At 41.0% G+C, this 144179-nt stretch overlaps 1 protein-coding gene across 12 annotated transcripts; it reads left to right on the forward strand.

The window, feature by feature from the left end:
* The first annotated feature begins 1098 nt into the window (after positions 1 to 1098).
* Positions 1099 to 107981, forward strand: LOC140480581 (protein FAM53A-like). Of its 12 annotated transcripts, none has more exons than XM_072575659.1 (7): positions 1129 to 1177; positions 15890 to 15950; positions 23064 to 23298; positions 24603 to 24855; positions 36881 to 36935; positions 48487 to 49298; positions 107307 to 107981. In XM_072575659.1, the coding sequence occupies exons 4-7, from the start codon at positions 24703 to 24705 to the stop codon at positions 107637 to 107639; spliced, it is 1353 nt and encodes a 450-aa protein (XP_072431760.1). In that variant the 5' UTR covers positions 1129 to 1177; positions 15890 to 15950; positions 23064 to 23298; positions 24603 to 24702; the 3' UTR covers positions 107640 to 107981. The 12 variants fall into 12 exon arrangements, with proteins under 12 accessions (XP_072431800.1, XP_072431725.1, XP_072431760.1 ...); XM_072575689.1 differs by lacking the exon at positions 1129 to 1177 and adding an exon at positions 1187 to 1343; XM_072575669.1 differs by lacking the exon at positions 1129 to 1177 and adding an exon at positions 1557 to 1913.
* Positions 107982 to 144179: the final 36198 nt, after the last annotated feature.

Genomic DNA, 144179 nt, shown 5'->3' on the forward strand with positions numbered 1-144179 from the left:
AATAGCTGTAACAACACTTAAGAAAACCAGGATGGAAGGGGTCCTCAATCCTGACAGACTAAGATTACAAGATGATTAATATTCAAAATGGATTTTTATCTGTTCTCAGGCTAATCTTTGACTGACCAGTACTTCCTGTGGTTACTTCTAGTTACTTAAAATCTGAGATTTTGATACCTCCTTTGCAATGAAGGCTGATCTCTTCCCCAGCAGATGGCATCACTGGCCTAGAAGCGCGCAGTTAGTACTGTATGTCTGTTCTATAGACTGTATTTAGCATACAAATTAATTAATCTATTTAATAGGGCGAAAATGTTTCGTGCATTTTGTGAATAAAAGAGTAACTCATGTAAATTCCTTGTACTATTTAAATGTTTAAGATACGCAGTTCATTTTAGTATTTCTCTCTTTTACGAGATTTTGTGTCTTCGGTCTTCAGGTAGCAGTTATTTATCTTTACTTCTCTAGAAAAGTATTGCGAGTTGTTTAAAACATATTAATAATAAAGGGCTATTCTGACAGGCACGTTGAAATGCAACAGTTAAAATAACTGAGGAAGAAATTAATATCTGGTAGAATTGAACGCGACGAGAACTAAATGCAACAATCTCTTTTTGAAAGCAGACGCGTGCTGTGTTCAGTCTGCATTCACCCCTTCATAGGTATCTACTTATCGGGTACTTTAATGCATATAAACGGTATAGTTTGCAGACCGTCACGCACAAGGTTAACAGAATGAGCACGGTTGCAGTGTGTTATCTGAAAGCTCTCTGTTTTATTGGGGTAGGTTATTGACCTGCTGCAACTCCCACGAGGTTCCATTGTTTATAATCTGGGACCCGGACTGGGACCGCTCCATGCTGCACAGCCGGGAAAATTTAGGGGGTTTGTGATTGCTCGCCGTGAAATCGAAGTGGTCCGGTTCCCCGCCGGTCGACGTCCGCCTTTTCTGGCCGACCGCAGAGGTGGACTCCAGTTTTGACGTGCCGCCCAGCGTGCACGCCGCCGCCCCGGTTTGACCCATACATTGCCCCTCCGTCTCCCCGCCACCCCATGACCGTGTGTAAATGGTACGGACCGAGGTTATAAAGCTGGCGGCGCCAGGCCGGCAGCTCAGTTCTCCTGGCGGTTGGGAGAAAGATGCAAATGTGAATGGAAGATGCTGCTGTTTTTCCCCGTACGTTGCTCGTCTTTATCATAAACCAATGTGCCTGTGTTATAAGAGGAGGGAGAGAAAAAGGAAAACTGGGCAAGATTTTTATTCTTTCAGAGACGAGCTTGAGATGCTGTACTTTTGTTGGAGATATATCTTTAAGTGTGTAGCAATATATATTGTTTAAAAGGTAGGAAAAGTGTTGAGGGTTATTATAGTTGAAGCTTTTATTTAAAGGACGGGTTTTTATTGTTGCCGTTGATAGTGGGTTTGCGGTGGGGGGGGGGACTTGGGGATGCTTTGAGGGGGTGCGGGTAGTGACTGTTGGGGCCTATGCTGTCTGAAGTTCCCACGGCCTTGTGGGAGGTGTAGTCTTTTCCTCCGGCGACGTTGGGGGCGGTGAGAGGGGTAGGGACTCAATCTCCCAGTATTCTGCGGCACGGGCGGTTGCGAACTGACGTCACGGCGCTTCTTCCCTACTACTCAACTCGGTGAGGGCGGTGTGAACGCTTGACCGATAGGTCTTTTAAGCCAATCGGCCCTCTCGGGAGGGCCGGCAGCTGTGGAGAGGGTAGTCCAATAGGCGCGCGGCTGGGGGCGGGTCTCCCCTGATGGGAGTTGGGTTGATCTAGCTCCTGGGCTTGTTTCCCTGGCTCTGCTTGTACAGGGGGGATTGGGGTATACGCTTTCAGAAATAAGGGCACCTTATTATCCAGCACCCCTCAGTCGGAGGTTTTCATTGGTACGGTAAGAAATAACGGTGAGTACTTTATTAATCGATGAATTTTTAAAGCAGGTAATCCTTAACCTTTATTGGGTAAACTGGTAGCATTTGGGAGACGAATATAGCAGAATTGTAAATGCAGTTTTGACTTTTTCTTTACTGAGGTTAATGTGTAAAAGAGGTTGATGCTCGTTAGTGACACAGGCTGATGTTCATTCCTATCTTCATTTCAAAGTAATAAAAGGAGTTGGATGGTGTTTCCATTTTTAAGCACTGTTTAGTGCATGATTCTGGTTTTAATTGAGGTTTGCCTTCGTCTTTTACAAAATGAGGAATTTCCTTTGTATGAAAGTGCCCTAATTGGCGGAGCATCAAATAAATAATCAGGTGCATCTTGGATCACTGTCCATCTTTGTGTTCTTTCTCAGAGCTTTTAATGATGTCATTGTGGTGTTGTCCTGAATCCTTGATTTTATACTCATGAATGCTGTTATTTTACAGCAGGAGCACCAATATTGCTTCAGCAATTTTGCTGCTAAAGCACCCTATTGCATGTTCAATACACAAATTTGGTTTAATTTTTTTGAATATTCTGTGCTGGAAAATAAAACCCATTAAGATTCATGACATACTGCGAATAATTTGTAACATAGCATATAACAAGTCTCTGTACTTGGATGTTTTTTAAAGAGGTTGAGAGGGAGAATTGGCAATTTAACTGTATTCATGTTCACCCATATGTAAAGTAGCTGCCATTCCTAACAGAGCTAATCAATGATTTATGAGCCTATTTGCATTCCACAATATGTAACTTAATTATTGAGAAAATTCCAAACTTCGCTTTAACTGATGTCATGTATGTTTTTATCAGTGAGCAATAGGTAATATTTTTGTATTTATTACTTTTTTGCCAGCTAGGCTGCCTGTTAAATGAGTTAAACTTTGGAAATATTTGTACAATTTTAGTTTTTATGATGATGGTATCATTCAGTATTGAGAAAACTAGGTGAGTTAATCTAAAATTCAGGTTCTCAAATTCAGTCATCTAATCTTTTGTGTAGCTGATGATCAGTACTGCTGAGAGAGCACTAAACTACAACCGCAGGCTGCTTTTTTTGGAAAGTAAACCTAGCTTGGCTAAAGCAAAATGTTTATTGTGGGCAGTAAAATTTCCTTCCAGGGGGATTCCGCTATATACATTTTGATTTGAGAAATTTAGTTGTAAGCAAATAAACTATTAGCAGAGATGAACTTACGAAAAATAAACTGGAAAGTGAACTTTCCATTCTGAACTGAACAAACATGAGTGTTTCATTGTTTTTATTCATTTCAAGTAAAATATATTGACTTGTGCTTTTACTGGAAATCTGTTTTTAATAATGCTGAAATAGGCTGAGCAAATATATTTCATATCCTGTAGTTTTGGGTCTGTAGCAAACTATAATGAAGAAGGTGGACCACAAATAACATTGGCAATCAATCCCTTGACTTAGGACATAGTGGAAAATAGTGAACATGTTATCATGAATGCAGAAATGTGTGGAGTTTGCAAATGATTGATGATTCTTGATGATTCTTTAGGAAAATGGAGTCAACAATTTGGATAAATCCTTTTTTGTAAGACATCGGAGCAGAAGTAGTCCATTCAGTCCATGGAGTCTGCTGTGCCATTTCAGAGAGATTCTGGCTGATCTGATCATCATTAATTCCATTTTAATGTCCTTTCCCTGTTACTCATGATTCCCCTACTGATTAAAAATCTCCCACTCTCTTAGCCATGCGCAAACTTAATTAATCAGCCTCAACAGCCCTCTGTAGACAAGGATTCCCCAAATTCACTATGCTGCTCGAGACAGAATGCCAACTTGCGGATTGTTTCAGAGAACATCTCTGGGACACTTGCACTAACCAACCCCACCGCACCATGGCTGAATGCTTTAACTCCCCTTCCCACTCTGCCAAGGACATGCAGGTCCTGGGCCTCATTCATTGCCAAACCCTAACCACCCAATGCCTGGAGGATGCATGCCTTGGGGACCCTCCAACCACACAGGCTCAATGTGGATTTCACCAGGTTCCCCATTTCTCCTCCCTCCACCTTATCCCAGTTCCAACCTTCCAAATCGGCACTGCCCTCTTGAATGGTCCTGCCTGTCCACCTTCCTTCTCACCTATCTACTCCACCCTCCTTTCTGGCCTATCACGTTCACTGCCACCTTCATCTACCTATTGCATTCCCAGCTACCTTCCCCCAGGCCCTCCCATTTATCTCTCAGCTCCCCCCCCCCCCGGCCCACAAGCCTCATTGCTGATGAAGGGCTTATGCCCGAAATGTCAACTCTCCTCCTCTGCTGCCTGACCTGTGCTTTTCCAGCACCGCACTCTTTGACTCTGGTCTCCAGCCCGGACTTTCTCTTATAGTCCTCAGCTGTCTTAAATATGTGACCTTTTATTCTGACGTTATGCTGTTTGGTCCTAGACTTTGCAACAAGGCAAAGCAACCTTTCTGCATCTGCCCTGTCAAGCCCTCTAAGACTTGATGTTTCAAGAAGGTCTTCTCCTCATTTTTTTGGATTCCAGTAAGTGCAGACTCGACCCCTCTTCAAACTCCCTCGATATTTAACATCAATCTTGTGAATCTATCTGGACTGCCAACAATATTGGTATATCCTTCTTTGGATAAGGTGCCCAAACCTGTTCAGGATTCCTGCTGTGGTCTGACTAGTACCTTGTGTAGATTGACCAAGACTTACCTGTATTCCATATCCTTTAAATAAAAGGCCAACATTCAATTTGTCTCCCTTATTAATTGTTGAATTTTGATGTTAGTTTAAGATTTATGCACGAGGAGTCCTAAATCCCTGTTCTGTAGTATTCTGCAGCTCTCTGTTTAAATAATATTAAGCCCCTATCCTTCCTGACGAAGTGTTTAACCTCAAGTTTTCCCCCATTATATTTCATCTACTGATTTTTGCCTGTTTGCTTGATCTTGTCTACATAGGGGAGGCAATGGCGCAGTGTTATTATTGCTGGACTGTTAATCCAGAGAGCCAGGCACTGCTCTGAGGACCTGAGTTTGAGTTCTGCCAAGGCAGATGGTAGAATTTTAATTCAATAAATATCTGGAATTAAGAGTTTAGTGATGACCATGAATCCATTGTTGATTGTTGGGAAGAACCCAGCTAGTTCACTGATGACCTTTAGGGAGGAAACTGCAATCCATACCTGGTCTGGCCAGTGTGTGACTCCAGACCCACAGCAAACTTGTTGAACTGCCCTTTTGGCAATTGGGGATGGGCAATAAATGTTGGCCTAGCCAGTGATGCCCTCGTGAACAAATGAAAAAGACATTTCCTGCAAACACTCATCCTCACCATTTGCCTTCCCATCCATTTTCTTTTATCCACAAACTTGGCTATCATGCGTTGACTTTTCTCCTCTCAGGCATTAATATATATGGAATTGAGCCTCAGAAGTGATCCCTGGGGCACACCACTAGTTACTAGTTACCCTGAAAATGTCCCCTTATCCCAACTGTCTTCCATTCTTGCTAATATACTGCTTCCAATACTATGGGCTCTTAAGTAGCCTAATGAGTGGTATCTTGTCAAACCTTTCTGTAAATACATTAAGGGAAGATGATGACTAGTGGTATTATTGCTGGGCAGTTAATCCAGAGACCCAGGTAAAGTATTAGGGATCAGAATTTGAATCTTGCCACAGCGTTAGCAAATCTGGAATTGAGTCTAATGGTGACCATGAATCCATTGTCAATTATTGGAAAAACCCATCTAGTTCTTTAATGTCCTTTAGGGAAGGAAACCGCCATCCTTACCTGGACTCAAGACCACATCAATATGGTTGACTCTTAACTGCCATAGGGCTGGGTAACAATGCAGGCCTCACCAGGTGATGTCCCATCCTGTAAATGAATATTTTTTTTAAAAAAACCTGCATCCCCTCGATCTGTCCTGCTTTCTACCTACACTAGAAATTCCTGTAACTTTGACAGAAGTGACTTCCCCTTTGTGAGGGACATGTATTTCAGAATGCTCTACTTCAAGATATGAAACTCACTGGCGTATAGTTTCCTTTTCCAACCCCTTCCCTTTATAAATAAAGGGTTGCATCAGTGGTTTTCCAAACCTCTGGGACTTTTCCAGGATCTAAGGGTTCCTGGAAGATTACTACCAGAACATCCACTATCTGTAGATGCTTCCTTTAATATCTTGGGATATATCCCATCCAGTCCCTTGCAACTTAGTGTGATTAGTAATCCCCTTAATCTTGGTTTTATCCCCTGTTTTCCATCTGAAGTGTTTACATTTCCTTACACTTCCTTGTACCAAACAGTAAAGAGAAATTCGAAGATCAATTCTTAACCCAAAGATGTGCAGATCAGGTGAATTGGCCATGCTAAATTGCCCATAATGTTAGGTCAGTTAGTCAGAGGGAAGTGGGTCTGGATGGGTTACTCTTTGGAGGGTCGGTGTGGACTGGTTGGGCCGAAGGGCGTGTTTCCACACTGTAAGGAATCTAATATTTAGTGTATGGATTTTAAAAAAAAAATTTAGAATGTTATCAATTCTACGAGGAGTAAAATGAAATGAAAGGAACAGAAGTTGTTTTGAAGACCGCAAAGGTGGCTGCCTCCATTTGAAGGTGGGCCTATTACCCGCAAAGCTTTCCTTTCTTGCACTGTCACTTTTCACTTTGGATGTATTTTTAAAAATGTCAATGAATAAAGATACCTAGACCCTTCTATCAAGAAGTCTAGATAGTTTACCATTACCTTTGCTTGAACCAGAGGTGCACAGTCTGTTCTACAGTTAAGGTATTCACAGGAATGGTACACTTTAAGCCTCAAAATAAATTGTTTATTTTGCATCCATTAACCCTTGCTTACCATTTGAGAGTATTAATATCTTCTACCTGGGAATGTTGTATTCCTTTATTGAAATTAGAAGCAAGCTTCAACAATATTTGCAATTCCTAATCTTTTGAAAATAGTGTGAGTGTGCATATGTTTGATCACTTAGCAACTGAAGCAAATTGCTTTGTGTACTGGTGGTAGGAGTTCACTGTTCAGCTCATGCTGAAGAGAGGAATTATAAGCTTCAGTCATCTATTCACAAATGGAGGTAATGACTGTTAAACCCCTAGACAACTACATAGTGTAAAGTTGTCCTCAAGTAATGAGTAGTGATGTTGATTTTTAAAGGTGAAAATACTGTCAAAGTAGTCATGATCAAATAGAGTCATACAGTACGGAAACATCCTTAAGTCCAACCCATCCATGCCAACTAGGTTTCCTAAACTGACCTAGTCTTTCTTGTCTGTTTGGCCCATATCTCCTTAAACCTTAATCTGGTTTCCAGCATCTGCAGTCATTGTTTTTGCCTTGTTTTTACCTCCCTTTAAACCTTTCCAATCCATGTGTCTGTCTTTTAAATGTTGTAATTGTACTCACCCGTATGCTTCTTCTGGCAGCTCATTTCATGTTTGCCTATCCTCTGTACGAAAAAGTTGCTCCTCAGGCCCCTTTTTAAATCCTCCCCCTCCAATTTGTGCCCCCTAGTTTTGGTCGTCTCTACCCTGAGGGAAAACCTTGTCCCTGCTTCCCATCCATGCCCCTCATGATTTTGTAATCCTTTATAATGTTACTCTTTGGCCTCCTATGCCCAAGGGAAAAAAATCTGAACCTATTCAGCCTTTCCTTATAACTCAAACCTTCCAGTCTGTGTAATATTTTTATAATTTTTTTTCTGCACCCATTATAGCTTAATAACAGCTTATAGCAGGGTGACTATGCAATACCCCAATGCAGCCTTATCTAGTCTTGTACAGCGAGCTGTAATGTGGCCTCCCAACTTAGAACATAGAACATTACAGCGCAGTGCAGGCCCTTCGGCCCTCGGTGTTGCGTTGCCCCATCATACTAATCTGAAGCCCATCTCACCTACACTATTCCATGTACGTCCATATGCCTGTCCAATGACGACTTAAATGCACTTAAACTTGGCGAATCTACTACCAATGCAGACAAAGCATACCATACCCTTCCTAATCTGAGTAAAGAAACTACCTCTGACATCTGTCTTATACCTTTCCCCCCTCACTTTAAAGTTGTCCCCTCATGTTTGCCATCCCCATACTCTCCCTGTCCACCCTATCTAACCCTCTGATTATCTTGTATATCTCTATTAAGTCACCTCTCAACCTTCTCTCTAATGAGAACAGCCTCCAGGCCCTCAGCCTTTCCTCGTAAGACATTCTTTCCATACCAGGCAACATCCTAGTAAATCTCCCCTGCACCCTGTCCAAAGCTTCCACATCCTTAGAATGCGGTGACCAGAACTGTACACAATACTCCAAGTGTGGCCGTACCAGAGCTTTGTACAGCTGCAGCATAACCTGGTTCCAGAACTCAATCCCTCTACTAATAAAGGCCAAAACACACTATGCTGCCTTAACAATCCTGTCAATCTGGGTGGCATCTTTCAGGAACTCTTAGTCATAGTCTTACAGCACAGAAATAGACCCTTTGGTCCAACCAGTCCATGCCGACCATTATCCCAAACTAATCTAGTCCCACCTGCATGTGCTTGGTCCATATCCCTCCAAACATTTCTTATTGGTAAACTTATCTAAATGTCCTTTTAAATGTAACTACCCAAATCCACCACTTCCTCTGAAAGTCCATTCCACACACGGGCAGCTGTGCAAAAAGAAAATTGCCCCTCATATCTGTTTTAAAATCTTTCTTCCCTCACATTAAAAATATGCCCCCTGGTCTTGAAATCCCCCATCCTTTGGAAAAGACACCTGCCATTCAGCTTATCTGTACCTCATGATTTTATAAACCTCTAGAAGGTCGCCTTTCAACCTCCTGTGCTCCAGTGGAAAAAGTCCCAACATATCCAGTCTCTCCTTATAACTCAAACCCACCATTGCTGGAAAGATCCTGGTAAATCTGATGAAGGAAAACATGTCAAACATCTTCACTATCTTGTCTACTTGTGGTGCTACTTTGTAGGAACTATGTACCAACACTCCTAGGTCTGTCTGATTCACAACACATCCCAGGGCCTTACTATTCACAGAGCAAACCAGAGCAGGACGTGCGCAATCAAAATGCAATGTCTCGCATTTATCTAAATTAAAATGCCATTCCTCAATCCACTGCCAACTTGATTACAATCCTGTTGTACTTTCACTGTCCACTATACCATCAATTTTGGTGTTATCCACAAACTTATTACGCTTCCTTTGGTCTCATCCAAATCGTTTATGTAAATGACAAGCAACATAGACACTGCACTGATGTTTGCAGCACACCACTGGTCACAGGTCTTCAGGTCTGATCAGCAACTCTTTACCACTGCATCCGCCTCCTATTTGCTCAGTTATGTGAAGTTTTCTTAAAATAAATTTCTCTAAAAGAATGGAATTGGCATTGACCAATTATAGCTCCCAATGTTGAAAAATAGTACTGTAAGCATTTAAGCTCCAGGAAAGTTTGTTTACATTTTCAATAAACCTTTAATTTTTAAACCTCTGTGCATTTTCTTATTTTGAGAGTATACGCTTGCTTAGCCAGTTATTAAATAGCAGGGTTGGCATTCAGCGAAAGGCTGGTCTACCATTTAATTAGATCATAGTTAATCACAAGACAACTGATTAAATCCACGAAAGCTCTAAGTGGTTTACATTGCATTGGGACTGGCATATCCAAATTACAGGCTTGGGCTATTTCTTGTCTGTGGGAGCTCTGGTTTTTATCTGCTTGTATTTTTTTTAATCTGAGGTTTTATAGTACTTAAAAAGCCCTGCTTTTAGTTATGTTTTGTTGCTTTTCACATTTGAAATAACAGCCCCACTGCCCTGTGGCTGACCACTTCAACTCCCCCTGTCACTCTGCCAAGGACATGCATGTCCTGAGCTGCATCCACCACCAAATCCTAGCCCCCCCCCCCCCCCCCCCTCCCCCACTCTGCCTGGAGGAAGAACACCTTGACTTCCGCCTTGGGGCCCTCCAACCACAGCATCAGTGTTGATTTCACCAGTTTCCTCGTCTTCCCTTCCCTGACTAATCCCAGATCCACTCTCCAATTTGGCACCTCCCTCTTGAACAGTCCCACCTATCTGTTCCAGCCTCTGCTTCGCCCTATCACCATCATCCCCCATCTGCATCTATTGCCTTCCCAGCTACCCCTTCTCTTCCCCACCATCCCACCTCTCTCCTCTTTATCTCAGTCCCCTTCTACCCCCTCCCACATTCCTTATGAATGCCTTATGTTCAAAACACCGATTCTTCTGCTCGTCAAATACTGCGCTTTTCCAGCACCATGCTTTTCAATATTTGAAATTTAGCGAAGATCATTTGGCATTAGGTTGAGATGTATTGAAGTTGTTAGCAACACTCATTTAAATTGTGACTGCAAACATTTGTGGTAGCTCTTTTCAGTGGCCCATAAAGACAGAATTTGGCTATTTTGGTCTGGTGCTAGCAGTGTTGGTACAGAGAATTTTTAATGCACTTGTCAATACTTTTTAACTGTTTCTGATCTAGATTAGTCAGTTTGGAGACTTAACTGGCTGAGCAGTGAGAAATATTTGGCTTCACAATTTGGAAACTAATCTTATGGGTGATAGTGTAGTGGTGTGACACTAGATTATTAATCCAGATCCCCAGGCTAATGTTCTGCCAAATGTTGGAAATTAATGAATTAAAATTTTGCTAAAAGCTAGGCTAATGATGATCATGTAATCACCAGCAAATGTTATGAAAACCAGTTCACTCATGTCCTTCAGGGAAATAAATCTGCTGTCTCTGCCTGGACTGACCCACATGTGACTCCATACCTGGCTCTGACAGGCTGTCCATGCAATTAGGATGGGCAATTTGTGCTGGCCATCATGTTGACTCTCATCCATGAAAGAACAAAAATGATAAACTGGTGAAATCTTGGTGACTTTGGTCTTTGAACTGACTAGCTTTCTTCCTTTATATTCTCAACTGCTTACATACCTTCCCACAGTTACTGTACCTCCTGCTTTCGGCCTGACAGTCCGCAACAAATCTGCAAGCCACAACAGCTGTTTTAAAAAAATCCAGTGCAAAATATTTTTAAACTTGCCCTTCTTTTGAAATCTGTTAACCATTCAAATGTCAGTCTAGATATTGGACTTGAAGTGATTCATCATGAGGAACTAAAGGTGGGACCAATTTTAGCTTTGTTATTCGCTGTGTTAGGACATGTCAGTGCATCCTTATTCAAACTCATACAGTTGAGAGGAGTGGTACACTGTATAGTGGGAGGAAAACAAAAATGCTGTGCTCGTATTCAAGGCATACATATTCTTGAATCTTCTAGTCCTCTTCTGAAGTTGTGAAAGTCTGAAGCAGAAGCTCATATTTCTTTCACTTGTGTAGTTAGTCAGAATGTTAATTAAATCCACAACATCCCATGTGAGTACATGATGTTAAGGTTTAAACGGTGATAGTTTTAATCGCACAGTAGATTGCATGAAATGTGATTGGTTTTTATCCCATAAAAACATACTTTTTTTTTTCCTCCAGGTAACTGGGGAAGGTAGACATGCTGTGCTTGTAAGAGTTTTCACCTATATGGAATGGTCTATTAACAGATCATACACGTCCAAAAATATTGAGTAGGTGGTCAGAATGATGGTAACTCTATGCTCATACTTCACTGGCGGTAGTACTAGGTAATTTACCAGCCAGCTATTTGGTTAGCAGTACTTTTTGATATGTGAAGAACTAAACTACTTTATTTTCATTAACGCCAGAAAACTTTCTACTGATGTTGATACTAAATTGTTCTAGTTACAACAGCAAGTAATTTTAAGCTGGATATATACCTTGCTGATATTTTTCTCAGTCATTAGAAAAAATAATTCTGAGATCACTTGTTTCTCAGCCAGGGTGAGGTGATGGGAAGGAGTGGGTAAATGCTGGTGTGATACAGTCTACAACTCCTAATCTAGGTAGGTGACCAGAGGAATTAACTGTTCATCCCATTATGTTGAGGGCTGTAAATTTGACATGGGAATTGTTAGATAGCTATTATAGTGGGTGTGCTTAATTTTTACTAAATTTATTTCATGAAGCAATGCACCTGAGCACTGCAGCGAGTGAAATATGACCCCTTGCAGTTTTATGGTCTGGCAGCAGGAAAGTTAAGTGCATAAAAGCTGTCAAACCCAACTAACCTTCCAACGTGCTTCAAAGCATAAACCTGTCTCCTATCTAGTGATGAGCTGTGTACAATCATTAAATCATACAGTAGTTACCTTTTAGTCCATGGAATTTGTACCACCAAATATATGCTGAATCTGCAGTAGCCCCACTTTCCCACACAAGGCCCTTAGCTTTAAATGTTAGCACCTTTTTTTATCCATTTGTGGGTGTAGCTGGCTAGGCCAGCATTTCTTTCCTGTCTGCCATTGCCCTTGAGAAGGTAGTGGTGAGCTGCCTTCTTGAATTGCTGTAGTCTACCTGCTGTGGTTTGATGCACAATGCCATCAGCGAGGGAATTCTAGGATTTTGACCCAGTGACAATGAAGGAATGGCGATGTATTTCCAAGTCGGGATAGTGAGTGGCTTAGGGGGGAACCAATTTTCATTGGTGGTGGTCCCAAGGGTCTGGTGCCCTTATTTTTCTAAGTGGTTGTGGGCTTCACGCTATTTCAAAATGTCCTTACCTGTTGTGTGTGGAGTTAAATACTTGGCTTTATTTCTTGTGAGCACCAGCTTTGCTGAATTAGGATTGAATGGCACATGGAATTAAACTGCAGGAAGGAAACCAGTTTCCTGTTTTGTCAATTATGTCTCTTAAAACTACTGTATATGCTGATGAGAATCGAAACTTACATTTGGAAACCTTCTGTCATGAAACCTTTTAAAAGTTTTAAAACACACATGTCAATTAAACCTAATACATATTTGTCATGTCCCAAGGAAGTACCTGTTTGTTTTTTGGTGAAGACAGAGCCAAGAATAGGATTAGGAGTAGCCCATTTGGTCTTTGCATTGCCATTTGAAAAAAAAATGGATCTGATTATGGTATTACCTTCATCTACCTGACTACAGTTCCACATTCCTTCCTGCCCCCAAAAAAGTGATCGACATAATTTTCCTTGTTTGGCCTTGATACCTGAAATTTTCATTTTCAGCCTCTACAGCTGTCAAGGCAGTTCTTTGAGCCTATGTTCTACATGTGGGGTCAAGTTAACATTGTAGCTCAATGAACAGTTTTCATTTAATTGGGTGCTATAATCATGTGCCGTATGGTAGTTGTGGATAGGGTGTCATTCTGCCGAAGAACAACTTTGCACTTCACTTGATTTGATAAGGTGCCACGTGGTAGGCTGCTCTGGAAGGTTAGATCGCATGGACTCCAGGGTGAGCTGACAAATTGGATGCAAAATTGGCTTGATGGTAGGAAGCATAGGGTAATAGTGGAAGGATGCTTGTCGGACTGGAGGCATGTGACTAATGGTTGGTGCTGGGCCCATTGCTATGTTTGTTATCTATATCAGTGATTTGGATGCAAATGATCCAAAGGCATGACTAGTAAGTTTGCAGATGACACTAAAATAGGTGGTGTCATGGACAGTGAGGAAGGTTATCAGACATTGCAGCAGGATCTTGATCAGCTGCGGAAGTGGGCTGAAAAATGGCAAATGAAGTTTAATATAGATAAGTGTGAGGTATTTCATTTTGGAAAGACTAATCAAGGTGGGAATTTTATGGTGAATGGTAGGGCCTGAAGGAGTGTAGTGGAACAGAGGAATCTTGGAGTTCAGGTGCACAGCTTTCTGAAAGTGGAGGCAGGTAGACAGGATAGTGAAGAAGGCTTTTGACACACTCTCCTTCAGTCAGGTCATTAAGTATAGAAGTTAGGAAGTTATATTGTAGTTCTACAGCACTTTGGTGAGGCAGCACTTGGAGTATTGTGTTCAGTTTTGCTCATCTTGTTATAGGAAGGATGTCATTAAATTGCAAAGAGTGCAGGAGCAATTTACAAGGATGTTGCCAGGATTCAAGGGACTGAATTATAGGGAGACGTTGGACAAGCTAGGACTTTTTTCTTTAGAGTATAGAAGACTGAGGGAAGATCTTATGGAAGTGTATGAGATCATGGGAGGCTTGGATCGGGTGAATTCGCTTTTTCCCTCCAGAGTTGGGGAATTGAGGACTAGAGGGTGTCAGTTTAAGGTTAGAGGGAAGGAATAAATGGTTACTGAGGGACAGCATTTTTACACAGAGGGTGGCATATGGAATGAGCTGCCAGAGGAGGTGGTTGAGGTGGGTACATTAATGACATTTAAAAGGTGAAATTGAGGAGGCAGATGCTGGCGATTAGAGTTTAGATTAGACTGGTGCTGGGAAAGCACAGCAGGTCAGGCAGCATCTGAGGAGCAGGAAGATTGACTGATGAAGGGCTTTTGCCTGAAACGTCGATTTTCCTGCTCCTCTGATGCTGCTTGACCAGCTATGCTTTTCCAGCACCACGCTAATCTTGATCAACATTTAAAAGGCATGGATAGGAAAAGTTTAGAAGGATATGGGCCAAGTGTAGGGAAATAGGGTTAGCGTCGATGGACGTTTTCATTGACATTTGACAATTTGATGGATATTTGATCATTGAAGTCCAATGTGGGGAAATTCCTCGTTATGGCAATGGGTGTCATTTGGTGCATACTCTGAAGGCTTGTGAGGCACGGGGAAGTTTAAAATAACATTCTGGTTAATCTGGCTATATTTCAAGCTGCTTACACAACAGATAAAGGTGATTTGATTTAAGCTTTATTCAGCACAGCTGGAATGCTGAGAATACATCTTCCCAAGTTTACAGGCACAAGCTAATTGAGAACTGAATTGGCTGTCATAAGTTTGTACTGCAAGGTGGCTTAGTTTAGGCATCCTCTTTTAACTCAAATTGCGCATAAATTGCAGATCAGCTTGAATGTATCTGTTTTCTAATTGTTTGAATTTATGACTTTGCCTGCCAACCTTCTCCCCCCCCCCCCTCCCCCCCCCCCCCAAAAGATGTGACAATACTGTGGCTTTGAGTGTATTTTGTCATCTTTTAAAATGAAGGTTGAGACACAAGACTCGAGCAGTCTGCCCAAAACCAGTAAAGTGGACAGTTTGAGTGGCCTTGAGGGTTTTATAAAGTTGTAATAATAGGTGCAGTCTGAATGGGTGGGATCAAGCTCCCACAGAATCTCTTTTTTTAGTTTTAGCCTTCAGTAGCAGTTACTGGGGTCTTGAAGCTGGATGTGAAAGCTTTTATTCCTCTTATAGATAAAACTTGTGGTTATCTTCCTGCTGTCAGAATTTAGACTACCTCTAATTTTTCTTTGCTATGGACCAGACCAAACACCTCAAAGGGCTTCCACAATCCTTCTGTTTTCTTTCAAGTGAATTTCGAGTTGCTGATGGTCTTGTGTTGTGTGCGCTAGGTATATTCCCTTAGCTCTTTTCACATCTGTAATGCCATTTGACTCTGCATATGCCTTTGCTCATCAACACTGAAACTTTCATTCAAGTCTTTATTGTGTCTGGACTCAATTTGCCCTGATAATGGGTGCATTTTTGAGCCCAGCAAAGGGTAACCAACAAATTGTTACAGAAATGAGTGAATATGAATGCAAGCTAGTAAGAAAAATAAAGGTGGTTTGTAAAAGCTGCTTTAAGGGTGTGAAAAGTAAAATTATCTAGGATAATTGAGAGACTATTAATAGTGGGAACAGAAGCAATTTTATGGACAAGCCAATGTTGAAGAAACTAAGTAGACCCTGTCTTTTTCACAGAAGAACATAAGAGCTAGGAGCAGGAGTAGGCCATTTGAAAATACAGAATATTTCCCAGAAATATTAAACAATCATTGGCCTTGTGAAATTGAAGTATTGAAATAAATTTGCATTAGTAAAGAGAGATTACTTGAAAATGTAACTGGAGTTTTAAAATTCATTCACAGGATGAGGGTGTCACTGGCTATTCCCATCCTTAATTGAAAATAGATAAATCTTCTGGACCAGGTAAGCTTCATTCCACTGTGTTTCTGGAAGTGACTGGGGGGATTGGTAATCTTCTCAAAATTCTAGATTATGAAATGGTTTTTATAGACTGGAAAGTAGCAATTGTATTCCCACTATTTCAGAGAAGATCTGATTTTGTTGTAGGGAAAATGTTAATTATAAATAGTAAATAAGGATTTATGAAAAAGCCTATGTTTGTCCTAACCAATGTCGCTTGATATGTCAGTCCTGCCATCCCAGGAAGTGTTCTGGTACACCTTTGTTGCACTCCCTCCATAGTCACAATGCCCTTCCTCAGATGTGATTGTAACTGCACATAGTACCTCAGGTGTGGCCTTGCCAAGGCCCATCATAATTGCAAAAGCCATCCCTACTCCTGAACCATTGCTGCCTTCACCACCTGCTGAACCTGCATGTTTGCTTTCAGCGACTGGCGTACTCTGGCTCCATCTCCCCTTTCTCAATCTATGGCTATTCAGATAATCTGCCTTCCTCTTTTTGCCACATATGGGAGCACCAGCTGCAAGTACTTCTGCAAATCACACTGCCTTGCAGCTATATTGCTGTTCTTTTACTGTCACTGGTTCAAAATCTTGGAACTTCCTCAAGAGCATTGTGGTTGTGTGGAAACCACATGGATTGAAGTGATTCAAGAAGACAGTTCATCAGCTTCTCCAGGGCAATTCAGAATGGGTATTAAATTCTGATGCACCTAAGATCCATCATTCTTTTTTTAAAATGCAGGGGGTTGGTCAATATTTGCCTCCCAATCAACATCACACAAAAAAAAAATCTGTGGTTGTTATCACATTGCTGCCATGGGAAGCTATTCTGGTGCAAATTGACTGCCGTGTTTCCCACATTACAACAGTGATCACACTTAACTTGTTCTTGATTGTAAAACAATTTGAATACTTGGTTGTCATGTAAGATGCTATAAAAATAGAAGTCTTCCTTTTCTCTCATGATGCTAACATAACTTTTCCTTACCTACGCTTATAACTAATAGCCCCATGGTGTCGCCAAGACTTTGCAGCAACAGAAAATTCCAGCTGCCTATAGCCAGAGACTATAGAAAACCCACAAGTTACTGATATTAAGACAGTTTATAGGCCTCAATGTGAGGGGTAGCTACCTTTATAACTTTAAAACTCCTCAGGGAGCAGCACATTGCAATAGTCAACTTAGCCTACATTTTAAGAAAAATTTGTGTTATAATAAATGATTCATTGCAGATTTTGTATTGCTGGTATCAACATTTCAGTATAGAAATTTTAATTTATTGTATTATTTAGTACAGATTGAAGACAATAGTAAAGGTTAGAACAAGGAGTAGTAGGAATAAAATTTTAACAAGGCTGCACAGACAAGATGCAGGTTTTCCCTGGTGGCGGAGTCAAGAAACAAGAGACAGTGTCAGCATATGGGGTACACTATTTACAGGTAAAACGTTTTTTTTTAATTAAAGGATAAGGAACCTGGGAATTTTGTTCCTCTGGCTGTGGATGCTAAATCGTTGAATATATTCAAAAAAGAGCTTAATTTTTGATTTGAAAAATATCTGAAGAGAAATTGCAAAGGCAGAGCTATGGTATTGAGATTGGATCAACTATGATCATGTTGAATAGCTGAACAGGCTCGCCAAGCTGACAGCTGATCTTAGTTTGTATCTGTGTCTAAAGTAGGTAATCTCCCATTTATTCACATTATATTTCATCTGCCATGGATTTGTTTCCTTAATTTGTTCAAATCATCTTTACTCCCATCCAGCTTTGTGTTGACAAACTGAAATATTACTTTTCACTCCATCAACTAAATCATTGATGTAATGTGTGAACTGATGGGATTCAAGGACTGATCCCCGTGGTACCCCATTAATTATTGATTGCAACTTGGAAATTATCCACTTATTATTTTTGTGACCTGTCTGCATCCATCCATGTTAATTCTCTACCGCAATTCCATGCACTTTAATATTGCATGCTAATTTTTTATGTATCTTATGGAATGCCTTCTGAAAACCCAATAAACCACATCCACTGATTCTGTTGTACCAACTCTACCAGTTAATTCTCAAAATTCCAGTAGATCTGTTAAGCATGATTCTTTTTGCAAATCCATGCTGATTCTGTCCGATCCTCTGTTTACCAAATGCAAGCTATTAAATCTTTTATAGTGGACTCTAGCAGTTTTCCTAGTATGGATATAGAACTTAACTGGTTAATGGTTCCATGTTTTCTCGACCTTTTCAAAAATGGGGTGACATTAGCTGAACTTCATAAGAACAGTTCCATAGTGACTAGAATGTTGAAAGGTGAACACCAGTGTGTCCACTATTTCTATGGCCACTTGTTCAGATATCTGTGCTGTAGGTTATCAGGCCCTGGGGATTTATTGGCCTTTAATTCCACAACACCATTTCCCTACAAATTACTGATGTCCTTCCCCTTACTAAACAGTATGTTGTCCAATATTTTAGAAACATTACTTGGGTCTTCCTCTGAAGGCAGAACCAAATCGTGAATTTAATCAGTCTACCGTCTTTGTTCCCCATTGTGTAACTTACTCTGTTTCTGATTGTAAAGACATTTGTCACATTTGTCTTCAGTAATCTTTCCTCTTTGTAAAAGCTTTTATGGGTATGGAGCCCCCACTTCTTCCCCCCCCCCCCCCACCCCCCAACCCCGGTCCTCCTTTACTGAAATCTAATTGGATCCCAATCTGCTTTTTTGACCAGTTTGTTTCCCTCCTTTGGATCTAATAATATCCTTAATTTTCCCCCTCAGCCAGTCGGGCCATCATTTCTGTTTTGATTTTTGTCAGTCAGGAATGAACACCTGTTGCACTTTCCATGTTCTCTTAGTATTAAGTACATGCCAACTATCTGCAATTCCCAAGTGTGATGAATGCTTCCTACTTGTCTGGATCAGGGCAATTCTAACAACATTCCAGAAACTTGCAGCTTGCTTGATTTGCACCACAATGACGAACATCACTCAGCAAGCATTCTGTGCCATCTGCAAGGTGCCAAAATTCACTAAGGTTCCTTAGCATCTTTCAAATTCAAGTGTTATAAAGGGCAAGGGCAACCGATACATGGGAGCACCACTTGCAAGTTTCCCTCCAAGCCTCTTGCCATTGAGACTGGGTAATATACTTTCTTTCCTTCAGTGTTGCTGTGTCAGAGTCGTAGAACTTCCTTCCTTCACAGCATTGTGGATGTACCTACACCATGCATCAACTAATAGTTATTCAGGAAGGTTCCTCACCACTACCGCACGGCATCTAGGAATGAGCAGCATATGCTGGCCCAGCCAACGAAGCCCATGTCCCTAATTGGTCACCGACACTTTCTATTCAAATGGACCTCCAGTCCTTGTTTGATTTGCAATAAAAGTGTAATGTGGAAAACGTATAGTATTTTAGTCTCGTGACTTTTTTTTGCTACAGGGGTAAAATGTTTTACTGGAATTGTACAGAGCCTTGGTGAGTCTGCATTTTCAATATTGTGTATAGTTTTTCTTCTTATCTAAGGAGAGATATACTTGTCATGAAGTACAACAGAGGTTCACCAGGCTAATTTGAGATGGCAGAATTGTCTTGGAGTTTGATGACATCTGCGAGGTGATCTTATTGAAACTTACAAAAATTACTTCCAAAACTTACAAAGGAACTCAAATTTTTAACAGGGCCTGGGAGGGTGGTTATTTCCCTTGGATGGAGTATGTAACCAGAATAGAAGGTAAGTAATTTAAGACTGAAACACTAAATCTTAATCATTCAAAAGGTGGATCTTTGGAATTCTCTACTCCAGAAGACCGTGAAAACTCTATCATTGAGCATGTTCAAGGTAAATTGATAAATTCCTGAATACTGGAAAGCAATTTTGAGGTGGATGATCAACCTCAATTGTGCTAATGAAGCTGCAAAAGTAAAGTTATTGTTTTTGATGCACCAGTTGGTTTCATAAGTTTCTACCCTATTATTAGAATACTAAATGGACACTCAAACTCTTGACATGTACCTGTCTTTTTGTTTTTGCCATTATTTACCTATTATTTACTGTTTATGCTACTTAACTCTGTGATCTGCCTGTATTGCTCGCAAGGCAAAGCTTTTCACTGTGACTTGGTACACGTGACAATCAATGCAATAAAGATGATTTGAGATTGTCCCCTAGCTTCATACTAAACAACCAGGGAAGCAGCCACCTTTTTCTCCCCTTTTAAGAATTGTGTAAGTTTTGATAAGATTGGGCCTCATTTTTCAAACCTGAGGCCCAGTGTCCTGAGACTCTTAAGACATTTAAGGATACATAGAATAAACTTCATCAACTTTGATAAATTTTTGTATTACCAGCTCTTATGGCTAATCTTCCTGTTTGGTTAGCTTAGGCACCAATTTAGCACATCAGATAGAATTGTGGTTTGTGGCTTGACATTACACAAGGAGATGAGGCTGCTTTAGGTTGTCAGCTGGCATTGACTAAGTGGTACAGTGGTCCAAAGCTATAATGAGCTCAGTTCACACAATTCTGAAGTATGTTATAAAATTGGAAGAATTGTGCGGAATTTTAAACAGTTCAGTGATCATTGTGATTGTTTGATAGCCTAACTCAATTAGTCCAACTTGCTTGTTTTCTCCTCTGCTCCCTGAATTTTCTCCTTTTCAGGTACACCTTCATCTCTTTGGAAAGTTAATTAGTTGGGTCACTAATGTTACGTTCACTTGGATGTCCTGAGTAGTTTCAGGGCAATTATGTGAACTTAATGCTGGTTTGTCAAATTATACTTTTTTTATTGCATTATAGAGTCTCTTCATAGTTCAGTCACACAGTAAGACATCACTATTCTGCATTTCGACCAATTGAAGCTGCATTGTTCAGTAATTCCTATGGAGATGTTGACTGTGGTTAATTCTCTCACCCTGCTTTTGGACTTAACCAGTACCAAGATATTTATGTAGTTTGAGTACTGAAGACCTTTTCAACTTTGACCTTGTTTCTCCTGCAACTGATCCACTAAAGTTAAACATGAAAAATACTGAATTGGCATTTTGTAACTATGAGCAAGAATTACTTGGAGAATTTTGTTCCACAGAATGGTAAGGTTGAATACAGATTTGCAGTCACAATTGCAGAACAGTAAGATTACATTTAAAAGTAGTGGTTAGCGGAAAATTACTGAAATAAGCAATTTCGGTTAGCTGAACTAATCTTCTGTCTGTTGATTTGAAATTGAATTTCCTGAAAAAGCTATCTTCAGGATCTTTTGACTTTCTATATAGAACCTTTTGAAAAGGCTTTTTTATTTGTACCTTCACTTGAGGCTTTGTAAAATTAAATTATATGGTTTGTTTACTTTGTGGCAGCTGCATTTAGTTTTGCAAAATCTTTTTTAAAGATAAATTCCCATATACTTTACGCAGCGATCTTTACTATTGGGAGAACTTAGTCAAATATGATTACCTGGTACCATTTGAGATTTGAAGAGCAGGTAGAGGCTGAAAGTCAGTTTAAGATTTTTCATTTCTGGTGTCCGTGTTTTAAACAGCTAAATTGGTCGGAGGTATTAAATGCAGGCTAAGTATATCGTAAACCTTTGTAGGCTTAACACGGTAGCAGTGTTCTTGTGTATATTTTCTTTGTCAATACAAATAAAGCTTTGTAGCACCTATAAACACCACATTGTATGGCACATCTGTAAGTATCAGTATGTTTAGTCAAAATGTACTTAGTGAATGTTTTTTATTTTTGATTTGGTACAGGAATAAGTGCATGCCATAAAAATGGACTTTGGCATTTGCAGCAGCTTAATTTAAATTTTTTTACTTGAATCTTTCATTTAGATTTAATATGAACATTGTGACCTTGGAAACTCTGCTTGATAATGAAAGTGTGCTGGAGAAATTTAGGGAGTTCAGAAGGACTATTTGGAAGTTTATTCACATTGTTATAATTTGAGGCTTCCAGCCTCGCAGTATCTCGCTTTTAATGTTGAATAAGCTGTGGAGGAACAATTTAGGATTTTCTGCTTTGACTGAATTTTTGACCATCTTGCATGTCAGTGATAGATGAGTAGTTACTAATTTGGAAGGGACAAAGATCCATCTTTAAACCTTTTTCAACTACATGATGTACTCTGTATTGAAATTTCCTATCATTTCTCTATACGGTTATAATAAAATGAATGCTACTTTGCACTTTTTATAGTGGCCTAAAAGCAACAATACAAGGTTTTGAATGCAGAATTTAATTAAGTAATGTTTAATGAGTATAATAACATTTGAAACATTTGTGTCCATTATACGTAACTCTCTGCCAAGTATATTTGGATATTTAGTTGTTAGACAAATCCACAAAAGTAGATGCAGCTGAGTTTAATGTTATGTTCAAAATTGTAAGTTATTTTAGGCTTCTGTTCTTGTCTGGAAAGACTGACTGACTGAATTCAAGTTAACTCATGGAAATATTACTTCAAAGAATATTTTTTACTTTCAGTGAGTAGATCTCTTGGATGTGTATGTATTCATTTTGGACAATGAATGTGCCTGTTCAAAGTAATAGGAGCTAAAGTTTGAGTACTTGAGATTTGCAAAAATATTGTAACTGGAATCATTTGTGAAGGAATGGCAACATGTTAGATGTGAAGAAAGGCTGTAAGTAATGAGTAAAATAGGCATCAATTAATTAATTGGTACAGGAACTCTGCTTTGTTATTATTGTAACTAAACTTAATATTCAGTTTAAGAATTTTGGCTGAACTGTGGTTTTATCACATCTTCCCTAATGTAGTCAATAGTGAATTGAAAGTTTCAAATACCTTTAGTCAGAATCAAAATCATTTGATCAAATATCTGTCCATAATGGGAGACAAGTATGTAAACAGTTTAGGGAATATATTACGTGGCTAGATTTGAACATCAAATTTCCTTGCCACATGTAGACAGACACCAATGATTTGGATCGTATTCATAACTGGAACAGATTGAAAAGAAAGGTACTGGGGTAACTTTCTTATTTTCCTAAATCTGAAATTTGAATTTAATCTTTGTCATGTTCTGCAACTACCATCAATTGTAAAAATCCATCAGTATTGTCCCTTTTTTTTTCAGGAATCTACAATCTCTATCCAGTCTGGCTTTTGTGTGACTTCAAGCCCCACCCTAGTTTATCTTTCTTCTGAAACTGCCTAAAATCACATAGTGCAAAGACAAGGCTGAGCAACAGATGCTGATCTTGCAAGCAATTTCCACATCCCATAAAGCAAATAAACAGCCTACATGGGATCTTCCTCATAGTACAGAAACATGAAGTTGTCAGTTTCTTGATTTCCAGATGAGCTTATGTGTGAGTTTCTTTTAAAGACTAATGTTTTCGTGTGAAGACAAATGGGTACCTCTTGCACTGCTCAAGTTGAGTGCTGGTTAGGCAGGGTTCTGTTCTTCTGGCTGGTAGAATTGTCACTCTTGGTTTTGTCTGGCTGCTGGATTCTCTTGTACAGTGTTACGGTCATTACTCAGGCCCGACTAGCTCAGTGTGTGATAGCAAGCTACAGTGGCTCCTGTTACGCCAACAGTTGATGCTGTGGTGATTGAGACACAATTTTGGAATGATGGGTGGCTGTTTACACCTTTCTTTATCAAGTTTTAATATTACAAACTCTGCATTTGGGGTGATTTAAATTGGGTACTATGCAAATTATGGCCTGTGAACTCTGCAAGCGGTTTTGGATCACCTTTCAAGGGAGAGCACCTTCTCCATGGTCGCATATAATTTTAGGAACTCAGGAAATATATTTGGACATGATTCTTCTAGAGAGACCTCCAGGTAGCCATCCTGTGTGAAAGTAAATTGACTATGTCCTGTTTCTTTTTAACAAAAGTCACATCTCCATTTTTTTTTTGCACACTCAGGCATAACAATGGGCTGATGTGTTTACCTTGCACTGTAGATACCTACCTAAACATGAAGCAAGCTGTGGAGGGAGGAAAGTCTACTGCCTTATGCATATGCAGCTTCCATCAACTTTTGAAATTTTTTTTAAGTGCCATCCTGGCTTCTTACAAATAGTGACTTCTGGTGCATAAGCACTTGAGCAAACCTGCAGTAGTATGACTGCTTAAACTATAAAACTCAACCAAAATCCTGAAGCACACTGCTATAGAATGGGTAAAGTGAGTAAGCACTTAAATTTGTGTTTTTTTTGAAGTACAGTTACACTTAAGTGGAAGAACTGCTCCATAGATTTGTTTCCTTTTGAAGATTCTAGTTCCTACTCCATAAAAATGAAACTACGTATTTAAGTACTGGATTCAGTTTGAGTAGTTCTGTTTTGCATTTCTATCTTAGTGACATCCTTTTCGAGTGTCATGATTAGGTTCAACCAGCACTGAGACTGTAGCTTGAATAAAGTTTTTTGTGGGATTGTTTTCTTGCTCTAAACACTTTCCTGTTTTGGATATGATGGGGATTGATGGTACTGTGGAGATGGGTGAAGAAAGTGACAACCTTGCACATTGGCCTATCTGTCATGGCAGCAAAGTTGGAATAGTTTCCTAACTCTAATTTTCGGTCTTTTAAAATAAAAAAAATTGGAATAAAACCATTATTTTATTGTTGGATTTATGATTTGTTGAAATTGATTTTGACAGATGATTAAATGTGCCAAAGGAAATGTTGGCTCGTGAGCACTGAACTACCATGGAGGTCTGTGATTGAGAACAGAGATGCAGCACGGCAACCAGGGAATGCATGGGGAATATTGAAACAGCACATAAAGAACATCCAATGCTCGTTAGTGAGAGCAGTGGAAAAGGAACAACTACCATGGTAACGTTAATCACAGAAAAATTGCAGAATCAGAGCCTGGAAGACATCACTTGCAAGGCCTACAGTATTAATGTGGTGAGAACTTAATGAACCTTTTTTGGTAAATTTGAGAGACTTGAATACAGCTCTCCTCGTCCTTGTTACTGCTTTGGGTTGCATCTTACTATATTTTTCTTGATGCTAATTTTAGGCATAATCGTGATGAAAGCAAATAGGGCAATCCTTTCGTGTCAAACATTTATCATACTTTGAGCTAAATGATAACTAAGCATCAACTGTGCAACATCCCTGCTTCCATCAGCACTTAATTCTTGTGTCCAGTGGTTGAGCAACTAAATTGTTGGCTGGTCTTGCAAGTTTTATCATTGTACCCTTCCTGAAGGGAATAATGTGCTACCAATGAGGAATGGCAATTAGTCATTCATCCTGTAAAAACTTCATTGGAAATTATTTTTTCAGGCCATCCTTTCCAAATTTTGAAAGTCTGTGCACTCCTTCCATAGTTATACTAACCACAACATTAAGCTTATTGACATGCTTGCTTATGGATCAGTTTTTGTTTGAGCTTGTTGTACATCACAATTCTGCCCTCTTCACTTGGAATTCATTCATCCACCTTCTGATGTCACTTCAGCTGTGCAATATGCATGTCCTACACATTCTTTAAGCTTTTCTCTGTGTTACACATTATTCACAAAAGTAAGGCACTGAAGGAGGCCATGCGACCCAACATTACAATAACCTCATGTTGATCTCCTATCTTTTCTTCACTAGCTGTTTCCATCAAAATAATTATCCAGTGTTTTCTTGAATGCTTCAATATGAAGGCAAGCTGTCTGTTTGCATTCTCATCCAAACACTTCTGCCATCACTGAATTGTGATGCTGCTCCTATCAGAGCAGAAACATATGACCACCTGTCCAGCTGAGATAAGACTACAATCTGAGAAGTTGAGGACATGGCCCTCCGTTTAAATGTCACATGGTGCCAGCTGGCACTCCAGTTTTTGCCTTTATGGGGAGTTGTACTTTTTAAAATTATGTTAAATGATTATCTGTGTTGAACACTGCAAATTAGGGGGAGCACACTGATGACATGCTTGTTTCTGGTTGTATTAGTCTGTTTTGTGGCAGCTCACATGTCTTATCAACAGATTCATTTGTCTAATATGAACCAATATTGCACTTCTAATGGACTATTAGATGTTGTGAACTTTAATATAGTTTGTTGCACAAGTAATGCACATCTGATTATCAAAGTATTTTTGAGATGAGATATTGGGTTGCATGTTACCCTTAATGGCGGACATTGTTTCGCATTCGATATGCGCACAGTTGCCCAAAGATTTTTCATGAGCATGTGTATGGCAATCTGGGACACATAGCGGGTCATTTCAATGTCATGTCTTCTCCAGTGGGTCTGGGACTTTTGTAGAAGGCAATTGAAACATGTTTCATTGATATGTTTCAATTTTTGTAACAACATACAAAAATCCTAAACCAGTAAGATCTAATTTAAACACAATATGCTATCACTTGCCAAAAGTGAAATAGGGGAAAAATGGCATTGAAAGCTGAGAAGGAGAGAAAATGCTGGGCCAAAATAATTTTCTTGCCTTTTTAAATTTTCCAAAAATTAAAATCTAAAAGCTCGGCGTTCTTCACTGTCAGTGTAGTGACTTTATAGTCACTATGACTTGCCACACCATTTTAAAAAGCATCACTTTCATTTGAGTGAGCAAATCACAACCTTTTCAACATGTTTACTGGGTAAATACTGCACCTTCAAACCGTTTGTTTTCATTCCACACCTCTGAAGTACCAGCATAATCAAAGCTCAAAAAGACAGAGCAGCTTCCCGGATTTTGGTATTTTATTCCACGTGTGCAGGCAGAAAGTTGCAGTTCAATGTACTCTAATAACCATGAGTGCAGGCAGCCTCACTGCAGATCCAACTATAAAGTCCTGGGTATTCCTGATGAAGGGCTTTTGCCCGAAATGTCGATTTTCCTGCTCCTCGGATGCTGCCTGAACTGCTGTGCTTTTTCAGCATCACTCTATTCCAGAATCTGGTTTCCAGTGTCTGCAGTCATTGTTTTTACCTTATTGAGCAAATGTTGCCTTAAAATGCAAATTTACAAAACTGAAATCCTCCACTTTTTAAGCTGACACCTGGGATGGCAGAATTGTATACGAAGAAACTGGATTGGTTAGGTCTTCATTTGTTCACTGAATTTAAGAATGAGAGAGGGATATCTCAAGAGAATATAAAAGTCTAATATGACTAGACACAATAAAATGCAGGAAGGAGTCTAGAACTTGGAGTCAGTCGTATATGGGGTAGGCCATTTAGGACTGAAAGCAGGAGAAACTTCTTTACCCAGAGTGGTGAGCCTGTGGAATTCTCTGCTGCAGAAAGCAATTAAGATCAAGTTATAGTTCAGCAGGACAGAATATCAAAGCACAAAAAGGTTTTTAACACTTTGATTCTTTACCTCATCTATTAGTTGTGCATGAAACTTGTTTTCAATTTCTTAGATGTGGTCAGTGTGAATTATTGTGGTGTTATCTCACCCCACCAAGTTAAAATTTGTACCCATCTCTTCATTCAGGTTTCTTAACTGTATACAGTGTCTTAATCAAAATTACAAATTATAACATTTGACTTCATCTGAATACTTATGATTCTTTTCCACTGCCTTTCACAATAACTGAAAATAACTTCAATTCTGTAATGCCCTTCCTGATGCATGAAGGCGTTTTACAACGAAAAAAGGTTTTTTGCAAGGTTAGTCACTATGGTGATGTGGATAACCTAGTTACCAATTTTGCTGACAGCAAGGCTTCAGGTGATCATGACCAGCTAGTTTTTTTTGTGAAAGTGCTATTGTATTAGATAACTAGGTCAGCATGTTAAGTAGAATTTCCTGATCTTTGAAATAGTGTACTTACATTGACAGAAGAGTCTCAGCCAAAAAACAATGGCACTTCTGACAGTGTGGCACTTCCTCAATTCAGCACTTGCTATCAGCCAAGAATTTGTCCATAAGATTCCCACATGGAACTGAAATGTTCATGCTATCCGTACCATTTTCCTTCTCTGTGGTACCGTTAAATAGGATTATCTTCTCTTATCATAACCCAGTCAGAGCCATGTTATCCTTAGTAGTGGCTTCTCTTCCTGCCCTCTGGAGTGTCTCAAGCAAGTAACCTTCTTTAAACAAAGTTATTCTATTCTTGGTAATGTTACACTGTAATGGGTATAATACAATGAGAATTCAATAGTAGCCTTACTTTTTTGCATTTCAAGCACAGAAGTACAAGTCACTTAATAATTAGTGGTCTGTTGGGTCAGAGTTTGTGCTGCAGCATTGGCCAGTTTCAGGATGAAGTAATAATTAAAACCACCTTGTTGCATTGTGAATCATTTGATAACACCATGGGGCAATGGTTAGTTCTGCAAAGGAAACACCAGTTTATATTATTTTTAATTGTCAGGATTGAAACAGAAACAAGCTGACTTATAATTAAAGGTTTCACTAAACTGAATAGTAATTGCATGGAACAGTAGTGAAACTGTCTAAGATTAGAAGAAAAGGGAGTAATGCTGCTGAACAGCTGCAGTGAGGAAAACTAAAGTTTTATATAAAGCAGTTACATTGTCCATATATGGTTTTAATTTTTACTTCTACATAATTAGGTAATGCAAATTTGTACAGATAGCTGTGTGGAGAGTGAGCAATTAGAAACTGGTTGGTTGGTATTCAGTTTAATGTACTTTGAAAATGTTAGTCTTCAGACCTCCAGCTTAGAGTTGTACCCCAGTGCTCAGTAAACCACCAAATTGCATCTCAAATGCATACTGAAATACTTCTACTGCACTTAATAAATTTGCTTTATTTCATTTAAGGACCTCATTGATTTCAGTAAAAGTAAACTTTAGCCAATATGTTTTCCTCATCTACATGTCCTTTGGTGATATGATCCTCTGATTAATTCACCCTTCACATGCATGCACAACATCCAGTTGTTTTTTTGCAGTTTCATAATCTGTTACCTCTACCAGCCTGCTTGCCTGATAACTAGTCTTTGAATGAGTCACATTTCCTCCTCCAGTTTATATTTAAGGACTGAAGTCAATTAACTTTGTTTTGGGCTCTCTCCTAAACGCCATATCTTTGTCTCCGATTTTTTTCCTTTCTAGTAACTGTCAGTTTTAGCCAAACTCCTTGGAATCTGTGACCATGGTGAGTTTTTAATTCCTGTAGCTGCTTTAATGAAGATGTGTAATTCCACTTCTGCATCTTTGTTCTTTTGGTTTTGATTTTATTGTTGTAAGTAGTGAAAAGTTTTGTTTTGTGTGCAGTACAGACAGATCATAATATAGAAGGACACATAGGTAATAGGGTGTTTAGACAGCTCTATGCCTTTAGTTCAGACTCTCTCTACTGTTGAAACCTTCATTCTTGTCTTTGTCACCTTCAGGTGTGACTGTACTCAGACTTCCCTGGTTAGCCTGTCATCCCTTCATACTCCATAAATTTCAAATCCATAAACTCAACTCCTCTACTTTTATCAATCCATCTCCACCCACAATTGACACTGGCTCCCAATCTCCTAGCCTAAAATTTCAAGGGTTTTTGTCTTAAATTGCCCCGTGGCCTTACTTTGTAATTCTAAGCCACCTACTCGTGCATATCCTATTTGTATTTTAGACTCTCACGAAAGTACTCCTTTACCCCAACATTGGCCATTTTTTTACTCCTTTACCCCAATGTTGGTCATATTTTATCCCAGCATGTCCCAACCTCTGGAATCCCCACAAGCCCCATCACCTTTCCACTTCTTAGTCAAGATCTTCCTTGAAACCCATCTTTGCCTCAATCCTCAAGTCCCACCCTCCTAATATTATCATGTCGTGACAATCATGCTTTTTTCTTCTTACACTCCAAAGTGCCTTATGACACATTTTTTCTGTTAAAAGCACTATATAAATACAAGCTGCTCTCATAGTTGGCTCTTTCACAACAGTGACCTGTTACAATCAATTTATATTTGCTCAAAGTCGTAATGCGTTCTCAAAAAATTAGCCCCATTTGTTCTGTATCTGAAAGTGTCTGAAAAGAGCATTGTCGCACCAGATTATAGGAACACATTTCTGGAATTGCCTTTCTACCTAAAAGAGCAAACTTGAAAGAACTAGCTTGCACTGTTCATATTAATGAAGTGTGGTACCTGTAAGAGGTGCAGCTGCTGAAACTCAGCGCAATCAGCTTTTTTTGTGGGATTAAAGGAGAGTCAAATGTCAGTTTTTGGTTTTGTACTGAATTTCCACAACTGTAAGATCCTTTCTGTTAGATTTGGATTTGTGATTTTTTTGGTAAAGATTATATTGCGTGCACTTTTAATTTGTTCAGTTTGAATGCTCTATTCATCATGGATATTTGATTCATGTCAGGAAACATTATGTAATGCTCAGCTGATCTCTGGATATGTTAAGGCTGGCCAGGGTATATTTATTGCTTGTTCTGGAGAATCTTGACAAGGTCGTGGTGAGCTGCTTTCTCTGACTCCTGCAGTGAGTTTTGAGAAGACTTGTAGTTCAGGTTGAGGTTCTGCGTGTAGGTTTGCTCACTGAACTGGATGGTTCATTTCCAGACATTTTGTCACCCTACGAGGTAACATCTTCAGTGGACCTCGCCTGGAGGCTCATTGAAGATGTTACCTAGTAGGGTGACGAAACATCTGGAAATGAACCTTCCAGCTCGGCGAGCAAACCGACACCCACTCCTGCAGTCCCTGTGGTGGCGTGCTCTCACTCTAAGTTGTGATTTGTAGGATATTATTGTGCCCATATTAAAAGAATAGTGAGATACATGAAAGTCAGGAATGTGAGAGACTTTGACAATGCTTTCAAGTTCTTGATGTTACCAGAACATTGCTGTCACTAACACTGTGGTGAAACAAGCTACAATTGAAGTAACCTGGGTGAAATCTTGTAGATGTGTCTTTTGCTAGGTGATTTGTAGGGAATGATTGGCATGAAAGGCCACCAGAACATTGAGCTCATCTAGCAGAACCACTTTGCTCCACATCATTTTTGTAGCTTTCATCTAGACATGGAGCAGCTCAACTAGATCTCTAAGTTGGACACACTTGATAATGCTGAGGTATTTGTGTGTAATTTTTCTTGGCAAATTGAATGTTTGTTGATTTAAAGCTATATTTGGACACGTGCAATTGATAAAAGACCGAGCTAATGTGGTGCGTCATGAGGCATCTTATGTTGCAATTTTGGCACAGTTGATGCTGTGAATTCACTTAGGTTTAACAATACCATCATGTTTGTGCCCACTATGATTAAACAAACCCCAGCAAAATGTGAGCTTACATTGCTGTTGGATCTGAAGAATGTGATGCCTTTATTATAAGGAGCTGGTAACTCTCAGAAGCCTACATATTTGCAGTTGATCATATGCTTGCAGTGTAAAAACATGTAGAAATCAATTCTCTAACTTTTAATGGTATACTCATTCAACAATTGTTATCATCCCTGCCACCTTGGACCTTGTTTCCAAAAATAAAACTTGTGTTGAAGTATTGTTCTTTATTTTGAGTGTGCAGTTGCAGTATGCTCCTGACACATAAACTTACTGCCATCTGTGAAGTGCAATTGCACCTATGATACTTGCATAATAAATTGTAAATTAGGAGTAAGGTTGTAGAAAAGACAGCTGCAATTGTCATCAATCTGCAAATGTGTGGTAGTAGAGTCCCTAGGTTTCAATCAAAAGGAGGCTGGTGAATTATCAAACAAGATTGCGCTACCAATGTATGGAGACCATTTAAGTCACCTGGAAATGCTGACTTGTAAATAAATTTACAACTGTTTTCTGGAACTTGCAACTAATTTAAAGTTTAATATAATAAATTATTTTGGTCTGCTTGCTTGATTCCCGCTTAGACTGATTTTTGGGACAGCAGACCATTTTTGCCACATTTAATCAAGTGGGACACTTTCGCATTTGACTGCAAAGCACCACCCAGGTGAGGTTGCCTGTTAATGTAGCCTTTCTTAAAACATTTTTTTAAATTTAAAAGCTGAGGTTATTACACTGCCACTGCAAACTTCTCAATGACTCAAACATCTATAAATTCAGTAGCTTGCATTTATATAGTACCTTTTAAACATGCCAAGGTTCCTTTTGAGCCAAAGGAGTGAGGCAGGGAACTAACAGCTTTGCTATAGCACTGAAGAAATCATACTGAATTTGTAGTGTTAACTCTGTTTCTCTGTCCCCACATGCTACCATACCGGAGTTTCTCTAGCACTTCCTTGTTTTTATACCAGAGTTTGGCTTTAAGGATACACCTCTTAGAGGGTGGAACTAGTGTTGATTTGTAATCTTGAAGCATCCACCTCTTTAGCAGAACAGCAATGCATGATGTTTTGTATGGTAGGGTTTTTATTCTCAGTACATCCTCAGACTTGCTGTGAGCAGTGTCATGTGTTAGTTGCCAGTAATTTTTATATAACCAGTAACTCTAGTGATATTTCCTAACCATTTTCTCGTTCTGTTACATTGCAATAAAAAGGAAATAAAGAAGCCCACTGAAAATGTTACCTGGTAGGGTAACAAAATGACTGGAAATGAACCTTGCAGCTCAGTGAGCAAACCTATATCTAAAATCTCAACCTGAGCTACAAATCTTCTCAAACCTCGCTAGGAATAAACTGTATTCACCTTAACACCGGATATCTTTGCAGCTTAAAGATAATTCTCATTGAGCAAGTGACAAAAATTTATTTTTGAGTGTACTTCTGTTTTGGCATCAGCAGTATGATGGTCTTTTTTTTTGGGGGGGGGGGGGGGGCGGGGAGGGGGCGGGTGGTTATCACTTTTAACTTGGTATTAAAGTCCATGTCTTGCAACTAGGGCTATCATGGGGTCTGGAGGAAAACTTCATGTACGTATTTGAAGCCATTTTTGCCCCACTAAAACCTGTGGTTACAAAGTACGTGATTAACCTGATAATTTTGTGTTGCTTTCTTTGGTATCGTTTGTATAATTTTTAAATCATTGTTCAGAAATTTTAACTTGGAGTCCAGAATAGCCATTTATTCCCCCCAATGAAAGTCCCATAAACTTCCGAGTTTACTAAAATAGAAAAATATGACTAAGCTGAAAAGAACTATCATTTTTGTCATTTTCAAGCAAGTGATCTGATTTGGAATGAGAAGAGACAAGCCAAATATGAAGGATTTTATTGCAGACAGTCTAAAGGAAACTCAGTTGTTTCATTGGCAGCCACAGTATGATTTTTGCTTTATACAGTGAGAAGCTAGTCTGCAGACTTCAGATTAAAATAGATTAGCAATGAGCAAATTCTGCATTGTGGAGTGACTGCATTGTTACTGTGATAATTTAGTAGAAGTTTGCAGAAGTTCAAGTGTGAACTGGTTGGAAGTTTAGAAGTCTGGTTTTAGGGTTTTGACAAATTTGCTGCACAAACATCTTTGCTAAAGCTGACAAATAATATTTTGTTGGCTTGTGGAAATTGAAGGTAGTCAGTGAAAATGAAAGATTAATGTTTGATTTCTTTTCATAAACGTCACTGTATTGAATAGCAGATAGCCATGTAAATGTAGTGATAGAGAAATTGTTTATTTTTCAAATATTTTCTTGGAATTTACCCAAAACATTTTTGACTGGAGCTCATTGATTTGGTGATGTAAAAGTGGACTTTGCCAAAGTCGCTAAAATTCTAAGATATTACTTTTGGGCAGAGAAATTGCTTGCTTGCTTTGTTCAGTGGAATAAACGATGACTTGAAGACTTGAATTTATCAAGTAACCACCCCACTTTTATTCAAAAAGAAAGCTGTTCTTTTATTACACATATTGCAATTTCTAAAATGTCTTTGCATATACGAAATAGATTAACTTTGGGTTATTGTAGACCATGTTTTTAAATATGGCATAGTAACCACCTATATGCTCTGTGACAACAGGCGTAGTGGTCACTAGCCTAGTAATTCAGACTCTCAAGCCAGTGTTCTGGACATGTGGGTTTGATTCCCATCATAGCAGGTGCTGATGTTTAAATCCATAAAAATCTGGAATAGAGTTGACCTAACCATGATTGTAGAACCAAATTTATTGATTGTTGGAAAAACCCATCTGGTTCCATAATATCCATTAGGGAAGAAAATCTACTGTCCTTAGTTTGTCTGGCCTGCATGTAACTCCAGACTCTCAGCAATAGGTTGACACTTAACTGCACCTTGGGCAATAAATTCAGGCCCAACCAGCAGGTGTCCATATCCCACAGGCGAATGCAAAGAAACAATTTTTCAGTGCCAAAACATTTAATTATCTGACAACCTTGAAGTTGAACTTCTGCACATTACAGCTTCGGTCAAGCATTTTAGCCCAAACATTATACTGTTCAAGCACCACCAGAGTCTTTGTAACTGTGTGCACAGACCTCTACAAAACTTATTCTTCATCCAAATAAGTTATCCTAAATGTTGACTTCCCCATTTTGCCTTTTATCTATTCATTCATTGAATGAGCATTGGCAAGGTCCACATTGATTGCCCATCTGTAACTGTCCCTGGAGATGGGCTGGCGCATTTGTCCTCTAGGTTGTAATATGGCTTTATGACCTGTATTTTGAAGTTTGTTGCTGAATCAGACTGTCTTGAAGCTAAACTTCATAACAGATTTGTGTGGCCTTAAACATTGTTCCAATCTCTTGATTTTCTGTCGTGTTCAGGATTGGTTAATTTAGATAACTTCTGTTCTTAGTCTAAATATTAGAAATCTGTAATATATTCTTGCTTGATATCTAACATATAGAAAAATGTTTTCTCGTTATCCATTTATGGATTTAAAAAACTGCAGCACTTTTTGAAAGTGACTGAAACATTAAGTTTGTCAAACTTCTATAGTACAGCATTCCTGCACAGCAATATGGAGACTTGGTTTCCATGTTTCTCACCTTTTCCTCTAGTCTCATTAGCTTTGCTAGCTATTTAATATACCAACTCAGTTTAGAAACAGGATTGATTTTAGATTAGATTTATATTACAGTGTGGAAATAGGCCCTTCGGCCTAACAAGTCCACACCGACCTGCCGAAGCGCAACCCACCCATACCCCTACATTTGCCCCTTACCGAACACTACGGGCAATTTAGCATGGCCAATTCACCTGACCTGCACAACTTTGGACTGTGGGAGGAAACCCACGCAGACACGGGAGAACGTGCAAACTCCACACAGACAGTTGCCTGAGGTGGGAATTGAACCCCGGTCTCCGGCGCTGTGAGGCAGCAATGCTAACCACTGTGCCACCGTGCTGCCCACTAATTGAGTTCTTGCTGTTCAAAAAAAAAGCTTTGCCTTTGAAATTAAACTGTCTTACAATAAACACAGGAATCTGTGTTGGAAATATTGTACTAGCACTGGAAGTTTCAGAGTTGAGCCATAGTTGATCATAGGTCTGAGAGTTTGCAGTAACATTTTAAAACTCTGAAGTGCGATTTGTGAAAAACCCACGTAATTGCTATCTGCTTTTCACTTGTAAGCTGATTATTAAGAATGAAACTTATTAAGGTAAAATTGATCATAGAGCAATGTATCTTTTATGTCATGGATGTATATAAATAGGTTCTAACTTTTGCCTAGCAAGCTATTCTTAATTTTAGTGTGAAATGTATGGCTTGATTTTCTTTTAAGATGGGCAGAAAATGCAGCCCTTAACTCTTAAACGTGCAACTTAGGCAAGGTGTCTGTCTGTCTTTCTTTCTCCCTCAATCTCACTCGCTCTCTCCCTCCCCTGCTCCCTCCTCTTTCCCCCACACCCCCTTCCTGCTCCCCTCTTCCCTTCTCCTCTTTCCCCACCCCCCCAATACTTAGTCCCTTAATACTTAAATTATCCACCACAAATGTAACTGATCTAGCATTTATTGCTGTTTGTGGAAGGGTTTCAAGCATTCCACCATTCTGTGCGTGGAAATGCTTAGTTATATCTCTTCTGGACCATTTGGCCTTAACCTCATTTGTAATTTATGAGAATTTTCATATTGTGATGGAGTGTTTGGAAGGTCCTTTTATGCTGTAATGGACTTTTTAAAAAAAAAGTGGACAAAATAGTTTAAATGCTGAAGTCTGGTTGTTTTGACGCTGATAACTGATGTACTCGGTGTTCGTCTTGTTTTTAATATTTGCTGAGTCAAAGACTCTGACTCATCTGAGTCAAAGACTCTGTCTATATGTTCCATACATTTTATGTTTTGTTAATTTGATTGGGTAGATTTATTTTAGCTTCGAAGATTTGTGAATTGAAGTTGTCCTGTTGGACTTTGTGCTCACATACTGTCATAAAAAGTCCTATTAACTGTACAAATAACCCCTACTGAACTTTATATAGAAACCTGTTGGCTCTATATCCTTTGACCTGCAGGATCTAATGCACTTGACAGCACTGTCCTTTGTAAACAGTATTACTCAAAGTTGTTTGTTTAGTCCTTGCACGAATCCTCTTGAAAGAGGAAATCACTAAACTATATGTTTTGTGTTCTTAAAGGTTTTTCCAAAAATAAGTACTAATAATTACAATAAACACTCTGGATAGTATTCTGCTTGGTTTATATTTGGAACAAGCCACAACTGCACAAAATGGGTCAAGGTTAATTTTGTGAACTCTAGTCCATGTTGTATACTATTGATAAGATCAGGATTGGAAGCTTTCAAGGAATATAGGGATATATGGTTTACTTGTGACTTTTGAATACTGACAACTATTCCAAACAAAATTCTAAAGATGAATTTTTGGATGTTGATCCTGATTGAAGTGGCCTTTTCAAAATCTTGTATAATCTCTTGACACGGAGACTAAGTTTCTAACTGGAATCGTTTTACGCTGTTTCAGCTGTTCAAGTAACCTTCAGATTGTTCATAGAATATACCTTTGTGACAAACCTGAAACTGTATGGATACCTGTTCCAAGCTTCAACTTTGGTCTTTATTGTCACTGACTTTTGCACCATGTTTGCCTCTGTGGTGTTGAATATTTTTTCTTTTGGTTGATTTCAGCGCTCCACTGAGAAACTGAATGAAAGTGGCAGTTTGTTTCCATATGAAATTGATGGTAAGTTCCTTTTGCCTTTTCTCCCAGATGGCTCCTTAGAGTAAAAATAGTGACGGAATTCTACTTCAGAAACTGACAATTATTTGCTGCATGCGGTACTGGAGCACCGTAACTTTCAATGAAAATCGTCGAGTAAACAATAATGCTGCTTGGGTTGTCCAGCCATTTGGTTGAATCATGATTGCTACTAATCTCATTTCTACTCTCCCCTCCCCCATCCGATACCTACTAATATTATCTTCTAGATAAATTTCTATCAGTTTACAGCTTGCATTAATGTAGGAATTTAAACTGCTGAATCAGACAATATTTAGCAAGAGAAGATACTTGAATAAGTGGCTTGAAGTTGCCTTGGCTGTTTTAAAGAGTGCCTTTAAAAGGAGTGAGGTAGAGAGGCGAGGTAATATAAAGTTACACAACGTTCTCCCTAAAAGGAGAAGACACAGTAAATGCATTTCTCAATTTACTGTTTGAGCCTTGAAGTCATTATGAATGTCTAATCCTCAAAGATAATACATTTTTGCAGAATCCATTTGGAATCTGACCAGTTTTGCATACCTCAGCTCCACCCCATCTTCTGTATTCCAAACAGTTTTGAAAAAGAGGCCAGGATCCCGTTGCCTTAGGATCTGTTACTTGCACTAGTTTTCAAAAAGAAAAGGACTTGGATTTTCTTTTGGCATCTTTCATGATGTCAATTGTCAAGAGTGCTACAGACCCAGTGGCAACTCTTGAAGTATTTTGTCTGTGTCAAATGAGAAATGTGGCAGCTAATTATCACAATTTCCACGGTGATATAATGAGAAGATCTCTTTGTAATGTTGAGGTAATATGGATCAGAGCATGTGATAATTTCACTGCTGCTTTTCAGTATCCCATGAGTTCTTTAATGGGGCAGTCAGGGCCTGAGTTTAATGTGCCATATGAAAAGAAATGCAGTGCTCCCTTGACTCTGTATCACATTAGTGTCTGGGCTTGCATGTGGAAGCCTTTTGAAGTGGAATGAAACCACAGCCCCTAACTGACATAGTTGTGATTTGTGTGAATAAATATGTAAATTGTTTTTCTTCTCTAACTGCTACACTCTTGACAGTAATAAAATATTAATATTACATATGAAATGTCTTTCTCCAGTCTAAAGTGGGTAGGGTAAGATTGAGCACCATGTGCCAATGAGTCTGGCCCACTCATTTAGATTCTTTCCTCCTGTAACTTCTTCCATCATCTATGCAACTTACACTGCTGCCTAAGTAAATATATTGTGCGAACTTTGTCTGGTTCTGTTCCTTCATCAGTCATTAATATATATGTCATGAAGAGCTGGCAGCTGCCCTCCTGAAAAACAAACACTTCACACTTCATATGGTTGGAATTGGAGGTGTGGTTTTTTGTTTTTTGTCGACTTCATCTGAATAACCTTCTGAACTCCCCTATCCACAATGCCAGTGACTACTTTTTAAAACAAAAATACTGAGTCAGGCATGAATTGCCCTTCTCAAACCATGCTTGCATCTCTTTGGTAAGTTGATAAGAGTCCAAATATTTCACCATTCTGCCTCTGACCGAACTCTTCTGTGGAAAGCAAACTTGATCAATTAGTGTTCTATTTCATAACTGAAAAGAGGGTCTTTCATAAGGCCATGGTATTTTCAGTATTACATGCTTAGGACCATAGCTAAATTTACTGAAGTTATTGGTAACTGCAATATATATTTTTATTGCAGGTTGTTAGCCACATAGATTTGTTTTTAATTGCCATTTTGTAAGGAAATCTACTTTAATGTTTAATACTCACTAAAATTTAGTGTATGGCAACTAGGTTCTGCAGTGGATTCCTCACGGGTGAATTTCATGTTTGAATTCAAGATTGTGAATCTTTGGGATACACTGTCAGTTGTTTTTGATAATGTTAAAGGTGGATACTAATTGGATATGGATAGTATATAAGATGGAGTTGGGATAGAAAATCACTAATAATGTTGAATGATAGAGTACACTCAAAGGGCTTATGCCAGCTTCTCCCAATGTATTTGAATATAAGAGGCTGAGGAGTACAGGTAGATAAACCTTTATCCGAAATCCGAAAAGCTCCAAAGTCCGGAGGTTGTTTTGTGAAGTTTTTTTTTCCTCATTTACAAGGTTGTTTGGCGTGCAAACGGTTAACCCAACTCCACACCCACTTGATGCGTGTCACTCAGATGTAACGTGTGAGGGCGTGACCCAGTACTGGCAGGCCTCAATTTTGTTTCAGGGCCCATTTTACACTCAGTAAGTCTGTTATACGGAAGGATTTTTTAAAAACTTCACCATCAAACTGCCACTTACTCTAAAATTTGAAAAATTCTGAATTCCGAAAACCAGCTGGTCCTGAGCATTTCCGATAAAGGATTGTGCACCTGTACATTAAAACAAAATTGTGTATCAAAGTCTTCCTTTTAAACAAGTAATCAGAGCACAGTGAGAACATTTTTAAAAGTTGCTTCTCAAATTGACATGTGAAACTTCAGCCTTTTTAATACTGGTTTTAAAAATCTCCAATTCAATTTTAAGCACCAGAGGTTGTTCATTTCTTGCCCTCCGTCACTAAATGATGGTTAAAATGGTTTATTTAGGAATGTGCTACATAAAGTATTTTGAGTGTAAATGCACATAAATTTATGCTACATCTGCATACGTGCCTGGGCATAGTTATAATTGGCAGTTGTTGATTAGTCATCAAATCCAATTTGAATAATCTCAAATTTTCCTCAAGATTAAATCAATATTGCATTTTCTAAATTTAATCAGCTATATTAATGTATTTTGTAGGTTAATAACATCTTGCTGTGCTTTGTAAACATTCATTTGATCAAATGTTGAATTTTGCAGCTTTTGTTTGGGTTCTTAAGTGAGCTGTTGCTGTTTCCTCTGCCCTAACGATTCTAGATGCCAGTGACATTCACTTAAAAATCAGCATGATGTCTTGCATCTCCTGAAGCAGAACCTTGTTATATATTGGATATGTGTGAGCAATAGCAATATTTTCATCTCTTGATCTTCTAATGGGAGGAAGTCTACAGGACTATATAAAGTAAATTAGAACTATAGAAAAGTTGCAGCACAGAAAGAGGCTATTCAACCCATCATATTTGCATTAGATTAAAACAAAGTATCTTCTAATACTACATTCCAGCACCTGGTCAATATCCTTGCAGGTTACAGCAACTGAGTTGAAGGTTTCCAAATGGGGAGAAAATTCAGAAATCTGACGTGCAAAGCAACTTGCGAGCCCTAGTCCAGTTTTCTCTGAAGGTAACCTTGCAGGTTGAGTCGGTAGTTAGGAAGGCAAATACAATGTTGTCATTCATCTCTAGAGTACATAGAACAATACAGCGTGGTACAGGCCCTTTGGCCCTCGATGTAGTGCCGATCCAAGCCCACCTAACCTACACTAGCCCACTATCCACCATATGCCTATCCAATGCACATTTAAATGCCCATAAAGAGGGAGAGTCCACCACTGCTACTGGCTGGGCATTCCATAAACTCACGACTCGCTGAGTAAAGAATCTACCCCTAACATCTGTCCTATACCTACCACCCCTTAATTTAAAGCTATGCCCCCTCGTAATAGCTGACTCCATACGTGGAAAAAGGTTCTCATGGTCAACCCTATCTAAACCCCTAATCATCTTGTACACCTGTATCAAGTCACCCCTAAACCTCCTTTTCTCCAATGAAAACAGCTCCAAGTGCCTCCGCCTTTCCTCATACGATCTTCCTACCATATCAGGCAACATCCTGGAAAACCTCCTCTGCACCCGTTCCAGTGCCTCCACATCCTTCCTATAGTATGGCGACCAAAACTGCACACAATACTCCAGATGCGGCCGCACCAGAGTCTTATACAACTGCAACATGACCTCAGGACTCCGGAACTCAATTCCTCTACCAATAAAAGCCAGTATGCCATATGCCTCCTTCACCGCACTATTTACCTGGGTGGCAACTTTGAGATTTGTGTACATGGACACCAAGATCCCTCTGCTCATCCACACTACCAAGTATCCGACCATTAGCCCAGTACCCCATCTTTTTGTTACTCATACCAAAGTGAATCACCTCACACTTACCCACATTGAACTCCATTTGCCACCTTACTGCCCAGCTCTGCAACTTATCTATATCCCGCTGTAACCTGCCACATCCTTCTTCGCTGTCCACAACTCCACCGACTTTCGTGCCATCCGCAAACTTGCTCACCCAACCTTCTAGCACCTCCTCCAGGTCATTTATAAAAATGACAAACAGCAATGGTCCCAAAACAGATCCTTGCAGAACACCGCTAGTAACTGCACTCCAAGATGAACTTTTACCATCAATTACTACCCTCTGTCTTCTTCCAGCCAGCCAATTCCTAATCCAAACCTCCAACTCACCCTCAATGCCATACCTCCGTATTTTTTGCAGTAGCCTACCATGGGGCACCTTATCACACGCCTTACTAAAATCCATATACAACACATCTACGGCTTTACCCTCGTCCACCTCCTTAGTCACCTTCTCAAAGAATTCAATAAGGTTTGAGAGACACGACCTGCCCTTCACAAAACTCTGCTGACTATCCTTGATCACATTATTCCTATCCAAATGTTCATAAGTCCTATCCCTTACAATTCTCTCTAAGACTTTGCCCACAACAGAAGTGAGAGTCACTGGCCTATAGTTACTAGGGTTATCCCTACTCCCCTTCTTGAAGAAGGGAACCACATTTGCTATCCTCCAGTCTTCTGGCACTATTCCTGTAGACAACGAGGACATAAAAATCAAGGCCAATGGCTCTGCAATCTCCTCCCTTGCTTCCCAGAGAATCCTAGTATATATGCCATCAGGCCCAGGGGACTTATCTATTTTCACCCTTTCCAGAATTTCCAACACCTCTTCCCTACGTACCTCAAACCGTCCATTCTAATTAATTGTGACTCAGTATTCACATTGGCAACAGTGTCCTGTTCCTGAGTGAATACTGATGAAAAGTATTTATTTAGTATCTCCCCAATCTCTTCAGCCTCCACACGCAACTTCCCACTACTATCCTTGACTGGACCTATTCCTACCCTAGTCATTCTTTTATTCCTGACATACCTATAGAAAGCCTTTAGGTTTTCCCTAAACCTACCAACTAAGGACTTTTCATGTCCCCTCCTTGCTGCTCTTAGCGCTCTCTTCAGATCCTTCCTGGCTACCTTAACACTCAATCGCCCCAATTGAACCTTCACGCCTCATCTTTACATAGGCCGCCCTCTTCCCTTTAACAAGGGATTCCAATTCCTTATTAAACCTCGGCTCCCTCACATGACCCTTTCCTCCCTGCCTGACAGGTACATATTTATCAAGGACACTCAATAGTTGCTCCTTGAACAAGCTCCACATATCAATTGCGCCCTTGCCTTGAAGCCTACTTTTCCAAGCCACGCATCCTAAGTCGTGCCTCACCGCATCATAATTTCCCTGCCCCCAGCTATAACTCTTACCCTGCAGTGCACACTTATCCCTCTCCATCACTAGAGTAAAAGTCACCGAATTGTGGTCACTGTCCCTAAAGTGCTCACCTACCTCCAATTTTAACACCTGGCCTGGTTCGTTACCCAGAACCAAATCCAGTATGGCCTCACCATACTAAAATATTAAAGCAGGGATGTACTTCTGAGGCTTTATAAGGCTATGGTCAGACAGCATTTAGAGTATTGTGAGCAATTTTCAGCCCCATACCTCAGGAAAGATGTTTTGGCCCTGGAGTGGGTCCAGAATGATCCCAGGAATGAAACGAATGTTCGAGGACTCTGGGACTGAACTCTAGTTCAGAAGGATGGGAGGGAGGGATCTAATTGAAACTTACAGAATACCGCATAGCCCTACTGAATGGGCATTGGGAAGATCTCTCTGTTGGCAGGAGAGATGAGGCCCTGAGGATCCAGCTTTAGAGTACATAGAGCATAGAAAGGTACAGCACAGAACAGACCGTTTGACCCATGATGTTGTGCCGAGGTTTAATCCTAATGTAAAATATAATAACTTAACCCAAGCACCCCTCAACTCACTGCTCTGTGTGCCTATCCAGCAGTCACTTAAATGTCCCTAAGGACTCTGCTTCTACTACTACCACCACCACCACCGGCAACGCATTGCATGCATTCACAACTCTCTGCGTAAAGAACCTACCTCCTCTATACCTTCCCCTAATATCTTTAAAGCTGACCCCTCATACCCATCAATCCTACCCTGGGGAAAAGTCTCTGGCTATTGACTCTATATATTCCTCTCATTATCTTGTGTACCTCGATCAGGTTTTCTTTCCTCCTCCTCCTCTCCAGAGGGAGAAGTCTGTGCTTTTTCAACCTTCCTTCATAAGGCAAGCCCTGCAATACAGGCAGCATCCTGGTAACCCTTCTTTGCACCCTCTCCAAAGCCTCTGTATCTTTCCTATAGTAGGGTGACCAGAACTGGACACAATATTCCAAGTGTGGTCTCATCAGGGACTTGTAGAGCTGCAGCAAAACCTTGCGGCTCTTAAACTCTATTCCCCCTGTTAATGAAAGCCAAAAAACCATTTGCTTTCTTAACAATCCCATCCACTTGGATGGCAACTTTGAGGGGTCTATGTACTTGCACATCCAGATCCCTCTGTTCTTCCACTCTGCCAAGAATCCTGACTTGAACCCGAATGCTGAATATAGGATTAACCCTTCCAAAATGCATCACTTCACATTTATCCAGTTTGAACTCCATCTGCCATTTCTCCGCCCAGCTCTGCATACTGTCTATGTCGCGCTGCGGCCTGCAATAGCCCTCGATACTATCAATGGCACCTCCAACCTTTGTGTCATCTGAACATTTACTAACCCACCCCTCGACCACCTCATCCAAGTCGTTTATAAAAACTAAGAGCAGAGGCCCAAGAGCAGAGCCCTGCGGGACCCCACTCAACACTGACCTCCAGGCAGAATACCTTCCATCTACAACCACACTCTCTGCCTTCTGTCAGCCCGCCAAAAAGGGAACACCTTTTAGAACGGAGATAAGGAGAACCTTCTTCAGCCAGAGAGTGGGAATCTTGTGGAATTCATTGCCACAGAAGGCTGTGGAGACCAAGTCATTGAGTAGATTTAAAACAGGTAGCTAAGTTCTTGATTACCGTAACCTTTGATCCCTTTGGCAAAAATGTAGAAAGTGGGGTTGAAAAACCATTAGCCGTGATTGAATGTGAAGCACACTCGATGGGCCGAATGGGCTAATTTATGCTCCTATGTTTTATGGTCTTATGCTTCAGTCACTAAACTGAGCAATGAATTCCAGAAACCCCACAACCTTATGGGTGATCGTTTTCCCCTCTTTTTTTTTTTCTTTAGTCCTTCTGTCAATCACCTTTTAAGTTTGTATCCCTGCTAATGATCTCTGCATGGGGAGAGAGGTCTCCCTTGTCCACTCTACGTAAGTCACCTCACTATTTTGTGTACCTCAATTAAGCCATTTCTCGACTTCCAATTCTGGGGAAAATCATCCTTGCTTATCCAACTTTAGTCAGTTTTCAAGTCATTGGCAAAATTGCGTATGGATTAATTGCATTGCATTTGTTTTTCAGTACCACACCTTAATCTGTTAGTCTTTGACAGGTATAGTTCGTTTGTCAAAATAGTGTAGAAGATTATCAGTGATTCAATATAATGGAAGAGCACATTGCATTTCATACCTAGTGATACAGTCAGGCCAGTGACTGTAATGGACGAAGAGCTGAGGATGTGTGTCCAAATCTCACTGCTGCAACTTGCAACATTGCATTAAATAATCTACTAATCTTGAGTTAATGGGAAGAAAGTGGTGACCATTTCATTCACAAAAGGATCTGCTTTAATTGTCTTGGTGCACATCTAGTCAATGTAGGTGATCCTTAAGTTGCCTGAAATTGAGCAGGCCATACAGATGCACAAAATACATTATTTTCATTTTTGAAAACATTTTTGAGACTTGATAGTTATTGTTATACTTCTGAAGTTAAGCAAGTAAGAACTGAGCCCAAGAAAATCCTCAACTTCTTGAGCCATCTAGTTTTGTTTTCTATGATACTAGGGGATATAAGCGAGGAATTAGTATTGAACAGATATAGTCAGTGTTTTGGTTTGGATCACATAGCTGTGAATGATTAACTGGCGTAGTAGCTATGTCAGTGGATTAGTAGTCTAGAGATGTGGATGAATGACTGAGCTTTAACCTTTCTGGAGTTGAAATTTGATTAATAAAATGGAGCAGGCTGCAAGAGCAAAATGGCTGCTTACTATTCCTGATTCATAAGTTCTTATAAATTTTGAATTTTAAAACTGAGTTTTTTGGTTATTGTTGTTAAAGCCCATCTGGTTTACTCATACCCTTGCCCATTTTGGCATTTATGCCGTTCCTAACTGAGCAAAGTGGTTGACTCGTAACTGTCATCTGCCATGTTACACAGCAACTCACCGTAGTATATCAAACTGTTGCAGAGAATTAGAAAGGTGACTCATCCCTGCCTTTGTAAGGATGGGCAATAAATACAGGCCAGTAATGTGCACATTATCTGAATACCTGTAGTTTGAAAACAAACTAATTAGTTGGCTTTAAAGTGGGAATTTCCTTGAATTTGTCAGTGTTGATTTCAAAAGTACTCAAAGTTCACTACGTTGTACGTTATGGCCATAAACCAAATCCAGCTTAAAGGTGTACAGTACTACTTTAAAGACCTTTCTCTTGTCTCATTTTTCCAATTTTGGTTCTAATATTATCAAATGCAAAGAACTTAAAGGTCAATTTTCTATAAAATGTGCTTCACTTCGATTGAATTTCTGCCCTCTGGTCAAGCTCCAGTTTTGAGTGGGTAGTAGCAATATACATCAGGGAAAGATGTAAATGGCAAACATTTTTCTTGAATTAGAGTAAATTACCTTTCTCATGAGCTGAATGGAATAAACATCGAAGTTTCATGAACTTTGTTTGATCTTTTATGATTCTATTCAGTATCAAATACTTGAGACTCAGCTCCAAGTAATCCAAAATCTGTTTAAAATTCATAAACTCTCCAGAAGTTGCCTTTATTTAAAAACAATAATTGTGTAGAAATCAGTTATATCTGAGGATCAGAGTAGATGGGAAGGACAGTCTAGTTATCGTAGTGTAATTAACCTCCCTGAAGTATAGACTGTGCCTTGATTTCAGCATTGTCTTTCCATTGTATGAATGTAGAATCATAACATTTTACAGAAGTAGGTCGCTTGACCTATAGTATCTGAACTGGCTCCTAAAAGAACTAGCCACATTCTTCTACCCTGTCTCCATCGTCCTATAAATTAATCCCTTCCAAATAGATATCCAGCTCACTGTTGAAATTTCCTATAGAATCATACATCCATTTTACTAGGCATCTCATTCTAAAGAGGTAAAAACAATGACTGCAGATGCTGGAAACCAGATTCTGGATTAGTGGTGCTGAGAGCACAGCAGTTCAGGCAGCATCCAAGTAGCTTCGAAATAGACGTTTCGGGCAAAAGCCCTTCATCAGGAATAAAGGCAGTGAGCCTGAAGCGTGGAGAGATAAGCTAGAGGAGGGTGGGGGTGGGGGGAGAGTAGCATAGAGTACAATGGCTGAGTGGGGGAGGGGATGAAGGTGATAGGTCAGGGAGGAGAGGGTGGAGTGGATAGGTGGAAAAGGAGATAGGCAGGTAGGACAAGTCATGGGAACAGTTACTAAGCTGGAAGTTTAGAACGAGGGTGAGGTGGGGCAAGGGGAAATGAGGAAACTGTTGAAGTCCACATTGATGCCCTGAGGTTGAAGTGTTCCGAGGCGGAAGATGAGGCGTTCTTCCTCCAGGCGTCTGGTGGTGAGGGAGCGGCGGTGAAGGAGGCCCAGGACCTCCATGTCCTCTGCAGAGTGGGAGGGGGAGTTGAAATGTTGGGCCACGGGGCGGTGTGGTGGATTGGTGCGGGTGTTCCGGAGATGTTCCCTAAAGCGCTTTGCTAGGAGGCGCCCAGTCTCCCCAATGTAGAGGAGACCGCATCGGGAGCAACGGATACAATAAATGATATTAGTGGATGTGCAAGGCTCCTTTAGGGCCTTGGATCGAGGTGAGGGAGGAGGTGTGGGCGCAGGTTTTACAGTTCCTGCGGTGGCAGGGGCAAGTGCCAGGATTGGAGGGTGGGTTGTTTGGGGGCGTGGACCTGACCAGGTAGTCGTGGAGGGAACGGTCTTTGCGGACACACCCTCCAATCCTAGCACTTTCCCCTGCCACCGCAGGAACTGTAAAACCTGCGCCCACACCACCTCCCTTACCTCTATCCAAGGCCCTAAAGGAGCCTTCCACATCCATCAAAGTTTCACCTGCACATCCACTAATATCATTTATTGTATCCGTTGCTCCCGATGCGGTCTCCTCGACATTGGGGAGACTGGGCGCCTCCTAGCAGAGCGCTTTAGGGAACATCTCCGGGACACCCGTACCAATCAACCAAACCGCCCCGTGGCCCAACATTTCAACTCCCCCTCCCACTCTGCCGAGGACATGGAGGTCCTGGGCCGCCTCCACTGCTGCTCCCTCACCACCAGACGCCTGGAGGAAGAACGCCTCATCTTCCGCCTCGGAACACTTCAACCCCAGGGCATCAATGTGGACTTCAACAGTTTCCTCATTTCCCCTTCCCCCACCTCACCCTAGTTCTAAACTTCCAGCTCAGTAACTGTCCCCATGACTTGTCCGTACTTGTCCTACCTGCCTATCTCCTTTTCCACCTATCCACTCCACCCTCTCCTCCTTGACCTATCACCTTCATCCCTTCCCCCACTCACCCATTGTACTCTATGCTACTCTCTCCCCACCCCCACCCTCCTCTAGTTTATCTCTCCACGCTTCAGGCTCACTGCCTTTATTCCTGATGAAGGGCTTTTGCCTGAAACGTCGATTTTGAAGCTACTTAGATGCTGCCTGAACTGCTGTGCTCTTCCAGCACCACTAATCCAGAATCTCATTCTAAATCCTAGTAATTAAATAAAGATGCTACTCTTCATCTCACTTCTACTGCTCTTTATGACAATCCTGAAATTGTAACCCCAAGTTGCTGACAGTAGTCTTTTAAAGTCATTCACAGGACACGGACATCGTTTTAGGCCAGCACTAATTACATTGGCCATTGCTGAATAATGATGTAATTTGAATGCTGAGTTCCTTCATTATCTTGAAGTATAAACAGCTGATTTATTTCATCCTAAAGGCATAACTTATGTCACAGCCTTTGTATGTTGTTGAAAATGGGCCATTAGGTATGTCAGGGTTGGTAGAAAATAAATGGACTTTGTTGGCTACAGTTTGACTTAATTTAAAAATGTATAATTAACCTGTATTCGGAGCTTTGTCATTCTAGTTTTAATATTTATGTAAGAGTATGGTGCAGTGAGACCATTCCTGTTGTGTTCTGTGCATATGAATAGTTTATCATTTGAGTTTGTTATTCATGATCAGAGAGAAATTGACTGTTTTTCACTTTTTCCGAACAGAAGAAAGTCCATGGACACTTGTAAACCGGACGTGCTCAACTAAAGCCGAGACAAACCGCAGTGTGGCTTTTCCTTTTTCAACGTGCACATTTAACCATAACCTGGCTGACCATGTTGGGTTGCAATGGCAAATCAACACAAATAAAGCCTCTGTTTCCGGCTGGATCAGTGAGTTGAGTCTCAGCGAGAACTCGAGTACACCTTTGGCCCCACCCACGAAACGACATTGCAGGTCTCTTTCGGAGCCTGATGAATTATCCCGGTGCCGATCTCCTTGGAAACCCTGTAGTTCCAAGGTCTGGACTCCTGTGTCAAAGCGGCGGTGCAACAGCGGTGGTAGTGCAACCTTGCAGCGCTGCAACAGCCATGGAAGTGCCACACTGCAGAGGAGCACGAGTATCAATCTGCTCCAACAGACCAGTAAACATGCATTATCACTCAACAACAGTATATTTAATGTCACCAGCTTCAATACTTCACCAGTACCAAGGCCGTCATCTGCCAGCAGTGGATTTGTAGACAGTAGTGAGGGAAGTACATCAAGTGTACGTTGGAACTCTGCAGGTCCATTTGACTTTAACCCAAGACGGCGGCTGTCACTTTCACAGGAACACATTACAGAGACGACAAACCTCTTGCCTTCAGCAAACAGCACTCCCACTTCCACGCCTGAGCTGAGTCGTCGACAGGGATTGCTGCGATGTCGCTCACAACCTTGTGTGCTGAATGAAAGGAAATGTGGGCTCAAGCGAAGGCGTGAGGAAGATGTCAGGTGGACACGACCATCTTTGGACTTCCTGAAGATGACACGGGTGAGTTGGATAAAGAATCCTCTTGGTTCTGAGAGGATTTAGCAAAAAATAATTTTTGCACAGGTACTTTGAAATATTGTAGGGACAACGCATTAATATTCTTGAAGGGCAGTGAAGATGGAAATTTGGGCAGTCAAAAGTATGGACACTTCAGTACTTTAGTCCATTTATAAATTGTTAAATGGGCTAGTTTAATGTTTGTCTTTTCACTAGGATCTAGTTTTACAAATTTGCGAAGACTTAAACATTGTGATCTTTCACACTCCACTTCTCTCCCCGCCCCCCCCCCCCCCCCCACGCCTCCTTGAATATTTCACGTTTGGTCAAATCTGTTTGAGAAATTTTTTATGGTATTTGTATATTGACATTTGATAAAGATTCGAAAAATTTTGAAATTAAGGTAGGAAGATCACCGCAGACGAAGAATGTAAAAACTGTCATGGTGCTTAGGTTTTAACTATTCAATCATTTTGAGGGCAGCATTATATGGTCCAGAAAATCCTTTTAATGGACCAATGTGAGAGACATTTAGCTGAAATGCACAACAACTGTGCAGGGTTGCATCTGAATTCCCAGGTGTGGTGATTTGCCATACATCCTACTATTCCCTGTCAGATTGAACAAGAAAGTTTCATCTCTGGCAAGGTGATCGGGATAGTTGGATATTGTTTTTACCATTCCTCATGAGTCCATGTCCAGTCTGGAGATAAGTTGTAGCATAGTCTGGATCGTTCATCGACTGAGTAACTGGGGCCAAATGACAATTGGTTCTTTTCTGTACATCTTACAAAGTGGACAGTTTTGGCATCTTTGAGATTTTCTCTCAAGATTTTTAATGCAACATTTCTGTTTGATCTTAGACCTCAATGTTTTTGAAGTGGTGGTAGATGATGAGACCAATTAGTGTCTTGAATCCTGTTATTATTTTCATGAACCAGTTTTGTATGGGCCATATTTAATCCCAGTGAACACACTATTCTCCCACCGAGTTGCAGAGAGCTAATGCTAAATTACTCAATATTTGCATGTTAGCTCCTCAGGTTGAGCTTGACCCTTTTTGGATGTATTTTATACTTTGGGATTCTATTAGCAAACTGACTTCTAGTGGGTAGCTGCAATGGTTTTTGTTCTTGGAACAATCTTTAGCTTGGCCATTAGATCTATATGTTGCCTGTCAAACATGCACAAAATTATTTTTATCTTTAGCGAGTTTTGAGGGATTTGTAGCTAGAGTTGAGGTTGTGGATGTAGATTTGCTCACTGAGCTGGAAGGTTTTCAAACATTTCGTCACTATACTAGGCTCACTGATACCTAGTATGGTGATGAAACATCTGGAAACAAACCTTCCAGCTCATTGAGCAAACCTATTTTTATATTTGCCTGTTATCATTCTTGAAGTAGCAACAGAGATCTTCAACAGTACTGACCACAATTTGTGATTTTTAATAGATTCTGCTCACGTAAGGCAGCTAAAAGCCAGCCCCTAGTGCCAAAAATCATTAACTTCAACTAGAATTTTTAGGTAATTTGAAACATGGTCTACAAAATGTTAAGTCAGGGCATACTGTAGGGAATGTTACATTTTAATCAGAATTTTTGATCTTCCCATAGAGTAGACTGCTAGCAATGTTCTTAAGTAAAACTGTTTTTCGTTGAATTGTCATTCTATTCATCCAAGCTGCACTGGGCCATTTTAGTCTGTACCTGGAGACCAGATCACGATCAAAAGCAAAGAGGAGACTGCTAGAAATCTGAAATAACAACTCTGCAAACCGTTGAGAATAATGGATCAGGCAGTATCCATAGAGAAAAGTCAATGTTTTTCATGATGTGATCTTTCATCAGATTGAGATAATTTACAAATAAAGCATTTTCTCCAAGTGAAAGAGGGAGGTCTGTTACGATATCAAAGACAGATTAAATGTCAGAGTTGGGTGATGTATGGCAAGAGAAATTGATCATGGGATAAGGAAAGAAACGAATGTGTAGAACGCATGGCAGATTGAACAGCTACCAATGGAAAGTAAAATTCAATTGAAACCTTTGAAGAATAAGGGAACAAAGTTGGACGTGGCAGCAGAGATAGTCGGAACTTGAGTTCTGTCAAGTCCTGAATGCTGTAAATGGTCTTTTGGCAAGATTACATGTTTTCCTTGAGCATGTTTGAGTTTTACTTGCTGATTAGAATACTGTCATTGCCATTTATTCCCTCACTTCATACAGCTTCACTTTTCCGATTTGTTCCCTTGCATTTAAAATATTTCAAATTTCATCTGAAGTCAGTGATGTTAAAGGCCATCAACCTGAAACATGCTATCCCATGTAGATGCTGCTTAACCAACTGAGTATTTCTCATTTAGATTTTATTTCAGAAGGCTGGCATCTGGTTTACAATGAATTTGAGTATAAATAATTTGTCTTCAAAATATTATCTAATTCAATGTATTAATTCTGTTTAGCTATTTGGTACAATATTGATTCTGATCAGATTCTGCTACATTGGTCTTTATATTGCTAATAAGTATATACAAAATTGGTACAGCTCAGAGTAACTGCACCAGTTTTCATTATTAATGCTAAAATGCTACTTGAACTGCGAGAGCAAGATGTAACAGCAACAACAGTCAGCTTGCCCAACTTGAAAATGCAATAATTAAGTAAAACTAATAACTACTTACCTTTACTCAATTATCCTCACTCCAAAGATTTTAATAAAGTACTTCAAGGCTGAGGAGAACAGGAAATGCATACAATCGTAATGCTTGGGATCATTCTGCATCATTTCAAGCTTCGTAATGGATACATTTCAAGTTAGAGGTATGCATATGCTGGAGGAACATGGAAGCAGCTCACCAAGACTTAGTTTCCAACTGGCTGACCGCCAGAATATCTTGGCTAGATGTTGAACAAAGATAAAGCTTGCTGTTGGTGTTCAAAGAGCAGCTGCTTTGCATTGCGCCTCTCTAATTTTACTTTGGAGAAGAGGTTTCCGTTTCCAGAAGCCACAGTCAAGCAGCTACAAAGGATGTAATTGGTGTGAAAAGACCAGCTTGATGGCAGGCCATTGATTTTGGAGGGGGTGGGGGTGCTATCTTCTGGTAAGGATTAGTCATCTTATCCTTTTTGTTTTATATTCTGTTTCCTGCCCCATCCTCCAAGTACACTTTTTTTAAACTAATGAATCTCTGCGAATCTTAGTGGTGTTGCCTCCACAGTAACTGGGAACAGTGCAAACTATGACTCCAACACTATCCTAATCCGCCAGCACAGGTGGGCATGTGTGTATGCACAAGTACGCATGTTTTTGTTCATTGATAGGAAGAAACCATGACTGTCTAGGTTAGCATTTATTGCTCATCCATAAGAGTCAACCACATTGCTGTGTTTCTGGAGTCACATGTAGGCCAACCAGGTAAGGATAGTAATTTAATTCATAAAAGAAGTTAGTGAACCAAATGGGATTTTCCAACAAGAGACAATGGCTTTGTCGACTTAGACATTAAATTTTAATTCCAGATTTTTTTTGATACAATATTCATCCATCTGCCATGGGAGGATTTGAACCCAGCTCCCCAGAGCATTTGGATTAACAATCCAACAATAATACCACTAGGCCACCACCCCTCAATAGGCGCCCAGGATTTCTCAAATGAAGTTGTGAAACAAAACTTTTTTCTGTTGTAAATGATAGTTTGGATTTTCAAAAGCTTTGGGACATTGCTTTTAAAAAAAAATGCTTTTTGTCTTGTAAACAAGACAATTTTGTAACAATAGCAATTCCAGGGGAAAACCAACAATACTGTATTCGAAGAAACTAATTGACAAACTGACTCTGATTTAGTGTACAACATTAAAAGTGATCCTGCAATTGAATAACTGGGTAATACTGTGTGAAGAATTATGCTCGTAGCCAATTTAGGATCCTAAATTAGGCTTGAGGGTGATGTACCTGAGTGTACTGAATACATTGGGCCCTGTCTCATACCGAAAAGAGCATATGCATAATACACCGGTTGATAGCCAGCGCAGTCAGGGCAGTGCTCTAACCATTCAAAGCAAAGTTGGTGGTTAACTGTCACTTGGCGCATTCTCCATGGCAACAACATTCCCCATCAAGATCCCTACTGTCATATTGGTTTTCCCCTTGAATTAGTATTTTTATTGTCCTGATTTTACTTTTTTTTTTCCCCCCATCAATGAAGGTTAAGTCGCCACAGTCCTACTGACCACAGGGCTGTGCTTTCATTGGAGAGAGGCAACTGGTGGTACTTCCAGCAGCACTCGTGTGCTGAACAACAGTTTGCGATATAGGATTTTATTTTTAGATGTTACAAATTTGATATTGCACTTTAGAATGTGAGGACAGCAAGAAGGACATAATTAAATAAAAGCTGTTTTTTTAAAAACTAAATCTGTTTTGAAGATAACAGCAAGGTTGTATTAATTTCCTGTTCCAAGTTCACTTGGGTAATGGTGATGAGCATTAACCTTGAACTACAGTCCTTGTGATGTCAATGGTGTATAATAATAATGCCAAGGTACCAACATGTTAGTATCTCACTAGCATTGCAGTTCTTTGTATTTCCATAGAAAAGCTTTCAGGGGAGGGAGGTTCTAGTGCATTAACCTTGATGAATCGCTACAAGTATCCTATAAAGTCATACATGTTTCGCCAATCATAGTAGTATTAATTTGATATCAAAGCCTGGGCAAAGATAAAGATTAGTTGAGTCTGTTCTGTTCTTGTATTATTGAATTGATTGAATGTTGTTCTGCTGATCCCATTGCGTTGAGTGTTGAATATTTCCTTTTACCTGGACCTTGTAAATGGAGGCCTTGGGATGTCAGGAGGTCATATGCTAACCCAAAGTGCGAAATGACCAACTGTTGTAGCTGTTTTGATACTTATGTTATATTTAAGCTTCTGGTAAATGATGACTAGTGTATTGGTGGTTGATGGGGCATTGGGAGGGAGAGGGTGTTGAGGTGGTGCTAAAAAGGTTAGGTAGTAATGGCTGGGTGTTCAGATTCGCATTGCCTGTAATTTATCTTGTAGTTGACTATATACTTGCATTTTATCACTGTACTTATTCTGGGGCTCCTCCCTTTGTGAACTATAGTGATGTTCATAAATCCTTTTAGTTGCTTGCTTATCCTACAACCATTCATTAGATATTTTGGGTTTGGGGAGCTGCGTATGGATTTGGCTGTGGAACTAGTGAACAGTTGTTAGTCTGCTTGCTTTTGTTCAGTATGCAGATTACCCTTTGCAGTAATTTATGAAGTTGGTGCATTTTCTATTTTAGCAGGTATCCAAGTATTAAGATTTGCCTGCTATCCATATGCAATAAAACAATGAAATGTCATTTAAAAAGTGTTGAGTTCTACCTTGGTGATCTAGGAATTGTCAACATCCTAAAGAGATTCTGATGGATGATGGTAAGAGAGATGAAATCTTACAGCCTGTGCAATGGCCAGTTAATGCATGGAATCCTGTCGTTCTGCCACCATTTTGCCACAATCTTGATAGCAACAGTGGACTGAAGGACTCAGCTCTTTGGGTGGCTTGTTTTCATGAACTGTTGTGTTTTGCAAGCTGAAGACTTTATCAAAAATCTCAATTTACCTGAAATAATAATTTGCTAAATGTTGGGGAGAAGAAATAGATGATGTAATCTCACTTTAGAAATTTTCTGCACCTTATTAAAGTTTCTGAAAATAACTGGCACATTGAATGTGTTTGACCTGGCATTTAGCAATGGTTTTTACTTGGCTATTGATGGCTTTTGTATTTTAGGTAAGTCTAACATTGTTCTTGGCACATTCTTTAGCATATCTCTGTGGTACATATTCTGGCCTGAGCAAGGTGAAGCAAATGATGTGCCAGATTTGTTATATAATTTGTTTCATGGTCCACAGTGTCTCATGGTTGCTGATTTGTTGGCTACATGAATTGTTATTAGTCTGTTCCACAGCACCACTTAAAGCTAGTCTGCACTGCTTGAAAGATAGCTGTATTGTGGCTGCAGCAGGTGATGGTCGGTGGTAGTGATTAGAAAGTGAATCTGTCCTGGGAAATAACACCAAAACTGGTTTCCAGGCATTGTACTGAAGGCCTTGGTGGGATAGAGGTCTCCTTTATCCACAGGGAAGCCAGGGTTCTCCAGAGAGGTATGCTTGGAACATAGTGGTAGCAGGTAACTCTGGAGGTCAATTTCAGGGTCAAGTTTTGAGTGTGATACGTTTAGATAGTTTTGTAATAGGTCCTGGTGAATTAATACATCTAAAAATACCATATCCTAATGAATCAAGCCACTGCTTAATTGACCACAACCCGTTACTCGCATTCATAAGCCTCACCCCTCCACATTTTTCACTGCAAATGCTTCAAATTGCACAACACTCACTGCTCACCTCCCCATCTTGCAGAACAGGGTGGCACTCAACCAGTGAGGCCTGCTGCACGAGTTCACTCCCAAAGCGATTACGGCAGTATTCTTAGTGGTCACCTCTATAGCCAGTGGGGACTTAAAGCTATCGAAGATGATGCAGGCCTTGTCTGAAATCCTTGTCCACCTCCAGACACCCAATCTCTCTTTTAATCGTGCACCTCAGTATTTACGAGCTGCAGATCGTATAAACGGGCTCCCCACCTTCTCTCCCCCTCTTTCCTCCCCCTCCAAAAAGCCCTGTTTCCGCCACATTGCAGTCATGGCAGTTAGTGACTTTTGGAATGTAAACTGACAGCTGTTCATAAATGGGGAACTGGAGTTATTACTGGTATCTTAATTGGGTTAGTTAATTGTGTACAATGTAGCCAGAAAGATTCTGCCTCTGAACGCTCAAGTGCTGTTTATAATAGACACCAAAATTGAACAAGGCTATGCAGGTTACAATGGACATAATGAATCTGCGTGCTTGTTTTGCAGAGCTCCTCCAGAATCATGCAAGCAGTGAATGTGTTCCACAACATGTGATATAATAGCATAGCTTTCATTCTGTGATTGTGCGCATGCATGTGTCTGTGCACGGAGTCAAAATCAATACCAGCAATTGCCAACAAAGTTGCTGTTTCACAAGCTTACATTGTCCCAGAGTGGCTTAATGCAAACTGCTGAGGGCAGAAGTCACTTTAGGATTGAAGTGGAGATTTAGGTGGTAGGAAGTTCAGTCAATGCTTCAGAATTGAATGAGTACCTTGAAATGTATTGATTCCTGCTGAGGCAAATGTCTCCCCTTTTTCTTGTAGCAATTTGTTCTATGTAACTCTATGCGTACTTCAAATAATTCTTGTTTCAAGGGAAATGACTGAATGTCACTGGGTTGCACAGAAGCTTTAAATAAACAAAATGATCCTTCACCTGCTGTATCACTCCCAAACCGAAGCATTGAAGACTTTGGTAGTCATACAGCATGAAAACAGACCCTTTGGTCCAACCAGTTCACGGCGACCATCTTCCTAAACTAAACTAGTCCTAGGTTAAAAATCTCTCAACACCAGGTTATAGTCCAAAAGATTTATTTGGAAGCACTAGCTTTCGGAGTGCTGCTTCTTCAGGTGGTTGTCATCAGAGTCTCATCTGCCTGTGCTTGGCCCATATCCTTCCAAACCTTTCCTATTCATGTACCTAACCAAATGTCATCTTAGCGTTGGAACTATACCTGCATCCACCACTTCCTTTGGCAGCTAATTCCACATACAAACCATTCTTGTATTTTAAAAATAAAAAGTTGGCCGTCACACTTTTTTTTTCCAGCCTTTCTCCTCTCACCTTAAATATACCCCCTATTTTGAATATCACCCACCCTAGGGGGGGAAAGAGACTCTTGTCATCTATCTTATTGAGCCCCTCATGATTTTATAAACCTTAAGTTCACCCTTCCACCACCTCCACTCCAGTGGGGTAAAAAGTCCCAGTCTTTCAGTCTATTTTCATATCTCAAACCCTCCATTCCCAGTACAATTGTGGTAAATGTGTACTGAATCCACGTCAGTTTAGTAATACCCCTCCCACAACAGGGCAGCCAGAACTCCACATTGTACTCCAGAAGAGGCATTGTAGGATGGAAGCAGCAGCTAGAAGAAATCAATCAGTGATTAATCTGAAAAGGAATCCCTTTTAATTTGTGCTTGATGTACTCTCAGCAGCCAAAAACAAAATAAGCACAACTGATCTAATTTTCTCACCTTTTTGTCTTCAAGGGCCATGCAATAGTCAATTGTCATCTGGAACTCTGGCAAACAGCGAGCTGTCTGCAGAATGTCAGTTCAGTTTCTTTTTTTATTGTGATGCATTGATTTGGTATAAATTCTAGAGTATACAATTCTGATATTTCATGAAGTGTAGCAGTGATGTCTACGTTTGAAACAGAATTGGCTGTAATCCCTTTACATTAATAACTTTTATGTTGCTCAAATCTCCAGATGTGGAAGTGAATAGCGAATTGAAACAGCCAGTGTTTAAATGTTGGTGCATATTTGGATCATAGGTTAATAAATACAGCAACATTTTAAAGTTGATTTTCTTTAAGGCTACCTCTGCATGCTATTCTGGAATTTGTAGAGGACACATGAGGGAATATGATGATGCCATTGAATAACCATTTTCAGCAGTGAATTTTGTACTCCCAGGAAGCTTGCCAATTTTGCTGTATTTGGAGGAGAGACTTACTGACCAGAGTCTGAACATTTTAATTACTTTTGATTACCCTGTATTCGAGTCATACATAAGGTAATGACTGTCTTAATCTTCAATACTTCCAGGACAATAGCAGTATGCTCTGGTGCATTTTTCTGCCCTTTGTGATTTATATCAGTTTATGGCTGTGCAATGGCCTCTAGTTGTGTGTGGGCACAAGCACGGGCATGCACCACATAACTAGCCTGGCTTTCTTGCCACCTTGCTGCCAGTAGTTTTGTGTTGAAATGCCAGCTGAATAGCTTTACCTTGTATGGTTGGCAAAAGCAATAACTGTTTGTACATATGTTTATTTGTACATTTCCTGAAGAAGGGCTGATGCCCGAAACGTCGATTCTCCTGTTCCTTGGATGCTGCCTGACCTGCGCTTTTCCAGCAACACATTTTCAGCTCTGTACATATGTTTATCCTTGATGTAAGTTGGTTGGTTTTCCCAGTAAGTAGCACAGACATGCAACCTGAAGTGATCCTGAACAGGCCATACAGACATTGACAATTTGATGTTACTATGTGAATGGTTATTTACCCGATTGTGATAAGTGGGTGGTGGAATAGTTTTTCTATGCCTGTTGTGGATTGCCTGAAACAGAATAAATCTTAATTTTTTTTCTGGGCAGTTTTCATGTATAGTGTTGCATCTTTTCAGTAGCTGAAGATCGAATTGAGTTCGTGGTGAGATGGTGGCTTTGTGGTAATGCCAGCGTATCAAGTTGTTAGTGTCCCAACGGCATTACAATTATTTTTCTCATCACAAGGCTGCCTAACTCAGTAGGGGGTACTGCAGATGCTGAAGATTAGAGTCCAGATTAGAGCGGTGCTGGAAAAGCACAGCAGGTCAGGCAGCATCCGAGAAGCAGGCAAGTCGACGTTTTGGGCAGGAGCCCTTCATCAGGAATGAGGCTGGGAACCGAGGGGATGGAGCCGGGGATAAGTTAACTGAAAGTGCAATAAGTGGATAGAGATGGGGGTAAAGGTTGAGAGAGGAGGGTGGGGTGGATAGGTGCGAAGGAAGATGGACAGGTCATGAGGATGGTGCTGAGCTGGAAGGTTGGAACTGGGGTAATGTGGGGTGGTGGGGGGGTGAGAATGAGGAAATTTGTGAAATCCACATTGATGTCCTGAGGCGGAAGATGAGGCGTTCTTCCTTCAGGCATCGGGTGATGAGGGACTGACTGTGGAGGAGGCCCAGGACCTGCATGTCCTCAGCCTCATCCTCTCAGCTACCTTCTCCCCAGCCCCACTGCCTTCCATTTATCTCTCCACCCACGAGGCTCCTAGCCTCATTCCTGATGAAGGGCTTTTGCCTGAAACGTCGACTCTCCTGCTTCTCAGATGCTGTCTGACCTTTTTTTTTAGATTAGATTACTTAGTGTGGAAACAGGCCCTTCACCCAACAAGTCCACACTGACCCGCCGAAGCATAACCCACCCAGACCCATTCCCCTACGTTTACTCTTTCACCTAACACTACGGGCAATTTAGCATTGTGCATTTCCAGCACCACTCTAATCTTGTCTTTAATCCACAAGCCCTGGCTGATGTTCTGGGGGTTTGGGTTCAAATTCTAAAATGATATGAATTCACTTTAAAAACAAACTGAATTGAAGGTTAGTCTCTGCGGTGGTGAGCTTTAAACTATCATTAGGTTTGGGTTCATAACTGGCAAGGAGCATTTACATTTAGTGAGGATCTGACCATTAGCCCCTTGACATTTAGTGACATTCGCATTACTAGTTCCTCCTATCTGTGTTCTGGGTGTTACTGTTGACCAGAAATTGATCGGAATTATCCATATGAAGACTGACCTAGTTCATAGGATGTGGATATTGCTGGTCAGGCCCGTACTTATTGCCCATCCCTAATTGCCCAGACTGAAGTTAAGAGACAACAACATTGCTGTTGGTCTGAAGTACATGTGGGCCAGATCAAGTAGGCATGACAGATTTTCTTCCCTGAAGAACATTGGTGAACCAGATGGCTTTTTCCCATAATTGGCAACAGTTTCATGGTCACCATTAGAGTCTTAATGTCAGATTCAAAAGAGCAGGTCAGAGGCTAGGAATCCTGCAGTGAATAACTCAGAACCAGTCTCCCTAAAACCTGTCCATCCGTAAATGCAAGTCATACGTGTAAAGGAGTACTCGCCACCTATCTTGGATATGTCACTCCAACATTGTTTAAGAAGCTTGACACCATCCTGGCCAGAGCAACCCACTTAATCAGAACAGCACCCACAAGCATTCACCCCCTGCTTCAAATTGATAAATTCTAACCTGTTGAATGACACCCACATCACATGAATGAATGAAGGAAAATCTGCCACATCGCTCCACCTGGGCCCACGTGACTTCAGATCTCCACAGCAATGTTATTGACTCTTCACTGTTCTCAAGGCAACAAAAGTTGCCATTTCCAGTGGACATCTGCAACCAATGAACTACCACAAACATCAGGTGGAGACTGTTAAGCCAATGTTGGGTGAGAGCAGGGGAAGTAATCCAGAATTCAGGAAACCACTGACTATTGGGATGATTGATGAAAGCAAAAAGATATTTGCAGTCAACCCCCAGAGCAAATGAAATAGTTTGATACAATGTTATATTATGAGTGCTTAGGTGCTACTTGGAAATGCTTGTAATGATGTTTTGCAGGATTACCACCCTGCCTTCCCCACATTTTTCTTAGCATTTCGGTAATTGTTTCTGAAAACTTACCTTGGTGTTTAAAATAAGCTGTGTAGTACTGATATGCTTTTAATGCACCAAACTTTTTTGAATGAATTCCTCCCCCTTTTTTAAGGGAACTTTTCAACTAAATATTCCAAACCTGCTTCATTAAAGAGCCAAAGCAAACAAACTGGAGTGTAAAATCCACGAACAGCAGCGGAAGAATTTTGAGTATCCATTGACAATGCACTGAACAGAATTAAGAACCTAATCTGTAGTTAATGAATGTTGACCCTTGAATTCAGTTGAGGTCGTTTTGCTTTCCATCCTGCATCATCTTGGTCTTACTCTGCTGGAATTCTGCATTCAATTGTGGATACCAGTTCTCAAGTAAGATCATTTGAAAGGTAGAGTGCAGATTTCCCATGTCTATATTTGAGAACTAACTGGTAATGTTTTTGTGAATTAAAATGTTTTTCTCTGATAAGGGAATCCAAAACTCCAGCAGTAAAATTCAAAAGGGATATGTTTAGTTGAAATATGGATTTGTCTTTAATGTTCTTGGTTTTGAACATTCCATTTCACCAAGATTGATAACTTTGAGCACCAAGGGATAAGAAAACAAGCAAGTGAAATTCAAGTAGTGATTACTCTAATTGAATGACAATTCTAGCAGGGCTGAATAGTCCACTCCAATTTCCTGTGTTGAAACAGAAGTGGCAATTGAAGTAGTAAGATGGCAGAGAGAAGGTGCCTGTCATGAAATGGTATAATATAACAAGATGACTAACAATGGAGGAGGAAGACTGGAAAAACAAAACTCCAATTCAGTTTTATTCTGAAGTCCACCATGTTTGTGTGCATGGAATCAAGCTGTTCGGAAACACCATTTCACCTTCAGAAGCAAGGCTGTTGAATTCCAAGAATGTTTCTTCCATAGCTATCTTTCCCTTTTAGTTTGCCTTTTAAGTGATCATTAATAAACTTAAGCATGTGGATGGTATGATTTTAAACTAAGCATGTGTTCCAACTCCACCCCTCACCACCACTAAAAAGTTGGGAGGTGAGGATGGACATTCCTACTTTCAATCATGAGAAGATAAATTATCCTGTTAAATTGAAAATTGCCAAATTAGTGTGCAGTCTTGGTGGAGAGAGTTTTGATAGACTTAACCATATGGAATACATTGAAGACACGTGCAAGTCTTGGAGCAGACTTAAGATCTGTCAATTGAAGTCTGATCTCTGAATTTCACTTGGTTTAAGTAATCAAATCAGTAAGTAAAGCATTTAAAACTTATTTAGGTTGTAATTTTACTACGTTAAAAGTATGATAGCACATGCGGTGTGCTGTTGTAACTTGTTAATTCATTGCATAGTTTCTGTTGGTGCAAGAACTCTTCATAAATTATAAATTTTGGCTTGCTGCAGTGTGCATTTTTTCCAGCAAGTTACAGACCTGGAGACAATATCTTTTCAAACATCTAATGCATTTATGGTAATTAATCTTCACTTGACTATTTTAGCCTCATTCTACTTTTTTTGTCTGATACAGAATTCTTGTGTTGATGTTTTGAAGAATATTTGGAATGATTAGATTTTGTTTAATCCAGAGCACATCTCACTTGAAGCCTAATTGACACACTCGTGGTTGAATGTAACACTCCTTTGGTTTTGATCTGGTACTTGCAGTTGCCTGTGTGGGTTGATCGCATTTTGGTTCTGAATCTTTTTCCTATGAAAATTGATAACAGATTAATTTCATTCCTATTTCCTGAGTGAGCTAATTTTATTCTAATCAATAAATTCTTGTACTGTATAAAGATTGTCTCTACAGTTAATGAAATGTGGTTTCCTTTTAGTTTGGCAATTGAGAGTTGGCAAATTTTGGATTATTTTGGTCTGTATCTAAATTGGTGAAAAAGTGAAATATGCAATCCACGTCTGCCACTATGGTGATTAGTAGCCTAAATTTACTAACCAAAAGCCATTTGCATGCCGTGCTAGCCCTTTACAATGTGAGGAATGGGAGGCAATGATAAAGTAATTGGACTGGTAATGCGGGTTTTCAAACTTAATGTCTTTGGGACATAGGTTTGAATTCAAAGCAATGGATGATGAAATTTGAATTCAATTTAAAAAAAAACTGGCATTCAAAGCTTGTCCAATGATAATCATGTAACCATTGTCAATTATCATAAAATAACCCATATGGTTCTTTATTGAGCAAAATATGCTTTCCTTAACTGGTCTGGTCTACACGTGACTCCAAATCCATCGCAGCCTGTTCAATTCTGAAATGGCCCAGTAAGCCCCACTATTCAAGGACAATGAAAGATGGGCAATAAATGCCAGGAATGCCCATACCGCTGCAATTGTTTTTAATGAACAACTACAGGTCATTTTGCTATAAATTACAGCGAATTCACATTGACAAAATGTAACACAATTATTGAATTGGTCGCTGTTTCTAAAGTGCAAACTTTTAAAATGTGTGTTGGCTGTAATGCCATTACATCGCCAATACTTTAAGTGCTATTTCTATAGTATGATTTTTCTATAATCGGGGATTGCACAAGAAAGCAACGAACGTGTTGTGGAATAACTCTACAGGTTTTGGAGAGCTGACTCCATATTAATTTTGCCATTTTTATGCATCTTTTCCTTTCCTGTTGTCATACATTTCAATCTTACTAAGTCAACCACGTTTGTTTCATAACGTGACTATCTTCCTACAGCCCTGTTAATGCCGTGCTGATCCAATTTTCACCACTGGTTACACTAAATTTCGAGTTCAACTTCATGTTATTTTAAAGGCATTTGGATTATGTACCATAAAAGGACAATAGGACAATCCAGTCATATTGTTAAAACATGAATACATAAGTTTAGTAATTCAACACAAGCAGAGCATAGATTTCAAAATGCCATGTTTCTTTTCGCCAATACGTAAATATGTCTGTATGCAAGATTTGGTAAGTGGTTATGAAAAGCTTACGACATCTCTCTCCTCGTTACTTGGTTTATGAAATATTGGTGTTGTACATTTTTTGCACCATTTTATCTGTGATAGTAAATGGATTAAGGTGTATATTAGGACTGGCTTAAAGCAAGAAATGTAATCACATTATTTCATAGAATATCTTGACCATTTTCACAATTTTTTAATAGTTTAATTTTGATTGCAGTTGCTCAAATTTTCAATGTATCAAACTACAGAATACTTTTGGATGTGATGCATGACAGGACCATTCATGAATGTGGGGCACTTTCCATTAGTGTATTAGAGCTGCTGTAGGTATGAATAAGAGATTTTTAAAATTCACGTGTTGTGGACTTTGGCTGGGCTTGCATTTATTGCCCATCCTTAATTGCCCATCCTTAACTGCCCATGAGAAGATTGTGGTTAGCTGCCATCTTGAATCACTAAGGTCCATATTGGTGTAGGTTCACCCACAATATCGTTACGGAGAGTGTTCCAGGATCTTGTCCCAGCAGCAGTGAGGATATGATTTTTCCCAAGTAAGCATAGTGGTTGTCTTGGGAGCTTGCAGGTGGTGATATTCCCATTTATCTACTGTCCATGTGCGTGATGGTGCTAAGGAACCTTGGAAAATTTCTGCATTGAAGATTGTACACCCAACCAAACACTGCTGCTACTGATCATGAGTGAGTGTTTGTACATATGATGCCAACCAAGTAGAATGTGGTGTTAAGCTCCTTTAGAGTTGTTGGAGTAACACAATGACAACCTCTGGAGACTGTGAAACTTCCAAAAGTGAAGTGGGTGTGCAGCTGCAGGCTTAATTTGCTGGGCAACTAAAACGAAATTGAAACAGACGTGTTGGAGGGCAAAAGTTCCTGTACACAGCATGGGTAACAGGAGTTTGGTGTTGCTGACATCATAGTTGGAAAGTGTGGTGCTGGAAAAGCACAGCAAGTCAGGCCCCATCCGAGGAGCAGGAGAGTCGATGTTTCGGGCCTAAGGTCTCCTTCATGCTAACATCATGGTGAGTTGTTGCAGTGCACCTTGTTTTAGTACACACTGCTGCCAGCATACCTCAGTGGGAAGATGGGGAGCCAATTAAGCATGGTTCTTTGTCCTCAGTGGTGTGGAACTGCCCAAGTGTTGGCATTGCATCCATCTAGGCAAGTGGTGAGCATTCCATCGCACTGCTGATCTGTGCCTTGTAGCTGGTGGGCAGATTTTTGGAGTACTGGGTGAGTTACATGCTGAAGCGTTCAGTCCTTGACCCGCTCATGTAGCCACAGTATGCTCATGGCTGGTTCAGTTTCTGGTCAATGTTAACTATGTTGATGGGGATTCAGTGGTGATAATGTCAAGAAACAATTATTAGAATCTGTCTTGTTGGAAATGGTCTTTGCCTACCTCAAATTATCAGCCAGATCTTGAATGCTTTCCATATCATGCTGCATTGTGACATAGATTGCTGATATACATCTGGAGTGGCTCATGGTGCTGAACATTATGCAATCATCAGTGAGCACGAGATGATTGACCTCCAACAAATATCTGTCTTATATTAATGATTTCCAGTGTGGAGAGATTTCCTTTGAACATAACTAGACTGGAAAAGCCATAGTGTTAAGGGTTTAGATGGAGAGGAATTAGTGTGTACAAGAAAATTTTCTGATTCAGTATGTGGACGTACCTACTAGAATAGGTCAAGTGTTGCACCTACTATTGGGAAATAAGGCAGGGCAGGTGACTGAGGTGTCAGTGGGGGAGCACTTTGGGGCCAGCGACCATAATTCTATTAGTTTTAAAATAGTGATGGAAGAGGATAGACCAGATCTAAAAGTTGAAGTTCTAAATTGGAGAAAAGCCAATTTTGACGGTATTTGTCAAGAACTTTCAAAAACTGATTGGGGGCAGATGTCTGCAGGTAAAGGGACGGCTAGAAAATGGGAAGCTTTCAGAAATGAGAACGAAAGTCTAGAGAAAGTACATTCCTGTCAGGGTGAAAGGAAAGGCTGGTAGGTATAGGGAATGCTGCATGACTAAAGAAATTGAGGGTTTGGTTAAGAAAAAGAAACATATGTAAGGTATAGACAGGATCGATCAAGTGAATCCTTAGAGTATAAAGGAAGTAGGATTATATTTAAGAGGGACATCAGGAGGGCAAAAAATAGACATGAGATAGCTTTGGTAATTAGAATTAAGGAGAATCCAAAGAGGTTTTGCAAATTCCTTAAGGACTAAAGGGTAAGTAGGGAGAGAATAGGGCCTTTGTGTGGAGACTCAGAAAATGGGGGCGATAATAAATGAATATTTTGCATCAGTATTTACTGTGGAAAAGGATGTGGAAGATATAGACTGTAGGGAAATAGATGGTGACATCTTGCAAAATGTCCAGATTACAGAGGAGGAAGTGCTGGATGTCTTGAAACAGGTAAAGGTGGATAAATCCCCAGGACCTGATCAGGTGTACCCAAGAACTCTAGGAAGCTGCGGAAGTGATTGCTGGGCTTCTTACTGAGAGATTTGTATCATCGATAGTCGCAGGTGAGGTGCCGGGAGATTGGAGGTTTGCTAACGTGGTGCCACTATTTAAGAAGGGTGGTAAGGACAAGCCAGGGACTATAGACAAGTGAGCCTGACATCGGTGGTGGGCATGTTGAAGGGATTACTGAGGGACAGGATGTACATGTATTTGGAAAAACAAGGACTGAGCAGGGATAGTCAACATGGCTTTGTATGTGGGAAGTCATGTCTCCCAAACTTGATTGAGTTTTTTGAAGTAACAAAGAAATTTGAGGGCAGAGTGGGAGAAGCTATATGGACTTCAGTAAGGCGTTCGACAAGGTTCACCATGGGAGACTGATTAGCAAGGTTAGATCTCTCAGAATACAGGGAGAACTAGCCATTTAGATACAGAACTGGCTCAAAGATAGAAGACAGAGGGTGGTTTTTCAGACTGGAGGCCTGTGACCAGTGGAGTGCCACAAGGATCAGTGCTGGGTCCACTACTTTTTGTTACTTATAAAGAACAAAGAAAACTTGCAGCCCAGGAGCAGGCCCTCCAAGCCTGAGCTGATCCAAATCCACTGTCTAAATCTGTCTGTTAATTCCTAAGCATTTGTATCCCTCTGCTCCCCACCTACTCATGCATTTATCCAGACACATCTGAAATGAATCTACCGTGCCTGCCTCTACCACCTCTGCTGGCAACGCGTTCCAAATGCCCACCACTCTGTGTGAAGTACTTACCACATGTACCCCCCTTAAACTTTCCACCTCTCACCTTGAAAGTGTGACCTCTCGTTATTGAATCCTTCACCCTGAGAAAAAGCTTGTCTCTATCCACCCTGTTTATACCCTTCATGATTTTGTAAACCTCAATCAGGTCCCCCCCCAATCTCCTTTTTTGTAATGAAAATAAACCTAACCTACTCAACCTTAGCTAGCACCTTCCATATCAGGCAACATCCTCGCAAACCTTCTCTGCACCCTTTCCAAAATGTCCACATCCTTTTGGTAATGTGGCGACCAGAACTGTACACAGTATTCTAAATGCAGCCGGACCAATGTCTTGTAAAATGTTAACATGACTTGCCAGCTCTTGTACTCAATACCCTGTCCAATGAAGGCAAGCATACTATATGTCTTCATGTAAATGATTTGGCTGTGCACATAAGAGGTATAGCTAGTAAGTTTGCAGATGACAGCAAAATTGGAGGTGGAGTGGACAGTGAAGAAAGTTACCTCAGATTACAACGGGATCTGGACCAGATGGGCCAATGGGCTGAGAAGTGGCAGATGGAGTTTAACTCAGATAAATGTGAGGTGCTGCATTTTGGGAAAGCAAATCTTAGCAGGACTTATACACTTAATGGTAAGGTCCTCTGGTGTGTTGCTGAACGAAGAGACCTTGGAGTGCAGGTTCATAGCTCCTTGAAAGTGGAGTCGCATGTAGACAGGATAGTGAAGGCGGTGTTTGGTATGCTTTCCTTTATCAGTCAGAGTATTGAGTACAGGAGTTGGGAGGTCTTGTTGTGGCTGTACAGGATGTTGGTTAAGCCACTGTTGAAATATTGCGTGCAATTCTGGTCTCCTTCCTATCAGAAAGATGTTGTTTAACTTGTAAATCTTTTCTGAACCCTTTCAAGGATGTTGCCAGGGTTGGAGGATTTGAGCTATAGGGAGAAGTTGAATCGGCTAGGGCTGTTTTCTCTGGAGCATCGGAGGCTGAGGGGTGACCTTATAGAGGTTTATAAAATCATGAGGGGCATGGATAGGATAAGTGGACAGTCTTTTCCCTGGGATCGGGGAGTCCAGAACTAGAGGGCATAGGTTTATTGTGAGAAGGGAAAGATATAAAAGGGACCTAAGGGGCAACTTTTTCACACAGAGGGTGGTACGTGTATGGAATGAGCTGCCAGAGGAAGTGGTGGAGGCTGGTACAATTGCAACATTTAATAGGCATCTGGATGGGTATATGAATAGGAAGGGTTTGGAGGGATATGGGCTAGGTGCTGGAAAATGGGACTAGATTGGGTTGGGCTATCTGGTTGTCATGGACTGGTTGGACCAAAGGGTCTGTTTCCATGCTGTACATCTCTATGACTGTATAACCTTTTCAGGTTTGTCCTTGCAGCATGAACTCCAGTGCTCGGCTTACTACTTGTAAATGGCCTTACCTTGTGTTGCTCCTTCAGTTGAGACAATGATGTCTCGTTATAGGGGAGCGACTATTCTGCAAGTTTGATATTGACTTTAATTTTCTTTCCTTTTCAAGGGTTGTTTTTAATAGATTGCTTGCTGCCCTTCTAATCTGCACTGTCTCTTTCACTCAACAAATGGTGCATTGTTTGAGTTTTGAATTGCTTGAAATGCACCTATTGCTTTGCGTGTTTTATGTATTTTAAGAACATGAATTTGCCTTATGGTTTTGGATATTTTAAATGGACACTGTTGATTACAGCAATTTAGATATATCATGGCACAATGCCAAACAAACTTATTGTTGTACTTGAATTTAGGCCTTTCTTTGCAAAATGTGAACTTTCCTAGTCACAAGGCCCTTGAATTGTACCCAAGTCTAAACAGAATTCAAGGCAGCCTTGGAATTCATCAGTGACGTTTTCAGAACACTGTGTACAGACTATGGTATAAGTTCTACCAAACTTGCTGTATTGATATCAAGGTGTAATGCTGAGAGTGCTTTAGAGGCTGTCCAGTTTTAATACATGGATGTAGCGAAATATAGATTTGAGCAGTTAATTTGAAAAAGATGGGAGCTGTACAACCCAGTATTATAGTAATGTCTAATTGTTGGAGGATCTTTATTAAGAACTCCGTACTGCTTTTAAAAGTTGATTTCTTGAGTGAACTGTTTTTTCCTTTTCACTTCCTAAAGGTGTACTAGAATATGGTTCTGGTGCCAATGCCTAGGCCAAATTGGCTTTTGTAGTTTTGAGTTTAGACATTGCATGATGACACTATTATTGCATAGGGAATTAAGGCCTCCTTGCTCGCACATACAAAATTGTCTACTAGTGATCACTGTTTAGGAAATCTAGTCAGTATTTCCATAACCTTGTCAATGGTCCCTTTTCTTACCCCTCTAATTGTACTGCGCTGTCTCTCTTTTAGGACTTTCACATAGCTATGCATGTACACACACTCTTGCTTGGGTTTGAGGGACCTTTTGATCTCTGACTGTGAAGCCACTCTGCAGCTGTGTAGCTTGGGAACATTGAAACCTATTGCAAATTTAGTCCCCAACACTCAAGGTGAGGTTAAGTGACTAACCTGCACAAATTTCATTTTCAGTTTGTTGGACTGTCATTGGTCAGCTGAGACAAATCCAGAGAGCATTCCAGAACTCCACAGCCACATTTAGCTGAATGATTCTTGGACAAAAGTGTCATGAGATATTGATTTTAAGTTTTAAAGCTGAATGTTGATGTATTTAGCTGTTGTTTAGCTGTAGTGGTCAGAAAAGGCCACTTTTTTATTTTGGAGTGTTGTAAAATCAGTGGGATCTGTTTCATTCTGATGACTTTGATCAACTTCTGAATCTTGGTTAAAATGTATTTTTTAAGTTTATGCCTGATTTGATCTTGTGATCTTCAAATTTGATCTTTTTTCAACAAAACTGTAATCCAATTTACCGAGCCCAGCTAGGCTTTCTAGCTTGCTAAGTGAAAGCTGTGACTGAAGTTGAATTTGAATGCAGAAAACGAATGGCTATGGCTACCTGGGAAAGATGAGTTTAAGTTCTATTGATTCAGAATACCGTATTCTATGCAATGACCCTAAGCCAATTTTCACATGGCTTGGGTAGTAATCCAGAGATTATAACCCTTGAGGACCCGTTCTTTAATTTCATTCCTCATGCTCGATAATCCCCAAACAGGTTGTCCTTCCTAGCCTTGCCTAGCCCAAGTTGTTTGCACCACAACAATTGGATCCTTGCCCTCCCCCTCCACTATCCTTTCAAGCTAACCAGAAATAACCTGCACCCTGACACCAGGCAGGCAACATACTATTCGGGACACTCTATCCTGCTCACAAAGAATACTATCTATCCCTGTATTTACCGAATCTCGTACAACTACCACTTGACGTTTTGCCCCCCCCCCCACCCCCCTCAAGTGGCCTCCTGTACCAAGGTATGCTGGTCAGCTGGCTCATTCTCCCTGAAACTCTTCCTCTCCCCAAAGTAAGTTACTTCTACATTGGAGGTGTGGTAGATAGCGAAGAAGGTTACCTCAGATTACAACAGGATCTGGACCAGATGGGTCAATGGGCTGAGAAGTGGCAGATGGAGTTTAATTCAGATAAATGCAGGGTGCTGCATTTTGGGAAAGCAAACCTTAGCAGGACTTATACACTTAATGGTAAGGTCCTAGGGAGTGTTGCTGAACAGAGACCTTGGAATGCAGGTTCATAGCTCCTTGAAAGTGGAGTCACAGGTACATAGGATAGTGAAGAAGGGGTTTGGTATGCTTTCCTTTATTGGTCAGAGTATTGAGTACAGGAGTTGGGAGGTCATGTTGAGGCTGTGCAGGGCATTGGTTAGACCACTGTTGGAATATTGCGTGCAATTCTGGTCTCCTTCCTATTGGAAAGATGTTGTGAAACTTCAAAGAGTTCAGAAAAGATTTACAAGGATGTTGCCAGGGTTGGAGGATTTGAGCTCTGGGAAGAAGCTGAACAGGCTGGGGTTTTCTCTGGAGCGTCGGAGGTTGAGGGATGATCTTAGAGGTTTACAAAATTGAGGGGCATGGATAGGATAAATAGCCAAGTCTCTCTCCTGGGATGGTGGAGGTGTAAGGTGAGAGGGGAAAGATATTAAAGGGACATAAGGGGCAACTTTTTCACGCAGAGGGTGGTACGTGAATGGAATGAGCTGCTCAAGGAAGTGGTGGAGTCTGGTACAAATGCAACATATAAAAGGCATTTTGGATGAGTAAATGAATAGGAAGGGTTTGGAAGGATATGGGCTGGTGCTGGCAGGTATGTCTAGCTTGGGTTGGGATATCTGTTTAGCATGGACGAGTTGGACCGAAGGGTCTGGTTCTATGCTTACATCTCTCTGGCTCTATACTTAGAACGCTATTCTGCTCTCAGACTCTGAAAACAAGGTACCAGTTAGTTGAGACAGATTCCATTCACCCATCACCTAGTTTCTTTTTAGGGTTTGCCCGTGGCATTAAAACCAAATTTAAGAAATTATTAATCCTGGAAAGCTTGTCTTTTTTTGTGTTAACTATGCTGGGTATTTGTAATGCAGTTCCTACTAGCTGCATTAGAAGATCAGACTTGCAAAGTAGTAGCCTTTTTCCAATCTTTGACAATGGAATTCTATATAGTCAATCATGTTTATTTTTCCTGAAGGGGGTGCCCTGGAATGTCTAATATATGTGGAGGAGTGTATTTCTTAAAATTGTAATTTTTCACAAATTGCAAGACACTGTCACTGATGTCACTACACCAGACAGTTCACTTGTCAGGTTTCTATATTATAAATATGTGAATTGTTTGTTAATAAGCGCTCCAGCAGTGTTTTCAATATTTGAATATTCTTTACATATATAGGCTTTGTCTTTGTGTTCAGACCTGCACTGTGGCCTGCCTTGGAAATTTATGTCCAACCTTTGAAGTAGTTGACCTAAAATGTGCAGTCATTAGGACTTTGGATCGAGTATTGAAATTGTTTTCCACATTGTTTCACCCTTGACAGGCCTTTAACAAATGAGAACTGACATGTTGGCAGTTGATGATCAGGCCTGTAGTATATCACTTGCAGCAATGCAAACTGTAAATTAGCAGAACAATTCATAACACCACCTCTTTGCTCTCCAACCCTCTCTCTACTATGCTTTCCCCACCATGTGCGTGTGCGTGCACGTGCACGTGCGCCCACCCCTACTTTACGCTGCTTCCTATCCTCCATGCCTCAACCAAACAAAATAGGTGCTGGTCCCTGTACAGTGTGTATTTTTGTCTTTTTATCAGGAGATGTGGGTATTGCTGCCAAGGCCAGCATACGTTGCCCCGTCCTAATTGCTCAAGAACAGAGTGGGTGGTGAAGCTATTTCAGAAGGCAGTTGAAGAATGAACCATGTTAGTGTCTGAAGTTGCATGTAGGTCAGACTACAAATGGTGGCCGATTTTCCTCCTTTTAAAAGGACATTGCTGTAAAAACTCACCTGGTTCACTCAATCTATAGTTATGGTCATAACATTGAAGGTTTAGACTGAGTGAGGCATTTCGGGTTTATTTGAACTGTTGGATGTTGGTGATTGGATTGTGAACCCTGGCTACTTTGTATAGTGGGAGAAATCACTTGGAACTACTGTTGGGTTCACCCAAGGATGTTCAAGTTGACTGAAATGTTGAGAAATGGGGTAAGATGACATGAATCCTTTGTGGTTCTTTGTAAAACTGCAGTATTTGCACTGAATTTTCAGTGTGGTGTTTAATTTAAAAGTCTTAGATTGATCAAGGTACAGATTACTGTGTCTCATGCAACTATATTCTGCATTATCTCCCAAATGTTTTCCGCAGTAGAAAATCATTGAACGAAAATTTAGTCTGTGCATTTTTTTCCCTTAAACTTTATCCAATCAGTATAAGAACTACGTGTTTGCTCAAAGATTTTCCTTCAAGGATAACAGGATGAAGGAAGGAAGTATAACCCTGAATCAAGTGTTTTACGTCCATGGTGCAATATTGTTTCCGTCCATTTTTCCATCTAAATTCTTGAAAGAATAAATGTCATTGCAAAAGCAATCGCAAACAGGAATGAGTATGCGTTCACACTATGTAACCATTTAATAAAATTTGCATTTTATAAATAAACGAGCAATTTTTAAAGTTGAAATTTTATAGGATGCGTGCTGACATTAGCCTTCCAATGCAGTGTTACCCATGATCAACTTCAAAATTTAAACTAATACATCCAGATACATGTTCCCATATGTAATCCTGTCTTTAAATTATGTGGGATCCTTACCATTCACCTGAATCATACAGGCAGTTGAAAACTTGGTCTTTATTTGAAGGTCAACATCTATGTGCAGCACTTAGTGCCATGCTACAGTGACATTTTGAATGAAACATGAAGCCATAATCTTCTGATTAGAGATAAGACTGCCATCTAAAGTGTGCCTTGTTTCTTTTTTACGTTTCTGGAGTGCTAATTGTGTTGCACGTTTTGTTTAATGTAGTTCCACAACTAAGTGATTCCATTCAAAATTGTCGAGATCAGATGTTCATAGCTGTCTCTAAGGGACTGGATGTGTACAAATTAGATTCTAAATTTACAATTTAGACAATGCATATAAAATTGGATGAATATTGGAACAGCTGTAAATTTATTAGGACAAAGTCTGTACAAGTTTACTCTTGATTTGAACTATGCAAATTCTTTTGCTCATCTTTAAATTTCAGTGGCCCATGTTTATTTGATTTTCATGTCTTCCTTGGTGAAATCCCAACTCCACTATCTGTAATTCTGTTTGAACCAATTTCTTTGAGAATTGGAGGATCAGTCGTCAGTTTCAGGTGAACCTCTTCCAATCTGTGGTCTGCTAAGCTAGTGACTCTCTAATGGAAAACCCTTGCCCAGAAGGTGGAGTTTGGTCTATTCATGGCATATGGAGCTACCAAATCTGGGAAGAATGTAGAAAAGCATTGAATCCTCTGGTCAATTACATACAGTTCCATGAATCATGATGTATTTTAGGAGATCAAAAAGCACTTGTTAATGTTGTAGCCCAATTATTTAGCTATTGGCCTGACAGCCCAAATATTAGATCAAAATCTCCATTAAATTGTGCATGAGCAACATCACCTTTTAACCATAGCTGCATGGTGAAACAAGAACAATGCAGTAAATTTTATTTAGAATTTTAAGCCAATTAGCTGCTACTGGACTGCTTTGATTTGGTGGTAATGTTTGGTCTTAGACAATTTGAAGATTAACAAAGTCCAACAAATTCGGGTAAGACTCCTTGTAGTTATGGTCACTAGTGGCATACTAAGTGTAGTTTAGTTCTTGGAACTGAATTAGTTTTCCAGATTTATGATTTACCACAGTTCTTCTGATTTACGTGCAAACAATGTTCCTGGGAGATAGCAGGATGCAGTTTCTGGTTCTGTCGCTGAGTGGGGTATGTTTACACCTATGAATTTTCATAATTCCTCTTAATATTAACCACGGTCAGAACAGCATTGCACATGTTGGTCCTCAGGTCATTTCCATCATTTCATAAACTCTCAGCAATCTGATCTTGACTTCTGCTCCAGTTGCCCCTGTAACAGTGGATTCGTTTGTAGATCAACTTTGAGAGGAGACTACTTGGGGATTGCAGTGCAACCGAGACTCACTGAAATCCTTTGTAGATCAAGTCTGCAATGGTTGAAGATATTCAATAATCCAGCTTCTGGGGAGTCCTGCATGGTGAAGAGATTTCTCAGGATTAATGGATTTCTTTCAAGAGAACGTGTTCCTCCTCGTCTGTCTTGTGTGAGAGTTGAGCCCAGGTTGTTGGCATCACACTGCATTGCACACCAGCTATTTTTTATTCATTCACTGGATGAGGGAGTCGCTGGTTAGGTATCATGTATTGCCTAGAGGTCAGTTAAGAGTCAACCACGTTGCTGTGGGTCTGAAGTTGCGTGTAGGCCAGACCAGGTAAGGATGGCAGTTTCCTTCCCTAAAGGAAATTAGTGAACCAGAAGGATTTTTCCGACAATTGATTCATGGTCATGGTTAGACTCTTAATTACAGAACTTTATTGAATTCAAATTCCACTATGTGCCATGGCGGAATTTGAACCCAGGGCCCCAGAACATTATCTGCATCTCTGGGTTAACTTCCAGTGATAATACCGTGAGGTCATCGCCTCCCTCTATAGTCAACTGAGTTAACGAACACCTAATAAACAAATGTCAGTTCAGTGAAGGAGGTTGGTTTATGTCTGTGTATTTATATATTCTATGGAGACAAAAAAACTGTAGATGCTGGAATCCAAAGTAGACCAGCAGGAGGCTGGAAGGACACAGCAAGTCAGGCAGCATCAGGAGGGAGGTGGACCCAGCCCCAGCCCTGAAGGAGGGTTACGCCAAAAACGTCAACTTCTACACCGCCTGATGCTGTCTGTCTTTGCTGTGTTCTTCCAGCCCTCCTGCCTGTCTACTATGTATATCCTCTGATCAGCCTTGGATTCCATTAGCCATCCTCCACTTCCATCTGTCCCTTGCATGAAGCAATGAACAATGCAAACTGGAGGACCAACATCTCATCCTCAAGATAGGCAATTTACAATCACTGTGCTCACTATGGAGTTCAACACCTTCCCCTTCCAATTGTGAACCCATTCCTTTCCTTACTTTTAGATTTGCTTGTGACATTCTTTGTCACCCTCTCTTCCATCTCTCTTCCAAACAGGCGCACACGCCATTGTTCTGCCATTCTCTGTCCAGTCACTTAATCTGAACTGTTACATCCTTTCTCCCCAGCGCTCCAACCCGCCACCCCACTATAGCATAATTACTGCCCTCTGCACACTTCAGCTCTGAAGACAAACCTAGACTCTAAACATTAGCTTGCTTTCTATCCATGGATGCTGCCTGACCCTGATCCACTGCCATATCAAGCATTTTTTAAGTTCAGATTCCCACATCTGCAGTAATTTGCTTCTTCATGCAAATTAGGGCACATTGAGCCACCTCAGGAAAAAATGCTGACAAACAGGCTGGTTTGTTTTCCTAGTCAGCAACGTTGCCAGTGTTCATGTTTTCTGGAAGCAGAATCAATCGTGGCAGCAGCTTGAAAAGGTGCTGATATGTTTGAGACTCTTAACTGTCACTGGATAATGTGGGAAGGTCGTATGGTCCAGAATTAATTCTGCTGTGAAAATGGCAGGTATTTCCCTGACTGTTTTCCATTCCTGGCTACATAGAACAGTACAGCGCAGAATAGGTCCTTTGGCCCTCGATGTTGTGCTGACCTGTGAACTATTCTCTGAGCTCGTCCACCCACACTATCCCATCATCATCCATGTGCTTATCCAAGGATTAAATCTCCCTAATGTGGCTGAGTTAACTACATTTGCAGGCAGGGCATTCCATGCTCTTACCATTGAGTAAAGAACCTGCCTCTGACCTCTATCTTGAGTCTATCACCCCTCAATTTGTAGTTATTCCCCCTCTCACAAGCTGATGTCATCATCCTAGGAAAAAGGCTTTCACTGTCTACCCTATTTAATCCTCTGATCATCTTGTATGTCTCTATCAAATCCCCTTTTTTCCCCATTGAAAAGATGGTGGCACAGACCCAAGTGTCTCAGCCTTTCCTCATAAGATCTTACGTCCAGACCAGGCAACACCCTGGTAAATCTCTTCTGCACCTTTTTCCAATGCTTCCACATCTTTCCTGCAATGGGGCGACCAGAACTGTACACAGTCTTCCAAATGTGGCCGCACTTGCACTTAGTTGCAGCATGACATTACGGCTGGGGATCTCAATCCCTCTACCAATGAAACCTAACACACCGTATGCCGCCTTAACAGCACTATCCACCTGGGTGGAAACTTTCAGGGATCTATGTACATGGACTCCAAGATCCCTTTGCACATCCCACTACCAAGAATCTTTCCATTGACCTTGTACTCTGCCTTTCTGTTCTTCCCAAAGTGCATCACCTCACATTTAGCTGCATTGAACTCCATTTGCCACCTCTCAGCCCAAATCTGCAGTTTATCCAAGTCCCCCTGCAGACCGTAACATTCTTCCAAACTGTCCACTACTCCACTGACTTTAGTGTCATTTGCAAATTAACAAATCCATCCACCTATGCCTGCATCTAAGTCATTTATAAAAATGACAAACAGCAGTGGTCCCAAAACAGATCCTTGTGGCACACTAGTAACCAGACTCCAGGCTGAATATTTTCCATCAACCACCACTCGCTACCTTCTTTCAGAAAGCCAGTTTCTAATCCAAACTACTAAATCACCCTCAATCCCATGCCTCTGCATTTTCTCCAACAGTTTACCATGTTTAACCTTATCAAAGGCTTTACTGAAGTCCATGTATACCACATCAACTGCCCTACCCTCATCTACCTGCTTGGTCACCTTCTCAAAAAGCTCAATGAGGTTTGTGAGACATGACCTGCCCTTGATGAAACAATGTTGACTATCTGAAATCAAATTGTTGCTTGGACAGAGAATGCCCCTCAGAGACATTGACTAATTTAGCAGTCCCAGCAGAACTGTTATTCCATGATGAGCTTCTGGTATACTCAGAACATTGCTCCAAAAGGATAATGCAAATCCCCAATTCCCACTTCTGCATCTAAGGTGATGAAAAAGTGATCTTGCCACTGTCACCTTCCAGTCCTAGCCAACCACATTATGGCCGTGTAACTTTCTTGTTAGCTAGCTTAAGTAACCGGTAATGATTTTTTTCAATGGTGGGAGTGGCTTTTAATTTTGGAGCCTCCTACCTATGTGGGAGGACTGCTTTGCAGCTGGGGAGGGAAGGATTCTGCCCTGTGTTTTAAGTTAAATTTTAATTCCGGGAAAGGTTGGGACTGCAAATAGGTTCAATTGAATTCAATATCCGTCGAAAATCGCTATGGTAATTTTGGGAATACTAGATCATTGTAGGTGCAAGAGTTTTCTTCCTTCAGTTTATTTGGCAAGCATCATTGTTACTTAAATTACTTTATAAAGGAAAGTGAGTGGGTGTCTGAGTAACTCTGAGACAGGCTGTCCACTCAAGTTTCTTCGTATAATGCCTTTTTAAGAAATGACTAACAGCTGGCTGAGTATATTACTAAAGCAGCTTTCTTGGTGCTGGTATCACTTCAGGGTCACTCAACTAAACAGACGATCTTTAAAAAACGCATTATGCTAGCTTAAAAAGCAGAATGCTGGGGGTGTGCGCCAAATTCATTCAGTTATATATTTATCTCCCTTCATGCATACACCTGCTGACATAAACTCCCCTTTCTGATGGGAAATCAGGTGTCCAAGGCTATGTTCAGTTGAATTGAATCATTGAGGGGGGAGTGCATTCAGAGCATACATTGATTAGACCAGCTGCTGAGCCTCCCTTTGCTACAGAGTACCGATTGGCTTCCCAAAGACGTGTACAAATGTTTCTGTGAGAAAATAGGATATTAAGAAATGTCCATTAATGGCTGATTTATACCTATCTTTTCGAATATGTATTCACATTACTATTCCAACTTTAAATGCTTCAAATATTTTCAACATAGATATTCTGGATGCCTGTACTTGTGCAATACTTTTATTTAAAAAATGAACTTCTGGTTGTATTCATTATCTTTGTGTCTGATGCAGCACACTGTTAGTGTGTTGTGTACAAATAGTAATGGTTACAGTTTGTGCACCCATCAAACTAGTGCTGTGATTATAGGCTCTTGAGATGGGAGTCATAAAGCATATTGCATACATGTTATTTTCACTGAATCATTCTTTCAGTTGTAACTGTTTTCTTAGTTTTCCATCTTGTAGCCACATTGCGTCATAATCCTTAAGATGATAAATGGAAATATATACTATACCCAGTTAGTGAGTTTTAAGATTTGTAGCTCAAGTTGAGGTTCTGGATGTAGGTTTGCTCGCTGAGCTTCAAGGTTCATTTTCAGCTGTTCCGTCACCATACTAGGTAACATCAGTGAGTCTCAGATGAAGCACTGGTGGCTTTCTATTTGTTTAGGTTTCCTTGGGTCGGTGATGTCACTTCCTGTGGTGACATCATTTCCTGTTTTTTTCTCAGGATGGTAAATGGGATCGAAGTGTTTGTTTGTCTGTAGAGGTCTGGTTGGAATGCCATGCTTCTAAGAATTCTCGTGCATGTCTCTGTTCAGCTTGTCCGAGGGTAGATGTGTTTCTAGTTGAAGTGGTGTCCTCCCTCATCTTTAAGTATACTAGCGAGAGTGGGTCATGTCTTGTTCTGGCTAGTTGATGTTCATGTATCCTGGGTGGCTAGCTTTCTGCCAATTTGTCCAGTGTAGTGTTTGTTACAGTTCTTGCAAGGTATTATTTAAATTACATTAGTTTTGCTTGTCTGAAAAGGATCTTTCAAGTTCATTAGCTGCTGTTTTAGTGTGTTGGTGGATTTGTGGGCTACCATAATGCCAGGTCTCAGATCTCTTGGCATCATGGTAGCCCACATACCTTATCTTTTGCACAAAGGCACTTGCCACTTCTCCCATTTGAGGATGGGAATATTTATGGAGCCACTTCCTCCAGTGCATTGTTTAATTGTCCACCACCATTCATGACTGGATGTGGCAGGACTGAAGAACTTAGATCTAATCCGTTGGTTGTGGGATTGCTTAGTTATATCTATCACTTGGTGCTTAAGCTATTTGGCGTGCAAGTATCCCTGTTTGACTTTACCAGGTTGACTGCTCATCTTCAGGTACGCCTGGTGGTGCTTTTGGTGCCCTCCTGCATCTCTATTGAATCAGGATTGATCCCCTGGCTTGAGGGTAATGGTTGACTGGGCGATGTATTGGCCATGACGTTGCAGACCTGGAGTTGCTGTTGATGTCCCACAGTGCCTCATGAGTTGCAAGAACTGTTCAAAGTCTGTCCATTTAGCATATTGATGGTGTCAAACAGCATGATGGAGGTTATTCTCAATGTAAAGTCAGGACTTCATCTCCACAAGGGTTGTGGTTGCTATGACTGATATTGTCATGGACAGATGCACCTGCAACTGATGGATCAGTAAGGAGGAGGTCAACTATATTTTTGCTTCCCTCACCACCTGCCGCAGACCTAGTCGAGCTGCTAGTCTTTAGCCACTTTTGTTGGACATTAAAGTCCTCCACCCAGAGTACATTTTGCTCTATTGCCACCCTTTCCACTTCCTCCATATGTTCAACATGAAGTACCAATTCAGCTGAGGGGGGATGGTAGCAAGTGTTTTCCTCGTGTTTAATCTGGTGCCATGAGGCTTTGTGAAGTCAGGAGTCAGTATTGAGGACACATGAGACAACTCCCTCCTGACTCAATACCACTGCCACTCAGCTCCGTTTTGGTCTGCCCTACTGGTGGGTGAAGGCATCCAGGGATGTTGTGTGGGACATTGTCTGAGGTATGATTCTCAGATTATGACTATGTCAGGCTATTGTTTGACCGGTTTGTGAGGCAGCCCTCCCAATTTTGGCACTAACCCACAGATGTTAGCAGGCAGGACTTTGCAGGGTCGTCAGTGTTTCTGTTGTTCTATTCCAGTGCCTAGGTAGATTCTAGGTGGCCATTTCAGTGAGAATTGATAGTACCTGATACCACTGAGTGGATTGCTAAGCATTTCAGTGGGTAGTGTGAATTAATCACATTGCTGTGGGCCTGGAGTCACATATAGGTCCGATTAGGTGAGGATGACTGATTTCCTTCCTTGGAGGACAGTATTAACCAGATGGGCTTTCTGCCAATCGACAGTGGTTTCATGGTCATCAGTAGATCCCGAATTGCAGGTTTCTTTCTTATTGAATTCAAATTCCACTATCTGTGCTGGGATTCAAACCCAGGTTCTCAGAACACTAGAGTATCTGGATTAATTGTCTTGTAATAATACCTTTAGGCCTTGCCTCCATCTTTAATCAGTTGATTACTATGGAATTGAAAACCTTGTCCTACGTTTTGTTGCGGCAACTTCTTTGTGTTTGCTATTGGGACAAACTACAAAGTCAACTTTGTAAGCTAAGCAACAAACCAATGGATCGTGTTTGCACAGCATGCAAAAAAATTGCAGACTTTGCCACTAATGCAGTTACTACTTCCATGCTGAACATGTCTTGCAAATGGGATAAATGGATTAAAAATAGGAACCAGGAGTGACAGCCGAGTGAACATATAATAAAGAAAGCTTGAGAGAGAAATTGCTTAACTCGCATACCGTTCTTGCTTCTGACTTTTCAGGGTTCCATTTTCCGTAGTACAGTGTAGACTTTGCATATATAGAACTGACGCCTCCAGTTATTGACACATGGTTGATGCTGTGTTTTACTGACCATATACCATCCAGCAATAGAAGTTTGGCACCTGAAGATGTTTGAGTCAAGCCTGGTTGTGAGGTTTAAAAACCAACTTGACAGCATCTTAAGTGCTCATGCATCACTTAAGAAATGCTTATTAAAAGCTACAATTGTTGTGGATATTTGCATAACATTGCACTAATGTTTTATTTAAGGCACCACTTTGTGGTGGTTTAACTTAAATATGGGTGTTGGAAAAATGACCAGGTGAAACATAAGTATGCAGATCATGAAGCTGCTTATTAAACTGATCGCAATAGGTCTTGAGCAGATTGATTGACCGTTGCTGTGACTACGGTCAGCCAACACTGCATGTGAGCACAGGCTTGCACTTTGTAAAGCAATTAATTGCCAATCTGGAGTTGAACCTGATGCTGCAAAATCATTTTTTTTAAATCTAGTGCAGATGGATTTGAATGGACAAGGGCAAGAACACCTCGTACATGCAGCTGGGCTATTCTGGAGACTGAACGTGCCAGATTACATTCCCTCAGTCCAGCAATTAAGATAGGATCCTAAGACACTAAGCTCCGCCATTCAGCTTACCTTTCTGCTCCACCATTTCATGACATGGCTGATCTGAGCTTCAACTCTACTTTCCTGCCTGGCTGCCAACTAAATATCCAAAGATGCAGGATAGTCAAACGGGGCAGAGTTTCCTTGTTAGTAAGAAATGAAATTAAATCAATAGAAAGAGGCCATCTGAGAGTAGAGTTGATAAACGCAAAAGGTTCCTAATGGGCCTAGCAGTACAGGGTGTGAGGAAGAAAACAAATCAGGAGATAGAAAAGGCATTATGACAGTAATCATGGGGATTTCTATATGCAGATGGACTGGGAAAGTCAGGTTAGTAGCCGATCCCAAGAAAAGGAATTCGCAACATGCCTCTGCAGAAGCTTGTGGCAGTCACTTGGAAACAGGTAGCTTTGTATTTGGTGATGTATAATGAAGCAGATTTGATTTGGGCAACTTAAGGTATAGGGACCTTAGGAGGTAGTGATTGTAATATGTCAGAACTCACCCTGCAGTTTTGAGAGAGAGTAGTTGGAATCAGATGTAATGATATTACAATTGAGTAAAGATAACTATAAAAAACATGAGGAAGGAGCTGGCCAGAGTTGATTGGAAGGGAAGAGCAGAGCACACCATTAGAATAGCAATGGCACGTTTCTAGGGGTAATTTGGGGCAGACAGCAGAAACTTGTCCCAATGAAAAAGAAAAATGTACTAAGGCGAGGGGAAGGCGGCAACTGTGGCTGATCAGAGACGTCAGAGTGGAAAGCTTACAATCTGGTGTGGATTTTTAAAAATTTGTTCACTAGATGAAGGTATTACAGACTAGGCCAGCATTTGTTGCCTATCTAATGACCTTGGGTAAGGGGACTACTGTTCCAGAGAAGGCAATTAAGAATCAACACGTTGCTGTGGGTCTGGAGTCACAAGTGAGCTAGACCAGGTGAGGATGGCAGTTTATTTTCCTACAAGTCATTAGTGAACCAGATAAATTCTACTGATAGTTGACAACCGCTTCATGGGCATCATTAGACTCTTTTATTTGAGATTTTTACTAAATTCAAATTCCACCATGTGAGGATTTGAACCTGGGTCTCTAGATTGAGTCTAGTGATAATACCACTGGGCCATTTGTCATGCTTCTGCTATGCTGAACTTCAGTGCTAGCTTTTTGTGGATGGGGAGCCACAAAGCCCTATGTACGACACATTCTGCAGTGTCTCTCCATTTGAATAACTAGCTTTTCAGTTCTCCCCCTGCCAAATTTTTTTAGACTGACTTGTTAAACACTCGGTCAGACCCCCTCAAAACATTTCAAGAAGGCAACCCAAACCTTAACTTTTCTAGTTGTTTTAGGCAGATGAGAGGTGGATATTCCAGGAGTGATGCAGCTGGTCAAACGACTTGGCTTCAGGTAAAACAGAATTTATTACCACGCCACCAAATGAAACAAGCAAACCAAAGCAGAATTTAGAGTAACAACAATTTGAAAGCCCGAATGACATGATATCCCCAGCAACTTGTAACAAACAGCTGTTCTGATTTCCTGCAATATTCCATAAACCCTTGGCAAAAAGATAAATTCAAACACCGGTTCTTGCAGGAGAGAGATGGTAGGGCGATTCAGCTAGGGATTATTTACTGAAGTGTGGAAGTTCTTTTCACTGTAGCTGTTTCTGTCCCCAGCTAAAACCAAAAGCCAAAGTAGAAAAATCCCTGAACTGGGAGAACTGGCTGCTCCCCTTTTATTGTCCAACTAGTTTTTTTAAAAAAACTAAACTTTTTTTGGATTGTCACCGTTGGCAGTATCTGCTAGCCATGAGCAAAGACCCTAAAACCCAGGCAAATCTGAACCTCTGCCTTTAACAATCCCTCTTCAAAAAACTAGGGACAACAAAACCTTGTTCGAGGAGCAGCATAGTCATTCATTTTTTTTTGCACCTTATGTTCTTCTGCCAAATTAGTTTCCCACTTGCTTAACCTGTGTATATCTCTCTAGAGACTGCCATCCTAAGCTGCATACATTATATCTTCTAAATGCAGTAAACTGAAGGTTTAAGTTGGGTAGGAGTTTTCTGTACTGGAGACACAACAAAAATGCAAGTAGTTCTTAACTTGCCATTCCCACTCTGCACAATTGATAACTGGAGGCATTAAATTGAGACTTTACTGGGAAACTTCAACTTTTGTTTCAGAATGTACAAAATAAATGAATCCCAACTTGTTACAGAAATCCTCAAAGATAAGGCAATCCTGCACAATTCGTATCAGTGGAAGTGTACTGGTTAAAAGTCATTCCTTTGTTACTAACTTGGTCTGTCTGTTTGCATTCCACATGAACTTTGGAGAATGATGCACCTAGGGAAACATCAGCATTTTAAAGAATTAAAAGCATGAGTATTGTAAATAAATTTGGCTCAACAAAATTATGCTACTCTAGGGAGTTTATAAAATGAACGTAGGCAGCATTTCCAAAAGATTACAAGCCTCTAATGGATTCGGAACCGAAAGAGCCTAGTTTGATACCTGATTGCCTTCATAAAAAATCTAACTGCAGCTAACCTTTCATGACATTTTTACAGTTCCTCAGTGCTGTGGAGGTATAAGCCATACTTGAACAGTAGAAAACTGAAATGCCGAAATGAAGAACTCATTCTTGGAACAATAACATTTTTGGATATTTTCTCTGGCTACATGATGAGTTACTGTGTGCAGCTTTCCTCATGTCTGTAAAATCCTGAGGATGCAGGGTTTTCTCTGATACTGGGCAGAGATCACTATAGAAGAGGAGACCACCCATACTGATCAGCCTTTTTAGAATTATTTTGAACAAATCCTCTTACCTGTAGATCTGATTTTCTCCACTTGTTGTCCAAACGCGTTGTGGGATGAGACAGAAGTTTTTTGACCTTTTTTTTTCTAGGTGAACTCTTCAGATTGGGAATTCCAGTTAGTCTGATCATTTTGTTGGAGGGGGAATAGATGGAGTCCTGTTTGACTTGTCATTTTTTTAAATAGATAAACCTTGCATGTGTGGTGTAGGAATTGAATGGTGTATGCTATGCTGCCAAATATGCTGAACAATGCACTCCAGACTTGCTCAAGTAATGTCGATAACAGCTTCCCTGCAACTTGACTGTAGAATTGTACTGCAACAACTTGACATGTTCAGTACAGGAATATTTTAGGCAAGAAAGGAAGATTTTAATTTTCATTAGAAATCAGTTACTTCAGACACAGGAGCAGAAGTATGCCTTTTGGCTCCTCGTTGCTCTGCCTTTCACCTGGGTCATGATTGGTCATTACCTTGATGCTTTTTACCACGTTCCTATATCCTTATACTTGATACCTAGAAATCTATTCATCTGCCTTGAATACTCAATAAATGAGTTTCCACAACCATCTAGGGGTAGAGAATTCCAAAGATTCACCACCCTTTGAGTGACAGAATTTCTATTTATCTCAGTACTAAACGCAAACTTTGTCTCCTTATCTAACTGTGCCAGTGGGTCTCAGATCCAGGGGATTGAGCACAATGTTCCAGTTGCAGTCTTGCCAAGGCTCTATTTAACTGCAACAAGACGACTAAGTCATACAGATGTACAGCATGGAAACAGACCCTTTGGTCCAACTTGTCCGTGCTGACCAGATATCCTAAATTAATTCAGTCCCATTTGCCAGAATTTGGCCCATATCCCTCCAAACCTTTTCTAGTCATGTACCCATCCAGATGCCTTTTAAACGCTGTAATTGTACCACCCTCCACTACTTCCTCTGGCAGCTCATTCCATACAGTTACCACCCTCTATGAAAAAATTGCCCCGTAGGTCCTTTTTTCAGTCTTTCCCCATTCACATTAAACATATGCCCTCTAGTTTTGGACGACTCCTACCCTGGGAAAAGACCTTGTTATTCACACAATCCATGCCCCTCATTTTATAAACCTCTAAGGTCACCCCTCGGCCTCTTGACACTTCAGACAAAATAGCCCTAGCCTGTTCAAACCCTCCAACCCTGGCATCATCCTTCTAAATCTTTACTGAACCCTTTCAAGTTTCGCAGCATCTTTCCTATAGCAAGGAGACCAGATTTGAATGCAGTATTCCAAAAGTGGCATAACCAACGTCCTGTACATTTCAACATGACATCCCAACTCAATGGACTATACGCAAGGCATTGACTAATAAAAGTAATCAATCTCTTGTTCTAGAAAGCTATTTGTTATATGTGCAAGCAATTCATTGTCCATACCATTAGTGCTTTCCCAGTGTATAGGTAAATCACGTCCCCAAGGTTACTGTATTGCCTTTGCTACATGTTCCTCAATGTTCTGATCTATTTTGTGCCCTACATTACCACAATCCTTAGGTGACCTTTTAATAATATCTGATGTTTGCCCCTTGCTGTTTCTTGGCTTTACCTAAACTGTCTCTCCATCGAGATCTCCTGATCCAGATCCACTCCTCCTAAGAACTGATTTCTTCCTTTCTTACCAGTGCTACACCACCGCTATCTCCTTTTTGCCTATGCTTCCGAAAGGTCAAATACTCCGCATTCAGTTTCAGACACTGATTGCCCAAAGTATATTTCTGAAATAGCAATTACTCATACCAGTTTGTGACTGTTTGTACTGTGACATCATCTACCTTGTCAGATGAGCTATATTACTCTTTTTGGCTTTTGTTAACTCTAGCTTTATCTGCTAATGTACTTTTAATATACACTCTCCCCCTGTTTTGGTTTACAAATTCTTTCTACTTTGCTTGACTTGTGTGTTCTTTATTCTTCACATCCTTCCTCATGTGATCCCACCCCTCCCAATTCCCTGTTTATACAACTCGCCAGAACACCGATCCTAACCTCTTTCAGGTGAAGACCATTCCAGTGGTACAGTTTCCTCTCTTCCCCCAGTACCAGTGTCTGTGTCTCATGAAACCATTTCTCCAACATCACTGAGCCTCATAACCAGCCCTGTGTCTTATTTGCCCCCTCAATTTTCTTGCAACTTAAGTATTATTATCTTTAATTTGACCCCCACCTGTTCATATGTTCCTAAAAAGTTGTACAACTTTCATTGCAATGGAACAATCTGGTTAGTAGTAATAATTTGGGATGAGTGGTTTTATTCAGTTTCAAGTTGTGGGTGTGTCTGGCTAGGCCTCTGTTTATGTAGGTGAAAGTGAGGACTGTAGATGGCTACGCCTGTTTATTGTCTGTCCCCTAATTGTCCACAGGGCAATTGAGTGTCAACCACATTGCTGTGTCTGGACTCAATTGTAGGCCAGACCAAGTCAAGATGACATTTCTTTCCCTAAGGACATTAGTGAACCATATTGGTTTTTCTAACAATTGCCAATAGACTGAGTTCCACATTCCTTAATCAGCTGAATCTGAGTCCCCAGAACATTAGCTGAGTTTCTGGATTTACAGAATCATCATACAATCCCTACAGTGTGGAAACAGGCCCTTCAGCCCAACAAATTCACACCAACTCTCCAAAGAATAACCCTCCCAGACCTATTCCCCATCCTATTAATCTACATTTACGCCTGACTAATACACATCCCTGAACACAATGGGCAATTTAGTATGGCCAATCAGTGGGAGGAAACAGGAGCACCTGGAGGAAACCCACACCAACACAGTGAGAATGTGCAAATGCCACACGGTTGCCTGAGGCTGGAATTGAACTCGGGTCTTTGGTTCTGTGAGGCAGCAGTGCTAACCACTGAGCCACAGTGACTCCCTATCGAGTGATAATGCCACTAGGCCATTGCTTCCCCTCTAAAAGGAAAACTTGGTTAATAAATAGTTACTTTGAATATTTTTTGAATTTTCCATGTGCTAAATACATGAGCAAAAAACATTGAACTGATGGGTAAAGAATTCCATGTATTGAACTATCCACATTAGGAATCAGCAGCACTTCCTAATTGACTCAAGTCTTGTATCGTAAAACCAGCTGTATTGAAATGTGATCTTGCACACAAAACACCATGTCCTTAACTGAGCTTCCCAAACTAGTCTCTTGCAGATTGCAATAAAGTAGCAATTAATAAAGTTGCAAAATAAAATTTCAGTTATTTTCCATCATTATTTTGACTTTTCAGATATTAAATCATAGTCTTGTCAGAACTGAAATTCAGCATGCGGTTGACATTCATCCATTTGTGATTTTTGCTTTGGATTTCACTGAGTCATGGAGAAGAGCTGTGATAGTCCAATTGTCAGCTAACTTAATGGGCACATTTTTGAGTTTTACAATTTAAGGACAATACAGTTCTATTGACAATTGACTTCATGGCGCAGTGCCAGGAATGGATTGCAATGTTGCATTACTTGGCCAGAGTGGAAAGTTTTATTATTTGTACCTCTTGGTTTGGATTCAAATTGTACAGCTGTCCTTTTACCCTAAGCTTCCTCTTTACAGTCCTGCAGCTTGTGTTTCAGGATCTTGCATTTCACAGCATGATGGTTTCAAAGACCAATTCTGTGTTGGCGCAGTGAAGTCTTTGCTAAGCAAAACTAAAGCTCCTTTTATTGAAGCTTTAGAAACTGGGTTCTTTGACAGATTTTCAGAATTCAATGCTTTGTATGGTGGGGGCATCTTCTATTCTGCTGATTATTTTTTTTATTTCTTTACTAACCTACACCACAGACCAAATTAACAGGGAATCATTTGGACGTGACTGTTTCAACCTCAATAAAAGGGAATTCTTGCCATGGAATTCTGATGCTTTGTCTTTATTATATAAAAAAAAGAAAAATACCAATGGGTCTCCAGTAGCATTAGTGGATTCACAGCCCACAGTTCATTGTGGAGCCCTGAGAATGAAGCCAGCTAGGCTAATAGGGTAACAGACCTGACATTGGTTATTGACAAAGATGTTTGAAGAGCAAGGGCTGGGCTGTCAATGAAATGGGAAAACAAAGGCATACCTACATCTAGTCTTTGGTTTCAGTCAAAACCTGAGTGGGGCGGTCAGGAAGATGCAGGTGGCTTGAGAACTCAGCATATTCAAATGGTCATTAATTGGACCTAATCAAAGCTGAACAAGACCATTATAAATATTAGTATTAGATGGCTGCTAATCTTTTTCAAAAACTGGAAATTGAAACTGCTTGCTTTTGTGCTTGCTCAATACAAAAGGTGAACCTCATTTGCTAATTACAAGTAACTAGCATTTTGCAGGTGATATTTGGTACTGAATATTTTTTTTTCACTCATGAGACATGAGCATTGCTGGCTGAGCCAGCATTTATTGTCCATCCCCAGCTGCCCTTCAGAGGGTGGTGCTGGTGGGCTGTTTTTCGAACTGCTACAGTTCACGTGTTGTAGGTAGACCAAGGCCCTTAGGAAAGGAATTCCAGGATTTTGACCTGGCAAATGTTGCAATTCAGCAGCAATCTCATTGACGTTATTCTTAATTTGGTTTCCTTGCCCAGAAATCAAATGAATAGATTCAATTAGCGAGCAACACATTTTTGAGGCAAAGGAGGTGGAACAATCCGTTGTCTCGGGAGGACAGGACAAAGGTGATCATTATGAAACTGCTGAAAACAAAAATGGTTTAACTTCAGCTGTTAACATCTTTTTAAAATACTGTGAAGGCACTCTGGAAGTCTGTACTGAATTCAGGCACTAATTTGTGCAGTGCATGGAATAGAACTGTTCTAGTATTTCAGAAACATCTATAAAATGACAACTGTATTTATGAACTAGAAAGGAAAAATCATTATACAAAAATCTGAGTTGCCTCAGCTCAATTAGCACTTTGCTCCCTTCTGACCCTTGTACATAAAACAAGACTTGCACCTGTTTAATGTCTAAAAATGTTTGAGTAAGAATAGTTAACATCATTATACGGAATAGAACTTGAAAGAAACAAATGCTTAGAACTGTAAAAATTAAGTATGATGCTCCATGCTTCTAATTGTCATCTTTATTTAATGACCCAGCCCTTCATTTAAATTTGCTGAATCCCTAACCATGGATTCCCATCCCTCTCTCCCTCCTCCCTCCTCCCCCCCGCCCCCCCCCCCAACATCCACCCCCCATATCATTTACAGCACAGACTATCATTTGTCAAAATATGGTGGTGTGATCATGCTTGCATGACAGATCATATCTGGAGAAACTGGGGTGTAGTAAACTTGACCTTGTGGCTTGATTTGAAGCTGGATCTTATTAACATGCACTATTGTATAACCTTTCTTGACCCCTGCAGTTGGTTTTGCTGGTGCTAGTTTGATACTAGTAATGCAAGCCAGCAGCAGAATATTCTGGCTCAACACCCTGTTTCCAATAGAAGAAAAACAGGCACCATATATATGTACATGAATACATTGTTGTGAAGTGTCCAAAAACTATATGCTGGTGACATTACAGAACAAACAGAATCTTGACAGCGGACTGACTTTAGTTTCAAAATTACTAGCTTTCAGTTTTTTTTCACTATGCAATCTCGATGTATCATGTTTGTTTTCTACTAAATTAATTTCTTCTCAGTGCTACAGTTTTTTCAGATTAGATTAGATTCCTTACAGTGTGGAAACAGGCCCTTCGGCCCAACCAGTCCACACTGACCCTCTGAAGAGTAACCCGCCCAGACCCATTTCCCTCTGACTAATGCACCAAGCACTATGGGTAATTTAGCGTGGCCAATTCACCTGACCTGCACATCTTTGGACTGTGGGAGGAAACCCACGCAGTCACGGGGAGAATGTGCAAACTCCACACAGACAATCTCCTCAGTTTGGAATCGAACCTGGGACCCTGGTGCTGTGAGGCAGCAGTACTCGCCACTGTGCCGCCCTATCGTCTTTGACATTTTTTTTTGTCCTACAATCCAGGCCTTTGAACTTCAAACTTGGTATCATGTAATGACTACTGTTTGAATCAACTATTTTCTGTTACCACTTCAGATATCCACAGTTTGGACCTACCTTTTAGTGTCTTCAATTTGTTCTTAAAATAAGTACACTATTGGAATCCTTCTGGAGATGTCTCAAAATAAGCAAGCTACAATCAGCTCAAGTTAAATTGTTTGAAGCATGAATGCAATAGTTATTTTTGGGCTGCCACCAAATCACTACAGTTAGTTTGTTACCTGCATCCCCCTTAAGTAGTTGTGTGGGTTTCCATTGAACAGATGATAATATTTATTTTAATTCATTTATGGGACCTCCAGCATTGGCTGAGCCAGCATTTATTGTTCATCCCCAGTTGCCCTGGAGAAGGTGTTCTGCATTTTTTTTGAACTGCAGCTGTCCATTTGGAATGGTACATCCACAATGCTGTTAGGGAGGAAATTCCAAGATTTTGATTCAGTGACACTGAAGGAACAGCGATACATTTCCACGTCACGATGGTGAGTGGCTTGGAGGGGCATGGTTGCTTGTGGATGGTGACTCCATTTGAGTGGGCTGCTTTGTCCTGGATGATGCCAAGCTGCTTGTGTTATTGCATATGATGCAGTACTGGAAGATGGAAATCTGCATGAAAATTGTCTTTTCACTTCAATGCCAAGTTAAGCCATTTACCTGGAGAGATGTGGTAAGTAACTCAAATCTGCAGTTATGCGCAACAGCAGTAAATGCGGATGTAATCAAAATAGCTGACCACAGAACTCCTAATGTAGCTAAGATCTCATTGTAAAGTTCAAAGCTTTGCTATTTTTGGCAAAAAGTATCTAATTCAGTCAAGCAGTTTTGTCTATTTATGCAGTGTGGAAAGAAACAAATGTTTCATCAATATGTATTGGTTTGTTCTGGGGTGTGGCAAGACCCATCATATGCAGGAATAGAAATTAACCATCTGGTCTGCTGTCATTCAATGAAATCATGGCTGATTTAATAATAATCAACTCTACTTTTTATATCCTTTTCCATTCATACCCTTACTGATTTAAAAAAAATCTTTTATCTCCACCTTGAATTTATTTAATGACCCAGTCCCCCTCCAGTAAGGAATTCCACAGATTCACGATGCTCACAGAAAATTACTTATCAATATTAAACAGGCACCCCCTTTGAGGTAATATGCTTTGGCCCTAGACTTTTGCAAAATGTGAAACAATCTCTTCACTTGGTCAAGTCCCCAAGATTATTTTAGTAAGGTCTTCATACACACACGCACGCCGTAAGGTCTTCATACACACATGCGTGCGCGCGCATACATGCGCGCGCGCGCATACACGTACACACATACATACACGTACACACATACATACACGTACACACATACATACACGTACACACATACATACACGTACACACATACATACACGTACACACATACATACACGTACACACATACATACACGTACACACATACATACACGTACACACATACATACACGTACACACATACATACACGTACACACATACATACACGTACACACATACACAACCTAAGCAACTTCTCATAAAATCCCTATACCTGGATCATTCCACTGGGCCTTTTCTGGACTGTCTCCAATGCCAGTATATCTTTCCGTCAATAAGGGAACCAAAACTGTTCACAGTATTCCAGCTGTGGTCTGACCTTCTATAGTGTATTATATTGCTTCAGCAAGACTTCCTATTTCTATACTTAGCAGCTCATCACTACCACCTTGAGTGTAAATAGGGGTGGAAAATTGTCTTATGTCATAGAAGTCATTGGTTTGAAATGTGCTGTCAGAGGACCCTCAGTGAGTTACTGTGGCTGTATGATATTGGTGGGTCATGGATGTTGGAGATGGTGGATGGTGTGCCAGTTAAGCAGGTTGCTATTTCCTGAATAGTATCAAGCTGCTCTAGTGATGTTGGAGTTGCACCTATCCATGTAACTGGAGAGGATGCCATTGTACTCCTCAGTTATCTCTTGAGATGGTCAGTAGGCAATAGGGAGAAACAGGTCCTACTCCTGTAAGCAGGATTTGTTTGTCTCATGCAGCTTAGTTTCTGGTCAATGTTAAACCCAGGTGGGAGAGTTAATGAGGATAATACCATTGAAGGCTAACAGGTAATGGTTAGATTCTTGCTTTTTGGGGCTAACCATTGCCTGATACTTGTGTGTCGTAATGCACTTTGGATTTCATGTGTTGAACTTATTAATTTTACACTAGTGACAACTTTTTGTTAGAGAACTAAACCAGCTCACATGTAAACCAGGCTTCTAAATGAATAGGCCATGTTCATGAATTGAGAGTTGAACCGCTCCTTAATTAACGCCGTCTTTCTGATTGAAACAAAAACTGCTTCAGCAATAAAATGTAAGACAGCTTCGTTTTGATCTCTGAAGTTCCAAGACTGTTTTGTCTTTATGAAATCATTATTTTAATACCACTGTCCATTAAGATAATGAAATCCAGTTCTTGGTTTAGTCAGATATCTTGAGTAGGAATTCCCCCTGCCCCACACCAATGAATGGAGGAGTAGTCAATGCAAGAAGTGTTAACTGGAAGGCTCTTGGGCCCAGATCTCATAGCAGCTGCGATTCTAGTTGGTTGACATCTTCTCAGGGGCAATAAAAAAAATCTGGCAGCAGCTGCTTCCACTTTTTTCATTTCCTTCTCTATTATTTAGTTTGGTCTAAAAGAGTGAATGATTTATTTATTATTGTCACTTGAATAACACACAGTAAAAGTAAAAAGCTTCAAGTGTTGCTACAATCTGATGCCATTTTGAATAGTTTAAGAATAAAAAGGTATAACTGAGACTCCTTCCATGCCTCACGGCTGCCACCTGTGCTAGACCCACCAATGTAGGAATTGTCGCTCTTCAGCCATGAGCCTACCTCGCTGCTGGCACAGAGTTCCGTGCTGAGCTAGCACACTTCCCACAACCAGGAGTCCCCAGCTCTGTTGCCATCACTGTCTTGTTGATAACCATGTGTCTTCACTCTGGACCTACTGTCACCAGGAGTCCCTCCCTGGCTGTGCTACTAGACCAGGCCATCATCAAGCCAAGAGTCCCAGTCTGGCCATAGATGTCACCTTGCTGGTGCTGCCAACTTGAGTCCACTGCCACCTCCAATCACTGGAGGAGCTTAGCTGCTCCTGACACTGGCTTCAAATATCAGGAGGGCATCCTTGCTGCTGCCTCCTCTGACCGCCAAGAGACTGCTGCCAGTCTGTGCATGGCCCACTCCTGCTGCCATGCCAAGGCCACCAACTAACCTGTCAAAGAAAAACAAAAAAAAAGTGAAAAACAAATAAAATAAAAAGGTAGTTAGAGTCATAGAGATGTACAGCAGTGAAACCGACCCTTCGGTCCAACCCATCCATGCTAACCAGATATCCCAACCCAATCTAGTCCAACCTGCCAGCACCTGGCCCATATCCCTCCAAACCCTTCCTATTCATATACCCATCCAAATGCCTCTTAAATGTTGAAATTGTACCAGTCTCCACCACTTCCTCTGGCAGCTCATTCCATACACCTACCACCCTCTGAAAAAGTTGCCCCTTGGGTCTCTCTTGTATCTTTCCCCTTCCCTAAACCTATGCCCTCTAGTTCTGGACTCCCCGACCCCAGGGAAAAAACTTTGCCGATTTACTCAATCTATGCCCCTCATAATTTTGTAAACCTCCATAAGGTCACCCCTCAGCCTCCGACACTCTAGGGAAAACAGCCCCAGCGTGTTCAGCCTCTCCCTATAGCTGAAATCCTTCAACCTTGGCAACATCCTTGTAAGTCTTTTCTGAACCCTTTCAAGTTTCACAACATCTTTCCGATAGGAAGGAGACCAGAATTGCACGCAATATTCCAACAGTGGCCTAACCAATGTCCTGTACAGCCGCAACATGATCTTCCAACTCCTGTACTCAATACTCTGACCAATAAAGGAAAGCATACCAAATGCTGTCTTCACAATCCTATCTACCTGCGACTCCACTTTCAAGGAGCTATGAACCTGCACTCCAAGGTCTCTTTGTTCAGCAACATTCTCTAGGACCTTACCATTAAGTGTATAAGTCCTGGTAAGATTTGCTTTCCCAAAATGCAGCACATCTGAATTAAACTCGATCTGCCACTTAGCCCATTGGCCCATCTGGTCCAGATCCTGCTGTATTCTGAGGTAACCCTCTTCACTGTCTGCTACACCTCCAATTTTGGTGTCACCTGTAAACTTACTAACTGTACCTCTCTTGCTCACATCCAAATCATTTATATAAATGGCAAAAAGTAGAGGGTTCAGTACCGTTCGTTGTGGCACTCCACTAGTCACAGGCCTCCAGTCTGGAAAACTACCCTCCATCTCCACCCTCTGTCTTCTATCTTTGAGCCAGTTCTGTATCCAAATGGCTAGTTCTCCCTGTATTCAATGAGATCTAATCTTGCTAATCAATCTCCCATGGGGAACCTTGTCAAACGCCTTACTGAAGTCCATATAGATCACATCTACTGCTCTGCCCTCATCAATCCTCTTCCTCAAAAAACTCAATCAGGTTTGTGAGACATGATTTCCCATGCACAAAACCATGTTGACTATCCCTAATCAATCCTTTCCTTTCCAAATACATGTACATCCTCTCCCTCAGGATTCCCTCCAACAACTTGCCCACCATTGACGTCAGGCTTACTAGTCTATAGTTCCCTGCCTTTTGTGAACGGATAAACCTCAGGCAAAAGCCTGCTCCCTGAACCCTGCTAGTCCGCTGCCATACTGATCAAGAGTAAACTTGTTGCAAAATATCATTAGATTTTAAAGAGCTTGAAACTTGGCAAGCAGTTCTTAGATGAAGCTGCTAAGAATGATTTGTTTTCAGCTGGTTATTGAAGTTAGTAAGCATTTCTAATGAGTATTACCTTTCTACAGATCCTCACTTTCATTCTCCACCTTTTTTTTAAAAATGCAGTCATTGATTTGGATAGTATCATTCAGTTTAGAGTCACTGAAATAAATTAAAAAGTTGCTGTCTGTTTGTTCAAATTGTTGCCAGGAAGGGTCTTCCAGCTAAGACGTGCCCCAGAACTAACCCAGCAAAGCAATCAAGAATGCATAGGAGAAAAACATAAACTATTGTAATAATGTGTATACATCCAGGCAGTTAACTAATTACAGAAGTAGATTTCACCAATAATTGTGTGGCGATTAGTTGTTCTACCCTAAACCTATTGAAAGCACAAACCTGAAGGCAGTTGAGCATTTCAGTGTGGGTTGTTTTGCAGCAAATAAATTCCTTCAGGCAGAATATATAAACCATGTACCTCAACAGTACCAAGCATTAAGTTAGTTCAGTTTGAATCTATCACTCTTTGTCAGTCCATGGGTCATGTTGAATATATAGTTCAAGCTTGTGATGCAGTTCTGAGTGAGAATTGCATTGTCCATGACTAAGGACATTAAAACAGAGGCCCTGTCTCCAGTTCCAAATTAATGCTCAGATGGCGCAGTTGATGGGAAGTACAGAGTTCCCTAATAACCCAACCTACGCCATGAAATTATTGGTTGCTCAACTTAGTAACTTTTTTTTAGATTACTTAGTGTGGAAACAGGCCCTTCGGCCCAACAAGTCCACACCGCCCCGCCAAAGTGTAACCCACCCATACCCCTACATCTACCCCTTACCTAACACTACGGGCAATTTAGCATGGCCAATTCGCCTGACCTGCACATCTTTGGACTGTGGGAGGAAACCAGAGCACCCGGAGGAAACCCACACAGACACAGGGAGAACGTGCAAACTCCACACAGTTGCCTGAGGCGGGAAATGAACCCGGGTCTCTGGCGCTGTGAGGCAGCAGTGCTAACCACTGTGCCACCGTGCCGCCCACTTTGTATGCAGTTTGAAGTTCACCTGTCTAAGTCTCTGGTTTTGAAGCTATGGCAACTTTTGGGATGTTCCGAGCAAGTTGAACTGCTAGTAGACTTATTGAACAGTAGACTATTTTTCAAATTTAACTTTTTGCTGACTGCACACTTTGCCTGCCTCTTGGGGCCCTTGAAGATTGTAGTACATTTGTTGTGGAAACACTTATAATGTTAGGGAGTTCCTGGTTTTTAACCCATTGACACTGAAGGAACAGTAATATATTTGCACATCAGGGTGGTGAGTGCCTTGGAGGGGAACTTGCAGTTGATGTGTGTTCCTGTGTAACTGCCTAATTAACTACCTTCCCTTGAGAAAATCGTATGCAATGTTTAATCCTACTATTTTATCAATGACTTGTGTGCCTTATTATTCTGGATTAGTGGTGCTGGAAGAGCACAGCAGTTCAGGCAGCATCCAAGTAGCTTCGAAATCAACGTTTCAGACAAAAGCCCTTTCCTGATGAAGGGCTTTTGCCCGAAACGTTGATTTCGAAGCTACTTGGATGCTACCTGAACTGCTGTGCTCTTCCAGCACCACTAATCCAGAATCTGGTTTCCAGCATCTGCAGTCATTGTTTTTACCCTGCCTTATTATTCAGTTAGCTTGTTGAGAATTACCTTTGATTAATCTGAAATTACATGCTTGCTTTTGGTCAGTTCCTTGCTGAATGTATTCTCCTAATTTGAGCTCCAGTTTATCCTCAGCTATAAGTTTTCAGTGTGAATTTGCAACAAAATCATAACGTTATTATAACCCTTGGTGAGAGTCTTGATCAAGAATCAAGAGTCTTTGGTGGGCCTGATGCATGTCAGGCAAGCAACACATGGTGCAAATGTATGGTCGCTAAATCTGAGCACACCTGTTTTATAGATGCTCAGTTTGCAGAGAATTTATTTTAGCAGAGGTATCGGGAGAATTTTCTAACTAGGTATATGTTCCTCAGTAAATCAAGAGTTAAGATGACCAGAACCTGTGCCAAAATAGATACAAATATTTTACTGATGTTCTGCACGGCGTTTAGTTGATATTCACCAAATCCCTGTATGGGACTTGAACGTATGCAACCTATGTCAAGGATTGAGTCAGCAGAACTGCTTGATTTTTTAAAAATTTAAGCTCTCACTGATCCAAAGGTCACAAGCTTGCTGATCAGTTCCTGATGTCTCGCACTGATCAAAAAAAAGTGCGTTTCTCATTAGGAATAGCAACAGGATAGAGAGGAGTTAATTCTCATGCAGTAGCTCTTACACTTGAAGCTAATTTGTTTGTACGTAGTGATACAAGAATCCTAAACTCAGTTGACTCTTCAAAATATATTCCCTGTGGTTCTGTAACTTTCAATAAGGCTTCAAATTAGAATTTGAGATAACCAACAGCACATTTTATTACAGTGAAAATTATTTTCAACTGAACAAAGTATATTTGGAATTTTGCTATATTTTTAAAGGTAGAAGTCCAAAAATGTTTCTTTAAATTGGATGTTTAAGTATAAGATGGAATTGGAGACAGATGATCAGATTTGATGTGTTGTTACTCAATTAGCTTTTTTTTTGAGAAAAATGTTATCACAATTGTGAGACATTAATGGAAGCAGCTCTTTTAGAACTTGATAATGATTACAAAATGTTAATACAACAGTGGTAAACACCAAAAGCACTCCAGTTGTGGTGACTTGTGAATGTCTGACTACTGATTATTTTACAACATAAATAGCATTCAAAGTCCAAAATTTCCAATTTCCTTTGTTCGTGGTGTTCAGAAAGATGCTTTCATAGCGCTTGTCATCAAAATTAATATATGTTTTTAAACTGTTGGCAATTCATGTACTTTTTAAATTTAGTACTGTATTCAAAAATAAAGTTTAAGAGACTTAATGGTAAACTAGACTTTTGAAAGTCTAATTTGAAGTGATCTACAGTGTACAAGTTGACTAATTTGGTTTAAAAAAAACTTTCCTCCAGTTTAAAAATTATCTCAGCAGTTGTGAAAAAAAACAAAGATGCTAATATTGACTTGAGTTCCAATTGATTGCATGAGAGGAATTGAAATGGGCTGCCTCTCATCATGCATGTGCGCATGTGCATGATTAAATTTGAAATTGGCTGTGTACCAAAATAAAGACTCAATTAGAGGAAGCATTCAGTTTAACCTGAGATGTTTTTTGAATGGAAGTGAATACTGTAGCTACAGGCAAAAGCTTTGCTTTAGAATGGAGCTAGTTGATATGTTCTAGCCAGGCTGAGCTGAAGATGGATCTTGGCCTTTTCATTCTGAGTAATGCATGAACAATCAAAGAGCCTTTTTATCTATTGTCCCCGAGAAGAACATCCATTTAAAGTTCAAATTCCAACAGGCTTGGGAAGAAGGGAAACCGAGAGTAGGCTGGGCCCAAGAGATGATAATCAACCGTCAAGGCTGGGCTGCAAACAATCCAGTGCTTTGTCCTATGCCAGCAGATAACCAGCTAACAGGCTGGGGTACTTAGCCCTGAATAGAGGCTAGAGGCATTTGGTGCAATGAAAGAGCACTACGAAAGTGGCAAACACTGAGAGCATCTGGTATTCTGTAGCTTTTGGATCACTGAGGATCTCAATGTGAAATTAGGGCTGATATGGGATTTAAAGTAGTAAGCTTCTGTACTTGTTGGTTCTTAACCTGACTCTTAAATTTTAAATGATGGTCAGAATAAGGCTGGGGAGGGGGAATAATGTTGAACAGATTTAGTTTATTTTAAATTATTTTCTGTCAGGGGAAAATAAAGTTTTCATTTGTTTGTTCAGCCAATTCTGGTTTATCCTGCTCATGAATAGTCTGTACAGAGCCTGAGAGAAATCATAAGCAAATAGTGTTTCTTCTGTTCTCTATTCCCACATACCCGGCCAGTCAAACCTTCAGTTTGCTTCTGCTGCCACCCACCATCTTCAGAATTCACCGATCAAATCATCAAATGACTACGATTCCTCATAATGAAGCTACAAATATCTGAAAAATGCAGCATGTCATTATTATTTAGATAGCGAGGATACAATGTAATGTTGGCTTATGCACACTTTATAGGGGTTCAACCACAACTCTAAACAAATGAAACAAACTTTTATCTTAACATCATTGTGCAAGAGTGCCCCATTTGCTGTTTAGTCAATGTTACTGTTGCACTGTTCTCGTGACTACCCAGTTTACTGTACACTGCACGGTTCATGGTGGCAGTAACACATAAGCAAAATGGTCTGGGTAAAGCATATCTGAAATAAAATTTTGAACTTTTAGCAGGTGAGGCAACATCTGTGGAGCCTAAATTTCAGGCTATGACCTTTTGTCAGAAAGGTAGATTCATTTTACTGAATATTTGTGACCCAGATTGGATGAAAACCTTTTGGTTTTGTGTACATTTCAATTGCTTGTTCTGGATATATGTTATAAAATATTGCATTAGTGCTGCGGTTTGCAGTGCTTCATTGATGGAGAGTTGTAGAAAGGAAGGATGAAGTGGAAGAGATGGTCCCGTTCACTGCCTGCCTGAACTGTGTACGGCTTGCTGCTTTATCTCTGTTTACTAACTGTACCCCGTATACGCTGATGGTATGGGCTAGCAGCCGTGCTCAGAGGGAGAGGGAAGCCAGCTTAGTCAGGGGTCCCTACTCTGTCTGGACATGCTCTGAGAGGTATCAGTGGACGTTACATAATAAAAATGATAGCATGTTGTGCACTGATCAGGGGATGAGAGGAAAACTCATGGAGCTACTGCAATAGCTCATGGCATACTGGCTAAAACCACCTGTCTAAATTCTTACCCGTTCACAAAGTTGATCATTTTTAAAAAAATGAACGATGACTAAACCCAGTTTTGTAATTTACAACTCCTCTTACTATTGCATTAATTTAGATTTCAGCACTGGTAAAGGAGTTACCCTTTCTAACCTCCACAGTACAGTGCATTGCATAATGAATTCCTGAAGAGAATTTCCTAACATGAATGTTCCTGTTTGTACAGAGGGGAAATATATCTGTACCTATAAAGCAAATATGACAATTCAACATGAAGTAAACACTCAAAACAAAACAAGTTTGTAGTGAATTGCCTCCAGGTTCTTAATGTCCTAAGGTAGCACATTGCTGAAAATTCCTGAAGAAGGGCTCATGCCTGAAACATCGATTTTCCTGCTCCTTGGATGCTGCCTGACCTGCTGCATCTTTCCACCAACACATTTCCAGCTCTGATCTCCAGCATCTGCAGTCCTCACTGCAGATTGTTGAACTTTATGCTATCAGTGTGTGAGATCCTGTGTAATTTGAGTGTTTTCTCTCATTGGTATAGCCAGGTCACTAGTATCAGGCATTACTAATACTATTAATCTTGCAGCAGCTCTCGTTCCTAGTTTTCCTTCCTGCACTAGGTTGAGGATTAACACTAGTGAGAGAGCAAGGAATGCAATTACTTGCACTTCTTTGTTTTGTGTCCACTTATAATGTGTATTGCCAGCAGCAACAATGGAGGAGGAAAGATGTTGGATGACCAAAGACCTTTAATGGCCCTGAATCAACTGTTGCTCAGTTTGGACAATAACCAACACAGTTTTACCACAGTTAGTCATGGTGCTTCATACTGGATGCAGCCCCTGTTTCTCTCTGATCTTGGGTCTGATTCTCATCTGTCATATCCGTGTCAGCATGAGTGCATACATTCGAGAACTAGCCAGTGAAGAGTTTCCCTCCTAGCAGACGTGGCACAATTTGAATTTATCTATTTGGTGAATGGAGTAGGAGTGCCGCAATTATTAGTTGAAAAGGACAGGATCTAGTTCTATACTTCTATACTGAGTCATTATTGGGATGAATGATCAAGTTTGAGGGAGAAAAGTTCCATTAATTAAAAACAAATAACTGAATTTTCTAATTGAAAATGACATCAAGTGAACTTCAGTTAAAATATCATCCTTTGTGGAAAGGATCATAAGTGTTTGTATCCATTTGAAGCTTGTAGACATCTAAACTGCACAATTGAACTTAGACTTGAAATTTGATTTTATTTTACCTTTTATCTCCACAAATGCGATATCATTAATAATAGCCTTTTTTAAAAAGTGTTAAATTTGTGCAAGGTGAGTTATGTCCATAAAGAACAAACTGACAGATGCTATGAATTTTCTGACAATTGATGTATCTCATCAATCTCCGTGTGGATGGAATCTCTACGCGTTGTTCACCTTTTACCTTCAATTCAGCTGAAGTTGTAACTAAATTATCAAATTACCTTTTGAAATGCAATAGTTTGGTCTGAGTATAATTAATATTTTTCAAAGTCTAGTATTGTTATATTGCTGACACCAGTAAATGCCTTAAGTTTATTCTCAACAGGATGTTGCTCTAAGTGGATGTGGTGATCTTTGTATGAAAAGAAATGGAAAGGCCTTCAATTTTCTGGAGAGACTCATTGAATCCATTTTATCTAAATTTTTAAAATAGTTTTAACAGCAAAAGGTTTACCAAGTTGTAGCATTCTGCCTGAGGAATCTGACCTGCTTTTCTCTCTCCCTGCTCTAGGTTGTTCTTGAGTTCAAATGATCAGCAATTTATGGATTGGTGGGTTTGACCTTCTGCTAACTGAATATCTTAAGTGGTATTGCGTACTTGTAGGTTCTCATGACAATACTGGATTGGGGCTTCAGATGTCTTTTGAAATTCTTCTAATTGAGCTATATTATGAAACTTTAAAGTGCTGAAGGTCATTTCGTCAATTGCAATTGTGGCTGTTTTTGCTAGAAGTCTTGAACTAATATGTTGCTGTCTCCCCCATCCTTGCTCCAATTCCTCTTGTTCTGCTTCAGAAGTTTATCTACTGTGTTAAGATGCAGTGGTCATGGTCTGAACTGTCTCCTGGGGAAAACAAAAAAGATTGTGTTTCTTACAGCTCCATATTTGTTTGAAAACGAAACCTTGCTTCTGTGATCTCTACCAGTTTAAAATTCCAACCAATCACTGACTTCCCAACCAAAGGAAACAGTGGGCTGAACCTTTTCACAATCAGTCATTACTCTAAAAATTACATGGTCCTCTTAATGGGGAAAAAAAAATCAGTGTCACTACGTGTGTTCAAGGCAGAGATAGACTTGTGATCAATAAAGTGAACTATAGGTTACTGAAAGGTGGAGTTCAGAGTTAACAGATTGTTGATAGCACCCTTTAAAGGGCTGAATGGCCTACTTCTCATACATTAATGGAATCTCATGTTGCTTCCTGGTGACTCTTCAATGGCTTTAAAGCTGTTTATTTAAAGGGTTGTTTAATCGTGTGTTGGACTGTGGACCATCTATTGCCTCATCCAAACTTATTGTCTCTGCATTTGTAGATTGGTTCATGAAAAAGGAAATGAGCTTCATGTATTCTATTGTTGTGGATTCTATTTTAACCACAAGTAACCTGGTGGCTCATGTGATGGGGAAATTCATAACTGAAATGTATTTTTTAAATGCAGAGACGTTTGTTTTTTATGTAATGGTGGGACTATTGTCATTAAGAATCAGTCTTAAAAATTGGGTATGCTTATATAATTGATCAAAATATTGTCTGGGTTGCAGATGCAGACCGGGAATGCTTTAGCGAGTGCCCCATTGGAATGTAAATAAGTGAAGAGGAATCTGGCTCAATGCAGGACTATTTGCTTTAACAGCAACTGTGTTGATTGGAGATTAGAAATAGCCCCGACTTGTTTTTCAGTTGCACGAAAAGCATTATGATAAAGTGTGATTGATCACTTTATCTTCCGTATCTCTCCATTTTGATCAGATTCAGACTATTTGTCAGATAAAATAAAAGAAGTGTTTAGAATTATTTGCAACTGCAATACTGAAGAAAAGCCAAAACTGCACCCATGCTTCTAGGTTCTAAAATCAAAAACGTTGTGCTTTGACAGGCATTGAGTTTTCCATGAATCTATTGTGAAACTGTTATCTCATTGGTATTTGTGTGAATGAAATTTTGTTCTTCTGGTTTAGTTTGCATCAAGTTCTCTTCAGTGTCAAAGCCTTATAGTTAGGTTTGCTGGTGAAGCAAATTTACAAACCACTTTCTGTTCCCATGTAAATTCTAGCACAAATGCTGGTATTACTTACCCCAGATTGATTTTTTTGAGTGGTATTGATAAAATTAGTTTTTATATGCTTTTCACCGATTAATATAGGAAATATTGTGAATAAGATCACTTGATCCTGTTTAACGAGAATTTTACTAGAATAGAAGTTTACTATTTTTATATTGTCTACTAAATTGTTTTCTTGAAGCATTCTTAAAATTTACAAGCAGACTGACTGACTATTTTTATAAAGAGCAAAAACTCATTAAGTTTGTGGTCTGCTTTTTAAATTGTATGGAGAAGGTAAAGTTTCATTGAGTTTAAACCATAAATGATTTTTGCACTTTTTCTGAGCATCTGTAAGCCTGTGGCCATAGTGTTTACTACTTTTTTAATCAGGCAATAGCTTGCATTTATATATTGCACAATCACTATAATAAAGTGGTTAAAAGCACATCTGATATTAAAGTTTGACAGTCAGCTGTATGAGGGTTTAGGGCAGGTTAAAAATAGGAACTTGAAAGAGTGAAGAGTCATGAAGTTGTACCGCACATTAACAGACCCTTCCATGCTGACCAGATATCCCAAATTAATCTAGTCCCATTTGCCAGCATTTGGCCTATTTGACCCTCTTAAACCCTTCTTATACATGTCCCCAACTCGATGCCTTTTAAGTGTTGTAATTTCACCAACCACCTCCATTTCCTCTGGCAGCTCATTCCATACATGCACCACCCTCTGCATGAAAATCTAGTTCCTTGGGTCCCTTTTATATCTTTTCCCCCTCACCTTAAAACTATGCCCCCTCATTCTGGGTTCTCCTACCCTGGGGAAAAGACAGTGTCTTTTTACCCTAACCATGCCCCTCAGATTTTATAAACCTCTATAAGGTCACCTGACAGTCTCCTAAGTTCAGGGAAAACAGCCCCAGCCTATTCAGTGTCTCCCTATAGCTCAAATCCTCCTTGCAATTCTTTTCTGTGCCCTTTCAAGTTTCACAGTATCTTCCCTATAGCAGGGAGACTAGAATTGAAAGCAGTATTCTGAAAGTCTCCTACCTAGTGTCCTGTATAGCTGCAACATGACCTCCAACTCCTATATGCAATGCACTGACCAATAAAGGCACATATACCAATTACCACCCTCACTATCCTTTCTACCTGAGATTCCACCTTGAAGGAACTATGAGCCTGCACTCCAAGTTTGTTTTCTTCAGCAGCATTCCCCAGGACCTAACCATTGTGTATACGTCCTACCCTGATTTGCCTTTCCAAAATGCAACATTTCACATTTATCTAAATTAAACTGCATCTGCCACTCTTTGACCCATGGGCCCATCTGGTCAAGGTCCTGTTGTATTCTGGTATAACTTTCTTCCCTGTCCACTATTCCACCAATTTTGGTGTCTTATGCAAACTTACTAACCATGCCTCCTATATTCACATGCAAATCATTTATATAAATGACAAAAAGCAGTAAACCCAGTACTGATCTTTACAATTTAAAGTGAGGAGACAGGGTGATGGTGGAAGGTTGTTTTGCAGGCTGCAAACCTGTGACCAGTAATGTGTCATAGGGATCGGTGTTGGAAAGTGCAGGTATAAATGTTTAGGAAAGGAATTCCAGATCCAAATGTGCGAACAATTGAAGATGCTTCCAATGGAAGGCCAACAAAAACTGGAGATTTGGAAAAGCTTAGTTCTTGGGTTACAAGAACTAGATTGGGGAAAGCTGCAGAAGTGGTATCTGTGGGATGAGGTCATGGAGGAATTCAAACACCATAATGAGAACTGTAAATTTCAGTTTTGCTTGTGAAATTGCGTGCAAGTGTTGTGTAATTGTGTTGAAAAGGTATTAATGATGATTTTGTAAGCAGGGAAGCAAGTTTGAGAGGTCATGTTAGCAATTTAACTTCCTCTTTGTTCTCGCAAGATGGAAACCATGATGAGATTAATAATTAGCTGTTTTTAAATACAAAGGTGTTCTACTAAGTGTTTACATTGTAACGTAAATCAATTCTAAACAGCCTTTCAAGTACCCTATGTAAATCATTTATAATTATTAAAGTTTGTTTAACTTTAGGTTGTTTCATTTAGACAGTTTGAAGCTGTTCTTGTGTTTACAATCAAACTGGGTTTTGAGGGTATTGATTGTGGGGTGGTGGAGGAACAATTCTTGTGACCGGAACCTAAGGAATGGGCAGAGAAAGCACTTCTTTTTTTTTAAAAAAACTCTAGCATCTGCAGTAATACCTAAAGGAATGGGAAGTTCAGAGTAGTTGTGAACATTGGATAACATATATTTTGAAATCAGCCTACCATTGAAAAAAAAACAAAAGCTAACTTTTGAAGACCTAACACAAACACGATTGCCTCTCCCTTCCCTTGGTTTTTTCAGAGAGATTTGATAGTGTTCTATTTCACACTCAAATTAGACTTTCAACCCCACATTCAGTGTACCACAGAAACCATCCCCTTTCAATCCAACTGCTGCTGAATATTTTCTTTTATCCAGACTCTGCTATTGCAGTGATGTTCTCGCTGGTCTTGAGCTCATCTAAAACTGCCCTCATTGCTCACCACGCCAGGTCTGACTCACTTTGTTTGCTCACCTTCAGTGACTTACAGATCTCCCAGTCTCTTGAATTTAAAATTCCCATTGTGATTACATCCCTCCCCAGATTGGCTTTCCTAAATGAAAGCCAAAAATGATTGAAATGTTCAGCAAGTCAGGCAGGTTCTTTGAACAGAAACAGAATTAATGGTCTAATTAATCTCCATTTCTCTTGTACATAATCTTCAGTGCTTAAAAACTGAAAAGTAAATTCTCCCTTCCTGTTTTTGGCCTTTAGTTGCTTTGTTGACACACATTTGACAGTTATTTCTGCAGCCAATTAAGCTTCATACTCTAGAACTTCCTCCTTTAACCACTTCAACCACAAATTACCCCTGATACTGGCTTTTGATTTACTGTCCTAATTTCCTTTGATTCATCCATCCAGTCTTCCTTTGCAAAATTGTTTCTAGATATATTAAGTGCCACAAGTATAAAGGGCCTTTATGTATTTTTCCATGAGGTCAGTTAGAAAGAAAGCACTTTCAATAATTTATATTTTTCACGTTTTCTCAAAAAAGTAAAATGAATATATTTGTACTAGTGGAAGCTTGAACTGCAGAAAATAAACTCAACGCAGTTGCTTTACTTGTCTTTTATTACTTATATATAGTCAAAGGCTCTTGGATGTCAACCCTTGCATTAGTAATAACTTCTGACTCAGTTAAGATTGTTAACCCCATAAACAGCGAAATGAGTGCATAATTTGTGATGTGAAGTTGTGCTCTCTGCAAACTCTTCTTGGGTCATTTGTGTTGTAAAGTTGAGAGATCCAGTGAGAATATTCTAAGGCTTATGCTCCTCAGGTTTCACTTACCATTCTATTTAATCTGATTAAATCAGCATAATCTTTGATTTTCCACATGTACTTGGCAAAGTTCTGTTCAATGAATTCATACGTATTACTTTATTTTTCTCTTTATCAACACCCCTCTTCCTTTTTCAAAGATATGCAGAGTTACTGCTAGAATGGCACTTAGCTTATCATACCTTCCACTAATGAAAGAAATGAGCAACTGTAAGCGCAGTGATTCAGAGAACATCTAAGTGTTCATATTAATCAAGCTGTTTTTTATTTCAGACGTTAAAGAACTCGAAAAGCCTTTGCTCTCTTGACTATGAAGATGAAGATGATGACGATGATTGTCATATGAAAACTATTGTGTCCTCGCCATGTGACTCAAATGATCTGTTAATGAATATCATCACTCCGGGCTCCAGTCCACTCAAAGAACACGACTCTGCAAGATGTCATGTCCCTGGGAGCCGAGATGGCTCCCATCCAAGGAATTATGGGAAAGAAGTCACTGTGAGCGAAAGTGAGGAAGATACAAGTGATTGTGAAAGCACTGACGAAGGAATATTCCGGCTGGACTGTGGCGATTTGGATCTAGAACAAATAGAAAATAATTAATTGCTGCAACAATGTTCTAGATAAAACTGGTTGTTTTTATACTTTTTGTTGTGGTAGAGGATTACCTTTGCATAACTCATGTCCATTAAAAAAAATTTTGTTATTCTGGACTGCTTGAAGGTTTTTTTGTGCAAAACATCAGTAGTCCATGTCGTGTGTGCACAGAAGATAGAGGGTTCAGCAACTTGATCTTGGATACACAAGGTTGCCAATTTTTAGGTTTTGAGAAACATTTTGGAGGAAGAGATTTTCTGTAAATTTGTCTCCATTGAGGATATTTTGCAATGTGTAGCTTTTGAAATGGAGAAAGCTGAACTCTGCAAGGATGTGGATTTTTTTTTTTTGAAAAAGGGCATTCTACATTCAACTACACAGGTTTAACTACAGTGGTGTCGGTGCGGGTATAGTGCTGCTTTTTGTGGGGGAGGAGGGTGGGGGGGCTGTCAGTGTTTCAACAAAAAAAAATTGACGTTTTACTTTTACAATGAGAAAGCTAATGGCTTTGAACCTGAAATGGCCAAATAGATAACATGGACATCTCTTACTATGGTCACAAGAATGTAATAAGCACTTGAGGTTTGGAAAGAGACTGTGATTGCCTGTTGTGATCGATTTCCCAGGAGTCAAACCCCTCAGCAATATTAGAAGGAAGACTTTTATAGTCTTTAAAAGAAATAAAATGGATTTTTGCTTTGCATTTCCTCTCGTTGTATGCCTCCTTTATTTGCTGGGTCTTTCTGCATTACTAAAAAAGCAATGTTCTATTTAGTAAAAGAAGGATTCCACCTCATGCAGAAAGAACCCTTTCCTGGCTGAGCTGTTTTGAGCCAGTCGTTTTTGGAGGAAGACTTTTTTCATTTTATTCTAATGTATGAGGGTTCATTCAAAATAATGACTTGTAGGAGTTCAGTTTACTAGTTTATTTCTTTTGTATCTGGTGTTACCAGCAATGCCTAAACTTTGTCCCTGGTGATACAAAAAGGAGATATACAAATTAGGATGATGTTTTGCAGGAAATTTGATATGGATTTGCAATTTTGTTTAACTGGAACAAATCAAGATATATTATTTTTGGTGGGATTAATTTTTTCAGATTTGTCCTTGGCACTTGTCTTAAAGTTGCTGATATTTTTAACACTTTTTTTCTATAGATCAGAAGATTATTGGTTGAATAATCTTGATTAATTCACTGCAGTTCTGAGGGAATGCTGTCCTGTTATAGTCATCAGATGCTGACCTAGTCTGTACTGCCAGGGTGACTTGAAGCACTCAAGTGCAAGCACTTTAAAAGCAGAAATTCCTCAAATTCTTTCCTTTAAGTTAGATGCCTGATCCTTCTAAAATAACAAATGCTGGGTCCCACTTGTAGCAGAATGTTTTATCTTTAGTGAGTGATGTGTGAATTCATCCCAGTGGACCTGTGTCCAATTTCAACTGTGGGCTAATTTAAGTTGCACATGTATATGGTCAGTTTGTTGCACCCTTCACAAAGCAGTAAATTAATCATGGATCATCTACCTGCTCCTTGATACTATATCTAGTGAATATGAGATCAGGGAGACAAAATTACATCCAAAGTACGTCGCCTTTAAAGCGTGCATGGGTGGTTTGATGGGGGAATTACCAATGTACCATTGGATCAGCCAGACCGAGATGCAGTTGGCACCAGTTTAATTGCTTATGTAGCAGTTGAGACACCTGCATAAGTGCCCTTCTTGAGAGGGTGTAATGCTCTACACTCTAGCTGATGGCACAAACCAATCTTTTGAAGAATGTGCTTTGGATATGAATTTTGTACCTCCTGATCTCTCACCCAGTCCATTTAGTACTAAGGAGCAAGTAGGTGACCAATGATCATTTTGCTTCTCCATCTCCAAAATAATAAACTAACCTTCACGGCCATACACTTAAGGAACTTAAATTAGCTTGTAGTTGAAATTGGTCAGCTGGAGCAATTCTAGGCAAATGGTAGTCTATATATAAAGTGTGAGGAATGGAAAATAGATATGTACACACCCAGTTGAGATTGGTATTTCTGTACTGTTGATGGGACAGTCTGAAATATGCTGTGTTGACAGATAACTCAAGAGAAACAGGAGGTTTAAATTTATATATCCTTGACTGAGTGCACCAACACTTATTATTTTTAATCAACCCAGTCAGATGTGTTATGACATATCTTAAGAGCAGGTGGGACTTGAACTTTGACCTTGACCACTTAACATACAAGGAGGGACACCACCATACCATAAAACCCCCTCAATCATTTACATGTGGGCAAAGGAACATGAGCTACATTCTAAATTGATTAGTTAAATCAAGATGACATGTAAATTATGTACAATGGTTTTAGCTGGCAACAGTGAAGTGTCAATGTTTGTATGGTATTACTTTACACTGTCGGTCATAGTGGCATTAAATATTTATTCAGGGTGTAGATTCCCAGACCTCCTTTGAGAATTTCAGTAACCATAATTGCTTAGAGTAACTTTGATTTGAGGTGATTGCGTGCACCAGAAGTGGATAGTGAGATCCTACTTATTGAAAAGATCACTCTACAAACAATGCTTTAAGTTAAGATGACTCTTTCCGAGTCATGTTTTTGTGATGCATGAACTAGGTGCTTTTAAGTTATTAACACTAATCAGTGTAGAAGATGTTATGAGTTGAGCATTTGCCAAGATTTATTCAATGAAGCAAGTAATGTAAGTTGGGTACAAATATAGACTTTGAGGCCCATTTATGCTTTCCAACTGATGCTCAGTTTGGCAGCACCCCAGGGCCAGTCGGCTCCTGACTTCATCCCAGTCTTGTTCCAAACGAGGGGAAAAAAACGAGCTGAACTCCAGCAATGAGGTAAGTGTGACGTCAAGGCTGCATTTGGAGCATTATATAGAGGAGATCTGTCATAATCAGCACAAGGGAAGAAATGGTCTTTTAAAGGTCATCCATTTCAGGATGTTAAAGGACGACTGTAGTGGTGTTCTTGGCCAGCCATCTTCAGCTCCTGTATCAATGGCTTTGCCTCCATCCCAGGTCCAAAGTGGTAATGTTTGCTGATTGCATAATCTTCAACACCATTTGGGATTTGTCAAAAATTGAAGTAGTCTTTATCTATTTGCAGCAAAATCTGAATGTTCTGGCTTGGGTTGTATGTGGTAAATACTTGTGCCACAAGTGCTGGGCAATGACTATTTTGAACAAGCAACAATCTAGCACCACCCCCTTCTGCGCATCTTGGAGAGTAATAATTAGCTGGAAGCCGAACTGGGCCTGACATATAAATAGTGTGTTAGCAAGAGCCCATTAACGATGCAAAATTGTGAATCGCTGTCTCCACAGTGCCTGTCCATCAAGTGTATGGTCAGGAATGTGATATTCATTTTTTCTGTTCATTCATGGGATTTCAGTGTCACTGGACAGACCAGCATTTATTGTGCAATTAAAGATGGGCATTCATGTTGCTGTGGATCTGGGGTCACTTGTAGGCCAGACCAGATAAGGACAGCAGTTTCCTTCCCTAAAGGGCATTAGTGAACCAGATGGGTTTTTCTAACAATGGTTTCATGGTCAATATTAGACTCTGAATTCCAAATATTTATTAAATCCCCATTCTTCCATCTGCCATAGCAGGATTCAAACCCAGGTCTCTGGATTAAAAGTCTAGCCAGTTGGTAATTTTGCTATCCGCTCCCCTGGGCTAGTGAATCAGCTTCGACACTTCAGCTCACCGCCAATCAGCACGAAGCAGCCTGCTTGAGTGGCACCTATTCAGCACTTCCACCATTCACTCACCACTGCCGACATAGTAGCCGCATTATATACCACCTACAAGATACACTGCACTAATTCTAGTAGACTCCTCTGACAGCACCGACCAAACCTGTGAACCTTACTATCTTGAAGCACAAGGCCAGTATTTGCATAGTAATAACCACACCTTACAAGTACACCTCCATGTCAAGCACCACATTGGCTTGAAATTATATTGCTATACTTTCACTATCATCAGGTTAAAATCCTGGAACTGTTTTCCTAACTGCTCTGCTAAGCATGAAGGTATGTCCAAGGACTAGACTATTCAAGAAAGCAACAAAGCAGAACCTTCTCAAAGGCAATGGTAGATGATCCGTGTTCATCAATGACCAAACACATCTTGACACACGTTCGCATTTGTCTCATTAAAATCTTGTTTGCAGATTGCTATTCAAGAAAGAACTCTTCTTGTTAAGAAAGCTTATTACAATTGTAATGTTTTTATAGATTTAATGAAAAGAAATATTGGTTCAAAAATAGATTTTTTTTTGAGGTTTTATAAATAGTGTCGATCGAGTTCTGCAAGGATCATTGCTAAAGTTTCCACTATTTGTGAACTGTTCATCACTAAGCATACAAATCTAGGAGAAAGTGAGGACTGCAGATGCTGGAGATCAGTTGTGTGTCGGGCTGGAAAAGCACAGCATGTTAGGGAGCATCCAAGGAGTAGTAAAATTGATGTTTTGGGCACGAGCCCTTCATCAGGAATGAGGCTTCTGGGCTGGAAGGTTTGGGAGAGAAAATGGATGGGGGTGGGATTGAGGGGGAAGGTAGCTGTGAAAACGATAGATGAAGGTGAGGGAGAAGGTGATAGATTGGGGTGAGAGTTGGTAGATGGGAAAGGTGATGGACAAGTCAGGAGGGAGAAGCTGAGTTGGAGGCTTGGGACTGGGGTAATGGGGGAGGGGAAATGAGGAAACTGTTGAAATCCACATTTAGCCTGTGTGGGTGCAGGGTCCCAAGGTGGAATATGAGGTGTTCTTCCTCCAGGCATTGCGTGGTAATGGTTTGGAAGTGGAGGAGGCCCAGGACCTGCATGTCCTTGACGAAATGGGAGGGGGAGTTGGTGTTCAACCACTTGCTGGTGGGGTTGGTGTGTGTGGGTGCACCAGAGTTGTCACGTGAAAAGATCTACGAGAAGGTGTCCTGTCTCCCCTGATGTAGAGGAGACCATGTCGGGTGCAACGAGTACAGTAGATGACATTGGAGGAGATGCAGGTAAGTTTCTGTCAGATGTGGAAGGAAGGATCCTTTGGGACCTTGGATGGAGGTGAGGGGGAGTGGTGTCTCAGGTTTTGCACTTCCTGTGGTGGCAGGGAAAGGTGCCAGGAGTGGGGTGTGGGCTGGTAAGGGGTATGGACCTGCTGAGGGAGTCACAGAGGAAATGGTCTCTTAGGAACATTGATAGGGGTGGGGAGGGAAATATATCTTTGGGATCTGTTTGAAGGTGGCGGAGGGTGATACGATGTTTGCGGAGGTTGGTGGGATGGAAGGTGAGGACCGGGAGTTTGGGAGTGCAGGGTTCTGTCCTTGTGTTGGGACTGGTGGGGTTCAAGGGCGATGATGTGGGAAGTGGAGGAGATGCATTGGAAGGCATTGGCAACCATATGGGAAGGGAAATTGCCATTTGGAAGAAGGTCATCTGGGATTTTGTCAGGTGGAATTGGTCATTCTGGGAACAGATGCGACAGAGGAATTGGGAATAAGGGATGGCGTTTTTACAGGAGGTAGGTTCGGAGATGGTGTAGTCTAGGTAACTGTGGGAGTCTGTGGGCTTGTAGATGTCCATGGTTATTCGGTCGCTGGAGATGGTGATGGAGAGGTCTAGGAAGGGGAGGGAAGTGCCTGAGATGGTCCATGTGAATTTGAGGTCGGGGTGGAAGGTGTTGGTAAAGTTGCTGAACTGTTTAACTGCCTCATGAGAGCATGAGGTGGTGCCGATACTGTCGTCAATATAGCAGAGGAACAGATGGGGTGTGGCGCTGGTGTAACTGCGGAAGATGGACTGTTCCACGTACCCGACGGAGAGACAAGCATAGCTGGGACCCAAGCTTTGGTTTGGAGGAAGTGGGAGGATTGGAAGAAGCATTTGTTAATGGTGAGGACCAGTTCAGGAAGGTGGTTGAGGGTGTCTGTGAAAGAGTTGGGACAGCGTGAGAGGACGAAATGGAGGGCTTAGAGACCTTCGTCATGGTGGATGGATGTGTATAGGGACTGGATGTCCATGGTGAAGATGAGGCATTGGGGGCTGGGGAAATGAAAATCGTGAAGGTGGTGTCCCGAATGTAGGTGGGGATTTCTTGGACTAAGGGGCACAGAGCATTGTCAAGATGAGCAGAGATAAATTCAGTGGGACAGGTGCAGGCTGAGTCAATGGGCTGACCGGGGAAGTCAGGTTTATGAATCTTTGGTAGGAGGTAGAATCAGGTTGTGTGGGGTTCATGGACAATGAGGTTGGAAGCTGTGGATGGAAGATCTCCTGAGGTGATGAGGTTGTGGATAGTCTGGGAGATGGTTTGGTGATGCGATGTGAGGTCGTTTGTCGAAGGGGCAGTAGGAGGAGATGTCTGCGAGTTGGTGCCTGGTTTCAGCAGTGTAGAGTTTGGTGCGCCAAACTACTACTGCGCCTACCTTGTCTGTGGGTTTGATGGTGAGGTTGGGATTAGAGTGGAGGGCTGCACATTGAGAGAATGGGAAGTTGGAGTGGGGGGGGGGGGGGGGGGGTGCGGTGGACAGATTGAGTGTCAATGTCCTGGTGACAGTTTGAAATGAAGAGGTCAAGGGCAGGTAACAGGCCAGCACAGGGTGTGTTGGAGGTGGGGGGGAAGGGTCCTCATTGAGTGGGTGGGAGTCTTAGGTGATAAAGCGGGCCCAGAGGTGGATGCGGCAGAAGAAATGTTCAAGGTCGCAACATGTGTCGGACCTTGTTAATCTGGGAGTTTACAGGGATGAGGGTGAGGCCTTTGCTGAGCACCATCACCAAGGCTCCCAGCCTCATTCCTGATGAAGGGCTTACGTTCGAAATGTCGATTCTCCTGCTCCTCTGATGCTGCCTAACCTGCGCTTTTTCAGCACCACACTCTTGATTTCATATAAATCTAGGTTAAAGTACAAGCTATGGGGAGGATGTAAGCTCCAAAACATTATAGATAGGCCAAGTCTTGGGCAACAAGGTGGCAGTTGGGGAATGGAGGGGTTATTTAGCCACATGAATTGAAAATCATATTGTGTAAAGACAGAAAACCTGATGTTGAGAGGTGATTGGGTGTACCCACACAAGGGACACACATGATCATTCAATATAGCACATAACAAGCCTTTTGTTGCATGGGGATTAGAATACAAAAGACAATGTAATGTGCTCTCCCTTTCTCTAATGAGAGAGCTGTACAGTGTGCTGTTTGCTGTAAGCCTACCTTCACTATTAAATATACCTATAACAATTTGTAATAATTTTATCAGCAATTATGCAAAAGATCCCAAGCCATTTATTCACCTTGCAAGCTTGACAGAAGTAAACTGCAGCAAAGCTCACCTGCAAGATAATCACGATCCCAGTCAGATCATTACCCACTCTGTTGTGAAAGTTTGTGTGCCAAAGGACTTGAAGTGTCCCATCTACCTCAAATTATCTTGGAAAGGCAAGAATTTAAACAGGTTAGTGAAACCATTTCGTGTTGCTGCTGGGTAGTGGCAATGAGAGATATTTTCCATTAACAGGATACTGCTGTCGGTCAAACAAAACTGCCTACAACACAATTGAGTAATGTATGTGAATGTCAGTATTTGTCTGATGCCATGTACATTGACTTTGTCTCCTTATCCTTTGCCCCATAGTAGGCAGAGTATAGGCTGTACTCAACTAGACCATGCTTCCAAAGTTCATCCTGTCTTCTATCAGGTATGATTGGGCAGCATTTGCTGAACTATCTTTAATGTATTAGTGTCAAGATTAACAACCAATTTATGATCAGATAAGCTCAAAACATGCCTTAAGATTTCTAGAAGTGGCATGTATCCGTATCAAAATTTTATTCACTGCAAATAGAGAAAAAAATGGCTTAAATATGATTTTTATCTGGAAAATGCAGCTGTCACTGGATGGGCCACCATTTAATATCTAGCCTTTGTTTCCATGGGGAACATCCTGTAGTCCACTGCAGTCCGTTTGGTTTATGTAAACTCCCTCCCTTTGGCATTGTAAGTTACAAGAGTTTGATCCAGCAACCCTGAAGGAGTGGCAATTTATTTCCAAGTTGGGATGAGAGCTTGCATAGAATCCCTACCGTGTGGAAGGAGACCATTCAACCTGTAGAGTCCATACTGAAGAGCATCCTGCACAGCTCCAGCCCCTTACCCTATCCCAGCAGCCCCACATTAACTATGGCTAGTCTGTCCCTGGACACTAGACAATTCAACATAGCTGACCCACCTAACATGTACATATTTGGAATATGGGAAGAAACTGGTGCACGCAGAGGAAACCTCGACTGATATAGGGAGGATGTATGAATTCCACAAAGTCACCTGAGTGGGGAATTGAACCTGGGTCCCTGGTGCTATGGGCAGCAATGCCACCCACACTGCTCATGATGGTGGTGATGTTCCCATATATCTGCTGCCCTTCCAGCAGGGTTTGGAGGATATCTGTAATGCATCTTGAATGTAGCGACCTTATTGAAACATACAAGATTCTTGAGAGGCTTGACAGGACTTTTTCTGTTTCTCCGACTAGGACCAGTGGGCATTATTTCAGAGTAAAAGGTCATCCATTTAAGACAGAGGAAGAATGTCCTTTCTGAGGGAAAACAATCTGGAATTCTTTACTGCAGAGGACTTTTGATGCTGAGTCATTATATTCACGGCTGAGAGATTTTTAATCAGTAAGGGAATCGAAGGTTATGGGGTAAAGGCAGGCAAATGGAGTTAAGGATTATCAAATCAGTCATGACCTCATAGCATGGTGAAGCAGACTTGGGTTCTATTGCTATGTCTTATGGTTTAATGGAAAATTTTATAACTCTGAAGAGTAAGCTATTTTAGATTAATAGATTTCCAAGGGCTCTCTAAATCTTGATTTGTATGTGGGCAACTAATTTCCTGTGCTTATGGAATGTTATTTTCTTGTGTAAAAAAATTCTTAAATTTGATGTCTTAAAGAATATTGTTAATGTAGATTAATAGGTGCATTAGCTATTCTGAAAGAGAGCCATTGTATCGACTGCAATGCAAATAAGGCTTATGGTTTTTGCAATGCCACCTGCAGCTCAAAGGTTTTGTTGTCTGGAAATGTATTTCTTGACGTTATTTACTTCAGTACATTACCTGACACTCACTAGTGACTATTTGGCTGTTTGAGTGGAGTGATCCATAATCCAGCCTGATCCTTTTCTCATTCAATCTGCACCCGTTATGTTGCAGATATTCAAAACGATGTATCCTCTTTAGTCTCGCAATTAGCTATAATTGCTGTGTTGATGGACCTAGTGAGTTCCATGAAAACAAATCTGTAAACTTCCTTATTACTTGTTAAATTTAGCTATTAACTAATGGTGAGACTTACTTCTGAATATTGAATTCATGGCTTTTCAGAGTGAAGGTGCTGTTGGTATGTTACGCTCATGTCTGATGTTTTGCTCCTTTCTCATTATCTCCAAGTTAACATCCTGTGTGTAATTTGTGCTATTTCAGAATCTGGTAGATATTTTCTTATCTTGCACCTCTGTTGTGCTGCATTGCATGGGATGAACAATGCCTTGAAATTAGATTTCGAGTAGCTTTGTGGGCAAACTTCTTGGTAATCCAACAGTCCTGTATTTGAAGAAGTGAGCCTTTTTTTTCCTCTTTGTGAGCTGGCCTTTCAAACTAAGGGTTGGCTTGGAGTTAACTGAGCCAAGATTCTGGTGCTGGAAAAGCACAGTTGGTCAGGCAGCATCCGGGGAACAGGAAAATCGACGTTTTGGGCAAAAGCTGATGAAGGGCTTTTGCCCGAAACATCAACTTTTCCAGCACCACTCTCTTGGCTCTAATCTCCAGCATCTGCAGTTCTCACTTTTGCCCTGGAGTTAACTGAGGAATGGGAGGGTTCCATGTTTGTTTTGGACATGTTTAGAGTGCTAAAATGTCAGCTCAGGGCCACATCCATCCATCATTCATTTCAATATCTTCTATTAAATCTTCTGTTGAGCTTTGGAGATGAAGAAAATATATATTCTTTTGGCTTTTCCCCACTTATTATTTGCAATCTATCACTCTGCTTATCTAAGAGTCCAAAATGCAAACTGATTTGTCCACCCACATTGTAATAGCAACTCTGAAAGGTACTGGAATGGAATAAGTCCTGTGTTTCAGGCAAACTAAACTGTTAAAAAAGCAGTTGTTGAAATAAAGAGTTAAAGATGAATTGGCAAATTGGTCATCCAGTCTCAACGTTAGCAAGTTCAATGGAGGAGAAATTCAACTTGTATTTATTAGTTTAGCATGTGAAAAACCAGGATCAGCTGCTGACAAATGGGTGCAGTGCAGGGTGGGACAAGAAAGGACACTGCTCGTTATTGGGTACTTTGGTGTTTCCTTTCTTCCTGATGGCGGAAATTGAATAAGGATTCGTACACCAGTTGTCTTTCACTGTGTCTCACACACAGTATAGGTGCTGGGGAAAGTATAAGCACGAAAAAGAAAAGGAAGGGGTGAGGATCTTTAGAACAAATTCCCTTGACATCAAGATTTCAAGTGGTATATGGGAGAGAAGCTCATTGCTGGTTGCAGTCATACCAAGCACAAAAGGAACAGTGTGGTTGTTGGAGGTCAATTATCTCAGTCCCAAGACATCACTGCAGGAGCTCCTCAGGCTAATTATTTTCTGAAGTAACTTGTTCAGAGATGTAATTATACGCCTCTGAAGTATGTGGAACTTGAACCCAGGTCTCTTGGGCTCAGTGGTAAGGACCCTGCGCTGTGGCAGAAGAGCCCTTTGAGCTCCTCTGGGTAGACTCCTAAAATCATAGGATCCCTACAATATGAAAGCAGGCCATTCAGCCAATCTATTCCACAACGATCCTCCAAAGAGCATTCCACCCAGCTTCCCCATCCTATAACCCTGCCTTTCCCATGGCTAATTCAACTAACCTGCACAACTATGGAGTGTGGGAGGAAACCAGAGCACACAGAGGAAACTGAGGGGCCTATGAGTTTACACAAAGATCCAATAGCTGCTTCATCAATGACCATCTTGCCATCGTAAGGTTAGAAGTAGAGATGTACACTATTCAATATTAGCATGTCTGTGGAAATTCATGCTGAAACAGCCTAATTCCATACGCAACAAGTCATAGAGATGTACAGCATGGAAACAGATCCTTCGGTCCAACCCGTCCACGCCGACCAAATATCCCAACCCAATCTAGTCCCACCTGCCAGCACCCGGCCCATATCCCTCCAAACCCTTCCTAATCATATACCCATCCAAATGCCTCTTAAATGTTGCAATTGTACCAGCCTCCACCACTTCCTCTGGAAGCTCATTCCATACCTCCCTCTGCGTGAAAAGTTGTCCTTTAGGTCTCTTTTATATCTTTCCCCTCTCACCCTAAACCTATGCTCTCTAGTTCTGGACTCTCTGACCCCAGGGAAAAGACTTTGTCTATTTATCCTATCCATGCCCTTCATAATTTTGTAAACCTCTATAAGGTCACACCTCAGCCTCTGATGCTCCAGGGAAAACAGCCCCAGCCTGTTCAGCCTCTCCCTGTAGCTCAGATCCTCCAACCCTGGCAACATCCTTGTAAATCTTTTCTGAACCCTTTCAAGTTTCTCCTTACCGATAGGAAGGAGACCAGAATTGCACACAATATTCCAACAGTGGCCTAACCAGTGTCCTGTACAACCGCAGCATGACCTCCCAACGCCTGTACTCAATACTCTGACCAATAAAGGAAAACATACCAAACACCACCTTCACTATCCTATGTACCTGCGACTCCACTTTCAAGGAGCTATGAACCTGCACTCCCAGGTCTCTTTGTTCAGCAACACTTCCTAGGACCTTACCATTAAGTGCATAAGTCCTGCTAAGATTTGCTTTCCCAAAATGCAGCACCTCACATTTATCTGAATTAAACTCGATCTGCTACTTCTCAGCCCATTGGCCCATCTGGTCCAGATCCTGTTATAATCTGAGGTAACCCTCTTTGCTGTCCATTACACGTCCAATTTTGGTGTCATCTGCAAACTTATTAACTGTACCTCTTGTGCTCGCATCCAAGTAATTTATATAAATGACAAAAAGTAGAGGGCCCAGTACCGATCCTTATGGCACTCCACTGGTCACAGGCCTCCAGCCTGAAAAACAACCCTCCACCACCACCCTCTGTCCTCTACCTTTGAGCCAGTTCTGTATCCAAATGGCTAGTTCTCCCTGTATTCTGTGAGATCCAACCTTGCTAATCAGTCTCCCATGGGGAGCCTTGTCGAACGCCTTACTGAAGTCCATATAGATCACATCTACTGTTCTGCCCTCATCAATCTTTTGTTACTTCAAAAAAACTCAATCAAGTTTGTGAGACATGATTTCCCAAACACAAAGCCATGTTGACTATCCCTAATCAGTCCTTGCCTTTCCAAATACATGTACATTCAATCCCTCAGGATTCCCTCCAATAACTTGCCCACCACTGAGGTCAGGCTCACCGGTCTATAGTTCCCTGGCTTGTCTTTACCGCCCTTCTTAAACTGTGGCCCCACGTTAGCCAACCTCCGGTCTTCTGGCACCTCACCTGTGACTATCGATGATATAAATATCTCAGCAAGAGGCCCAGCAATCACTTCGCTAGCTTCCCACAGAATTCTTGGGTACACCTGATCAGGTCCTGGGGATGTATCCACCTTTAACCATTTCAAGACATCCAGCACTTCCTCCTCTGTGATCTGGACATTTTACAAGATGTCACCATCTATTCCCCTACAGTCTATATCTTCCATATCCTTTTCAGTAGCAAATAACATTGCCTAGCGCCTTTGTGGTGTGAATGACCTTCAACAAGAGATAATTAATCCATCCCCATGACATTCAATGACATTATCATCATTGAACAGAAGTTATCATTTAACCAGATATTGAACTAGGGCAGCTATTCAAAATACCCTTCAGGTGTGACCTTCTGTGACTCCTCTCAGGATTCAGCGTAATTCATGCATGGATTTTGACCAGCCATTGAATTAAAATGTTTAGCTATATTTTGGCCTACTGTTTATAAACATGGAATTAAAAGTAATTTGAGATTGTATTGCCACAAGAATGGATCCAAATGTCCAAATTTCACTGCCCCTACCATCTAGAAGGACAAGGCAGTAGATGCACAGAAACACCACAATCTGCAATTTCCTCTCAAAGCAGTCCACCATCCTGACTTGGAAATATATCGCCATTCCTTCACTGTCACTAGATCAAAATCCTGAAGCTCCCTAACAGCATTGTAGATCTGCCTACACACTCAGGTCTTCAGTTCAAGAAGCCACCTTCAGGAGGGCAATTTAATAACGGGCAATACGTATTAATGTTTCTTGCCATTCTCGTCCTATGAAAAACTGGACCAAAAGACTCATAGAATTCAGGTACAAGAGGGTGGGGCTTGAACCTGGTGTAACATGGTTCAAACAGGGATCCTTAGCAAGAAACCTTAAGGCTGCTCAAGAAATGGCTGAAAGCTGATTAATGCTTATGTTTTTAGGATGAACCAAAGTAACCCTGCTTGACCTCACAAGGCCAACCTTGGAAAGGACATCAGGACATCCTCATGCCTGTCCTGACTGGCCCCACACATGGAGCGGGATGGTTTTCTGATCTTCTCCTCTGCTATTTATCAATAGTGTTTTAAGTGAGGCAGAGTCTTGTCTGGCTTGGCCCACTGGGTGCAACAAACTGATGTTTAGAGTCAAAGATCTACCAGCTTTGCTGCTGTTTTTCCTCTTGAACATGGTCTCTCCTGAAGTAAAGTGTTGGGAGTGCTCAGCATGATCAATTGCATTCTGAAGCTTTGGCACATGATCTTGAATATAGCTTACTGCAGAACATCACTGTATTTGTGAAACGGAAATTGTCTTGAGGGGAGCGAATTAAAATCTGACCATACCAACAGGAGTTGAAAATATATTGTGACCGGCAATGTTGAGTGTTACTGAGATTTTAGATTTCTTTCAACCTCAACTAAACTCTGTTAATCATTTTGTGGATTTGTTTTGCCGAATAATTTTTTTTCTGACCACCAAAACACCTTTATATTTAAAAAAAACTCAACACGGATTTAATGTGTTCTGTGTTCATGTGAAGGGTGTTGTGTGTGGAATGTGTGCCTTCATATTGTGGGGTGAAGTGGCTCTTGGGAGGTCTTGAGCATCAAGAACACAACGGAACTGAATCATTATCAACAGAAAGGTACCTAGTAGCTCAGGCTCGCTTGGTCAGTCCGATCATTTCCAGTTAGTACGTGTACGTAATTCTAAAGGAGTAGGAAGGATGGGAGTGAGGACATGTATCTCGGGTTGGGTGGAAGGGTTTGTACATTTTGGTTTGCATAGTGTAGTGTGTGGTAAGGGAAGCACTTCTACTCACAAACAATGATGATATTTGGAACTCTTGTTCAAAAATGGCAGTGCATGCAGGATCAGTCTTTAATTTTAAATCTGAGATAGATATATTTTTGTTAAGCAAAATGGAAATGGGCCAAAGGCAGGTTTATGGAGTTAGGCCACAGATTAGGCATGATCTTAATGGTAGACTTGAGGGGCTGAATGGCCTACTCCTGTTATGTTCCTGTGCCTGTGTATGGAGGCATATTGCGGCGATTCAGAGTGGGCGTGGGTGGATCTCTGAAGGATCTGCTTACGTGCTCGGTGAGAGTAGAGAGATGTATGTTTTGTAGGGCTATGGGGCAGTATGCTGAAGGTGGTGGTGTGGCATTTGACTGTGTTTTTTTTGTGTGTGAGAGAGAGAGAGGAAGGGAGACAGGTTGCCACTATGCAACAAGGAGTGTGTTTGTAAGGAATTGATATTTGTACAATGAGTTTGTATATGTGAGATTTCTGAGAGGTTTGGGATGTGAGTGGGGGAAGGGATGGTGAGGGAGTTATTTTGAGCACCGTGATATATTTTTTAAAAAGGATCTGTTGAAAGAGAGAAATCCCCACATGGCAGTAAAGTTGACTGTAATTCAATTTCACTTCTTTTACATCGATGTGAGTATGAGGGTCCAGGGTTAAAAGCCTCTTTTTAGATCTGGTGAGTTATGGGCATTGACTGAAAATTGTGAAACTAACCTAGGAACCCAAAACCCATTAATTTTGACCACTCAGTGTGATTCTTCCCACAAGTATTTCATCAAATGTTGTAAAATGCAGGTTTGTGATCAGGGCAGAATGACATGTTTTTGGTAGCAGGGCTATGACACTTAATAGTTGAGAGTATGGTGCTGGAAAAGTACAGCAGATCAGGCAGCATCCGAGGAGCAGGAAAATTGATGTTTCGGGCAAAAGCCCTTATTTCTGATGAAGGGCTTTTGCCCAAACGTCGATTTTCCTGTTCCTTGGATGCTGCCTGACCTGCTGTGCTTTTCCAGCACCACACTCTGCTCTAATCTCCAGCACCTACAATCCTCACTTTCACACTGTGACACTTAATAGCTGTTGAGTGGACAATGGTTTTATCTCCATATGGAAGCATGCATTAGAGAGCAAAGCGGTTCCTTTCTTTAAAAAAAAATCCCATACCTCAGGTTACCATCTGAAATAAGCATTAAACCGTTTTACAAATGTGGGATACCAGTTGTTCTCACTGAGACATTGTTCGCGATGCTGCAATGAACAAGTAAGATCAACAAAAGAGTTAGATTCAATACTATATTACTGGCAGTCAATCTTAAACCAGTTTAGTTGAACCTGGTTAAGACTTTCTCAGGGTTTTATCTTCACTGAGGTAAAAAACAGGAAGTAATCCATTCCTAATTTTGAAAGTGTGAATGACAGCAACACCGTGCATTTGAAAAGCAAGCTCAATGCATTAAAGGAGTTCAAGGTGTAACCAAATAAATACTGAACCGCACAGGATGAGACATTAGTGCAGGTGATTAAAATGATTGCTCAAAGATGTGGGTTTGAAGGATCGTCTTAAAGGAGGATTAGGTTAGAGAGGAAGAGAGCTTTAGGGTATTCAAAAATGTAAGGACTAAGCAGCTGAAGACATGATTGTCAATGATGTGCTGAAAGCAGCAGGAGGTGAGCCTGGAGTAAGAGATTGAAGAATGTCAAGTCCCTCGAGGGTTATGGGGCTGGTCAGGTTACATTAGGAAAGTAAGGTAGAGATTGGAAGAATTTAACAGGAAAATGCAAATTCTAAATCAAGATTGATGGATGAACTGCAATGTAAATCAGTGAGCACAAAGGTGATACGTAAATAGAACTCAATGGAAGTTCTAATACGAACAGTGTAGTCTTGGGTGAGCTCAAGTTTATGGAGATGGAAGATAAGTCAATGAGGAGAGCACTGAAATAATTGATAATAAAATGGGGTGTTGCAGTACTCGAAATCTGGAAATAAAAATTAAGTGTTGGAGAAATTCTGGCCTGACTGCACCTGTGGAGAGAGATGGGATTAACAATCGAGTCCAAAATGATTTTTCAGAACTCTAACAGTGTTGGAATAAAGAGGTCTGGAGGTAATAGAAGCATGAATGAAGCTAAAATGCTGAAGTGGTATGTGAGCATGCAGTTATGGTCTTTGTTGTGGACACTCAGTCCAAACACAAATCAGTCAGAAAGATTGCAAACAGTTTGGTTTCAGGGAATTGCAATCACTAGAGAAGAGTTTGTGGCAGGTTCCAAAGACGATGGCTTTTGTCGTCTTGGTATTTAATTGGAGTAAGTGAAGTGTTTCCGAGGTTCTTTTTACAGGCACACATCTTCTGTTTGTTGCAAACTGTAGTGTGACACCAGGCAACTGAAGAATTTGAGCTAATGTTCGGAAGTGACAGCCTCCTGATGCCTATATAGATAGGATCTCCAAATGTAACTTTTCATTTTGTATACTGATTGTAGAAACTCAGACAGGCAAGGATCCAAACGTGCAGTCCCACTCTGTTTTCTCTGACAGAACCACTGAAGAATGGCAAGCATATTTGGAAGTGAAAGTTGTGCCAAAAGACTGAAGGGTGACTAATGGTCCACCTTGATTAAAAATCTCTGATTGAGCAGCTCTGTTGTTTGTTAGATAGTTATCCTGATGGCCCTGTGGCTTTGACTATATCCATGTAACTCCTAAAGCAATTGTATGGGGGGCTTGTCATTCGTCAGGAATGTAGGACAGGCTGTTCTTGTCTCCCAGCAGCCATTCTGTTACATTGGTGGAAGAGTCAAACATTGGGTGAAATGATTGAGTACGACAAGATAAAACCATGGTGTCAGATTCATTGTATAATCATGTTTGATCCTATTTCTGTGTTCAGAGACTAACTGGACATGAAGGGAATGGTAGCTTTTTATATTCTCAAAGGCTGCTTTTGTAGTTCTGGCACTTCCAAGAGTAATACAGATGTAAAGCACAGAAACAGACCCTTCGGTCCAACCCGTCCATGCTGACCAGATATCCCAACCCAATCTAGTCCCACCTGCCAGCACCCGACCCATATCCCTCCAAACACTTCCTATTCATATACCCATCCAAATGCCTTTTAAATATTGCAATTGTACCAGCCTCCATCACATCCTCTAGCAGCTCATTCCATACACATACCACCCTCTGTGTGAAAAAGATGCCCGTTAGGTTCCTTTTATATCTTTCCCCTCTCACCCTAAACCTATGCCCTCTAGTTCTGGACTCCCCGACCCCAGGGAAGAGACTTTGTCTATTTACCCTATCCATGCCCCTCATAATTTTGTAAACCTCTATAAGGTCACCCCTCAGCCTCCGACGCTCCAGGAAAAACAGCCCCAGCCTGTTCAGCCTCTCCCTAAAGCTTAAATCCTCCAACCCTGGCAACATCCTTGTAAATCTTTTCTGAACCCTTTCAAGTTTCACAATGTCCTTCCGATAGGAAGGAGACCTGATTTGCACGCAATATTCCAAAAGTGGCCTAAGTCATTAAATAATTCAATAATTGTGGCCCAGTATTGATCTCGGTGGTGCATCTCAAGTTACCAATTGCTGTGCTGAAAAGGCTCCCCTTATCCCAAATCTTTGTCTTCTCTTCGTTAGCCAATCCTCTATCCACGCTAAAACGCTACCTACAACACCATGGGACTATCTTTTAGAAAAACCTAATGTGTGGCACAGGTTGCTGCGGGGGATTGTGAGAGATAGGATTTGCATGCATTTGGAATGGCAAGGACTGATTAGAGATAGTCAGTCAGTTTGGCTTTGTGCGTGAAAAATCATAACTCTCAACTTGAGTGTTTTGAGGATGTGACTAAGATGATAGATTATGGCAGAGCAGTAGACGTTGTTTACATGGACTTTGACAAGGTTCCGCATGGTAGACTGGTTCATCAAGTTAGGTTACATGGGGTTTAAGGAGAGCATGCTAGTTGGATATAGAATTGGCTTGAGGATAAGAGACAGAAGGTGGTTGTGGAGGGTTGTTTGTGACCTGTGGTGTTCTGCAGGGATTAGTGCTGGGTCCTCTGTTGTTTGTTATTTTCTAAACAATTTGGATTACAATATAGGAAGCATGGTTAATAAGTTTGCGGATGACACCAAAATTGGTGGTATCGTGTTCAGTGGGGAAGGTTATCTGAGATTACAAAAGGATCTTGATCAACTGGATCAATGAATGAGGAGTGGCAGATGGAGTTTAGTTTGGATAAATGCTAAATATTGCATTTTAGTAAAATGATCAAGGGCAGGACATAATCAATTATTGGTAGGGCAATGGGGAGTGTTTTGTAGAACAGAGACACTTAGGAGTTCAGATACATACTTCATCGAAAGTGGCATCACAGGTAGACAGGGTGGTGAAGAAGGTATTTGGTACACTTGACTTCATTGGTCAGAGCATTGAGTATAGGAGTTTGGACATCATGTTGTAGTTGTACAGGGCGTTGGTGAGGCCACTTTTGGAATACTGTGTACACTCCTGGTTGCCCTATTGGAAGGATATTGTTAAATTGGAGAGGGTACATAAAAGATTTATGCGGATGTAAGTAGGACTGGAGGATTTGAATGATAAGGAGAGGCTGGATAGGCTGGGATCTTTTTCACTGAAGCATAGCAAGTTGAGGGGTGACCTTGTAGGAGTTTATAAAATCACGAGGATTCATAGATAAGGTGAATAGAAAAGGCCTTTTCTCTGGAGTATGCAAGTTCAGAACTAGACGGCATAATTTTAAGGTTAGAAGAGAAGGATTTAAAAGGGACCTGAGGGGCATTCGAGTGATTTGTATGTGGAATGAACTACCAGAGGAAGTGGTAGATGCAGCTGCAGTTACATTTAAAAGATATTTGTACAGGTATATGAATAGGAAAGGCTTCGAGGGGTATGGGCCAAACATGGGCAAATGCAACTAGTTTAGTTTGGGAAACTTGGTCAGCGTGGATGAGTTAGGCCGAAGGGTCTACTTCATTGCTGGATGACTTTATAACTCTGTGACTCCAAATGCCTTCCGAAAATCCAAAAGTATGCCTGGTGCTTCCATTTGATCTATTTGGTTGTTATCTCCTTAAAGAACTTCAATAAGTTAGTCTGGCATGATTTCCCTGTCATAAAGCCATGGTGACTCTGTTTAATTGTAGTATGTATTTTCTTGAACCACTGCAGTCCGTATAATTTAAATATGCCCACAATGCTGTTGGGAAGGAATTTCCAGGATTCTGAACCAGATGGGTTTTTAAATTTACTTTTGTGGGATGTGCCAGCATTTATCACCTGTTCCCAGTTGTCCTTGAGAAGGTGATGGTGGGCTGACTTCTTGAACCACTGGAGTCCACCTGCTATGGATATACCCACAGTGCCCTTACTGAGGGGATTCCAGGATTTTGACTTAGTGACAGTGAAAGAACAGGAATACATTTCCAAGTCAAGCTGTTGAGTGGCTTGGAGAGGAACTTGCAGGTGGTGGTGTTCCCATGTTTCTGTTGCCTTGTCCTTCCATATTGAAGTGGTTTGGAAGGTGCTGTCTGAGGATCTTTGGTGAATTTCTGCAGTGCATCTTGTAGATAGTATACACTGCTGCTACTGAGCATCGGTGGTGGAGGGAGTGGATGCTTGTGGGTGTGGTGCCAATCAAGCAGGCTGTTTTGTCCCAGATAGTGTAAAGCTTCTTGCATGTTATTGGAGCTGAAACTATCTAGGCAGGTGAGGATTATTCCATCAAACTTCTGATGTGCCTTGTAGATGGTGGACAGGCTGTGGGAAAGCAGGAGGTGAGTTACTTGCTACAATATTCCTAGCCTCTGACCTGCTGTTGTAGCCACTGTGTTTTTGGTCAATGGTAACCCCCAAGATATCGATAGTTGGGTATTCAGTGATGATAACACCATTGAATGTCAAGGGGCATTGGTTAAATTGTCTCCTATTGGTGATGGTCATTTGTGTGGTGCGAATATTACTTGCCACTTGTCAGCCCGAACCTGGATATTATCCAGATCTTGTTGCATTTGAATGTGGATTGATTTAGGATCTGAGGAGTTGTGAATGGCACCAAACATTAGGCAATCATTGGCAAATAACCCAATTTTTGACCTTATGAAGATTTGATTTGATTTAGTACTGTCAGGTGAGTAAAGATACAGCGAAAAGTGTTGTCTTATGTGCTTAACAGGCAATTGTACGATACAAGTGCATCAGGGTAACAGAGTATAGGATATTATGTTACAGCTGCTGAGAAGGCACAGAGAGAAAGAGAGAGATTAACATTAACATTAAAGAGGTAAAAACAAGGACTGCAGATGCTGGAAACCAGAGTCTAGATTAGAGTGGTGCTGGAAAAGCACAGCAGGTCAGGCAGCATCCGAGGAGCAGGAAAATCGACGTTTCGGACAAAAGCCCTTCATCAGGAATTACTCTGCAGGCACCCTGCCTCTATTCCTGATGAAGGGCTTTTGATCGAAACGTCGATTTTCCTGCTCCTCGGATGCTGCCTGACCTGCTGTGCTTTTCCAGCACCACTCTAATCATTAACATCAAAGAGGTCCATTTAACAGTTTGATAACAGTGGGGAAGGAGCTGTTCTTGAATATGTATGTATGTGAATGCAAACTTTTATATCTTCTGTCAATGGAAGAGGGTGGAGGACAGTATAACTGGGGGCGGAGAGGTCTTTGATTTTGTTGGTTGCTTTCCCAATGCAGCAGGAAATATAGATGAAGTCAATAAATGGAAGGCTGGTTTGTGTGATGGACTGAGTTGTGTTTGCAACTTTCTGCAGTTTCTTTATGATGGAGAGAAGGGCATTGTTGAAGGAGCTAAAGGTGGGTTGGGCCTAGGACATGACCCTGAGGAACTCCTGCAGAGATGTCCTGGGGCTGAGATGACTGACCTCCATCAACCATGACTATCTTCCTATGTGTCAGGTATGAGTCCAACCACCAGGGAGTTTGCCCCTGATACCCATTGATTCCAGTTTTGCTAGGGCTCTTTGATGCCACACTCAATCAAATGCAGCTTTGATGTCAAGGGCTGTCACTCTCACCTCCCCACTGGAATTCAGCTCTTTTGTCCATGTTTGAACAAAGGCTGTAATGGGGTCAGGAGCTGAGTGGCCCTGGTGAAACCCAAACTGAGTGTCTCTGGGCAGGTTATTGCTGAGCAGGTGCTGCTTAATAGCACTGTTGGTGACACCTTCCAACACTTTACTGATGATCGCGAGTAGACTGATTGGGCGGTAATTGGTCGGGTTGGATTTGTCTTGCTTTTTATGCATAGGACATATTTGGGCAATCTTCCATATTGTTGGGTACATGGCAGTATTGTAACTGTACTGGAACAACCTGGCTAGGGCAGCGGCAAGTTCTACAGCATACGTCTAGAATACTGTTTCCAGAAGGTTGTCAGGGCCCATAGCCTTTGCAGAATCTAGTGTCTCCACCCGTTTCATCACATGGAACTAACTAAATTAGCTGAAGACTGATGTCAGTAATGATGGGACCACTGGAGGAGGTGAAATGGATCATCCACTTTGCACTTCTGGCTGAAGATTGCTGCGAAAGCTTCAGCCTTATCTTTTGCAGTATTTGCTGGGCTCTTCCATCATTGAGGTTGGGGATATTTGTAGAGCTTTCCCCTCCAGTGAGTTGTTTAATTGACCACTGCCATTGTCAACTGGATGTGGCAGAACTGCAGAGCTTAGATCTGATCTGTCGGTTGTGGGATTATTTTGATGTTGAAGGAACGGTGATGTGTTTCCAAGTCAGGATGGTGTATGGCTTGATAGGGAACTTTCAGGTGGTGTTGTTCTCATGATACTGCTACACTAATCCTTCGAAATGAAAAATTGAGAGATGTCAAAGGAGCCTCGATGAGTAGCTGTCATGCATTTTGCATGTGGTACTCACTACTAGTAATAGGGTGAGTTTATGTTTAAGGTGATGGGGCTTTGTCTTGGTTCATGTTGAGCTGTACTCTTCCAAGCAAGAGAAGAATATTCTATCACATTCCCGGCTTGTACCTTCTGGATTGTGGACAGACTTTGGGGAGTCAGGAGGTGAGTTATACACGGTTGAATTCGTGACTTGCTCTATTTGGCTGGCATGGTTCAGGTTTTGGACATTGGCAAACCCCATCCCACTCCAGTTGTGAATAGTGAGGATGAAGTAGCGGCAATGCCATTAAGTGTTGTGGTTGGGCGAGTGGGTGGGTGCAAGTGACCAGGGAGAGAGAATCTGGTTCAGCTGTCATGTCATTGTGCCTGAATGCCCTGTTGGCACTCAATGTATCCAATACACCTAGTCTGGTGGCTGAGAGAATCAGTTCTCAAGGAACTGAACCCTAGCATGTCCATCGAGGTAACTTATTGCTGGAGCACAAATGAAAAGTTGCATTTTGGACACCATTCATCGAACTGTCCAATGCTCCTCACCCTCTTATCTTTCGGAAAAAGCTTGGTCAGCTTCTATAATGAGTGCCCAGTCCAGCAGATGAGTTAATGAATTGAGCCATGAGTTAGAGAATGCCCCAGTCTCCTTCATGAAAATTGACCAGAAGGAATAACATTATATGTTACACTAATAGCTGCTTCTTATGGAGTAAATGTTGGTTGCTCTGCTGTTTAGCAGTAGGTCTCTGTCTATGTTTATCATTTGGAGGTCACGCAGCAAAGTAATAAAGGGCCCATCTGTTTAATAATGTGTGTATTTCATGCCTTATGCTACAATTTGCTTCAGTCAGTTCTAATCAATGTGGCATGCACCTGATGGGGTCATGTGGTACACCTTATGGGCCATTACATTTCACCCTCCCAAACCAATCTGGCAAAGACCAGTAATTTGGCTCTGGGGAAGCTGGAAGCATGAATGTCAGTGGGAGCTGTGACTCCGACAAGAGCTTCTGTTGTTGAGATTCCAGTGGTGTAGCAGAGACTGTAGCTCCCAGGCTGCCATAATACAGTTTGATTGAAGTGAGATACACAGCGTGATACTGCTCTCTCTCATTCTGTGAAATTGCCAACTGTATACTGAAATGTAACAACGTCACTGAATGCCAAGTAATGGAATAATAGTTAAAAGAAAACAGAAGTGTACACTCTTGCCTGCTTCCTTCTACACCTAACAGGAAGCTAAAGCCTCCATGATCACAGTCACAAACCTGTCCTTTGTAAATGTGTGAAAGGTTGGAATTGAATATTTGATAAACAGCTAATTTTGTTCCTGACAGCAACAAAGTCGCACTGATAATTTTAATGTAAGATAGTCAATGTACTTATTAGGCAGCCATTATTTTCTGTACTAACATAAGGTCTAGTTGGAAAGGGTTTAAACTTCTTTGATATGAATGTACTGAAGTACTGCATAAGAGCTTGTCACTAATATTATTGTGTGATTACAGCCCACTGATTCCTACTCTACCCCCGCAAGGTTTTTTTTAGAACCGATACTTAGCTGCAATGTTTACTTGGGAAATTAAGCAAAAAAGAAATGACAATATGACTAATTTATGGCAGAGTGGAGATAACCTTTACGCTATGCTCTGTTTGATTTGAACATGACATTTGAGTTCACAAGTTTGATTTTAGCATCTGATGTTAAAACCTAAAAGTTGGTATGCCATCTTATCAGGGTGGCAGAGGTGGCCAGTCTGCCCATTGTATCTGCTGTCCACATGAGCAACTCACCCTAATGCCATTCCTCTGCCTTCTACCTGTAACCTTGCACATTCTTCCATTTCAGATAACGTGTGAAGAGATAATTTATGAGTCAATCGTCAGCTGCAAATAAGCAGAGTACCACGAAATCAGACAGGAGCTCAACACTCCTCCAACCACAAACTACCTCCTCTTGTTCTCAAGCATGTTTTCCTTAAAATGTCTGGGAGCTGTGAAAGTGTTTTATAAATATGTGATTAGATGAGATTAGATTACCTACCTAGTGTGGAAACAGGCCCTTCGGCCCAACAAGTCCACACCGACTCTCCGCAGAGAAACCCACACCCCTATATTTACCCCTGACTAATCCATCTCCCACTGCGGCTGATTTAGCCCGGCCAATTCACCTAACCTGCACATCTTTGGACTGCTTCTTACTGAAGAACTTTTGGAAGAATAGAAAGAATTGCATTTATGTAGTACCATTCACAGTCAGAGCATGTTCCAAAATGCTATATACACAATGACTGTGTAGTCATTAAAACAAAAGTCATCAGGATAGCAGCAGAGTCTGGCTCCTGAATAGGGCCTCGTTCACTGTCCTTTTTCTCTTGTTTTGTTTCCTTTTTTTTCTTTACTTACCTCTTGTCCTGAGCTCAGATGGCATTGGCAACAGTGAGGGATGCCGGTGTGGACTCATAGCAGTGGTTTGTGAACACCGAGCTGGCTCAAGTGAGCCCCTACATACGTTTCCAGGGGGAGCATGGAACCTGACATTGGAACTGGCAGCTGCTACATCAGAGACAGGCTCAGTAGCAAAAGATGGTGCCAGTGACGTCAACATTGGGTCTGGTTGTAGATGGCAGAGAGGCAGTACAGGAGGGATGATAGTGCAAGCATCATTGGTAATGAGCTGGGTCAGGACTGACTGACTCTCTTTAAGCTTCATCTTTTTTTTAGTCTTAAACTATTGAAGATGGCACCAGATCATGGTGACAGTGGAGAAGCTTTCCCTCTGTAAGTTTACTGTTTGTCTCACTGTAAAATACAAATGACAATCAAATCACTCATTCATTTATTCACTGTTGCAATGCTACTTCTTACCAGCAGCAATGTAATACAGACTAGATGAACCATTTTAAATATAGATTAAGAGATAGATATTGGTCAGGGTGGGGCAGATAATTCTCCAGCTCTTTTTCTTAATATGACATTTAGTATTCATCTGAGAGAGTAGAATGGGCAATAGATTAATATCTCACCGGAAAGGTAGCACCTCCATCAATTTAACATTGGAGCTTTCACCTTGATTGTTGCTCAATGCCGATAGGAGGATAACCTTCCTACCCAGAAACAGGAGTGCTGCCTTCTGAACCACAAACACCATTGAAGTACTGCCTTTTTTTAAAACAAGGCTTCACTCTCTCTCACTTTATTCTCAGTTCTACAGAATAGCTACAGTTTGGGGCCGACAGGTAACTGTCACCAGTGGTAGCTTTCCCATGAAATGTCATTCTTTCACCCACATGGATTCTACATCTTCTCGCCCAAGTTCATTTCCTGCTTTTGTACTTATCCCATCCCGTGGTAACAAAGCTACCTTCTCACCCTTTCCTTTCTGCCTGTCCTTCTGAACAGTCGCATACCTCGGAATATTTAGCTCCCAGGTTTCTTCTCTTTGTAACCATGTCTCTATAATGGCTAATTTATTTTTGTGTCTTTAATGAATTATTTTCTGATTTACTAAATATGTTTCTGTTAGGAGCTGTTCATCTTGCCTCTTCACCATTTTAAAATCAGTTTTTGTTCACCATCTAGAGGGTATAGATTTAAACTGAGAGGAGAAAGATTTAAAAGTTACCTAAGTGGCAATGTTTTAACGCAGAGGGTGTACAAAACAAGCTGCCAGAGGAGATGGTGGAGGCTGGTCCAATTACACTTAAAAGGCATCTGAATGGGTATATGAATAGGAAGGGTTTAGAAACACATGGGTCAAATGCTGGCAAATGGGACTAGATTAGATAAGGATATCTGGTCAGCATGGACGAATTGGACCAAAGGGTCTGTTTCTGTGCTGTACATCTCCGTGACTCTCTGGCAGGATTGAATGAGTCATGCTTCCCAAATAGCAGCATCATGTCAGAAATGGTTCCGCCAACTGAAAGACGACTATTGTGAGTGAATTTCTTCAGTAGCATGCTTTTCACTTGTCACCACTGAAATAATTTCATAGACGTTGGTATTCTGTCGCCAAGTCACCCATTATTTACACACAGAGAGTTGCTGACACTGATCCAGCTCCCTCAGAGCCAGCTCTCAGAGTGACCAGGGTGTCTGACCCTCCTCTTTTTATCTGTCAGCCAGGGCTCCTTGACTGTGGTAAGGACAAGCCAGGGAACTATAGACCAGTGAGCCTGAGGTCAGTGGTGGGCAAGTTGTTGGAGGGAATCCTGAGGGACAGGATTTACCTGAGGAAGGGCTTATGCCCGAAACATCGATTCTCCTGCTCCTCGGATGCTGCCTGGCCTGCTGTGTTTTTCCAGCACCACATTTTTTCAACTCTGGTCTCTAGCATCTGCAGTCCGAACTTTCTCCTATGTATTTGGAAAGGTAAGGACTGATTAGGGATAGTCAACATGGCTTTGTGCATGGGAAATTGTGTCTCACAAACTTGGTTGAGTTTTTTGAAGAAGTAACAAAGAAGATTGATGAGGGCAGAGCAGGAGATGAGATCTATGTGGACTTCAGTAAGGTGTTCGATAAGGTTCCCCATGGGAGACTGATTAGCAAGGTTAAATCTCATGAAATACAGGAAGAACTAGCCATTTGGATACAGAACTGGCTCAAAGGTAGAAGACAGAGGGTGGTGGTGGAGGGTTGTTTTTCAGACTGGAGGCCTGTGACCAGTGGAGTGCCACAAGGATCGGTGCTGGGTCCTCTACTTTTTGTCATTTACATAAACGATTTGGATGTGAGCATAAGAGGTACAGTTAGTAAGTTTACAGATGACAACAAAATTAGAGCTGTAGTGGACAGCGAAGAGGGTTACCTGAGATTACAACAGGATCTGGACCAGACGGGCCAATGGGCTGAGAAGTAGCAGATCGAGTTTAATTCAGATAAATGCGAGGTGCTGCATTTTGGGAAAGCAAATCTTAGCAGGACTTATGCACTTAATGGTAAGGTCCTAGAGAGTGTTGCTGAACAAAGAGACCTTGGAGTGCAGGTTCATAGCTCCTTGAAAGTGGAGTCGCAGGTAGATAGGATCGTGAAGAAGGCATTTGGTATGCTTTCCTTTATTGGTCAGAGTATTGAGTACAGGAGTTGGGAGGTCATGTTGTGGCTGTAGAGGACATTGGTTAGGTCACTGTTGGAATATTGCGTGCAATTCTGGTCTCCTTCCTAACGGAAAGATGTTGTGAAACTTGAAAGGGTTCAGAAAAGAATTTCGAGGATTTGAGCTACAGGGAGAGGCTGAACAGGCTGGGGCTGTTTTCCCTGGAACATCGGAGGCTGAGGAGTGACCTAAGAGGTTTACAAAATTATGAGGGGCATGGATAGGGTAAATAGACAAAGTCTTTTCCCTGGGGTCGGGGAGTCCAGAGCTAGAGGTCATAGGTTTAGGGTGAGAGGGGAAAGATATAAAAGAGACCTAAGGGGCAACTTTTTCACACAGAGGGTGGTATGTGTATGGAATGAGCTGCCAGAGGATGTGGTGGAGGCTGGTACAATTGCAACATTTAAGAGGCATTTGGATGGGTATATGAGTAGGAAGGGTTTGGAGGGATATGGGCCGGGTGCTGGCAGGTGGGACTAGATTGGATTGGGATATCTGGTTGGCATGGACAGGTTGGACCGAATGGTCTGTTTCCATGCTGTACATCTCTATTACTCTATGACTTTATAACTACCAACTATTTTTTCCTGTTTGAGCGAGGTTGCTAGTTTGGCATAACCTTGTGGAGAAGAGCCTCTGCCCATGATATGCTGACTAAAGATTTTTGGGATGCTGTCCAATGATAGTGGCATTAGTTTCCTGAATGTTTTAGTGGAAGCAATGGTAGCTTTGCCAGAAATCTTTTCCACACAGGTAGTCTGACAGTATACAGTCAATGGAAGGGTTAGAGGTCATGGAGAGAGAGAATTGGGTTTTGCCAGCTCATTCCTTCATTGGATGTTGTCAAGTAGCAACATGTAGATAAGAAAGAGAGAGGGCCCAGAAAGCTTGTTGGAAAGCTACAGAAGTTATGGTGCAGGAGTAGGAAGGGAGGTATTCTCAGTATGAAGGGATACTTACAAATTGAACCAAGTGAGAGCAGCTCAATTGAGATGAACAATGGACAAAGAGGTGGTTCAGCAGGTGTGGTCAACTGTGTCAAAGTTACAGAGAGAGATGACGAGAAACACTTCTCCACATAGTACTCCCTTAGTACTGCACTGGGACTTCACATACTCCACATAGTACTCCCTTAGTACTGCACTGGGACTTCACATACTCCACATAGTACTCCCTTAGTACTGCACTGGGACTTCACATACTCCACATAGTACTCCCTTAGTACTGTACTGGGACTTCACATACTCCACATAGTACTCCCTTAGTACTGCACTGGGACTTCACATACTCCACATAGTACTCCCTTAGTACTGCACTGGGACTTCACATACTCCACACAGTACTCCCTGGACGTTACCCAGGAATCTTGTGCTCAAGTCTTAGAGTGGGATTATAGCACATGTCTTCTGGCTCAGATGAAAGTGTTGGCAGCTGAACACCCTCAACATGGAAGCATGGTTTGAAATAATACCTTGTGTTGTCTCTATATAGCACATCATAATTTCTTTAAAGGGTGTGATGTAATAGAATTCAAAATCTAAATAACAAGCCCATTAACTCTGTAGAAAATGGAAAATTGTATTCATACAGTATTTTTAGAAGGTGCTGTGTTAATGCAGCCATCAGGGGGTCATCAAAGAATACATTACCCACATGGCCTAATGTCAATGTAAGTGTCATTAGCAATTCTTTAGTAGTGTATCAACACGTTAATCAACAGTCAGAAGAGACACCTCCCTGCAATGAATACTTTTGGACTCACTTTTTAATTAGATATACTAATGATGATTGCAAATAAATGAGAGATGCTTTCTACACTCCTGAGTTTATTTTATAATAACCTTTTTAAAGGCTAAGCATTCGGTCTACAATGTGATTAAGGAAGCATTATGGAAATACTCTGTGATGACCTCATAGATAGGTGGATATTCTTCTTATTCATTCACAGGATGTGGGTGTCACTGGCCAGGCCAGCATTTATTGCCCATCCCTAATTGCCCAGAGTCAACCACATTGCTGTGGGTCTGGAGTCACATGTAGGCCAGACCTAGTGAGGATGGCAGTTTCCTTGCCTAAAGGCATTGCACATTTGTAATTACCCATTTTAAATCATTTTGGTTTTGTAAAACTCAAATGCTTGATCATCCCTGAAACATTGTTTTCTTTAGTTATACATTTAGTTAGTCACTGGCTACACCAGTTATGGTCTCAAGACAATTCCTGAACCCCTGAAGTGCAGGCATTGAGACTATTTAAACAATGCCATGAGGTCAGTACTTTCTGGATTTTGACTCCGGAACCATGGAACAGTGATATAGTTCTGAGTCAGAATGGTGTGAAATTTGGAGAGGAACTCACTGGTTGGGGTCTTCCCACTCATCTGCTACCCTTTTCTTTCTAGATATTAGAGACAGTGAAATCTGGACATGCTGTAGATCAAAATAAATCAAAACCCCAAATTATTTGTAGATGTATTGAACTTTTAAGTACAACGCGTGTTTCTTAAAAAAAAAAAAGCAAAAATAATGGCTGTGTATGTAAATTCAGTGACTGGCTGAAATCTCTGTATGCATTACACTGGAGCAGTGAAAGGTCAGACCTGAAAAATATCAAGGGAACTTTACTCAGCAACACCTCAAAAGGGAGTCATGCTACTTAAAAAAAACAAAACAAAACTGAGCGGTGGTATACTCTGGGTTGTGCCAAGTCAGTAGATGTTGAATTTAAAGAAAGGCAGTTCTAGGTGAAAGACATGTTTGTGTTGTACCCTGCAAAGGAAAGATTTTAAAAGCCAACTGCAGTCCCTGGCCTCCATGTGCTAGTCTGCTAGACTGCTGGCACGCTCATTTTTGGTTCGAATTGCACCATGATAGCACATGCTATGAAGGGATTTCCAATAAACACCCCTGTTCGGGCAGGCTAAAAGAAATAAAATCTCTCTGATTGCTGAAAACAAGTCGATTTGATTTGATTTATTGTCATGTGTACCCAGGTACAGTATAAAGGTTTGTTTGTGAGCAGTACAGACAGATCAAAGCCGTACAGATCCTAGGGTGAGAAAAACGTGGCCAGAGTGAGGCACACAGGTTACACCACATGGAACATATGCCAGGCAAGATCAGCATTAATGAGATCAGCTTTATTTGAAGTTAGAGTGTCCATTCATCAGTCCAGTAATGGCAGTGTTCTTGAACCTGCTGTCATTTACGTAAGTGTAGCTGTAACTCTTTGCTTTTAGAGTCTAAATTTCAACAGTTTTAAAATGAAATGTCAAACTCTCTCAAACTGGCTATTGCAGTTCAAGCATTTCGCCTATGCGTTTTGAGATGAGATTGATCATAGACCAGTGTTTGAACTGGTAGTTAATGCAAACATTTACCCAGACCATTCAGGATGCACGTTCATAGCAAGAATGAGGTAACTGTTGCTTCTGATGTACTTGACACCTCTGAAACTGATGTTGTGGGTAACAAAACTGAGCCTGCAGCACCTAAAGTCAGAGAGGCGTTTGGAGTTCGTTGCGGTTCAACTTCTGACAGGCTTGTAAAAATCTGATTCTAAATGTCAAACTTTCCAGTGCCTGAATTTAGCCGAGCTTCCTGAATATTTGATGAGTCACCTGTTTCTAGTGGAGTGGCTTGCTGTTCTGGCCAAAGATCTGAGCTGTGCTTCCTCATACAAATCAGCAAATAGATGAACGCGGTTTGGAGAATATGACAGCATCACAAAACTGCTTTGCAAGTACAGCAGAGTTTCCAAGTTTATGGCATCTGCCATTTGTGCCCCAATGCCCCTCCCTGTCTTCTTAAGGTGAACGATAAGCAACAAAACAACAACCTAACCACACCGATAAACACAGAGCTGTACCAACAAAGGGCTGAAACAAAGACAATTGAAGTGTGGGAATTCTGTGTACCACAAATTTTGATACTGCAGATCAATAGGACCACTTAGAGTGTGGAACAGAATTGATGAATGGGGAGAGCAAATGGATAATTCTTTTCAAACAGTTCAGACAAATCTAATGGCCATGGCATTCTTTGGTATGCTAGTTAAGAATATTGACAAAAATAGATTCTTCTGTGTTTACTGATTGTTGTGGGGGAAAGATCAGTTCAGTTGAAAGGTTATTTCTAATACATGGGGACTGGATAGTGCAAGGCAATAGGAAATTTCCTTTTATCCCCAGGGTGCTGCTAAGTGAATTCAATTCATCCTGATGCTAAGTCTCCTTTCTGCAAAGCGTACAGTCAGTCTTCAGTGAGATAAATGGTTGCTCCTCACCAAATCACAATGAATATACAGCTTCGTGGGTTCTGGGTGGCTCAGTAGTTAGCACTGCTGTCTCACAGCACCAGGGACCCGGGTTCAATTCCCGCCTCGGGCAACTGTCTGTGTGGAGTTTGCACATTCTCCCAGTGTCTGTGCAGGTTTCCTCTGGGTGCTCTGGTTTCCTCCCACAGTCCAAAGATGTGCAGGTTAGGTGAATTGGCCATGCTAAATTGTCCATAGTGTTAGGTGCATTAGTCTTCGGAGGGTTAGTGTGCACGTGTTGGGCTGAAGGGCCTGTTTCCACACTGTAGGGAATCTAATCTAATCTAATAAATCCCTAATAAAACTGAATGGCTTCATATTTGCCTAAATTACACTCCATCTGCCTGATTTTTGGCCACTCACTCAACCTACCTATCTGCCAGTATCCCTTTCATGTCCTCTCTGCAATATACTTGCCTATCAATTTTAATTTCATCTGCAAATTTCGCTACCATGCTTTCATTCCCTTCATTCAACTCATTGATATAAATTGGAAAAAGCTGGGGTTCCAGCAAAGAACCCAACATGACTTCAGTTGTTACATCCTGCCAATCAGAAAAAAGTGCCATCGTTGCTTAGCTTTCCTTTTGCCAGTGAGCCAAATCATCTATCCATGCTGATATCTTTTCTCCCCCATATATTGTTCAGGACATTTGCCGAGCCTTCTCCTCCAGTGAGTTGCTTAATTGTCCACAAACATTCATGACTGGATCTGGCTGGGCTGCAGACTTTAGATCTGTTCCGTTGGTATAGGCTTGCTTAGCTCTGTCTATCACTTACACGCTGAACAGCATCAGGAATAAGTAGTCCTGTTGGGTAGCTTCATCAGTTTGGCACCTTGTTTTAGTTATGTCTCCTGTTGCTTCAGGCATGCCCTCCTGCTCTCTCCATTGAACCAGGGCTGATCCCCTGACTTGATGGTGATGATACAGGTGTAGTTATGCTGGACCATGAGATTGTAGATTGTAGTTGAATGCAACTTGTGTGCCTCATGGATGCCCAGTCTTGAACTACTTAATGTGTTGAAATCTATCCCATTTAGCACGGTGATAGTGCTACACAATGTGTCCTTGTTCTTCTAAATGTCACTGAGAATTAGTCAAACCCGTGCAAACGTTCCCCAAAGGACAGTTCCTTAATCCCAGAAATCAGCTGAGTGAATCTTCAATCTTCAATCTGAACTGCCTCTAATGCAAGTCTATCCCTCATTAAGGAAACCAAATCTGCACACAGTGCTCGAAGTGTGGTCTCACTAATACCTTGTACAGTTATAGCAAGACTTCCCCACTTTAATACTCCAGCTTCCTCATAATTACAGCCAACATTCAATTTGTCTTCCAAATTACTTGCACCTGCGTGCCAATATTTTATGATTCGTATTTAAGGATACCTAGATCTCTCTATGACATAGCAGTCGGGTGGTGAGAAAGATGTTAATAAAGCTTACAGGATTCTAGGCTACATCAATAGGGGTGCAGAAGACAAACCAGAATTTTTTTCTCTGAGAAAGTGAGGACTGCAGATGCTGGAGATCAGAGTCGAGATTGTGGTGCTGGAAAAATACAGCAGGTCAGGCAGCATCTGAGGAGCAAGAGAATTGATATTTCGGGCATAAGCCCTTCATCAGGAATGAGCCTTGTGGGTTGCGAGTCTGAGAGATAAATGGGAGAGGGGTGGTGCTGGGGGGAAGGTAGCTGAGAATGCAATGGGTAGATGAAGGTGGGGGAGAAGGTGATAGGTTGGAGAGGAGGGTGGAGCAGATAAGTGAGAAAGACAATGGGACAGGTCAGGAAGGCGGTGCCAGTTGGAGGCTTGGGACTGGGATAATGTGAGGGGAGGGGAAATGAGGAAACTGGCGATTGCAAGTGGTAGAACTTCATCTGCCTGGTTCAACTGGTTCTCACCCTTAACAACTTCTTCCAAACCTCCCACTTCCTCCAAACCAAAGAGGTAACCATGGGGTCTCACATGGGCCCCAGCTATGCCTGTCTCTTTGTCAGGTATGTGGAACAGTTCATATTCCAGTTACACTGACGCTATGCCCAATCTTTTCCTCCGCTATATCGATGACTGTATCGACGCTACCTCGTGCTCTCACGAGGAGGTTGAACAGTTCATCAACTTCACTTACATCCTCCACCCTGACCTCAAGTTCACATGGACCATCTCAGACACCTCCCTCCCCTTCCTAGACTTCTCCATTTCCATCTCCGTCGACCGACTGACCATGGACATCTATACAAACCTACCGACTCCCACAGCTACCTAGATTACACCTCCTCCCACCCTGTCTTCTGTAAAATCACCATCCCTTATTCCCAATTCCTCCGCATCCATCACATCTGTTCCCAGGATGACCAATTCCACCATAGAAAATCCCAGATGGTCTCCTTCTTCAAAAACCTCCCACGTGGTTGACGATGTCCTCCAGCGCATCTTCTCCACTTTCTGCACCTCTGTCCTCAAACCCCACCCCACCCAATGCAACAAGGACAGAACCCCCTTGGTCCTCACCTTCTACCCCACCAACCTCCGAACAGATCGCATCATCCTCCACAACTTCCGGCACCCTCAAACAGACCCCACCACTAGGGATATATTTCCCTCCCCACCCGTATCAGCATTTTGGAGAGACCATTCCCTCGGCAACCTCCCTGTCAGATCCACTGCCCGCCCATCAGGCCTCACCTCACTCCCGGCACCCTCCCCTGCCACCACAGGAAGTGCAAAACCTGCGACCACACCTCCCCCGTCACCTCCATCCAAGGCCCCAAACGATCCTTCCCATATTCGACAGAAATTTACTTGTGCCTCCACAAATGTCTTTTACTGTATCCTTTGCACCTGATATGGTGTCCTTTACAGTGAGGAGACAGGACACTAACTTGCAGATCATTTCAGAGAACATCTCTGGGACACCCACACCAACCAGCCCCACTACCTTGTGGCTGAACACTTCAACTCCCCCTCCCACTCCACCAAGGACATGCAGGTCCTGGGCTGCCTCCACCACCAAACCATTTCCACCTGATGCCTGGAGGAAGAATGCCTTGGAACCCTGTAACCACATGAGATTACTGTGGATTTCACCAGTTTCCTCATTTCCCCTCACCTCACATTATCCCAGTCCCAAGCCTCCGACTCGGCCCCGTCCTCTCGACCTGCCCATTGCCTTTCTGATCTTTCCGCTGCACCCTCGTCTCTGACCTATCATCTTCTCCCCCACCTTCATCTACCTATCGCGTTCTCAGCTACCTCCCCCCCCAGCCCCACCCCACCTCCCATTTATCTCTCAGTCCCCCAACCCACAAGCCTCATTTCTGATGAAGAGCTTATGCCCGAAACACAGATTCTCCTGCTCCTTGGATGCTGCCCGACCTGCTGTGCTTTTCCAGAACTGCACTCTTAACCCAGAAAAGTTTTTGAAAACGCTTGTAAAAGATTTGCTTGCCCTCAGCTTAAGCCTCTGATGCTGGACACTATACTTTAGGAAGGGTTTATGATAATTATTCTGAGGATGAAAGGTTCTGGTTACATGGATAATCCATTGAAGTTGGGTCTTCTGTTTCGGTGAAGAGAAGGTGAGAGGAAACGTGTTTGTGGTATTGAAACCACAACTGGGGCTGGACTGGGTAGAAAGGGAGAAACAGTCCCCATTGTGGAGAACTTGAAAACCAGGGACACAATTTCAGTTGATTGGCAAAAGAAGCAATTGGCTGGAATCCTGAATACACAGTGTGAGATTGTGGCGGGAGGCAGATTCAATTGTGGCTTTCAAACCATAATTGGAGAATTATCTAAGAGAACAAAGGGCTGAAGGGAAAGAGCAGGGGAGTGCGACTGGCTGAGCAGCACTTGCAGGGAGTCGGCATGGATCTGATGGACTGAATGGCTTCTTTTGTAATCACTCGATATGTCTGTGGGTTAAAAGCCTGTTACCTATACCATATATTGAACAATATGATATCTCTGATTGTGAGCAATGTTTCAGTAGGTTATGTGGTTGCCTGTCATTTGCTCATGTTTTAAATATATTAGGAGATGGAAAGTCAAAGGCTGATTCAGACTGTGGAACTGTGAAGCTCCTAATGAATAGTTATTGCTAAAATATTATCTGTATTGGCTTTAGTTTCATTAGAATTAAGCAGTTTCCTGAAGTGATGGTTAAAATAGATAGTTCTGTGGTCTCCTCAGCTCACAGGTGGGGCTGTGTAGCCAAACAGGACCATTTGTCCAATAAGTGGTTTGGAAACAGAGGCACAATTGTGAAAAGATGCATATTTTGATTTTCTGATGCGCAATTGACCTGCCTCGGCTGGACATATGCTCTTTCGGGCCTTATTGTAACCAAAAAAACAATTGTTGCCCCCAAGATAAAATTGAAAGGAAATTCTAATGCCTTGCAATAGAGAAATGGTTGCTGTTTAGTGCGGTGCGTAATGTGGGAAATGGTTCGCTAGTCAGAACTGATGTCAGTCACAGATGAATCTGTACATTGACATTTTCAAAATACATCGGAGCAGATGGCCTTTCCTGTGATGTTGGCAGCTGTAATATAATATGAAATCATTGCTGTCTGAAGGCACGGTTCACTTGCTGTAGTGATTTCATCACTTTGCTACCCAACATTTTGTTGCATTTCTACAGAAGTGACCTTTGTTTGAGAATAGCTTTAACTGATCCATGTTTTTATGGTAGAAATGTGCCATAACTGATTCTGGTGTAAAAGAACTTAAAAATGTGTTGCTGGAAAAGCGCAGCAGGTCAGGCAGCATCAAGGGAGAAGGAGAATC

The sequence above is a fragment of the Chiloscyllium punctatum genome, chromosome 1 (genome assembly GCF_047496795.1).
Source record: "Chiloscyllium punctatum isolate Juve2018m chromosome 1, sChiPun1.3, whole genome shotgun sequence".
Lineage (NCBI taxonomy): Eukaryota > Metazoa > Chordata > Chondrichthyes > Orectolobiformes > Hemiscylliidae > Chiloscyllium > Chiloscyllium punctatum.

Coding starts and splice junctions, on each gene's coding strand:
- LOC140480581 (XM_072575699.1), top strand. CDS start 24,703: ATGGGGAATATTGAAACAGCACATAAAGAACATCCAATGCTCGTTAGT. Junction 24,856..36,880: donor AGGCCTACAGTATTAATGTG/GTGAGAACTTAA, acceptor GGTTGATTTCAG/CGCTCCACTGAGAAACTGAA. Junction 49,299..107,306: donor ACTTCCTGAAGATGACACGG/GTGAGTTGGATA, acceptor TTTTTATTTCAG/ACGTTAAAGAACTCGAAAAG.